This window comes from Schistocerca americana, chromosome 6 (assembly GCF_021461395.2).
Source record: "Schistocerca americana isolate TAMUIC-IGC-003095 chromosome 6, iqSchAmer2.1, whole genome shotgun sequence".
NCBI lineage: Eukaryota > Metazoa > Arthropoda > Insecta > Orthoptera > Acrididae > Schistocerca > Schistocerca americana.
This window is the reverse complement of record NC_060124.1, coordinates 633796510-633940688: the sequence shown is the minus strand read 5'-3', so window position 1 is coordinate 633940688 and position 144179 is coordinate 633796510. Positions and strand designations below refer to the sequence as shown.

Genomic DNA, 144179 nt, shown 5'->3' with positions numbered 1-144179 from the left:
GTCTCGCACAAAATCTCTGGCGCACCGTCATGTGTACTGGCCTGACGCTGACTCTGAAATTGCACACATGGTGGCTGCCTGCGGCCCTTGTGCGTCACAGGCCGCTGCCCCGAAGTCATCTTTGTCACCGTGGCCTTCGCCTGAGAAGCCCTGGGAGTGCATTCATGCTGACTTTGCGGGACCTTTTTTAGGTACTTATTGGCTCCTTGTAATTGACGCCTACTCTAACTTTCCTTTCATTGTCCGTTGCACGTCACCTACCACCGCGGCAACCACCAGTGCTCTCACCCGCATTTTTTCTTTGGAAGGCCTCCCCTCTACTCTTGTTACTGATAATGGTCCGCAATTTGCCTCTTCCGACTTTGCAGATTTTTGTGCTCGTCACGGCGTTACTCATGTCACGGCCCCGCCGTTCCATCCACAATCCAACGGTGAGGCTGAACGGCTGGTCCGCACATTTAAGGCTCAGATGCGGAAACTTCTGACTTCTTCTGCTGATGATGATGCACTTCTCCAGTTCCTGGCGTCTTACCGTTTCACCCCCATGGGCGATCACAGCCTGGCTGAGCTCTTACATGGCGACAGCCCCGCACGCTACTTCATCTTCTGCGGCCTCCCTCCTCATGGCCGCGGGTGCCTTCCCTTGGCCGGTTCACCGCCGCCGACCTCGTCTGGGTACGCGGATATGGCAGGCGGCCAAAAAGGAGCCCGGGCCGCATCTTACGACACCGTGGTAGACGCCTGGATGAAATCCAGATGGACACGGGTGTTGCAGTGCGTCATTCGGACCAGCTTCGGCCTCGGGTGCCAGCAACGCCTGTTCCGAATGCTTCCACACCACTTTTGGCTCTACCTGATGCCCGGGATCTTGGCATCTCTCAATACTCACAACGCAGCCCTCTCACCGTCATCGCGATGCCAGCACCAGAACGGACGCCAGCAGGAGACATGCCCATGCAGGAACCGGAGGATCATCCTCTGTCAGAGTACATCTACTCGCCTCCTCCTTCAATGGATGCTGACACATCACCCACGTCTCCTGTCATCTCGACCCGTTATCATTGGGGACACTTCCGTCCGGACGGGAAGCCTCCTCCTCGAGACTTTACATTAGCCATCTCCAGGACACCTCCATCAAGACCAGTGCAACAATTTCAAAGGGGGGAAAAATGTTGTGACTCGCCGATTATTCAAAGTGCTGCCGCGCAATTACACGCGTCCTCTACGTGCGGCGCTGTCTGCCAGCCATGCAGCAGCTGCGCCACCTAAGCAGCCAGCCGAGCAGCGGCCGCTAGACTGAGACTCAGTGTTGAATCGAATGCCGACTTGTACACAGGTCAACTTACTCAGTGACTTATATGTGTTGTTGTGTTGTTCGTAAATATATGTGTTAAACTTGAAGTTCTAACACTTCTCTTTGGCAGTAATCTTTTATACAATTCTATTCTACTAGAATGATCCTGCAGTTAATGAGGTCCCAAATGTTTCATTGTATCCTCAATTGACTGCTCTCTTTCTTGATTTTAGTTTCAATATTACATTTCTCCCCCCCCCCCCCCCCCTCTCCACCTCACCACCCTCACTCCATCATTTTCTATGCCGATCACTTCTGCTTTGCAGTCAATATTAGAGGCGAAACTGGTGACAGAAGACATGCAGAAAATGCAAGTCTTTATGTCTGTCAGTTTCAATATTTTACAATAAAATACGAGCCTAAAGTATGCTTTGTGAGAAAAAGCTATCAGAAACATAATAGTATGTAAAATAACTACCTCTATGTTATTTATATGAAATCAAATAACAACACCAAAACATTTGATGATGAGCACTGTAAACAGAAATTGTAAATGGAAACCACTGAAATTGTAAGGTACCAAAAATGTTGTCTTACACTTGGGACTAAGAGAACTATGTCTACTCTAAGTGACGTTAAAAGGGCAATATCACAGCCCTTGACAATTTGGTACCTCAAAGATTTACAGTTCTTTGCCCACATTCTCTGCCAACTGAGAACATGAAGGGTGGATTTCACTTCATGGTCTTCTTTCCTGCATTTAGCTTCCAAACATCAACTCTCACATATAATTTCAAATCAACAGTACAGGATGTCAACAGCATAGAAACAAAACCAAATACACACAATTATAATGTTGTTTCCAGACTTAGGCCTGTAAGTTCAATATTATATTCTCTTACTTTTTTGTTCTTTTCGAGGGTTTTGAATGGATTTAAGAACACTAGAAACACACGATTCTATGCCTTTAGCATACTCAAGTGGTCCACTTTTAACTAAATTTGAGTTTTCTTTTACACTGAATAAGATGCTGCACATTGTTCCCAATTTATTTCTTGGGTTGGTAATAAAATATTTAACCAATGGTGGTCCAAAATTTCTATACAGTTATTTTCTAGTTTCTGTTTTTAGGACTTTTCCAATTTAGGAACACAATAAGGATCTGTTGAACCCCATGCTGAAAACTATAAATTTCTACATCAATTCTTTAAGTCTGAAGACAACATAACCATACCATTAAACAGAGACTCACATTACACAGGACTGAAAGAATATGCACATAAAAACACACATCACTAAAAATAAAAATAAAATTATATTTATACACAGGTACTACTCAGGACAGTAAAATGTTATCATAAATGAATCAACCAAAAAGAAGACATCAGGGGTAACATGAGAAACTAAAAAGGTTTTCAGCTAGTGAAGGAGGCAAGTTGAAAGTATATTTTACAACAACAAGCATTTTTGGTTACATTCAAAACATTAGTGGTACATTCAAAACATAAATAAATAATGAAGCTAGTTGTTTATCTCACCATTTTTTCAAGTTGTGTGAAAATTGCACAAAAGTAGGGAACACCATTTGTGCCGTAACAAAGAGCAGAACAGCATTAAATGAAATATAAAATAATCCATTCACTGTTCAATAAAAGATATTAGATATTTATGGCAACTGAGTTTAAATTCACACTAACCACAAAAGCAAATCAGAGTAGTTAGAAACAGGATAAGTTTAAGGAAGAAAAGTTGAAGTACAAGATGGAGGAAAGGAAACATGAACAGGCTTTAATATCTGGTACAGTGAGATGTACCCTCTGTCATACTCTTCATAGTGGTTTGCAGAGTGTGGATGAACATGTAGATAGCATCATCAAGAACACAATCAACGTGTATCTGAAACTTGAGCTTCTCCTAGTGTGTAGTGTCACAAACGTTTTGACATTATTATACATACTTCTGCCACTGGGGCAATCATAGGTAATGACTAATTTGGCAGTAATATGCAGTGCTAGATTTGTTAAAAGAAAAAAAATAGACTTCTTAACATGTATTTATGGTAAGTAGCACTCTATCATTTCCTATATTTCTAAGTTCCTACCGAGAGTTTCCATAGTTTGATTTAGACTTCTGAAAAAGTTATAACACTTTTCTGAGCTTTTTAACAGTGTGAATACAACATTTGTATCTTACCGCTTCAACTAGAGCAAAAGTTCTATTGTATCACATCTCAAAATCTTTGGGTCTAATTTTTTTTGTCATCAGCGGTATACTGTCACAAATCAAGCCTTGGTTATGTGTATTGTTAGATTTTGTTTATTATTATTTATGTGGGGTGTATGAGCAATGCAGCTGACTGGGATTCACCTGCTGCAAGTCATAGACTGACCGCTGCTGTGTTCACTGCCTGGGTCAAAGGTGCTGAAAGGATGTGCTCATTGATGCTATGGAGACACTGTTCTGTGTTTTATTTTAATGACAATTATTGTCAGTTTCTTCTTGTTTTGTTTATAAGAAAGGAATGAGGACATCATTAGATCTTTTGAAGAGTACACTACATAAATCACAAAATGTTATTTCTGTATTAGCAAAAAATTGGACTACATTGTATGATAGAGATGAAAAAGAAACCGTGATTAAATTCTTTCTGTGTTAGATTCCTGAACCTGCTGATCTTTGAGAGAGAGAGAGAGAGAGAGAGAGAGAGAGTGAGAGAGAGAGAGAGAGAGAGAGAGAGAGAGAGAGGGGGGGGGGATGGGATTTAATTGTATCTCCCCATGCAGCCGTAGCATTTTGGCATGTCGTACATTGATCAGATCATCAGTAGCTTGGAGGACTCGTATGTAGGGCATAAGCAACATACACACACACACACACACACACACTTAATAATAGTCAAGAAAATTTGCAACCGCAAAATATTGCCTCGGTACAGGTCATAGAATCTAATATACAACACAGATATTTCAATATGCATATCCAGTTACTGGAATAGTGTTATTAAGAAAGCTGTTGAGAGACAGAAGTTTTTGCTTAAATTCTTATAATTTACACCAGATGATATACAAAATAAACTCCAAATTACTGTAACAACATAGTGCACAAAGCACACACTCATTTTCTAATTACAACAATCATACCCCAAACCATAAAAATTAAAATATTGAAGACCAGCATCTAAGTTTAGCTGCTACAAAATTATGTCACAGGTAACAATTATTTAATTCACTTCTTAAACATAACAATTTAATTTAAAAAAGACAACAAATAACATTTTTAAGTACAATATTCAAGTTTAGGTGCTGCAAAGATGCATAACAATCATCTATGTTTCAACATTCTTATAAAAAATACAACATAAAAAGGAAGACCTGATTGTAGATCATGGGTGGGCTATGTAAAATAAATGACAAAAATCAGCAGCTGTAAAAGGCAGATTTTTTTCCAACTACAACCAATTCCTCCATATTACAACAGCATAAATGAATGCAGCTCTTTTTCCCCAAATTTGCTGCTTCAGATTATTAGTGTCATAATGAAGTCTTTTAAGAATTAGAGGCACAAACAGTTTAATAAATACAAACAAAAGCAGGAATATTCAATTTGCTCGAGGCTACCAAATGAAAGAAGAAAGGGGGCTACGGAGGAGAAAACAAGATCACGTAAGAAAGAAATAAACTGCTGATTGTTTGCATCATTCCTAGACTCAAAACCCTAAGCAAAAGAAACAGTGATGATACCATTGATTTAAAATCATGTCAGAAAAGACGGCAGCTAATTCTAGGTGATCCTCCATAAAGCCATGGTCTCACGTTGTCAAACCCCTGCATGATTGTTTGAGGGACAATGATTTGACATTGATTGTTAAGTCAAAAAGGCAATGCATCTTTGACTGAAGAAACAATCAAAAATATATTCTTTTAATGGAATATTTACATTGCAGTGTACTGATCTGAGAAACATACTGAAAAGAAACATGACTATGTTGAGAAATTTTCATTTTGTATTTTCTTATATTTGTAACCGCAGTACATGAAAAAAGTGACACTCGACATTTGAGTTAACTGAAAGATGAAAGATTAGGGTTTCATGCCCTGCCGATCCTTGTCCCCAAACGGGGACAGCCCGCAAACAGAATTCTACCAACCAGCTTGGACTGAAAACATAACACACAAGAATCGTGCCCGTGAGTGTAGATGACACTCGGAATATCACGCAACACGGATACCCGAGGATGGTGTCTGTCAGAGCAGATTGCAGATGAAGCACGAAGGCAGAGGGAACAAATTACAGACCTGCTCCATCTGACAGTCAGTCTCAAGTAGCACTTTGTAAAAGCAACAACTAATGTCACCAAAATATGCGAGGAAGACAATGATGTCCAACTGTGCAAAGGACAACTCAGGAATTTCAGCAAACTTCTGGAAAAACCTGAAGAATTAAATGGACAGAAACCTGTTCTGGATTGGTAACTTACAAAATAAAACATTTTCAATCTCTGGACTAGTCACACACAAGAAAGATAATAGGCCTTTAAAAAAGAGGATACCATACAGTGTAAAGCTGAAACATGTAAATTAGTCTGGCCAATATGCTCTACACCTGAGCAAAAGTGTCAATGAAGTGGTGCACCTTTTAGGAACTGTTAAAAAAGTGTCATTTTACATCAATGAACACAGCAATGACAACCTGATCCTAGGAGAAAAGAGCTGATACACACTATTTATTTAAGAATGAACACTTCACCTCAACTTTTCACAGCACGGGACCATCAAAAATTGAAACAATAGAGCAACACAGAGGACACTACCACACAGCTGGGGGAGGGCACAGAGAGAGAGAGAGAGAGTTTAATGACCTACTTACTCACTTTTTACTGGCAACAAGATAAGAGTGCAGGTGGTGTCATATCAAAATTGTAGAGAACATGCACGAGAAAAAGTTTTAACAATAGCAAATTAACGTACTTGCTAGTGCTTATTTTTTTTTTTTTAATATCTCTCTCAAACTGATCAGGTATTGGAAAAAGAAAGATAAATATTTTGAATTAAGACTTAAAACAGGATGGAAACGGGTACCATATTGGCCTGAATATAAGATACACCATTTCTACAAAAAATCTCCCGTAAAAACTGGGACTTTTATGAATCATAGAAACCTCAACTGTAGTGCTTTTTCTTAAGTTTGAAATGAAACAAAAATATCACTACAGTTTGTAAATCAATTGTTGTGTATGAGGTAGCAATGCAAACATTCTCTTTGTTGCTATCCCATTTAGGTAGTGACTACAGAGGGATCCAGAAAAATGTAGACATTCTCTGATAGTTATTACCTTTGGAACAAAGTGTTATATGGCTGCAATTTTGAGTGGTAGCATAAACCACTGTTTTCCCAACAGATCTTGTCGTGTGGGTTTCCAGCAGATGACAATGCAGCACTGGATGAAGTACAACTATTGTTTGAGCAATGCAAGGCTGTACTGAAACAACAATTTATTGTATTTGGTATAAATTTTAAGCCGACAATGCTGTTTAAAATGTGCACAAGGAAAGGTCCTCTGAACAACAACATCAACCTCCAGGTTCCAGCACTGCTGTATTGCAACATTTTTCTAGATCATCTCAAAAATCTATGAAGCATTGTGTATGGGGAAGTGGGATAAGCTGATCAAGTGCATGATAAATTCTGAAGACTGCAAAGTGGAAAGTGTACATTCCAAGATTGTTTCACACTATGAATGAGGACAACTCGAATCGAAGGATGGAGCACTACGAGTGGTCTGAAGGCATGCTTCACGAAGATGAATGGTTTGCAGGGAAGGTTATCTGGCCTAATGAGGCACAATTCAACCTGAATGGTAATGTAAACTGTCATAGCTGCGTGTATTGGGCTGCTGAAAATCCTCATGTTCACATGGACAAACATGTTACTTCACTTGGTGTTAATGTGTGGTGTGGTCCGTCATAGTATTGTTTCTCTGACCCATTCTTCTTTGAAGGTACATAACTGGTGAGGTGTATCATATACTGCAAACATTGATTTTATTAGCCATCCAAGTGGTGTTTGGAAACAAAAGATTTTTACCTACAAGACTGTACTCCGCCTCACCACCACAGAGATATCAGATTCTACTTAGATGAAAATATACCTGGACGACAGATAAGTCGAAGAGGAACTGTCAAGTGCCCACCAAGTTCATGGGACCTTACAATTCTCGACTTCTACCAATGGGGGACCTCGACAAACAAAGTTTACCAACAGAACCCAGCTACACTGAATGAGATATGAGAAACCATCAAGACATCCTGTGCAGCTACCACACTGGCAACATTGACAGCTGTACTTCAGTCAACAATTCAGCAACATTGATGTTGCTTGGCTGCTAACAGGTGTCACTTTGAACACACAAAATGATCTTCCTCCCATGCAAGAATTTTGACACTATGCCATTTTGTTCCATCAATATTGACTATCAAAGAGAGTCTACATTTTTCTGGACCCCTCTGTATTCCCATTCTCACAGTTTCACTATTTTAGACAATGGAACAGGCACAGTTTTTCTCTAACTAAAGAATATAATTTATTCTTCACCAATGAAGCACAACATTGAGAGAAAATTTTGGAATTCGGTACAGTTACGTTGCAAATTTCAAACTCACAGTTATTCATCTAACAGATGTGCTTTTTAAAGGTACGGTTCAAGAAATGCTGCACATGCAATGCCCGGGATTGTAGTGACGGCACTGTACTTTGGGAGGAGAGTGACAAAAATACTGACAGTGACAAAACAATGAATGTTAGTGAAGTTAAGAGTGTCTTACATGAAAACTGCAACTGAAAGCTTTGTTTTTGTGTGTAATTTATCTATAGTGTACTACAAAAAAACTGGTTAAGGGTAAATCACATTTTGAAAAGCTTTTGTAAATGGGCAACTTGACAAATTATTTTTAATTAAGTTTCTCTCTTTTTCGAAATTAAAGGTGCAACTTATATTCAGGCCAATTCGATGTGTATATAATTTATGATAACTATGGACAGACTTTGAAATTTGCCTACATCACCCCAGGTATACTTAACTTATTTCACTGCCACACAGATGCTCATGTCCGGTGGAAGTCTCCTCTAGTTCCCCCACTTTTGGCCAGAAGCATTATTTCAGATATCACAATGTCATGACTCACAGCTTTGCACATATCGTACACTGTTAAGGCAGACACCGATACAGCAGCGAGAGCTTCCATCTCCATGCCCGTCTGCCCTCTACACTTTGCCGTGCCAGTTATAATCACACAGTTGAGAGCAGAGTCCGGTTCAATGTCCACAGCCACAGAGGATAAAGATATGTTATGACACAGAGGGATAAGGCTGGACGTCTGCTTGGACCCCACAATTCCCGCCATGCGAGCAACGCTAAGTACCTTCAGGCCATTTTCTCATATGAGTTTCATCAGTTCGGGTCCGACAAAAACCTTTGCTCGTGCTGTAGCAGTCCGTTCTGTCACCAGCTTCGAACCCACGTTGACCATTTTCGCCCTGCCAGACCGGTCAACATGAGTCCGACTTTCGGACTGTGCTCCCAAACTGCAGAAACGGCAAGAGAAGACAGAGGGCTGTGCTCTGTGTGTTTGTTTTGTTAGGAGTCCTGCATTGCACATAATGCTTGGGGCACAGGGAAGCAAAAGAAACTGTTTTCTAGATTCAGTCACTACACTCAAATTACGTGACAACAACTGAGACGTCTGTGTATCTGACACAAACAGGGGCGAAATATTGGTATCTGAGAAGAAGTACTTTTGAAAATCTTGTTTCTGAAGGTTTAACAACTTCCAACTTTGTGCCTTCACGACATCACTACAGCCATCAAGTTCAGGGCCGCCTGGAACAAAAATACAAGCTGTAACAAACAACTCTTCATAATCTGAAAATAGGTTAACTACAAAAGAATTTTTAAGCATTCGTGTTGAAACACCCCCGATTAATTCCTTTACTGGATTTTGGGTAATTTACCGAAGCCACCAAACAGTTAATTATTATGATATATGACCGTGTGCTTAATGGATGAAAGGCTATTGGTTGTTCTGCTGTGGTTTCAGGAGTATTTCAACCGAATGCGGCTGTTCTGGGACGGAATAGCTAATGATTGAAAGTTTGTCTATTGTTAAGAATCACAAAGGTTGTGATGTACAACTGATATATATTTCCTACTAACACACAAATTCTGAGGCAGTTGCTACCTTTGCCTTACACGTCTAATTGTGGTTATCTCTTTTTATTGATTGCTGATTTTCAGTACTTTGTCACACGCAATGCTGATGGTTAACATTCACAACAATCCTCACTGCAATCCATGGTTGTTGCTGGCCGACACGGTTGACGTGAAACACGTAATTCGGCACTTGTCACTTTCTGTTTCTTATCACTTGCGAATCGGCATTAGTGAGAGTCAACCCCACGACGATCAGGGGGACGTGCTCACTCGTCATACTCCAGTGAATTTTACCGTTTACAACTCACTCGACCACCATTCTTGCCCGTCTTTCCTGCTCTACTGGGGTGCACTTAAGAAGGCAGCAGTGTGGTGCATTCTGTGCAGAAAGAGATGGGGAATGCTTTATGGTGCTGTCTGTGTGTTCTCTCTCTCTCTCTTTCTCTTTGTCCCACGACTCACATTTCAGCCACTTCCAACCCTCGTATCTGGCACAGGCCACTGTGTCTGCTTCTGACTCTGCCTAGTAGAATTTATGCGGTCGGAAAGCTATCGCTGTTGCTTTCTAATGTAATACTTGTCATGTTTCCTTTATGCCAGCCATTGTGAACATTAATGGCTAAGTAACCTCATCATACCTAAATGCCTTGTATCGTACACGCACCCCAAAATGCACACTACAGACAGATGTGGCAGAATGACACGATGTCTTTATATTTCATACTTCACCAATTTCCAAATGCACACATAACTTTTGGAGAAGGAGGTAGCATGGAAACAGAAGTGTGTCAAAAATGCCAAGTTCTTCCAGCAATGACAAGCTACATTTAATAAAGGGCACTTTTCAGTTGCTCGTGCTAGGGTCTGCCCACAAGGACATGCTTTTGGTCTGATTGACAACATTCCAGCCGGGTAATGCTGCACACCACTGGGTTGAACATACCAGCTGTCAACAGATCCGATACAACAACAACAGAAAGAATGACTTCCCGAACACAGTTGGAAATCACTGATAGAAACAGTATTCCCCTCATTCACATGTGTTTGCAGACCTCTGTTCAGTCATAATGTTTATTGAAATAATGATGGTGAGCACACACTCTGACAGAGTTCAACTTCGTTGTTTCATGGTTGTTCAGCTTTTTCCTTCTTTCCTCCTCCCTTTTCTCTTCCCAAAATCTTTTCATTCTTTGACTGTGTTCCTGTTTCCTTTGATATGTACATATTTTCTCTGTTTTCTTCCTTCCCTTTACTTCAAGTTTTATGTTCATAATTTTGATTCTGAATCTGTCTCTTTCATTCATCATTTCCATTCTGATTCCTGCTCGTTTTGGCATTCTTCTATCTCTTTAAACCAACTGGTTTTTTTGATTAAGGCATTTACTACATCCTAAATCCCTTTGTGATTCTGTCGCTGTTCGTTGTGTGTATGTGTCCACAGAATGTTAGTCGGTGTTTTCTGATTGTGACTGAATCTGCCTCTGTGTTCTTATAATTCTCTGGTTGATCTCTTCATCCATATGCCATCTCTGTGCACTGCTCCAAAAAATTTTCTGAGGATTTTGCATTGTATTCTTTCTGCTTTGTGGTGCCTGGTCCACAGATTGTGGTCATTTCTGATGCGAAGAGTGCTTCTGATACTATAACTGTATTATAGCGCATGTGTTTGCCTTGTACTGAAATGTTTCTTTTATTACAGTGTGTCCATGTCAGTTTGTACACTTTATGAAGTTCTTTTGTTTGTTCTATGTTTTCTTCCTTCTTTGATCCACCTATTTGTATTGTTACTATTATATTGAATAATTTAATATATTTTTGTGTGTTTATTATTGTTATTAAAATTGTAGATGTCTGTCGTATGCTAACAGCGAGGTTGCTAGCGAGTTGCATTTTTGAGGGTAGCTGGGTGAGGGGGGGCGGAAACAATAACAAACTGTCACTCCCCCCCCAAATAACCCAACCCTGGATGCCAATACATTTGCTCTGTATAGGTGTTTGTGTCCTGAAGTATGAGTCAATTTAGCAAAAAAAAGCAAAGGAAAGCTTCATGTTCTGGCCCACATCAAAACCAGATGACCAACCACAGTGTAATCCTCTGCAATGGCATCACTGAAAGCAGTATGGTGGGAGGGGGAGGGGGGGGAGTCAGCACACCCTGTTCTGGTCACTGCCAGCTTTCTTGACCTCAGAGTCACTACGTCTCACTCCAACAGTTCCTCAATGAGCATCACAAGGCTTGGTGCACCTCGTTCCAGTCCTCCCACCAAGGAAAACCTCGGGCAGTACTACGGGTGAGTCGCAGCTGAGCAGCTGCCTTCCCCCTGTACCTGCAGTAGCTGCGAGAGGATATTTGTGTTACACATACGCTAAAACTGGTGTAGATGCCACAGGACACTCTTTGGAGTGTCACCTACAAGCACACGCTGCTACACACTTGACAGTGCTAGGTGGCCATGAGTTCTGGCTCAAAGATCCTGCAACTGTGGTTGGAACTTCCCCAGTGTGACTCTCCCATTCTTTAATAGGGTATTTCAGTGTCCGGGGCACGTTCACATTGGACAACACTGTCCAGTACAGGCTGCTGTCTTCCACCCGTGCTCTCTTGCACTGAGCATTGCATCTTGCACAAGTGAGTCATAAGGACTCCCCTCTTCTGTATGTACACTAAAAAAGCAAAATTGTCTTTTCAGACGAAAAAGTAAAATTGTCTCATATCCACATTCTATCCTTAAAAGTATCCTTATGTCTGGGAGACGGCAGATCCACCGAGCAGATCCCACCCGACGACCCGTAGCAAGACTGCAGCACAAGAGGCAGGAGTGCCACCTGTTCCCTTTGACGTTTCTGTCTTGCTTTGCCACCTATCAGTAAGTGATGAACCAGCTAAATCTGGACTTTGCTGCCACAAATCAAGAAGCAATGGCTCGGAGACAGCATGAGCTCATTGTCCAACTGACGGGTGGAAGCAACGCAACAGCAACAGCAACACCAACACCAGTCACACCACCAGTGAATATACTAGAGAGGCCCTCAATACCACCACAGTAGTCCTCGAGCTGGAAGTGACAGCTCCGTGGAACAAAGATGGACCTTCGAAGCTGGTGGGTCCAAAATGGAATCAGCAGCAACATACACGAACAACTGAGCCTACTGACTCACACGGCAAATGCAGCGTGCTTTTACCAACACCAGTTCTGAGCATCGGTAATATGAGGGACCATACAAACAATTCTGCAGCACCTCAACTACACAACACTAACCCAGCCGCTACGCAGAACACTACACCGACTGGCTTCCCACTGGTCATAATACACAATTACACTTGCCCCGGCAAGCTAAAAAAGACATTTGTAGAATGTCACTCCCCACAATATACCAAACACAAAACTCACAAGGGACCATGTATCACTGTATGTATGCAACAAAACAGATTGCACAAATCTCCTGAAAATCGTCAAAGCTGGGGGAATTGAGTATCATAAATATAACACCCAAGGGGGGAAAACTCGAATGTACATCGTGAAAGGAGTTGACACCACAACCCTCAATGACATTCTTCATGGTATAATCACAGCTCTCAGCTGGGACTGTGAGAGCATGAGATGAATTCTTGGATTCGTGACACACAGATTGCAGCCAAACTATTTAGTGGAGTTCGATGACACAGCTTACTCCTGCAACTTTCTGACGCAGATGCTCCTGCTTCACATGGTCGTAGTAGAAATATACACACTTCCGTGTGTCCCCCAACAGTGCCACCACTGCCAGCAGTTTGGCCATGCGGCACCCGATGTGATCTGGCACACGGTGCCGCAAATGCACTGGTAACTGTGTAGCACGACACTTTAAACTTGGTACAACTATCAAATGTACCAAATGTGGAGGGGTCCATGTGCAAACTACAGATGGTGTGCAGCATACAAAGAAGCTCTAAGGTGCAAAAGTGCCAAAGACAGACAAGTGGTAACCAGAACAGCTCCAAGACACTCCCCACCCCCCAACCAGTAAGGTGTGGAATCTCTTTTACTGGCATTGTCAGTGGAAGTGGATGAACTGAGGATGCACAGAGCTCCAAAAACTCACGGCACACTCCCACAACAACAGAACCACAACCCACACCTGCAATGCTAGAAACTGCCCCTGTACTGATGACAACACTGCCGGTCCCAGACAACACCAAGTCAACTCTGTCTAGGCCAGATTGTGACACTTGTGATATCACAGAAGACACACCCAAACTAGGGCAACCACAAACACACGAAATAAAACAGAGGTACCCAAAAAACAAAAGAGGAGACACTATCACACCACAACAAATACACCAACAACAGACCAGACAAACATAGGAACACATTAAAAGGAACAATGTAACTGTAACTCACACTCTTGCCCCCCTCACCACAGCAATAACACAGGTGACCCCAGATGAAATACGAACCATGAATAACACACAAGCCAGCCCATCCAGTACACCAACATAAGGACCACCAGCCACCAACACCACCGCCAGCACCTTGGCTGACATAACAAACATTCTCACCACAATCAGAGGCATAGTGGAGACACTATACCCCACTCACATGGCTTAAGATCCTCTTGAGGCTCATCATCGTAACACATGCACAAACTCATGATGGCTACACACAGCCAGTGCATGGCTGCTATACAAACTGCTATCACCACACTGCCCACACACTTCCATAGATAATACACCACAAAACACAAACAACAGTACTTTGACCTAGATGCTATTCTGGAATGCAGATGGGATTGGCAACAAAAGGGCAGAGCTAGCTGCATTTATGGAGGAGAAGGGAATCTGGAATGCTCTCATGAACGAAGCTGAGCTCCAGTCACACAAACAACTACTCTTCTCAAGATATTACATCTACTTTACTGACCACCTGAAGGCACAACTGTGGGTGGAACAGCAATCTTCATATATTGAGACAAAGAATACACAAATATTAAGATCCCTGAACCTGAAAGACTAGAAGCCACAGCTGTTAGGGTCAAGTCAATTGAGTGAACACTACATTGATATCGATATACAATTGATCTGGTAATATCATAACAAGCGATATCAGCACAATACTCAACATAGCATAGTGACTAATAGCCACTGATGATGTTAATGCTAAACACTCTGCTTGGAACTAACAAAGATCAAACACCAATAGCAAAAAAACTATGCGAACATGCACTGCGCCCAAACTACATTACACTAGTGCCAGCTGAGGTGACACTTAAAACAGGGAACAGAGACTAAATGTGATAGACATTAGATGTGATAGGCATTATAGTCACAATCAACATTGAAATTATACATGATTTGGCCTCATCAAACACCTATAATACTTTACTCGCAAGAAACACAGCAGTATGATGAATCTCACAGGATACTGAGCTACAAGCGTGTGAATTGGGCATTGTTCAAGGAAATGCTTGAACAGTCATATCCCACAAATTCCCAAAATTACACAAAGCAGGAAACTTGTTGAAGCTGTCAAAGCCCTTACCACCGTAGTTCAGGATGCAATAGCAGGTACCATTACAGTACTTATACCACAAGAATGCTCAATGGCCCTGCTCCCAGAAATACAGGGGCCAATGTCAATGAGAGATCATCTCGGGAGATACTGGATGTACAAACAGCATATTAGCAGGCTCCAGGGGATCATACAGGCTAAATTAAAACTTTTAAAACCACAAACTGGGACAATAGACTCGCAGGGCTGCACACCACATGACCTGGAGTGTGGCAAATAGCTGTCCACTCCACCAAGAAGAAATACTACACACCAAGTTTACAAATACCTTACAGACCAGCATACTCCATGGAGGGGAAGCATGAGCTGATGACCAGAACACTAGCAACATCATTCACACTGAATCTGGCTCCTTCCAATCCAGCACTGCTACTTGAAATGGACCAGGAGGTTACATGGCCTGTAACCCAGCCCAAGTGCAATGTAACAATACATACTGCTACACATGAAATTACACAGGTTATTAAGCACAAAACAACTAGAAAAGCTCCTGGTCCCAATCACTTTCAAAACCATGTCACCCAGGAGTTCACAAATAAAGCTATAGAGCATCTCGCACATATGATGAATACCATTCTACAACATCAACACTTCCCTGTCCTGATGTTCAGGAAGCCAGGGAAATACCACTCCCTACCACAAAATTATGGAGCCATCAGCCTGCTGAGCTCCCTGAATAAGATTGTTGAGAAGATGATTCTCAAACATCTTACTATGCACTGCAACACCAATGACTCGCTGAGACTGGAGCAATTTGGATTCAGCAATCACCACTCCACAACACAACAACTCCTCCGTGTAGTAGAACATATTACACACACCCCCAACACCATAAAGCTACAGGAGCACTGTTCCTGGTCTTCAGTCATTTACGGAACAATCGTCTCATTCGCAAACTCTGCACTGCTAGTCTCTCTGACGAGCTCGTACACCTTACACACTCATATCTCACTCACAGAAGCTTCAACACCGACATTCAGGGCAAACAGTCAACACAACACAGTATACAAGTGAGAGTACTCCAAGGCAGCATCCAAGGGCCCCTCTTGTTTAATCTCTACGTCAATGACTTTCCAACTGAACAAAACACAATGGCAACCATCTACGCAGATGACACTACCATCCTAGTGCAAGACTGGAAACCATCAGGCATAATTCGCAACTGCAAACAAAACTGCCTAGCTGGAACGACAGTGTGTTAAAGCAAATGCTGACAAGTGTGAAGCAGTTCTGTTCACTGACAAACCATAACAACTGCACAATCATTAAGTGTTCTGGCATACCCACAAGCACTGGAATGAAAATTAAGATCGCAAGAGCAAAGAAGGCAGTGAACACACCGTCAGCGAATAGCCCACTGGCAAGGACCACACCACAATGGGAGCAGGCCCCTAGACAAAGAGAATATAAGTGCCACTCCTGCCAGCCTCGGCCACTCAGTATTTGGACAGGATTAGGACAGTATACGGACAGGCCTAGCGCAGAATGCTACAATAACAGTTACTAGTGATCCACAAGCTGTGTGTGAAACTTGCACGAACATTGTATATAGCAAAGGACTCGGATTTATACTGCATGTCGCCTATTGCTTGCGACACTATTGTAAATTCCAGGTCAAGCATTGTCAAGCTTCTTATTTGTAATAAAAACTATTAATGTTGTTTGCTTGAATTGTTGTATAGCATTTTGAGAATGCAGCATCCTTTAGGCACCCTATATGAGATGAGTGGGTAGGACCCCACATTAAGACTGCAGACAAATAACACTACACACACGCCCAATACGTTTCAGTGTGAAAGTCAAATACTTCAGTGACAGGCCAACTGAGCAAATGCAAGGCTCAAACAGTGTTACTCTAAGCTCAACAGGTAAAGCACACTGAATAGGAGGATATCGAGGTCCGTGTACATGATACTGATTAGACCCATGATGATACATGCAGCTGCAGTCTGGGGTTACGTGGCTCTGACCGCCTGTGCCGCCTACAGGTGATACACAACGAAGTGCACCACAGTCCACACACACTGTCGACCTTCACAGAGAATACTGCCTTGAGACTCACACACAGATATTCAAAAAACTCACCACACTACTGTACAGGAACTTGAGACACTCTGACAATCACTTCATTCTTAACCTGGGAAACTACGACCACAACCACGGGTGAAAACACAACTGCTGAAAAACACTTCTATCTAGGGACAATTAATCACCTGTGGACAGCACAAGCTCACAGACAAAATAAACACTGGTGAATTCCTGCATTACAGCAAAACTAAATGGCATTGCCAGCTGCAAATATCTAGCTGACCAACTGGCAATACGGGAAAGCAGTATTGCACACTAAACATAAACATATCCAACCAAACCTCTTTATGGCCAATTGACCACTCGTATAATGACCTTGGCATGTTACCAGTACAGATGCTGCAGGTGGCCCAGGAGAAACTCAGGTGCACAGCCCAGGAGTACCCCTCCTCAATAGGACTGACACCCGTAAAGAGCTTAGAGTTAAGAAAACTGTTTTATATTCAGGTGCAACACCCTTTTAACATCTCCCAGCCGAAATTAGGAGCAATCTGGAAATCCCCAAATATTCAAATTTAAAGTAAAAAATGTTTTATTAGCCAGTCCACCAATAATTTACCTGGATATGTGAATTTACCTACCTGTCCCAGCTCAGATACACAACGCACAAACACTTTCTAACAGAAAACCATATTTAGCCATGCAACATATTCTCTAGGAGCAGACAGGTATGGTAGATGGTTTACTCCACAGAGGGAAGCTGGCAGCAGCTTTGGAATGCCTTTTGAAGTGGTGATTCCATCATAATAATAGCCTATGTGCAGGTACGGTTGGTTCTCCACGGAACAGAAACTACTGTACTGGTCCCAACGTGGCATTGACAGCATAAAGGACATTGCACAGGAAGGAAGTATATGAATTTATCAGAATAAGTTTAGATGACAGTGTCCTGTGTAGAATTAAATGCCCATTTAGCATGAAGTATTAAATCAAAATAGTGGCAGAGCAGTTTAAGTAGCAGAGCATTGGCTTTTTTCAAGTAGTTGCTTCTCTGTATATTTATAAAAATAAAATGATGTAGAACTGATCCCCTTGAATAATGATTAATGTGAGCAGATTAGTAGTAGATGAAAATGGTTGTTAGTAGTTCAGTGGCACTTCTCACTTACTCGTTTTACACCCCTGAAGGCTCTCATCGGTGATGGAGCTGTTGGAATATTACATGTGAATGAATGGCTGAACTCAATAATTTTCAAGGTATTCAATATTCTTGTACAGTGCATTCAAAACAAAGTTATATAAAAATGAAGAGGGATGTGTACTTCATAAACTGGCTTGCCAACAAGCACACAACGAAGCAGTGTGATGTAGCTTACTCAAGCACCTCAGTTTCGCAGGAGACCCTGAGGCAACAAGTACACGCATCATGTTTGCTCACTGTTTTTTATTGCCTGTGCTCGAGCACAGTATGAAATGTATTAATTTCCTTCTCCAATCTGTGGCTGCTTCCCATCTCTAATTAATTTGTCGTTAACAGGATGTTAATTGTAATATTCCCTTTAATGAACTCATTTTCAGCAAATTGCTAAGCTGGTAATCTTCCTTTTTGTATTGAATAATAATAGTAACTCTGACATTTACATGAAGAGGCATACCAGCAGCAGCAGTTAGCTGTCTTTTAAACTTCATTTGATGCATCCAGAACATTGGAGATATACTGCAACGTTAGTAGGACATATTTACTGAGAAAAATCATACACGACACACTTGCCTCCACTGAACGCATCCACACCCATTAATGTACAGGCAAAAATCCACAAAACCTAACATTCTAGAAGTGGAACAAAATGAATAATATTTTTCAAATACAGTGCTTAAAAAAGTTTCACACTGCCCCCACAGCTTGCATACTTTGTTTTTAACCCATTTGTAGGCACATTTTTTGTAGCAGCCCTGTAAAGTTAATTGTTTTGGTATCATTTTAGAAGTTTCAACTAAATTTAATTTTTGATTATTTTATTTTTGTGATTTAGGAGCAAAAAACTATAGTAGTAAGTATACTTCCCACTGTCTTTAGTAAGCTGTTATGAGTTACTACTACATGTGAAAAAAAGGAATTTTCTGTTTTTATTTGACTATCTATTTTACAATCCTAGAAACTTCATTTAACACTGCTTAAAGAAACGAGCTGAGACAAGTCACAATAGCATATATTGCAGAATGAAACAATGTGTTCTGTTGTAACAAGTGACAACAGCACTGATGTCATGACAAACAGGCACCAGTTGTTTAGCATATTATCACAAAAGGTCAACCACATCCAGAGGAGGTACAACATTTTCCCAAGAGCATAGTAAAACAACTAAATTAGTGGTAAGTATGGTCAGTTGGTGGTAAGTATCTTTTCTGCAGTCCAAAAAAGAAATTAATTTTGTGGTAAGTATATTCCCCTTGTATCACGGAAAAATTACTTTGGTAGTAAGCATACTTCCCAGTGGCCTTCAAAACAACATTATTTGGTGGCACGTATATTTGCAACTGCTTCTGAAAGGAACAAGTGACATTTAATGACAATTAAAAGCTACATTTCATAACAGACAGAAAGTTCAGCTGGTGCAGCTAACTAACATCAGGTGCCAGGTGCATACAGAGCTCGTATGATGTGTTCTCAGGAATACAGTAAAGAAATACAGTTAATGGGAAGTACACTTCCCACATCCTGTGAAATGGTTAAATCAGGAACTTCTCTCAAAATATATCGAGCGAGGTGGCACAGTGGTGAGCTCACTGGACTCACATTCAGGGCAACTAACAGTTAAAGTCCATGCATTACTCTCCTGTGGCAACCTGTTCATCTCAGAGTAGCCCTTTCAACCTGAGACAATGTAGGTCGAATGAATGACGATACAGCTACAGTAGTTTGGTGCGTGTGGTAAACTTAGCAGTTAAGCTTTACCACGTAGTCATTGCTATGCGTCAGGCTCTCCATCCATATTTATACTAGAGAGCCTTTTTCACGTGCATCGTCTGGTTTGAATTGATTGCTTATTTTTCTTTGATCTGATAAGTGCCGTTCTCTTTGTTATAGGTGTTTCCGTCACTCTAAGCTCAAAACGCAGTATCATACTGTGCCATGCATTGTTTGTCGCATTCTGATTATGCGTGTTTACGGCCTGTCGCCGCTCGCGGGATGGCTTGCTTATGCGCACGCTACTGCCGCTTACAATTAAAAAAAAAAAAAAGAGAGAGGAATCATCTCATCAGTGAAACAATGGCAAGAGACTGCTATTTGTTGTTACTTACACTGCTGGTTTCTTTGATAATGATCAACAAGAACCATATAATAGACTGCATATGATAGATGTTCCAAACGAAAGTTAAGCGAAAAATTTTCTCCGTTTGAAAATTTTTGCAGACGCCTCTTTAGTGCATTACATTCTGCACAGAAATTAGAGCCATCTTAGGTTTAAAAATCTAGTCAGTTGCCGTGCTTCATTTCTGACTGTATCACTATTCAGCATAGGAATAATACGAATATAAACATGACATGATATATATATTCTTCCGCGTTTGCTGTTGTCTCACTCTAGTTTCATAGTTTATTAGGAAGACAGGATTTAAATGAGATAGCAGGAAACATGTAGGAATACATGGCAAAATGTTTACATTCGAATTATTCTTATGGTGAAGAGAATACTGGATGTGATTCACAATTCATAAAAGTTGCTATTAACAACCATCTCTTGTCACAGGTAGGACAAAAATTCAGAACGTAGACTTGGCCATATTGACAAACATCCCAAACAGTCTTCCAGTCGGATTTTCATAGTACATTGAAAGGCTGCAACATTCGGAGATGAAGAATACGGAATTTGTATTTACTTTGTTGGATAAAGTATGGAAATGCAGTGGTTGAACCTTGGGGCAGAGAAAAAAGCTCGTCTTCCACCCCCACCCCTGTTTTTTTTTTAGTTTGTTTACTGACGCATAGGTTTTGGCGCCAGTATTTATCTTTGTGCCTGCAAAGCATGCCTGTGTAGTGCTACATATATTCGACGGCAGAAGTTAGTTGTGGCAGCACCTACCAACATTTTTCAGAACTTCCGCTTACTTTGCACTTGATTCTAAGCCGCAGGCAGTGTTTTGGATTACAAAAACCGGAAAAAAGTGCAGCTTAGATTCGAGTAAACACAATTATGTCTTTTGTGAATCTCGGGAAGCATACTTGCCAACCACTTAGTGGTTTTACAAAGCTTTTGGGAATATATATTACCATCTGTAGATGTACCTGGTATCTTGTGATAGTACACTGTACCAGATGCATAAAAATTGCTACAACAAACAGTTTTTGTTTATTGTCAGATCACTACTATCGTCACTTGTGTAGTTGGAAAAAAAAATTGCCTCATTTTCACAGAGGAAAATAGCAGCTCACAAAAGGGCTCTAGGAGAATTACACTACCACTACAGTTTTTGTACTAAACCACAAAAATAAAATTACAAAAATAAATAAATAAACAAACTGATCACATGTCCAATATAACATCAAAAAATTTGACGTTGCAAAGGGATTAAAGCGTTAATGCTTAAAGACTGCCCAGGCATTGTTACTTTACAGTAAGAATGCTTATCAGCATGGAAAGTTACCACACAATTGGCAAACGCTACAGCGACATCAAATGAACATTCCACAGCCTTTGCAGTAACAAAATGTTAAAAATCAGCACTACAGAGATTGCTCAGAGCCAACAACAACTGATGACTGCTAACTTCAAATTATAGCTGCCAGGTAATACCTCGGGAACTTACTGTAACTGCACTGTGACTTTTTTTGCAGATAATGGGGAGAGCTGTGTTGACTCACACGGTACACAACCATCTCGACACATTCAGTGGGGTCTCTAGGTGTCCATTATGTACTACAGTACAAACCCCCGAGGAATGTAGTGCACAAAGAATCGTGGTGTACATGGAAACCGGTGGATGGCAAGCGACAATCTTTTTAAGGAGCACTAGTGAGAAAATTTAGAGAAATGGCTGTTGACGCTGACTGCAGAACAATCTACTGCGACTAATAGGCATATAGACAAGTCATTTTGCCCTCACTCTGTTTGTGGTGCAACAGGAAAGGAAATTACTAGTGGTGATACAGGGTGTCCTCCAGCGGAACTTGGATCAGTGGTATTGTATTCCTTTCACAATAAGTGATGCATTTCTTTGATACCTGATGATCCTTGTAGAAGGGTGCGGAAATGGCCAGGTACCAATGCATGTCTCAAGTGTGAAGACCCACAGATTCAGCACATAGTTGAGTCAGTCTGGTTTTGGTCTGGTGTCACCTATGGATATCAAATGCCTCTAACAACTAGTAAGTATAATTTGAGAGCTGTGCAGTATCAGAACTGAATCCTCCAACCTACTGTCTAGCCAACATAATGTCAAAATTTCAGCAATGGGTCTCTCGACTAATAGTGCACTATGGCATAGGTCCTGTTCTTAGCATGCATTTATTGTAATTTCCTGCTTAATGCAAAGTCCTAAGCAATTGGAAAAAAGCACGGTAATTCCTGTATATAAGAAGAGTAAAAAAATGGACCCACAACATTACAATCCAATATCCTTAACAATGGTTTGCTGCAGAATTCTTGAATGTATTTTCACTTTGATTTCCACGAGACAGAAAAGCTTCTGTTCACAAATCAGCACAGATTTAGAAATCATCGTTCATGTGAAACTCGACTTGCTCCTTTCTCACAAGATATCCTGCAAATCAGCGATGAAGGGAACAGGCAGATTCCACATTGCTGTTTCCAGAAAGTGTTTGCCACAGTGCGCCACTGCAGACTGTTGATGAAGGTCTGAAATTACAGATTAGGTTTCAAGATATGTGAATGGCTCGAGATGACTTCTTGTGTAGTAGAAGCCAGAATGTCGTCCTTGATGGTGAGTGTTCATCAGAGGCAGGGGTATTGGGGTTATTCTCAGGAGTGCCCCGGGGAAGTATGATAGGATCACTCTCATTCTCTATACAGGGTGTTACAAAAAGGTAAGGCCAAACTTTCAGGAAACATTCCTCACACACAAATAAAGAAAATACGTTATGTGGACATGTGTCCGGAAATGCTTAATTTCCATGTTAGAGCTCATTTTAGTTTCGTCAGTATGTACTGTACTTCCTCGATTCACCGCCAGTTGGCCCAATTGAAGGAAGGTAATGTTGACTTCGGTGCTTGTGTTGACATGCGTCTCATTGCTCTACAGTAACAGCATCAAGCACATCAATACGTAGCATCAACAGGTTAGTGTTTGTCAGGAACGTGGTTTTGCAGTCAGTGCAATGTTTACAAATGCAGAGTTGGCAGATGCCCATTTGATGTATGGATTAGCACTGGGCAATAGCCATGGCGCGGTACGTTTGTATCGAGACAAATTTCCAGAACGAAGGTGTCCCGACAGGAAGACGTTTGAAGAAATTGATCGGCATCTTATGGAGCACGGAACATTCCAGCCTATGACTAAGCGACTGGGAAGACCTAGAACGACAAGGACACCTGAATGGACGAGGCAATTCTTCGTGCAGTTGACGATAACCCTAATGTCAGTGTCAGAGAAGTTACTGCTGTACAAGATAACATTGACCACGTCACTGTATGGAGAGTGCTACGGGAGAACCAGTTGTTTCCATACCATGTACAGCGTGTGCAGGCACTATCAGCAGCTGATTGGCCTCCACGGGTACACTTGTGCGAATGGTTCTCCAACATTGTGTCAATCCTCATTTCAGTGCAAATGTTCTCTTTACGGATGAGGTTTCATTCCAACGTGATCAAATTGTAAATTTTCACATTCAACTTGAGTGGGCTGACGAGAATCTGCACGCAATTGTGCAATCACGTCATCGACACATATTTTCTGTGAACGTTTGGGCAGGCATTGTTGGTGATGTCTTGATTGGGCCCCATGTTCTTCCACCTACACTCTATGGAGCATGTTATCATGATTTCATACCTGTGCTGCTAGAACATGTGCCTTTACAAGTACAACACAACATGTGGTTCATGCACGATGGAGCTCCTGCACATTTCAGTCGAAGTGTTCGTACGCTTCTCAACAACAGATTCAGTGACCGATGGATTGGTAGAGGCCGACCAATAGCATGGCCTCCACACACTCCCAACCTCAACCCTCTTGACTTTCATTTATGGGGGCATTTGAATACTCTTGTCTACACAACCCCGGTACCAAATGTAGAGACTCTTCATGCTCATATTGTGGACGGCTGTGATACAACACGCCATTCTCCAGGGCTGCATCAGCGCATCAGGGATTCCATGCGACGGAGGGTGGATGCATGTATCCTCACTAATGGAAGACATTTTGAACATTTCCTGTAACAAAGTGTTTGAAGTCATGCTGGTACATTCTGTTGCTGTGTGTTTCCATTCCATGATTAATGTGATTTGAAGAAAAGTAATAAAATAAGCTCTAACATGGAAAGTAAGCGTTTTCGGACACATGACCACATAACATATTTTCTTTCTTTGTGTGTGAGGAATGTTTCCTGAAAGTTTGGCTGTACCTTTTTGTAATATCCTGTTTAGACTGGTGGTCCAAAACATTATGACCTGCTTAATAGCTTGTTTGTCCATCTTTGGGACAAAATACATCACTAATTCTGCATATCAGGGATCAGACAGCTTGTTGTTAGGTTTGAGGAGGTATGAAACATTAGATGTCTACACACAGGTCTTGTAATTCACGTAAATAACATATCACTGATTTGCATACGTGGTAATGATGCTTGATAGCGATCCAGATGGGTTCTTTAGGTTTACATCAGGCAAATTTGGCCACCAAGACATCAACATGACGTCACTATAATGCTTTTCAAACCTCTGTAGCATGATTCTGGCTCTGAGACACAGACATTTACACTGCTGAAAGATTACATCGCTGTCGGGGAAGACATCAAGCATGAAGGGACATAGGTGATTCACAGCTGTCAGCATGTCTTCGATTACTACATGCAAGTGCAGGAGAATGTCTCCCAAGCATAATGCTGCTCCCACCAGCCAGCATCCGTGGTGTGCTGCACATTTGGAGCTGCCATTCACCTCAATGATGGTTTTTGTGGAGACACCTACCAACCTAGTGTAGCAAAAATGGGATTCACCCAAAGAGCCAACATTTCCATTTATTGATGGTTTAATCCGAATGGTCCTGTGCCCACTACAATCACAACTGATGATGTTGTTGGGTAGACATGTGAACATGTAGGAGTGGTCTGCTGCGGAGCTCCGTGTTCCAGAATTTACAATGAACAGTGTGCTATGGAACACTTGTGCGTGCACCAGCATTGTGCTACAAATCACCATCTATCCACATTGCAGCCAGACATGCCTCCAAACCCCAAGTACTGTGAAGAGTCATGGATGTCTAACCATTTAGCACCTAGTGATAGATAGCTCATGAACATTTGACCAGCACTGCCGCTTTTGAGATGTGTGTCACAGGCTCAGCATAATAATAATCTGCCATTTATCAAAATCACTTATCTCAACTGATTTCCCCATTTGCAGCCCATATCTTACCTAAAGTGAGCCCCCATCTGCGTCTGCTCTATTTACATATTTTTGTTACTGCATCACATGCCCCCAAATCCACCAGGCAGCATCCAACTCGCAGTGGGCAGTGGTCATAATGTTTTGGCTAATAAGTGTACATTAAGGATCTGACAGCCAACGTGGCCAGCACTATGAGGCTGTTTGCTGATGACGCTATTGTGTATGAGCAAATGTCGCCATTGAGTGACTATAGGAGGATATAAGATGACTTGGACAAAATTTGTGATTGGTGAGATGAATGGAAGCTTACTGTAAATATAAAAAAATGTAGGTTAATGCAGATGAGAAGGAAAAAAAAATCCCATGATGTTTGAATACAGCATCAGTAGTATGCTGCTTGACAGTCATGTCAATTAAATACCTAGGCATAATGTTCCAAAGCAGTAAAACATGAAACAAGCAAAATTGGTTGTAGGGAAGGCAAATGGACAAATTGGTTTATTGCAAGAATTTTAGGAAAGTGTAGCTTATCTCTAAAGGACACAACACTAGTGTGACCCATTCTTTAGCATTGCTTGAGTGTTTGGAATCTGCACGACATTGGATTAAAGGAAGACATTGAACCAATTCAGAGATTTGTCACCAGTAAGTTTGACCAGCACATAAGTATTATAGAGATGCTTCATGAACTCAAATAGCAACCCCTGGAGGGAAGATGATATTCTTTTCACAAAACACTATTAAACTATTTAGGTACCTCGTACTTGAAGCTGACTTTAGGTCGATCCTACAGCGACCAATTTACAATTCATGTAAAGGCCACAAAGACAAGAGAAATTAGGGCTTGTACAGAGGTATATAGACTATCATTTTTCCTAGCACTATTTGTCAGTGGAACAGGGCAAGAAATTACTAAGGTGGCTTGTGGGGTATGTACGTAATTTTAATCAGCATGATAGATACATTTTTGTACATGTTTACTTTCAAGGAACTTTGTTGTGCTGTTCTTTTTTAATAAAAACAAATACAAAGCTCGTGTGGGGTATGTACGTAATTTTAATCAGCATGATGGATACATTTTTGTACATGTTTACTTTCAAGGAACTTTGTTGTGCTGTTCTTTTTTAATAAAAACAAATACGAAGCTCGTGCTTATTCACTCCATTCCTGGCTGATGAAAGTATCTATTGTAATTATCATCTTTCTCATGTTCCCAGTACCTCGGAAACTCTCTGTCAATTGCATTTCTTTTTATTTGGCATTTATGGTGTGGACATCTTGGAATTCACGAGCATCTATTCTGTTATCAGAAACATTACATTCTCTTTAGACCATTCTGCTGCTCAAAGATCTTGAGTTGAAGACAAAAGTTCACTGATGAAACACCAAAATTTAGCTCTTTCTCTCCTGCTCTCACCAATGCAGAGATGATGGAGACTTCGTTTGACAGTTCATCGAAGGACTGATAATGGGCAGAACATGAGTGAACACCTGTGAATGCTAACCAAATGCAACAGAATGGTGTCTGCTTGTGCTCAGCTACTGTTCAGAGCCACAGAGAATTCTTGTTCATTTGTGTCCGCTCCAGTGAAAAATGAGTTTCAGACCTGCAGTCCAGTCTTTTAAGTTTAGCAGGCAGATGGATCAGTCATGTTTTGGGCCAGTATGGTATACAGATGTCTGACACATATCATTTCTAATGAGGCTATTTGAGGGCTGTGCAATTTGATGACAGGATCCTCGAAACTACTGACCTGTCATATAGTCGACATTTGGATGATCATTGGTTGTGTTTCAAGATGACAATGCACAAGTACACCATGGGATATGAATGATGGAGGAAATCAAAGTCAAAATGAGGGCAGCTCAGTCTGTATTATTGTAAAATATTAGGAGAGAGAGAGTCACGGACATGATATGCGAGTTGAGATGGTAATCACAAAAAGAAATACTTTTTTGCTGTGGCAAGATCTTTTCACAAAATTCCAGTCTCCAACTTCATCCTCCAAATGCAAAAACATTTTAATTTTCATAGCACTCACCTTCATAGGGAAAAATGATCGTTATAATAAAACACAACAAATCAGAGATCACACAAAGCAATTTGAGTGTTACTTTTCCCCACACATTGTTCAAGAGTGGAACGGTAGAGAAACAGTATGAAAGTGGTTTGATAAATCCTCTGTCAGGCACTGATTTGTGAAATGCAGAGTAGTCATATAGATGCAGACATTTCATATCCCATAAGCACGGTGGTTGTGGAGGTCTAGTGGGTAGCGCACTAGACTCCAATCAGGAGGTCCTGGGCTCGATTCCCCATAAAACATAAAAGTGGGGATTTTTCCTTGTTCCAGTGACTGCAGGATCGCCCCAGGTGACACCAACCTGCTATCAGATGACTCCTGGGGATGTTTCCCAGGGGTAAAAGGAAGCTGGGGTGATAGGCCATAACCCTCTCCCTCCTAGTGCCACGGTGAACAAAGGCTGCACCCTACCTGCTGTCAGGACAACAGCCCAGTCACTGCCTGCCATCATAGACCTTACTTTAACTTTTATGTTGTATGCGTCTGAACAATTACTTTAACACAGAACAAATACAGAAATGAACAAGACTAGAATAATTAACATATTCTGTTGGATTTTCAGTTGCGGCTATATCATAAATTAAACAACAACAGAAAGACATCTTCAATCAATTTTCTAAAATTCATGACATAAAAGTATTGTATAAATCATTAAAACTCTACTGTACTCTATCGAAATTGTAATACTCCTGGGTAGATGCCAACGTTAGCATGCAGCTAGAGCCAGTGTTGACATGATTTTTAGGCTGTTGTCCACATCCAACTAGATGAATAGCAGACTGGTATGCACACCCCACATCAGTTACATGATCCTCAAACATTTTGAAAACATTCTCACACTTTCACACACGATAATATTAGATACATACAGATACAGGGTACATACCTTTCACCCTGGTGTGGGTTGGATGGTTGGGGGGGAGGTGGCATGGAAAGGGCATCTGGCCACAATTTACCATTAATACTGCCAAATCCACATTAACATGCTGAGACTGTGATAGCAGGGGATAAAGACTAAGAAAAAGAAAAAGTAAAATGTATCAAAGTTGTGAGGTAAAAGTTTGTGCCCACTGCCAGAAGAAAATTCACTCCAGATTTAATGTTGCAACAGTGCATATGGAGTACATGAAATGATCACATTTACAGATCAATACTGCAAATGCTTCTCAGCTAGCATGTATCGGCCCATGCCAAAACACACACATTAGTATGTGGTGTAGCCCTCACTGGTGACAATGCAGGCACTGACTATAGCATTCAGTCGATAGTACAGATGGCAAAAACTGTCCTGAGATAAATTATGTCACACATGCTCAATCTGTTCAGATAGTTATGTAAGAGTTGTTGGTTGACAAGTTGCACGAGTCACTTCTCATCCCATGTTCCCACATGTGCTCGGTTGGAGACAAACTCGTAGAACATGGTGGCCCGGGAAGTCACTGTTCATCTTTCTGAGAACACTGAGTTTCGTGGGCAGTGTGTGGGTCAACACTGTACTGTTGGAACAGTACATTACCTTCCAGTTGCAAGAATGCAAAAATAACGGGTGTAACATCATTCTGTATGTACCAAGTGCAGAAACACCACAGACGAATGAGAGTTGTAGTTTATCGCCTGGGGTGGGGCCACTGTATCTTGGACGAATGCACTCTACAAGAGAGTGCTCACCAGATTTATGTCATTTGCTGATACGACCATCACTTGTCTGCGAGCGGAATCTGCTTTCATCACTTACAACCATGGCGTGCCATGCCATCCTCAAAGAGATCCTCTGATGGCACCACTCGAACCATGCATGTCAGTGCTGAGGCACGATTGGAAGACGGGATAGATGTGTGCACGTCCGTAACGCAACTGGCAATAACTGCTTCGCAACAGTTTGTGTTGACACATCTGGGCCTCACAAGACCTTTTATCTGTGCTGTGGTAGCCGTACGATCTGCAACTGCTGCCCTTTCAGTACAACAATCCTAGTGAGCATCTGTGCTGTGTGGATGTCCAGAACCTCGACTACGTGTGTGAGATTGTTCACGTGACTACTGATACTAGCAATGTTGCATAACTGACGCAGCACATCCAACTTGTGTGGCAATTCCCCCGAAAGGACCATCCTGCCACTCGGAAGCCCACAATTTGACCCCTTTTTAAACTCACTCGTTGGCTATAAGAATCATGAGTGTGCCTTCCTGGCATGGTTGCCTGCTTGCTTCACATGTCTGCATCACACTGGCTGTGAGCATTTCCTAATAAAGGGTAGACACATATAGCACTCTGATAGCTATGCCATTACACTATCTGTTGGCGGATGACACTGAAACCATTGCCAGTACATCTACTATTCCCAGGTGACATGTGTTGTCATCAGAACAAAATTGACATTGTGTTTCCAGGTGTACAATATAAGCTGTATCAGCAGAAACATGTGACTAAAAAGATGCTAGCCTTACATTATTCTTGCACATTATCATTATCTTTGATGTTAATATGACAAGAAACATGAAAAATGCAATATTGAAAGTGAAGTTCATGGGAGAGATCTATGAACCGTTCAAAGTAAAGACAGGAGTGAGGCATGAGGATGGCCATCACCCACTCTATTTAACTCAGTTTTGGAGAAAATAATCAGGACATGGGACAAAAGAGACAGATGGGTGAAGACTGAACTGTCGCCCTCCAAGTGCCGTGCCAAACAAAGACTGCACTCTACGTGTAGTCAGATCATGTCACACACCACACCATGACTTTCGAAATATATATGCACATGTAGATAAAATGTCTGGCCTTTGCTGATGATATAGCCATCATAACAAATAACAGAAAAGAAGACAAAAAAGCTCTACAAACTCTTTATCAAATCTCAATCAAAACGGGACTACAAATCTCAAATGAAAAAAACTTGTACATTGACACAATGTAAAGAGACAGACACCCACTGGTAACAAAGTATGGGAAGATATCACATGAAGAAAGTTTCCAGTGCCTGGAAGAGATTACACAGAAAATAAGACTGAACTCAACATCCAATGAAAAAAGAATCACAAAACTACATAAGGTATTCAGACTTATATGGAACAATTATAACAAAAGAAGTTTTTCCATCAATGCCAAATTAAGACACTGTAGTACAGTAGTTACCACAGGCCTTGTACACCTCAGAACAACAGCCATGAAGGGAAGAACAAAAATCAAAGAGATGGAAAAACAGAAGGAAAGACCTACAGGCCAGTTCAGAGAGAGGGGATCTGGATAAACATATTGACAAAAGAACTGTACAAATACAAACAGAGGATTAAAAACAGCACCAGGTAAACAAGGACAAGGTTCTAGAGACACATACAAATTATGCACAAAAACAGACTTACCAAGAATATTTTTTATATACACTCCTGGAAATTGAAATAAGAACACCGTGAATTCATTGTCCCAGGAAGGGGAAACTTTATTGACACATTCCTGGGGTCAGATACATCACATGATCACACTGACAGAACCACAGGCACATAGACACAGGCAACAGAGCATGCACAATGTCGGCACTAGTACAGTGTATATCCACCTTTCACAGCAATGCAGGCTGCTATTCTCCCATGGAGACGATCGTAGAGATGCTGGATGTAGTCCTGTGGAACGGCTTGCCATGCCATTTCCACCTGGCGCCTCAGTTGGACCAGCGTTCGTGCTGGACGTGCAGACCGCGTGAGACGACGCTTCATCCAGTCCCAAACATGCTCAATGGGGGACAGATCCGGAGATCTTGCTGGCCAGGGTAGTTGACTTACACCTTCTAGAGCACGTTGGGTGGCACGGGATACATGCGGACGTGCATTGTCCTGTTGGAACAGCAAGTTCCCTTGCCGGTCTAGGAATGGTAGAACGATGGGTTCGATGACGGTTTGGATGTACCGTGCACTATTCAGGGTCCCCTCGACGATCACCAGTGGTGTACGGCCAGTGTAGGAGATCGCTCCCCACACCATGATGCCGGGTGTTGGCCCTGTGTGCCTCGGTCGTATGCAGTCCTGATTGTGGCGCTCACCTGCACGGCGCCAAACACGCATACGACCATCATTGGCACCAAGGCAGAAGCGACTCTCATCGCTGAAGACGACATGTCTCCATTCGTCCCTCCATTCACGCCTGTCGCGACACCACTGGAGGCGGGCTGCACGATGTTGGGGCGTGAGCGGAAGACGGCCTAACGGTGTGCGGGACCGTAGCCCAGCTTCATGGAGACGGTTGCGAATGGTCCTCGCCGATACCCCAGGAGCAACAGTGTCCCTAATTTGCTGGGAAGTGGCGGTGCGGTCCCCTACGGCACTGCGTAGGATCCTACGGTCTTGGCGTGCATCCGTGCGTCGCTGCGGTCCGGTCCCAGGTCGACGGGCACGTGCACCTTCCGCCGACCACTGGCGACAACATCGATGTATTGTGGAGACCTCACGCCCCACGTGTTGAGCAATTCGGCGGTACGTCCACCCGGCCTCCCGCATGCCCACTATACGCCCTCGCTCAAAGTCCGTCAACTGCACATACGGTTCACGTCCACGCTGTCGCGGCATGCTACCAGTGTTAAAGACTGCGATGGAGCTCCGTATGCCACGGCAAACTGGCTGACACTGACGGTGGCGGTGCACAAATGCTGCGCAGCTAGCGCCATTCGACGGCCAACACCGCGGTTCCTGGTGTGTCCGCTGTGCCGTGCGTGTGATCATTGCTTGTACAGCCCTCTCGCAGTGTCCGGAGCAAGTATGGTGGGTCTGACACACCGGTGTCAATGTGTTCTTTTTTCCATTTCCAGGAGTGTAGTTATGACTAATAAAGTGAAAACCAACTGGGTATAGGAAACCATGGAGGACCTCAAGAAACAAAACATCTCCACAGAAGACATCACAGACAGGAAAAAATACAGAGTAAAAAACTGGAAAACAGAAATTTCAGCAGATATTGAAAGAGAAGAAAATGGGGAAGAACGGTACAGAAGAGAGGAAGAGGAATCACAATGAATATATGAGAAGTTTTTGAAAGACAAATGAAATAGACAGAAAAAAAGCCTTGAAAATTGATGGTGCTCTCCTTAAGGGGGTATTAATTAACAATAATTCAATATAATAATAATAATAATAATAATAATAATAATAACAATAACAATAATAAGAAGAACTAAAAGTAAAATATAGACAAAGACTAACAGAAATACTGAAAACAGAATTGACAGCAAGAAACAAGACAAAAGCTATAAATACTTATGCCATACCAATATTGACCTACTCATTTGGAGTAGTGAAATGGAGTAACACAGACCTAGAAGCACTCAATACACTTACACGATCACAATGCCACAAATATAGAATACATCACATACATTCAGCAACAGAAAGATTCACATTAAGCAGAAAGAAAGCAGGAAGGGGATTTATCGACAGAAAAAAACTACATTATGGACAGTTAGACAATTTAAGAAAATTCTTTCTAGAATGAGCAGAAACTAGCAAAATACACAAAGCAATCACTCATATAAATACATCGGCTACACCACTGCAACTTCATAAACACTTCTACAACCCTTTAGATCACATAACATCAACAGATACGAAGAAAGTAAATTGGAAAAAGAAAACACTTCATGGCAAGCACCCGTATCATCTAACACAGCCACACATCGATCAAGACGCATCCAACACATGGCTAAGAAAAGGCAATATATACAGTGAGACAGAAGGATTCATGATTGCAATACAGGATCAAACAATAAACACCAGGTATTACAGCAAGCATATTATTAAAGATCCCAATACCACAACGGATAAATGCAGACTTTGTAAACAACAAATAGAAACAGTAGATCACATCACAAGCAGATGTACAATACTAGCAAATACAGAATACCCCAGAAGACATGACAATGTCGCAAAAATAATACATCAACAGCTTGCCTTACAACATAAACTTTTAAAACAACATGTTCCTACATACAAGTATACACCACAAAATGTACTGGAGAATGATGAATACAAATTATACTGGAACAGAACCATTATAACAGATAAAACAACGGCACATAACAAACCTGACATCATACTCACCAATAAAAAGAAGAAATTAACACAACTAATCGAAATATCCATACCCAATACAACAAATATACAAAAGAAAATAGGAGAAAAAATTGAAAAATACACCCAACTGGCTGAGGAAGTCAAAGACATGTGGCATCAGGATAAAGTTGACATTATACCAATTATACTATCAACTACAGGAGTCATACCACACAATATCCACCAGTACATCAATGCAATACAGCTACATCCAAACATATATATACAACTACAGAAATCAGTAATTATTGATACATGTTCAATTACCCGAAAGTTCCTAAATGCAATATAACACATACCATACAGTTGAAAGGAAGTGACGCTTTATCAAGGTCCACGTCAATTTCCATTTTTAACCAGACTTAACGTCTGAGGAAGTAAAGAATAACAATAATAATAATGACACTGTCTCTGTCTCAAGAAATTGATCTTCGAAGATCAGCTGAAGTTATCTCCCATGTCTTACTCTGCCTCTGTCCATGTGAATAACAGTAAAATTTAGGCTTATTTGGGAAAACAGCATCAAAGAAATTGTTTATTACAAATGGAACAACAGTATTATAGATTGCACATGACAAAGATTTATTGTCACAAATTGATGTTATCACCACTCTTGATAAATCCTGTTAATACAGTACAATAAAAATAACAACACCCGATAAATCTCTGTACACACGCCACATTACCACAAGCGAAAACTACATGGAGTGGAAACAGGGAGATACTACGATGCAAAATTGTTTCCATCTTATGACCTTTTTGTTGTTGCTGTGGTAGTCTGAAGATTGGATTGCTGCAGCTCTCAATACTAATCTATCCTGTGCAAGCCTCATCACCTCCACCTCTACATATCTATTACAACACCCACCCGTTTAAACCTGCTAGTTGTCGTGAAGTCTTGATCTATTTCTACAGTTTTTATACCCCTTCCCTTCCAACACACACACACACACACACACACACACACACACACACACACTAGCCACCAAGGAAGAGCCTACAGCTTTGATTCAACCCCCTCCCCCCCCCCCCCCCAGTCGTACCCTCATACCTCCCTAACTATGCTTTGTTCGATACTCCATCTTCCACAATCGCAACGAATTCCTCCATCCTCCATGAGATATATACATCCTAAGCACCAATCCTGTAAAACTGCTGTCAACCTTTCTGCCACAACTCTTAGCCCTGCAGACGTCTTGGTACTTTCTAAAGGCCTCACCTTTAGCCCAAAACCTAAATTCAAGTGTGCTGGACTTGTAAAGGACCTTCTTTCCTTACCTAATCTCTGCAGCTGAAATTTCTTCAATGTGCGTTATGGAGGTATGAGGGTATGACTGGAAGAGGGGGGGGGGGGGGGGGGGGGTTGAATCAAAGCTGTAGGCTCTTCCTTGGTGGCTAGTGTGTGTGTGTTGGAAGGGAAGGGGTATAAAAACTGTTGAAATAGATCAAGACTATGCTCCAGACTGAATGCGGAAAGGCATAATCAGTCTTAAATGATGATGATGATGCATCCCACTAATAACAGCCAACAAAAACCTCACATAGAACCTTGCTTAAAACAGTTCCAGCCTCCCTCCCACCCTGAACCTCCCATTCCAGCCAGTCATCTCTTGGTTATCTTTCAGGAATTCGTCACTTCTAACCCGGCCTTACTTTCCTTTCCTAAATTCTCCCTAGTGAGACCAACATCACTCCTATGTAACACACACCTACCCATATCCTGAAAATCAATCCGTGCCTTATCATCTTCCCTACAGATAAAAGCTTCATCACAGTGTTCATGAATCATAGTGACTATGTGGCTGAGAGTCTTCACCAACTTTCTAACACCTCTGCATACAAACCTTACAACCATGATCACATCCGTGAAATCCAACAAGACTCCAGCAGCTCTCCAAGACCTTAAGTCCATCCCATAACCTGACTCCTGGATCTATCTCCCTCCTCACACCACTCCTTCCTTTTTACCTATTCGCCAACCCAACTACACAGGTCTCTCCACTTGCCCAACTGTGGCTGGGTACAATCCTCCCACTGAAGATCACATGCAAACCATTGTCTGTAACCTCCCATCCTACAGTGAAGACAATGCTTACTTCCTTCACCGCCTTTCTGCAGTTCCTGTTTTGCTACCACATGACTCCTTGCTGGTTACTATGGATGCAACATCATTTTACAACATCCCCCATGCCCATGGCCTCACTTTCCAAACATCCTCCTGATACCAAACCCACCACCTCTTTCCAAATCCCCTTCCCCAAACACATCCTGACTCACAATTATTTCACTTTCGAAGACCAAGTCACAGGGTGAAATGCCTAAAGCTCGCACCACAAGTATGAAGTGCTATTGATTTGCGGCTTTGACTGAATGGATTGGTAGACAGGGACTCATTACTGTTACCCAATCAACAGATTGTAAAAATCCTTTCTTGCGCAGATGTACACTTTTTAAATGAAACTGTGCTTACTGACATTAACAAACTAAAAATATGGTAAATCAGAATGTCAGTGGGGTTTGTTGCAGGATTCTAGTACAGGTTGTCAATGAGATACAGTATTTTTAAAAGTTTCCACACCAATACTAGTTTGTGCCACTCAATCTGGGTAGTTGCTAGGTATGATGTTGTTTGCTTACAGTGTGTTTGTGTGTGTGTGTTGGTAGTTGCTAGGTATGATGTTGTTTGCTTACAGTTTGTTTGTGTGTGTGGGTAGTTGCTAGGCAACCTCTTCAACCAGTTATGTGGAAGTCATAGCCTAACTCTTAGCAACATAATAGATGAAACAAGTAGTTGATCCACATGTTACCTCTTGCACAATCGCATGTGGAAATGGCATTAATCGGGCAAGTGTCCTATGCATTCTCCATTGATATAGGTGTATCCCTTTCTATAAAGAGCTGCATGGAATTGATCAAGAGAATTGTGTTAACTTCCATACATGGGCATTAAGACAGGATACTCCAGATGTATCATGTATCTTGTTTAGCGGTGAAGGAAATTTTAACAATCGTGGCCTGGTAAAGTGCTGAAATAAGCACAATTGGTCTGTTAACAATTGTCTTTGGCTGTGGCAGGTGGAATCTCAGCATCCTTGGAGTGTAAACGTGTGGTGTGAGGCAGTGAACCATCAGCTCATAGGCCCGTTTTTCTTAGAAAGAACACTGAATGCGCACAAGTATCACAGCCTCCTAACAAATCATCTTCCACGGATGCTAGAAGAGATTCCTCTGCAGACTAGGAGCAACTTGTGGTACCAATACGATGGCTGTACAACCCACAGTGCACGAAGTACAACATGGCTTCACAAACTGTTTACAAATCATTAGATTGGATGCAGAGGACCTGTATCTCGGTTGATCCACTCGCCAAATTTCATGCCTGGAGACTTTTTTTCTATGGGGAAAGCTGAAAGACTGTCTACAAGGGCATACCAACTACATCTGATGATATGCAATGATGTATTACTGCAGCCTGTCAGATTGTCCCTGCTGAAATACTGGTATGTGTGCAGCAGTCTTTCCATACCAGAATGGGAGCATATACTGGTGCTGCCAGTGGTCATTTTGAACACAGCCTGTGATGGTCAATTGTCTCATTACTGGTCACAATCCACATAACTAGTGTATGGACTTGGACTGTTCTTTGGTTTGTGCTACCGCAGCTAATGTACAAGTGTTGGTGTGGGAACTTTACAGCTAATGTACAAGTGTTGGGGTGGGACCTTTTCAAAATATGATATCTCATGAATGGCTCACACTAGACTCCTGCAACAAACACCGCTGATAGACTAATTTACCCTACTTTTAGTTAATACCGATAGGCATAGTTTCATTTAAAAAAGTTTATGTTTGCACAAAAAATGCACTTTCTAATATCACTACAACCTGTTGGTTGGTTACTAGCATAAGCCCCCAACTACCAATCCATTCTGTGAAAACCACACATCAATAGCACTTTCCATTTCTGCAATGTTTGTGGTGCAGGTTTTAAGTGATTATCCCTGTATAAACAAATCTGTAGTACTGCCATGGGTACTCGCATGGTGCCATCCTATACCAGCTTTTATATTGGCCATCAGGAGAAGTCCTTCCTATCCTGTCAACACCTAAAACCCATTGTCTGATTCAGAGTAATTGAGACATTTTCATGATCTGGACTCATGGTATAGACTGCTTCTTCCATAACCTAAAAACCTACTCCCAAATCATCTTAACCTGATTATTCTCAACTCAATGCGCCATATCACTAGACATCGATATCCATAAATACATGTCAAGTGGACCAACCACCAACAGTACCTCCCTCCACTTTGACAGCCGTCACCCATTCCATGTCAAAAAGGCTCTTACATGCAGCCTTGTCACACGTGGACTCACTATCCCCAGTGGAAAGCAGGAGTTGTCTAAATATGGCAATAGCACTACCAGAGCCACAGTATCCTATCCGTCTCATTCATAAATAGATCTCCCGTGCCATCTCCTCATTTCACACCTGTAACCCTGCTAACCAGACAATGGTCAGCACTCATCTAATCACCCAGGCCTTGAAAAGCTCAACCACATCCTTCACTGGGGCTTTGGCTATCTCAGATGGGGTATACTGTACTCAAGATACTACCCTATTCCTGCAAAGTAATGTTCCACTGCCCACACAATCTAGAGAACATCCTTGTCCGCCCCTAATCCTGTGAGTGACCCAGGTGCAAGACCTGTCCCACAGATCCACCCACCACCTCCTACAGCAGTCCAGTCGCAGGAATCTCCCACCATATAAAAGGCACGATCATGTGCAAAAGCAACCTGTTAAAAATCAGCTATGCTGCAATTACCATACAATTTTCCATGTAGGGATGACAAGTAACCAACTGTTCACTCGCAGTAATGTCCAGCACCAAACTGTGGCAAACCACAGACTTGACATTGCAGTTGCCAAGAGGCTGTACACCACTTCAACAACTGCTTCACTAGACATACCATTTGGATATTCCCTTCCAGTGCAAGTTTCTCTGACCTACGCAGGTGGAAATTGTCTCTCCAGCACATCTAGTGCCATCCACCTGACCTAAACCTCTGCTAATTTGTTTCCCACTGTATCACTTCACCTTTTCCCTTCTCTCTTCTGTACCCACCAATCTTTTCCCATTCAGACAATGTACTGTCTTCTCCAATCACTCTGCCCCCCCCCTCCCCCCCACCCCCCCACCCCACCCCGTGCAGCTACTGTGGGTGTGTACATTTGGATGTTTGTGTGGTTTCCAAACTAAACCATGTGCATTTTAGATATGTTAGATCCATATACTTTACCTGAAACTAATTCTCTGAGGTACTGAGACTACTGCTTCCTGGCTCTATTTTCAGCTAACACAGAAGTATTGTCTACAAACAAAAGTGTATGGGACAGGATATTTACCAGTGAATCATTCACACGGGACACCAAAAAGACTGTTGTGTGGCATGTAGACAACCCCCGAGATGGTCCACCAAGGCAGTGTGACTGCAGGAGCATACAGCAAAAACTCTACACAAAAGATGGTCCAGCACTTCTCAGAGCTTACAGTCAAAAATTATCAGGCAAGGTGTCCATATTATGCAAATTAACGTAGGATTAACAAGTGACAAATGCAGTTACCAAAGCAAATTAGATGATGAGCATGCCGTCAGTATTATAGCTCTATAGGAAATGCATTTAGGTGATAATTCAGAAGCTACATGCAAGATTACGCAATATAAAGCAATATCAATACTCCTCTCAATTGTTAGGTGCTACCACAATAAATGAAAAAAGAAACAGCTCTTGGATTATGCTGGCTTAAGCTGTCAGAAAATTAGTGATGTAGAAGTAATTAGAATAAAACTCAAAGGCCTGGTTATTACATCAGTCCACAAATCACCTAACGGAAAGTGTCTGACACTAGTCTTACACACAGCAACTAGACAGCACGTATATGTTTAAGATTTTAATTCCAAAACACAACCCGGAGATACATAAATAGAGACAAAAATAGAGAACCATTGTTCGAATGGATCAACACACAAGAAATTATCTAAGTTTGATGCCAAGGAATTTAAAACGTTTTGGGCAGGCAGATGGAAACTGATACAAAACCTTACCCATCCATCTTTTCCACTGATGAGAACAAATTACCACTGAATCACTCAATAGTAGTACTGAAACATTTTTCAAGGAGTGTACATTGGCTCACAAAAGTTATCATTGGTGCTGAAATATCAGTTACAAAATACATTGATAAACCCACATGGAAATTTGAAAAAGCTAACTCGATACAATACACCCAGGAAGTGGCGTCGAGTATGCAAGCAGTAGTAAATCGTGCCGTAGAAAATCGTATTACATTTAGTTTAAAGTGCATAGTCTGCCAAAACAGTATTCATAGCGGTATTTGTTTGTGCTCTTTTTCACATATATGGATCCATCTATCGTGTATGAACAACAGAAAAGTGATAAATCCGAATTGTGTATGTGGCTTTGTTAAGTGCAGTGGTCGAAAAAGTGCAGTCAAGATATATAATGCTGGTACTGAAGAACTCATCTCTGATGTGCTGAAAGAAGAACTCGCAATAGCTAAAAAATATATGAATGACATCGAATCGTTAATTAATTCTTTGAATGTCGATTTTAATCCTTTTGTGAAAAATGTACAAAGTGAAAACTACAACACTCTCAAAGAAACCGTTACTGAAATTCAAAGTGCTCCAATATCTGCTATAGTTACGAAAAACTCGTTTGCGCCCATTGCACAAGAGAAACACCGACAAATGAAATTATTGAGAGAAGACGAGACAAAACCAAAAGTTTATATCTTTGCAGACAGCCATGGACGAGATTTAGCCACTATTCTTACGAATATGCAATCTAAATTTTCCGTTACTGCCACAGTAAAACCCGGGGCTCCTTTCCAGCAAATAATTAAAGATTTAAGCCCTCAACCAAACGATGTTTGTGTAATTATTGCTGGAGCTAACGATGTTTATAAAAATGAGTCGAAAAATGCAATCACAGCATTGCGAAATGCACTGGAAAGAATCTCGCCAAGAAAAACAATCATCGTTAGCATCCCATATAGACATGACCTAATAAACAGTTCATGTGTAAATAATGAAATCAAATTCACAAACAAAATGTTTCAAAAGGTATGCAAAGCATTCAAGGACGTGAAGTTTTTGGACAGTAATTCCAAAGAGAGAAACCATTTTACTCGGCATGGAATGCACAGGAACTGGCTAGGAAAACGTGTACTCGCTAAAGCATTATTAGCAGAAACATTCAAACTATTTGAAAACACCACTCCTCCAATCATTCTAAAAGCACCTGTGCCCATTGAAACTGTACCATTGGAAGAAATACATACAGTGTCGTCAAAATACTCCTTCAAACCTAATGGAACAGCTGAAGGGAAGACTTCATATGCAGCAGCACCTGCATGTGAATCAACACAAACAGGTCTTTTATACAAAAGCAAGACAGCACCAGCAGTTACAACTCAAGTGGGAAACGTTAGTCCACCGCCAACTTGTGAAGCAGCAGCATTTAAGGAGGAAGAACAGTCATCAATAGCAGAAACAGCAACACCAACCCCCACAGGATCAAGTGTACAAGCCGACAGTGTACAAACCTCACCAACAGGAGATCCACCCTCTATGGCAAAAAGGAGCACAGTAGTGACTGCAGCTGCTCCACATAGGATGTGCCTGAGATCAAGAAAGTCCTCAGCTGCAAATGGGGATTTTTTATGGTACTGGGGCAGAAGGGGGAAGGTTCCAATCAGAATGTAAGTAATGTAGTTAATAACAACAAATGTGGGTGTTACCAGCACAACAGCTCCCTCTTCCCTGCAGAAAACTGTTCCTGTAATACTGGTATGTCAAAAGTAATAAAACTCAGTCCTAGCAATGGTAACACCACAACTAATCATGTAATTAAAAATGAGCTCAAAATTTTTCACCAAAATATTCAAAGCCTGCTCTGTAAGTTAGACCAATTTATTGTAAATATTGATGAACCAACAGGCGCAAATTGTGCTCATATTCTCTGTCTGACAGAACACCATATCACTTTTGGCATTGAAATGCTCAATATACCAAATTATGGTTTAGCTACCTCATTTTGTAGAAAGCATATGTGCAAAGGTGGGGCAGTTATTTATGTGAAAAACAGCCTGTCCTTTGATACAATAGATGTAGAGAAATATTGTGTAGAGAAAGACTTTGAGGCATGTGTCACAGAAATAGTAGAAGGTAACAAGAAACTGGTAATCGTAGCAGTATACAGGGCTCCATCTGGTAATTTTAAAGTATTCATGAAACAATTAGATTCTGTGCTACTGTATCTCACAAGAAAAAATAGGGACATTATAGTGACTGGAGATTTTAATATAGATTTCCTAGGAAGCTCATCTTCTAAGACAGAGTTTGCAAACTTAATGCATACCTACAACCTTGTCTCCACTGCCAGTTTTCCCACAAGAACTACTGCCACTTCCAGCACTCTAATAGACAATATCTTTGTAGATATGAGTAAAACTAATCACATCAAAGTTGAAAAAGTCATAAATGGACTCTCTGATCATGATGGGCAAATACTCACAATTGACAACTTTAATACAAATCAGAACAAAGCTAGTGCACAGTGGAAAACCATTAGTAACATGAATGAGGAAAATATCCAAAAATTCAAATTATGCATTCGGGAGACTGACTGGAGGTATGTTTATCTTGCAAATGATGTTAATACAAAATATAATTTATTTACTGATGAATTATCAGATATATTTGAAAATGTCTTTCCAAAAAAGGTCTGTAGACTACAGAACAGGCAATCAAGCAAAAAACCATGGCTCACCAAGGGCATGCCAGAGAAAAAGGGAACTGTATATAATATCTAGACAATCCAATAATCCCCTGCAGATGAAATATTATAGGACATACTGCAAAATCTTAACTAAAGTCATTAAAAAATCTAAAAGTATGTGCATGCAATCTAAAATTAACTGTTCAAACAATAAAATCAGAACAATTTGGAATGTAATAAAGAGGGAAACAGGTACTTCACCATCTGACAATGAAAAATCTGCTGTCCTAAAAATTAACGATTTGGAAATAACTGATAGTAAACAGATAGCAGACACATTTAACAACCACTTTCTAAGTGTCACCTCTCAAATAGGTTCAGTGGTGACCTAAGAGAAGCTTTAGATATTCTGAAACTTAACCTCCCACAATGTTTTAATGATATAAATGTAACACCCATAACTGTTAATGAAATAAAAAAAATAATTCACTCATTGAAAAGTAAAGGATCTTCAGGTATAGATAACATCTCTAATAAACTGTTGAAAGCCTGCAGTAATGATGTAAGTGTAGTACTTGCTCACATTTGCAACATGTCTCTTTATGAGGGAGTTGTTCCAGAGAGAATGAAATATGCCACTGTGAGACCTCTTTTCAAGTCTGGCGATGCTACAGATGTAAAAAATTATCGTCCTGTCTCTCTCTTAACAACATTCTCAAAGGTTCTTGAAAAGGCAGTGTATAACAGGATTGTGGCACATCTTGATAAACTTAATATTATTAACCACAGACAGTTTGGTTTTCAAAAAGGGGTTTCCACAGAGTGTGCCATATATTCACTCACAAATGATGTCTTGGAGTCTATTAATAGTACGAAGTCACCAGTTAGTGTCTTCTGTGATATTTCCAAGGCCTTTGATTGTGTAAACCACAAGATACTCTTGGAGAAGGTCTATCATTACGGAATCAAAGGGCCTATAGGTAACTGGCTAAAATCATATCTTCAAGACAGGAAACAAAAGGTGGTTCTACATGGCTGCAACAAAGGATCTCCTAATCTAGTGGATTCTGAATGGGGCAAAATTCAGCATGGAGTTCCCCAGGGATCTGTCCTTGGACCCTTGCTGTTTTTAATATATGTTAATGATTTACCCCTGTCCATTAGTAAAAATTGTGAATTCACAATGTTTGCTGATGATACAAGCATTGTCGTTGATGGTCAGTCTACTGCTGATATGGAGACTGATGTTAATGATATACTCAGAGAAGTTACAGCTTGGTTTTCAATTAATTCTCTTTCAGTTAATATTAAAAAAACTATTTTTATACAGTTCCACATAAAAATAAAACTCTAGAAAGTATAGTAATTGCTCATGACAACCAGGAACTAGAACAGGTGCAATCCACTAAATTCCTGGGGGTTCACATTGACAGTAGGCTCAACTGGGAACAGCATGTGTCCCTTACTCTAAAAAGGCTTTCATCAGCAACTTTTGCTCTAAGAATAATTACTCATTTTGGGGACATCAACATTTTAAAATCGTCTTACTTTGGGTACTTTCACTCATTAATGAGTTACGGAATAATATTCTGGGGTAATTCACCAGCCTCAAAAAAAATCTTAAATGCTCAGAAGAGAGCAGTCAGAATCATGTGTGGGGTTCCTCCACGAACCTCATGTAGAAAACTTTTTATACAGTTAGGTATTCTGACGACAACATGTCAGTACATATACTCTCTGATGAATGCAGTTAATAAAGACTATGCTCAGTATGAAACAAATTGTTCATACTATAACTACAGTACTAGAGGTAAAGATGATCTACATGTTGAACTAAAAAATTTAACACTTGTACAGAAGGGAGTAAAGTATGCGGCTATAAAGACTTTTAATGCATTGCCTAATTATATTAAATGTACAATAGAAAATGAAACGCTGTTCAAAGGTATGTTAAAAAAATACCTGCTCGACCATCCACTGTACTCGTTAGATGAATTCTTTTCCAGAAGTAATGCCCTCCCTTAATAATAGATGTATTTAGTCTCTTAGTTATTAGATGGATGATACAATATTATGTTAATGTTATAGTGTTAATGTTATAGTTATAATGTTATGTTGAGAATTGCTATACTAGTTTAATGACAGCTTGTAATATCTATATCATTGAATTATATTACTATTCTGTAGCATTAATTGTATTTGTACAATTGTATTGACATGTTCCACATCCAGGCGAATCACTCGCATGTACGGATCTATGGAATACGCATATCAAATAAAAAATAAAAACAACCCGCACTGGACACCTCAAAAGGCAGAACATTGGGAATTATTGTAGATGTAGCTAAATGGAATATCTGAAGGGAGGTAACAAAATAATGTGTACTAGGATGGGACAAACCTGCCCAAGTCCTCTACAAAGGATACCAAGGGTCTAAATAATGTTTTGATAACATTTTGTATTTAAAAATATTTGTGTGTATAAATTGTTCATGTTGATGTAAATTTGACAATTTAAGAAATGGTCATGCTTAGGAACAATGTAAGAAATAGGTGTTATGTAAAAGCCAGTGTGCTTTTGTTTGAAACGAAAATAGCTGTGGGGAGTGGAAAAGGTGCGAAAGGCGAATTGGCGTGCTACCTTGAGCAAGTGTGGGAAGTAAGTCACACAGTCTGTAGGCAGCAGTGATTGAGGTAACTCCTTTGTGGAGCAGAAGCTTTGCCTGCAAATTTTCATAAAAATGCCTTGGTTGAAGACTGCAAACAGCTTACAGCATAGCTGCGAGTTGTTGAGCTACTGTATGTAAAACTGAATGAAGCCAAGAAGAGAAATTGAGCCCATACAGCAAGAAACTTGCAGGCCATAGTGTGGGTAGTGTAGCCGTCATAACTGTTCGCCAAACCCAAGCCTATAGCCACCAGATAAGATTTTTTTCTATTTTTACCTTTGTACAGTATGAACCATTAATTTAAACTGTGATTTAATAATCATTCTTGAAATTTACGGAAACTGGCTCACCCTGTCATTTCATCCTAATCATACATCTGTATAGGGTTCCTTCCTGGTGTTTGATTGATCCGAGTGTCCTGTTTTACAGACTTATGAAGTGTCAAGTTAATATAAAGAGGAACCATTTAAATTGCTTTAGTGTAAATAATAAAAATGTTTTCTTAACTATTGCAAAGTGTTATAGTTTGCTTACATAAAATTCAATCAGAGTGAAGTGCCAAGTTAATATACAGAGGCACCATTTAAATTGCTTTAGTGTAAATAATAAAAATGTTTTCTTAACTATTGCAAAGTGTTATAGTTTGCTTACATAAAATTCAATCAGAGTGAAGCCAAGTTACTAGAACCTGTTAGATGGCTATACAGAATTAGTTCAAAGAATAATAGCTTTTGAAAGTAAATTCCACCAAGAAAGAGGTTTTCTTTAAGTGAAATGTTCAGTTAAAAAGTGTGTGCTTTAGTGTCTAAGTATTTAAGTTTCTTGATTATGGAAAGTGCTTTTCTAAAGGTTGTTCCCCCCATCCCCGGCTAATTTTTTTTACCTTCCTTGAAGTTATCTACTGGGCTTTTTCTTTTTTTAAATCATAATGTATAAAGATGTAGCCCAAAATTGTTTAAGTGGGGTAATTTATTCGAGGAGCCAAACTAAACAGTAGCAAGAAAGTAGGCAAAATTCACATTTCTGCTTCTCCAATACTTCACTATTTCATTGCCAGGATAGGTTGGTGACCATTAAGTACATGTTTTAAACCACTAAATGAACTTGGAAATGAGTTGTCCTAGCTTCAGTATATTATTATTCATACTGTGTTTCTATCTAGCCACTGGGTAAGATCTTAGGAAAAGAAGTGAATAGTCCAATTTACTTATCCATTAGACGCAACACACGGTAAATCCTGTAAGAAGGATAACTCTATTGATTATCTTTTCCTATAAACAGGACTATCCGTCCACAGTGTATTTTATTTGGAAACTAAACTAAATTTTAGTAAGAGGGTTATACGTGGCAACATAGAGACAGGGTTTCTGTTATTTACATAAAAGCATACTAATATCATAATGGTAGTGTTACAAGGTCCTATTAATGTGTGGTCATCACATTTGTTAAATGTCTCACCACATTCCTATTGAAACTATTTACTCTTCTTGTAAATAACACCTATGACAAATTTATACAAATGTCCACTAAGACTTTGCTCGTCAACTTTCATTTAGGTAACAGCGATCTTTTAGATGTATTTAAATCAGTACTGTTAAGAAATACTGACTAGCTTTATTTTCAAGAATCTCAAGTTTAAGTTATACATACTGTTATCCTCCAATAAGAATCATTGGCCGATTCTTCATCTTTGACAGGTTCAGTATGCCTGCAATGCAAAACATTACCTTTTGTATTAACACATGAAATCCAATTTTTAAATTTAATAAATGCTTATACAAACATAAAGTTTCTTCAAAAAATGTATTTCTGACAACTTCCTGTCACAGATAATTTTCACTGAATGTTTCAACCCAGTTATATTGCTGATGAGAAGCAAATGTTGATCTTTTCCCTCTCTTCCTTCACCATCTCCTGTTTTGTTCGCCTTGATATATTTCTACCAAAAAGACTACCCCAATGGATCCACTGCTTATATTTAACACACAGTAAATTCAGTGCAAATATTTCCTTAACACAGGATGTGCATTGACGAGCTTGAATTAATCAGAAAAATATAAACAGATACTAACCATTCCACAGCTCTTACAAAATACTTGCATTAAGTAATCATCAAAGCTATTTTTTCTACAGCAAGAGGACTAACAGTCAAAATGGTGCTACATGCTACAGGCAGTGCAATACAATTTATTTTACTCATTGCTACAGCAATAAATGTACTTATAAAAATATTCAGACTTAGACTATAATCAAATACAGAGAGAGAAAATATTCTAACTAAAGAGATATAGCAGCCATAGGCAGAAACAAATAAAAAAACTGATACTAATCTTAGCTTTGAGGACCAAAAGTTTCTTCATCTGGAAAATGTAAAAAGAGAAATGAGACTGTTCAAGAAATAAGGATGATAATTTAGGATCTTGAGTCATGGAAGATGGATGGTTAAATGAATGAAAAAACTAGACTGGACATGATGAAATTCAGATGCGAAAGAGCAGCAGATGATGTAATTTTAAATGCTGAGAAATAAGATCTCTTCAAGAGGAGCCACCAAAAGGTCAAATAAGTGAAGAACAAGCTGAAAATACCGGTAAATGGGTTAAAATGGCGGCAAATAGATAAACGAAACAGAAAGATAGTGCTGAAGAACAGGCAACCAAACAACAACAACAACAACAACAATAACAATAACAGCACATTGTAGCAATATATAATAGCAGTCCCACAACATCTGGAGGACGATTTTCCACTAACAGAACAATAAATTCATGAAGCCATCAAATCATTCCAAAACTTCAAAGCAACAAATGAAGACTCCACTACAGCAAAATTATTGAAATAGTCAGAACACACAAATGATCTACAACTGCTGTTTGAGAACATTTGGAAAGCTGAAGAGATTATTGAAAGCATTAATCCACAGCTATGAAAAAAAGGGGACACACAAAATGTCAACAATTGCAGAGATGCCTGACTTCTGCCAGTGGTATACAAAATATTATCAAAAATTCTCTGGACAGAGTTGTAGAAACTTTAGACAAATAACTGGGAGAATCTCAAGGAGCTCTAGAAAGGGAAGACCCTGCACAGAACAGATGTTTATTAGAAAATTGATAATTCTCCACAGACTGTTAATCACCAAACCAATAATAGTATCACGTATTGGTTTCAAGAAAGCATTTGATTTGGTAGGCAGAGAAATTATGGGTAAAATCATCAAAGAATTTTGTGTTAAAGCAAACATAATCCTCAAAACACTAGCAAATAGGGTGACTGAAGCTAAATTTATGGGAGAAGTATCTCAACCATTTGAAATAAAAACTGGTGTTAGACAAGGGGACAGTTTATCACCTTTACTGTAACACTACATTCTAGAAAAAATAGGAAGTTATTGGAATTTGGAGAAAAAAAAATCACAAAATTGAACCAATAGTTTTAGGACGAAAAACAAATGGAATTAAGGTAAACTGCCTGGCTTCTGCAGATGATTCTGATATACTTTCAAAAAATCTGACAGACAGTTATTAAAAGAAATCTTTTGGAAGAAATAGCATAGAGAGCTGGTCCCAAAATTTCAGCCGAAAAAACAACATTGATGACAATTTCAAACAATGCATCAACATTCTTAGAAAAACAAAAATGTAAAATAGCATTAGTAAGTAAATTTAAATATATTGGACAAACTGTACAACAAAATGGACTAGAAGAATTAACAGTAGATGTAAGAGTCAGCAAACTGGAGAGAGCAAATCGTTTGACAAAGGATATTTACAACAAGAAATGTACAACTAAAAAAAACAAATTTAAACACTATCCCACAGTGGTATGACCAGGATGTTTACATGGATGAGGATGCCTAATGATGAACTATAAGCTGGACAGAACAGAGGTTCCACAAAGGAGCATTATTAGAAAATAATGGTTGCAATACAAGCTACAGATGGCTGGAAAATGAGAAGTAATGAGGAGATATACAAAAATTTTGAGAAAATATCAGAAGTAATGGCTAAAAGAAGATTAATCTTTTTTTAGAGACCTCTACTGAATGAGTAGTTCTGGAAGAAGGAATCAATGATAGCATGGATTACAGAAATAAGAAAGAAACAACATCAAACAATCAGAAATAATAGAAAGAAACCTTTTTACAGATAACATACTGAATGTAAAAGGATCATACCTCTCCAAGACCAAAATTAATTTCATCCCTCTCAATAAGACTGTGAAAACTGGAAATAAATTTCATAAATATGATACTGCGAAGCTCAAAATCAATCAAAACGTAATGGAACAATGCCACCAGTAACTGACAGTTGAATCCCATATAAATGTGCAGACATTGCCTCCATGATCCAACAAGCAGCTAATACTACAATCCTGACAGCTAAAAAGAGGAATCATACATGGTGGAATGAGGTTTGTGGTGAGGTGGTGGCCCAAACAGCAAGTGCATGGAAATAGTGGAACTCTACCAGGAGACCTGATGATTTTGATGTATTCCATGAAGTTCAAAAATATGCAGCCAGAACTCTACTGCATGAGAAACAGCAGTTAGAACAGATCGATCAGCGTTTCCAGATAAACAATGTCAGAGACTTCTATCAGACGTTCAAATCGAATTTGAAAGGATACCAAGCCCCTAGTTTTTGTTTTAGAGACGAAAATGGAAAGCTCAGTGTTGTGTACATAGTTCCGCGTATTCAGCGCGTACACAAATTTCCCACTAGAGTGCGCCCCGCTAAGCACAACAGCGCAGGCGCAGCACTCGTCCATCTCCCCACTACGAGATGGCGCTGCCATAGAGACGGACCAAATTCTGCTTCCGCCGATCCGCGTATTAATATGTAACGCAGCCAATGAGATTGCTGCTAACATAGAACACTTTCTCCTCGCGCATCACACTCACGCAGTGATACATGAACGTGCGAGGTATTATAACGGGTGTAAAGACCTTCGATCAGTCAGTCTGCATTTGTCTGCACCAGTCTGCATTAGTCTGTACCAGTCTGCATTAGTCTGTACCAGTCTGTACGAGTTCTACAATTGTCTGTGCCAGTCCATAGTCAAGATCCAGTCTGCGCCTAATAAGATTACCATATTCCTGTACATAGCCATGAAGATAAATGTATAGACACTTTTGTCAAGTATCCGAGATACATGTAAGAATAAGATTAACGTACCAATACCAAAGGAACTTCAGATTGTCAATTGTAAATAGCATCCAGAACCAAGTTAAATAATTTTTATATTTGTTATTATTTTAATAAATGTGTGTGAAAATTAATCAAGTTCTATTTAAAGTTGGTCACCATCAATCTGCTACTCTAAGTGTGCAAGTGGCATTTCTATCGTCTGACCTAATGGCAGAAGATAAACATGCCATGATAAGACCACGAGACATATTGCTGACACTCGCTTACTTCGTTAGAGCAACAAGTCAAATAATCTGATGGTGTGTGTACTGAAGGTCTTACAGTACGCACACCACACTCGGCCTGACCAACAAAGAGAACTGCAAGATAATGTCTCGTTACTTTGAAAACCTACTTAATTGTGATGAACCGAAAGAAAGATTCCCTGTATGTGCCCCAATCCACAAACTACCCCTCATCTCCATCTAGTAAAGAGGAGACCAAAGAGATCATCAACAACTTTAAGAATAATAAGGCAGCTGGAGAGGATTCAATAGTGGTGGAACTACTGAAGCTGGCAAATAATGAAACTCTAGATATACTAGTCCAACTTTTTGAGGAGATCTGGAGAGCTGGGATGATACCAACTGAATGGCAGTCAGCTTTAATCCATCGTATACACAAAAAAGGTGATAAATAGAATGTCAATAACTATAAGGGTACCTCATTAGTATCTGTTCCATATAAGATTCTCTCCAAAGTGATACAGAATAGAATAGAAGATCATTGTAACCAACTGATTGGGGACTATCAAGCTGGTTTCCGAAAGGGCGATTCTTGCGCAGAACAGATCTTTAACTTGAAGAACATGATCAGGTACAAAAAAAATTGGAAAAATAACTATGTGGTCATATTTGTTGATTTTCAGAAAGTATATGACTCCATCGACTGACAGGCAGTAATGAATATTTTGGAAAAGTTTGGGGTGGATAATACATCAAGAAAGCTGATCAAACAAACTCTTACTAACACAGTGTCAAAAATTAAATTTATGGGTGAGGTATCTGAACCTTTTCAATTGTGTCTTGGAAAAGGTCATTCAAGAGTGGAGAAAGTTATTAGCCCAAGGAGAAACAAATGAAGAGTGGTTCAGACTTGGTCCTAAGAACAAAGGGGTGTGCATTGGCTGCTTAGATTTTGCGGCTGACCTAGCCATTTTTGCTAACAACATAGAGTCAGCAGTCAACAAGATAAATAGGCTGTCAGAAATTGCTGAAAAAAGTTAGACTCCAGATCTCTATTCAAAAGACAAAACATATGACGAACATCTGTGATGGACCTGAATGGATGATAACCAACCTGGGAAAAAATTGGATGAGTTAAGAATTTCAGGTATCTCGGTGAAGTCATCCACCTGGAGAATGGATTAAAAGAAGAAGCAATTGTCGGGATGAGGAAGTTAGACCAAGCATACCAACTGACAAAGAATACTTATAACAAAAAGTCTATGAGTATATGGGCCAAGTTCCAACATTATAAAACCTGAGGGCTTATAAGCATCCAAATCTTTGACCACGAATAGACAAGGTAAGCTGAGCGGCTGGAAAAGCGTGAGTGTAGGATATTAAGGAAAATCCTAAGGTAATAGATGGGTCGATGGACAATGGCGAATGAGAGCAAATGAGGACTCGTGCAGCAAGACAGAACCTATCACAGCATCCATTACGAAGAAATGATTGTTATTTTATGGTATCTCATGAAAATGGATGGTGATCGACTAACAAAAAGAATATGGAGTTTCATCCCATCTAAGAAAACGAGGCCGAGATGGTTCAAAGAATGTGAAAAAGATCTTAAGCAGATTGGTATCTCAGAGAGAAATTCCTGAAAGGAACAAATTTAGAAGATTGGTGACCAACTACCAAGGTTTTAACATGGCATCAACATCCGAAAGACAGTGAGGACCATTATCTGAAGAGCATAAAAAGGCACTTCTTGCAGGGGCTCAGAAGATACTGGCAGGAAGTCAAAGCTGGAGCAAGAACAAGACCTGGACACTAGAGTGAAGTCGGTTGTTACCACGCAGTCCGTAGAGACTCACCTCAATAAAAAAAATAAGTAAATAAAAATAAAAGGCTTTCAATGCAGAAGAAATAGGGGATTGAGAACAACACGAATAGAATAAAGGGGGAAAAACATGAGGAGGAGATGGACGAGTACTGGAAAAACAGGAGACGACAAGGGAAGAAGAAGAAGTGAAGTTATTACATGATGAGAGATGGTGATTGGATTTGATTTGATTCAGTTTTCATTACATACACCGAAAAAATGAGATGATTCTCGAGGGTGTGGAACATGTCAGAATGTATAACACAAAACATTTTAATATAATGAATACTACCCTGATCATTTGTCATGAGATTGTCAAAATAGGTGAATACAATACAATAAACTGGAAAAGCTAATATTTACAGAATTAATACGCTGTCAGAATGAAACATTGTTATGCACTATTAATAAATTTATCATACACAAAATACCTAATTTTGACTGTTGCAACCAAGTGCTGTCAAAACTTATATCTAACATATTTTTACTTAAGCTGGCCTAACAGTCTCTGTTAGGATATTCATCTATAGAGTAGAAGGCATTGCCTATCAAAAAGTCATTCAAACTTTGTTTAAACTGTGCTTTATCTGAAACCAAGTTTTTAATGGTTGCTGGTAATTTATTGAAAATGTGTGTTCCTGAATATTGGACCCCCTTTTGGACCAACATAAGTGATTTTAGGTCTTTATGTAGATTTTTCTTATTCCTAGTATTGATAATATGTATTGAGCTACTTGTTGGAAATATAGATATATAACTTGCAACAAATTTCATTAAGGAGTAAGTATACTGAGAAGCAATGGTTGGAATTCAAAGTTCCTCGAATAGGTTCTACACAATGTTCTTCAAAGACTGGTCCCAGATACTCCATTGCACCATTCACCGAACCTGATAACCCCGAGCTGTCAGTAACAAAAATTAAGTCTTGCTTAAGAGATTTACAACACTACATGCACTTGTTACCAAAGTCTCATTTACTTTTAGAGCTATCTGTTCCACTTCCTTTTTGGCCCCACTTCTCTCTGTCTTCACTATATCTGAAACAGTTCTTATTTTGTTGCCCGATACAATTATCATTTTCTCTTAATAAAGCTACTTCGATTTCTGGATTACTTAATTCAATATTTTCCAGTATTCTTTGTAATGCATTACAATTCTAATATCAGAAACGTTCCTAGATAGTAGATACAGTCTCCTTTTTGCCCCACATGATATCTTTATTCCTTGTATAATCCATGGTTTATCTTTTGACTTCTGTGTGATCTGAGTTACCTTTAGGGGAAAACAATTTTCAAAAGAGGAGGTAACTTTATTAATAAATGCTTTGCATTTTCCATTTGAGTCAGGTAAACATCTCTCCAGTTCATGTCTTTGAGCAATTTCCTGAATTCCTCAATTTCTGGCTTATTTATTATCCTCCTGTACTCAGATTCAATATTTTTTTATCCTGACAAGTTTCAACATTTAACACAAGATGCTGCACGTCGTGATCAGATAGTCCATTTACTATTGGTTTTGTGATATGACGTCTTTCCCCTAGATTTGTTCATAAAGATATTATCAATAGCAGTCTCAGAGCATTTACATATCCTAGCTGCAAAGTTCACAATAGGAACTAAATTGAATGATAATGTTAAAAACACCAGCAACCACTATTTCCCCTTCTTTTGTTTTCTACACAAGCTATTCCTTTCGCTTTGTGAAATGAAGCACTGCCTAGTTCCAAAACACAGGACTACTATGACAAGGTGAAATGTTCTCAGAGTGCTACATGTATGATAGTAAATGTAATCAGCACTATAGTTGTTTTCTGAGTAGTTATGCTGTGTGTGTTTCATTCAATCAGATGAAATGGAATAAAATCATCAATTTATTTATTTGGGCTCTTTATCACCAAGATACATTCAATGTTGGTTGAGGTTTATCTTTTGAATTCACTCCAGTGTAGATTGTCAAAATTTTATCAGTTGTCAATGTACTTGTAACACAGTTTCCGAATTTACTGCCATCCAGGAAAGTATCGCACTCAAATTATTCTCAGAGACTGAGAGATGGCTGAAACCGAGAGCAGAAAGCTCTGACATATTTAGTGATTAATGGAATATATATCAGAAAGGCAGGTTAGACACTGTAGGAGAGGGAGTGTCCATTGTCTCTATTAAGGTCAAAGCTGATTGTGACAGTGAAGTTATCTGGTTGCGTATAACAAGTCTAGGTGAAATCACGTAAATTAATGGATAATCAGCCACCCAGTTCTGCTATGACAGTTTTGGAGCCATTCACAGAAAGTCTACAGACAGTAGCACGTAAATACCTAGATCATGCAATACTAGTTGGAGGTGAATTTAGCCTACTGAGTATAGATGGTAGCCTATGGCTTCATTGCAGGGGGTGCAGTCAATCTTGTGAAGCACTTTTGAATGTGGTTTTCGAAAATTGTCTTGAGCACCTAGTTTGCCATGCCACATGCAATGGAAATATCTTAGACCTTGTAGTTACAAACAGGCCAGATATCATCAATGACTTCAGCATAGAGATGGGGATTAATAATCATGATAACATCATAACAACTAAGGTTACAAAAATTAATAAATCAGTCAAGAAGGCTAGGAAAATGTTCATGCCAGAAAGAGCAGATAAGCAGATGTTAGCATCTCACTTAGACAGAACTGACATCACTTAGTTCCATTAAGATGGACGTAGAGAGATTATGGTCAAAGCTTAAACAGATCGTGAATTGCACTCTCAACAAGTCTGTACCTAGTAAACGAATTAAGGATGCAAAAGAGCCACTGCGGTTTAACAATGAAATTTGGAAAATACTGAGGAAGGAAAAGCTACTGCACTCTTGGTTCAAAAGAGAATGCCAAATGGCAACAAGGAAAGGTTACTACCACTGTCATACCTCAGCAAAAGATCTGGCTGAGAAGCAGGGGAATTTATTGTCCTATGTAAAATCACTAAGTGAGTCAAAGAATTCCATCAAGTCACTTGACCAATCTGGTGTGGCAGTAGGAGATAAATGTTTTCAATTTTGCATTTAAGAAATCATTCATGCAAGAGAATCATATAAACATACCGTCATTTGACAATAGCACAAAGACACCTAACAACAATCACCACAAGAGGCCAGCACTAGCACAAGTTGTTCACATGATATTCGTTGGACTGTTGCCTGTAAACCCGTCCCATGTCAGTGCTCTTGGAAGAGAGCTGTGGCAGTGACACGGCTCTGTTGTTGTTCCTGTGCAGTGATCTGCAAAGACGCGACGGTACGGGACGGGGGGTCGGGTCGAGATTCAAGCAGTGATTAAATACTTCATAAAGAAAGGTATGAAAGTGAAGGACATTAATGCTGATTTCCAGAAAACACCAGGGGACTCTGCTCCTTTGTCTTCAACTGTTGCCAAGTGAATAAATGAATTTCAATTTGGTCAGGAGAGCTTAGATGATGATCATCCATGAATAGGTCAGCCAAAACGTGTCACTACTCTAGAAATCATTGCAAAAGTCCGCATAATGATCAAGGAGGATCACCAATTTAGAGTGCATGAAATTGCTCACGCTTGCCAGATGTCATCTGAAAGATATTCACAAGATGGGTGCCGCGACTCTTGACGCTGTGTCAAAAACGCATGAGAATGGACATATCACAACAAGTTTGGCCTGTTTTAGGAGAAACAAACAAGATCTTTTGTGCTGGTTTGTGACCACGAGGAAACTTTGGTTTACTACTATACCCCAGAGACAAAGCAACAATCAAGGCAGTGGAAACATGCTGAATCTCCGCCGCCAAACTCCTTCAGCGGGGAAGGACATGGCGTCAGTGTTCTGGGATGCGCCACCAAATTCCTTCAGCGGGGAAGGGCATGGCATCAGTGTTCTGGGATGAGAAGGGGATTCTGTTTGTACATTATCTCCCCACTGAGCAAACAATTACTGGAGAATACTATGCTAACCTTCTGGACAAATTGCAACAAATGATATGCCAAAAAGGCCAGGTTTAATAAGGAAGAAAGTCGTCTAGCATCAAGCAAATGCACGCTCGCATGCATGTACCATCGCCATGGTAAAATTACACAAACTAAGGTATGAATTGTTGCCACACGTGCCTCTTCCCTAAACTTAAAATTTTTCTTTGTGGATGAAGATTCACTTAAATGAAGAATTGATAGCCTGAGTTGACAACTATTTTATAGGCCTGGAGGAAAATCATTGTCGAGATGGGATCGAGGTATTGGAACACTGTTGGACCAAGTGAATTAATCTACAAGCAGGGTACATTGAAAAACAAAAAAGTTTCAGTGACATAAGTACATTTTTTCTATTCTGTTTCAAGAACTTTTCAAACCACCCTCGTAAGCATCCCCGACGCCTGAAATAATTAAAAACAAATAAGTCGCCAGTTGCAGATGGAATCTCAATTTGGTTTTACAAAGAGTGCTATATGGCACTGGACCCTTACTTAGCTTGTATTTATTGTGAATCTCTCACCCAGCAGAAAGACCTAGCAACTGGGGAAAAAAATACAGAGGCGTCTCCTGTATATACGAAGGGCGAAAGAACAGACCCGCGAAATTACAGACCAATACCCGTAACATCAGTTTGCTGCAGAATTCTTGAACATATTCTGGGTTTGAATCTAATCAGTTTCATAGAGACCAATAAGTTTATGTCCACAAATCAGTACAAAGCATCGCTCATGGGCAACTCAGCATGCCCTTTTGTCATACGACGTCTGTTCAAAAAATTCCAAAACTTTGTCCACAAAATTTTCTATGCTTATCTTTTAATTACTATGGATTGTCTCCTTCGAAATACTCTCCTCCACAATTGATACACTGCTCCCAATATCATTTCCACTTCCAGGAGCAGTCTTGACACACCTCTTGCTGGGTCGCATAAAGTGCCGTCTGCGAATTTTCTTTTATCTCTTCTACCATTGCAGAACTTCATCCTTTTCAACTTTGGAAATAAAAAGAAGTCTGCAGGGGTCATACTATTCTCGCAAGGAACATCTCATTCTCATTTGTGAGATCCAAAAGTTTTTTTGGTCTTGACTCATGAGCCGTGGAATGAACTTGGCGGCAACACAATGCATTCCAAGATGCTGTGTCATTTCATAACATGATCCAATTGAAATGTTACATTCTTCTACAATCTCTCAGACAGTGTATCTTCGACTGCCGCACACAATTTCTTTGACGTTCCTGACACAAGCGTCATCAGGGGACATCTAAGAGCGTCCTGAACAAGGATTATTTTTGACTTTTGTAAAGCCATTTTAAAACGTGTGAATAATACATAACACCAAGTATGGCTTAAGCACTCATCGCTATAGGCTCCCTGCATCATTTGGTGTGTCTGTGTAAAGGTTTTCTTGAGTTTCACGCAAAATTTAATGCAGATGCATTGCTCCTCTAACTTTGCCATCACAAAATTCACAAACCCAGATTCCATATTTCTTGATTTCCGAGAAGCATTTGACATAGTGCCTCACTGCAGACTTTTAACAAAGGTACAAGCACATGGAATAGGTTCCCAGACATGTGAGTGGCTCAAAGACTTCTGAAGTAATAGAACCCACTACATTATCCCGACGGTGAGTGTCCATCAGTGACTAGGGTATCATTAGGATCATTCCAGGGATGTGTGATAGGAGCGCTATTACTCATATTTTCTATGTGCATAACTGATCTGATGGACAAAGTGGACAGTAATCTGTGGTTGTTTGCTGATGATGTTGTGGTGTATGGAAGGTGTCATTGTTGAGTGATTTAGGAGGATAAAAGATGACTTGGGCAAAGTTCCCAGTTGGTGTGATAAATGACAGCTAACCCTAAATGTAGAAAAATATAAGTTACTGCAGATGAGTTGGAAAAACTAATCCATAATGCCAGAATCCAGCATTAGTAGTGTCATGAATGAAGTCACATTGTTTCAGTATCTGGACATAACGTTGCAATGTGATATGAAATGGAACAAACTTGTGAGGGTCATGGTAGGGAGGGCGAATAATCATCTTTCGTTTGTTGGGTGGATTTTACTACAGTGTGGCTCAGCTGTGATGGACATCACATATAGGATGCTAGTGTCTGGGATCCACAAGGGGTCGAATTAAAGCAGACATTGGGGTAATTCAGAGGCAGGATACTAGATTTGTTAACAGTAGGTCGAAACAACAACATACAAGTATTATGGAGATGTTTCTGGAACTCAAATGGGAATCCCTGGAGGGATTTTGAGGAACACTGTGCTGACTGCAGAACAATTCTGATTGCACCAACATACATTATGCGTGAGGACCACGAAGATAAGAGACGACAAATTAGGACTCATAGAGAGGCATATAGACATTCACTTTTTCCTCAATCGATTGGCAGATGGAACGGAAAAGGAACTGACTACAGTCGAAATAAAATTACTTGATAGTTGGCACTTCAAACGCCAATAAGAGTAGTCAGCGTCACACTTGAACTGTCTGCTGTTGCCAAACTCCACCAAAATTGGCCAGTCACTTCCAATTCCTGGTTCAGCATTCTTTCTTGATGTATTTGTATCCCGAATTATGAGCCCGACACTTTTATTATGTATTTCATGACACGCGATAGCTACACCAAAAACAACACACATTAACAATGCTAATGAAAGACACACATTTCATTCATAGCACTAACCAAACACTACCGAATAACTCAGCACAAGGTGTAATTCAGTATCATACATATAGTTATCATATTCACAGAGATCATCTTACATTAGATAAGCTTTTCACTACATTGTGTGAAACTGAAATTTTTAAGGTTGCAGTTCATAGTTGCAACTGGGTCACTACATTCACATATATAAATACTTCATGCAGTGCTGTGGCATAGCACAATGGTTGGCAGATTAATCTAATGTGTAGCATGTCGTAGGTTTGAATCTCATCAATGTAGCAAAATTTTTATTTCTAAATCGAACCAAAAGAGTGTGATTATTATTTTCATTCAATTAATTGGTTTAAATGTATTTTTTTATTTTTAATACTTTGCTGCATCATTTTTCATCATTGTTTTGACTGTTCTATTTGGTCTTATTTTTCTTCCTGTCACTATTTCTTCATTTGGAATCTGCCTCAGTCATCTATAATCCACGAACAAGTGCCCACATGGACTGTTCACTTGTTTCTAACATGGCAGCATGTGCAGCTAGAGTAAGGATAGTTACAGGTAACAAATGAAACGGAGAAATTTTAATTTGCTTTCAGCCCTGAAATTGAGTTTTTGTTGTCTTGAGTTTACCCTTAAGCGTTAGCTTTAATCGCCATGAACAAAGCGATCATGATGTTAGTACTGCTGCAGACTGTTGACCACAATTTTCTCGGCTGGGTTAGGACACAAGTTTACAGTCAGGGATACAAAACGGGTCGTCTTCCCCAGTTCAGTCACTGGTCACTTTAAATCAATAGTCGACAGAGTATCCAACATTTCTGACATACCTTGCACCAGCCACTAGAAAAATTGCTCTGTGTTAAACGTTTAACATAATTTGTGAAGTGAGCCGCTTGTTTGCTGTCACCTGTAACCAAACGGTAGCTGGTAGCCAATGTGGCAACATTGTTGCGGCAAGTGATTGATGTCAACTATCAAGTAATTTTATTCAGACTATTGTAGTGAGACAGGGTACCTTCTGCCATGCACCATATGGTGGCTAGTGGAGTATGTATGTAGATGTGGAATCAGTCTTTCCTTCTCATCCCATCTGGAAAGTCTCCCCTGATCTGCAGTTCTGGGTAACTTTCTCAAAATCTACAATTTTTCCTAGACCTATCCTTCACCCCTCTTCCTTCCACTTCAACCCTTCTGCCTGAAGAATGAGCTACTGGCTCTGAAAGCTTGCCTAATTATAATCTTCTTTTATGTGTGTGTTCTGCCGCCACTTAGCAAGTAGATTGTTTATCTATCCAATTCAATTATCATGTAACCAAAAGCTGCATTTAACACACCAAGTCTCTTTTACCAATCACTTTTAATATGTCCTACAGAATGTACTGTCTATCCTGTCCTTTTTTGAGATTACTGTTTTGTTGTACTTTTCTACAGGCATCATCTTACTTATTAGGAGTCAGTTCCTTCATGTTGTTGTTGTTGTGGTCTTCAGTCTTGAGACTGGTTTGATGCAGCTCTCCATGCTACTCTATCCTGTGCAAGCTTCTTCATCTCCCAGTACCTACTGCAACCTACATCCTTCTGAATCTGCTTAGTGTATTCATCTCTTGGTCTCCCTCTACGATTTTTACCCTCCACGCTGCCCTCCAATGCTAAATTTGTGATCCCTTGATGCCTCAAAACATGTCCTACCAACCGATCTCTTCTTCTAGTCAAGTTGTAGAGCTGCATGTACTCGGGAAAAATTACGGCTGTAGTTTCCCCTTGCTTTCAGCCGTTCGCAGTACCAGCACAGCAAGGCCGTTTTGGTTAATGTTACAAGGCCAGATCAGTCAATCATCCAGACTGTTGCCCCTGCAACTACTGAAAAGGCTGCTGCCCCTCTTCAGGAACCACATGTTTGTCTGGCCTCTCAACAGATACCCCTCCGTTGTGGTTGCACCTACGGTACGGCCATCTGTCTCGCTGAGGCACGCAAGCCTCCCCACCAATGGCAAGGTCCATGGTTCATGGGGGGAGTTCCTTCATAGTCAACAGTTAAGGAATGGGTGGCTGAATTCATATGTAGCATATGTCTCTGTAAGATGACTCATGAACAACTTCCTAGAATTACAATCAAATATGAAAATGCTGAGAAAGAACACAGTGTGATATTGCAAGATCAGTAATTAAAAAGATGAGCAAAACATTTGATGCCGTGGCCATACCAGAAAGTGAGTGGCATGTCTGTTGAAGCCTGACTACAACCTAATGTGAAAAACAATTTGGGACAATCTGACACACAACTGATTCTATGCACCAATCTGTTCCCGTGGATGAAATGAAACAGCAGTTGCACAAAAATAGCCAAGGTGACTTAATCGGAGAGAAAGAGTGGTCATTGTTTTCTAGGATGCAAAAGGGATTGTATTTTAGATTAGCTTGCAAGACTGAAACAATACCTCACAAATACTATGCAAGTATTCTGACTCAACTGGATGAAAAAATATGGAGCCAAGACCCAGGGGGAAAAAAAAGTTTATTGTCAGTGAAATGCATATGGTCACAAAGGCACTTTCACAATAGGAAAACTGGGAGTTTCAAGTGTGAAGTTTTCAAATATCTATTCCATTCTCCAATTTTTTCACATTCTGACTTTAGCTTCTTCTTCTTTTCTTTTTGTATGAATGATTCACTTAAGACTACATGCGTCACAGCTCAAAACCGTTTTGTGAGTCAACAACTGGATATGTTTTCACTGGTCTGTCTCTTGTAACTCCGTTGGACATGGAGGTAGCAAATGAGGATGTAGGATGTCCATGACATACTGCTGTGCTGTCAGAGTGACCTGAAGTCATATCCGATGCTGCCCCACACGCCCTCTCCCTATGTCGTTGTCATACTCACTGACAACTGTCATCGCGGGTCTTGCAGAATGTCTCACTGCTGGTCACATGACAGGTGCAGGTGTGAAAGGGTTACTATGTGCTCGGCGTACATTACAGCAATTCTCCCATGGGCTCGTCAGACACGGTAAACCGGAAGCTTGCTGACAAGCACACCACCCTTACGTTCCCAAGCAGTCCAACATGGGGCCACTACCACATCTGAATGACTCACAAATCTGCATATTGCATAATTCAATCAGCCTGGCAAATGGAGACACCCAATTAGGCCCCTTCAAATTTTGTTGCGTGCTGATAATGCTGACTCACAGAAGTACAGGGCATCTGTGTCCTTCACAGGGATCACTCAACATCTTACACTCTTCACATCTCTTATAGCTCCTACCATTCTTGGTAACAATCCGAGACACAAACAAAGCTAATGCAATCTGGTGGCCTTTGTATCCATTTCAGAGAGTTGCGACTCTCATAATTTACCACTGGTATGCACACTCATGAAACTACGTTGCTTCAGGGAGCTTCCCTTTTTTTTCTTCAAGCTGTTTAGTTCTTTGAATCCATTTTTCTTGTAGCTCAGAATAATTATTTTATTGTGTAGCAAACTTACAGACTAGCATTCTGGTCTGAGCTGTCGGAGTTGGCGGTCATGTGTGTGTGAGGTGTGCTTGCTTGTGTGAATGAATGGTGTGTATTTCTATTTCTTTTTCTGATGAAGGTTGTGGCCAAAAGCTTATGTGTAAGTGTCTTAACTGTGCCTGTCTGCATTTTAACGTGCCATCTTTATGGTAATTAGCACTCTATCTTTTCCTACACTGCTGATATTCCAACCTGGAGTTTCCATTGTTTGAACTTACGGTCTACTGTTTTATGTTGCAGTGCACTTCTACAAGTGTAATACACAAATGTTGCCTTAGGAAAGAGTCACAATAACATCCATGTCTACCTTTTGCTATTTTTTACGAAATAGCACATCACACTCGAAATTTAACTTAGCCAATGAAATAAGTTTGAAGATTTATTGTGTGTAAGAGACACGAGGGCCCACTGTGTGGGAAATGTGGGAAGTTCTGTGCAGAGATGGAGTTATCCACAGACGCAGTAAGTCTTGGGAACTATACGGGTGTTTAAACATCGACACCTGCTGGGATGAGGGGCCACTTACTCTGAGGTGGCGCTGTGCCAGCAACGAGCTCGACCCATTGATTAGCACCACAGATGACAATGAGCAACCAGCTGCTTCTCTGTGCAGAGATATAAAATTTATCGATTTTGGACATCTTTTGACAATCTGTCACATGGAGAACAATGTTTACTCTGGCAATTTTAACACTAATCTAGTGTTCTGCAACATATTAATGTGAAATGTTGTCTATGATGTTGAAGCGTGTAAGTTAAACTGATATCTGAGAATTTGTTGTTTTTGTGGCATTATCTGGAAAATGGCCTCTCTTGCAGCTCCAAGCATAAATGTCAAGTGAAGAAGAATAATTAGCACAGCACACTGGAACCGAGTAGGGATCCGGTTTACTGCTCGGCCACTAAATTAGCATATCGTGAGTACACCAGAAGAGACGCTGTACACACTTGCATATACTACATACACAAGTACAAGCATCGATCAAGCTACTGCGAAACTGCACTCTGTGTGACTCATCACTACATCAGAATACTGTAAATGTGGTGATTCCAATTTCTTAAGGTCTCTTCCTGTTTGTTTTCATCAGTAGGATCTTATTTTTCAAGTATGTGGGAATCCAATGAGCTGCCTGTTTGGATACATTCTTTCTGTATGTCCCACAAGTTGGATTCCTTGGAGACACATTGTAACAAGAGCTTTTAGGAATTTGCCTGGAGATTTCACACTGGGTTCTGTGTGATGTATCCCATCATTTATTCTTGGACCTAAGATTTTTACTACAATTTTACATTCTTCTAATTCAGTTTGCTGTTTTCATGTCTTGTGTTGGACAAAGAGTCTCTCTCATGCATAAAGAAATTCTAATTTGATCACTGTTGTACAATGTTAGATTTTAGAGTTCCAGGAAAAATACTTTTAGTTAACTGAGAGACAGTTTGTACTTTCTGAAGTCTGGATTCTATGGCCTTCTTTTCATTATGATGTTCAGTGGTCTTTTTCACCAAATTATTTAAACTATTTAACACCGAATACTATGTCATTGCCTATATAAGTTCACCCAGTGCCATTTTGGTATCAGCCAAGAATTTTTTCTCCAGGTGAAATTAGTAGTCCAATTTTCCTAGCTTGCTCCCTTAATATTTCAAATTGCTTTAGCATATCAGTGATGTCTTTGTCAATTAGTATTATGTCATCGGTATAGGGTACACAATATAATTCTATCTTTAAGTTTACGTTCTAGTCAGTGTAATAGTACACCTGCACTTCTCCATTATCTTACAATTTTCTTAGGGGCATAGTTGAATAGCAATGTGATATGCCATCCCATTTTCATATTCTTATGTCTGTCTTAAATTACACTGCTTGAAAAAAAGTGAGACACTCAGAAGGTGGGGAGAAAACAAATTGAAACATAGCTAATTTAGAGGGTATGTGATGTTATTTCAGTGATAACAAAACAGAGTCAAATTTACACAGAACTTATCAGTTTGAGCCCACTTATCAATACAGCAATGCACCCTGTCTGGCCTGGACAGTGCGGGAGGATGTCGTAAAGCTGCTGCATACCCTCCTGAGAAAGGTGATCCACAACTGTTGTAACTGGACATTGCAATCATGGATACAGGCAGTGGGATGGAGTTGACGTCCATGTTGGTCCCATAATGTTATATCGGGGACAGATATGGGGATTTTGCTGGCCACAGGAGTGTATCAACATCACACAGACAATTTAAAGAGACACATACTACATGTGGACAAGCACCGGCCTGTTGAAAAATAGCACCACAATACTATTACACACTGCTGTACCATCAGAGTTCCCACGGCCATTACAAGCCGTGACCTGAAGTCATACCCAATGGCTCCCCACACCATGGGACTCCTTTGTGACCCACCCCCCCCCCCCCCCCCCCCAAAATGTGGAAGAATGGGACCTCTCCCCATCTCCCCGGGTCACTGTCAAACTTCTCCACGATAGTCATTTGGAGCAGTGCAGGACTGGGACTCATCAGTGAACATAATGTGACGCCATTCATTAGCAGTCCGTACTTCTTGATCATGGCACCACTTCACATGCAGTCATTTGCTTGGGTGTTAATGGCAGCCTATGCGCAGGACGGCAATTCCATAGTCTGGCTGCTCCTAGCTGTATGACACAGCATGTTGCAAGGAGACTATTACAGTGAACTCCTGTTTATCCGAAATGATCAGGACGGTGGTCAGTTCCGATAACGAAAATTCCAGATAAATCAAAGTCCCCCTGTTTTCACATGTGAACACTCCAAATTGCGTCAATATTGCGAAATACGATCGTAAAACGTGCGTAGGGTATGTAAAACATTACTGATATGGTTGCAAATAACCCTACACTTTTTTACTGAAAAAATTGTGTTGACATGTTAAAAAGGCACCAAACTATGATTGAAAACTCAAAGTTTTTAAATGCTGTATAACAAAGCTCATTTATTTTGGATTCTTACAGAAAAAATCTCCCTTATTTGGCAGCAGGAAAAAACAGGAGTTTTAATTTTATTATCTACTCTTTCGAATAAAAAATAAACTACTGAACAAAATTATGAAACAAATCTAGAGATTACTCAAAGGAACGAAAAGTCTGTCCAGAGGAACTTTCAAGAAAAGTAAAAAAAAAAAAAAAAAAAAAAAAAAAAAAAAAAACTTTTTAAGTTATGGACATAGAAGTTCTAGGATGCTTCATTAGAGTTTATTTTTTGGTAACGAAGTCACGAATGCCTTTTTTTCTTTTTTTTTTTTGCTTGAGAAACTATTGCTGCAACAATACATCTCCAACGTTGAAATCAAACTATTTCAGGATAAATCGTCTCCTCCTGTTGGCTGATGTACTCCAGGGCAGTTTGGATCACTTCGTAACAGAATGTGTGAGGAATATTTTTCTCTGATTCATCATCAGAAACATAGTCTTCTAACGCTTTATGATCGGTCACAATTTGGACGATTTCATCCTCAGTCACATGAAAAAATGCCATTTTCCATCCACTCTTCAATGTCTTCGAAGTGTGTGTCTTTACAACCAGCTTCTCCAGTAAATTCACCAAAATTATGTCAGCTTGAGTTTCGGTGTTGTCTCCTCCTTCCCACCACTTAGGTTGCCTTACGATCTAAGAGTTTTTTCCAAGACCTAACAAGAGGAACTGGAGGAACTAGATTCCAAGCTTCAGCAATCAATGAATGACACTTAAAACATCAATTTCTTTAAGAGCTTCCACAAAATCATCTGCAGCATCAATCACACCTATTAAGTATTCCAGCATCTTGTGTCTGTAATGTTTTTCCATCGCCTCAAGAATACCTTGGTCCATCGGTTGACATAGAGATGTGACATTTTGTGGAAGAAATACAACTTTGATATCCCCATCTTGCAGATCACCTGGGTGAGAAGGAGCATTGTCCACAAGAAGTAGCGCTTTTCAAGGAAGTCCTTTTCCTTCCATGTAATTTACTACAGCTGAAACAAACTCTGCCTGGAACCACTCTCTGAAGATGGCACGGCACTGTTCATACATGCCTTAAGACTGATTCGTGTACCTCAGTGGGAAAGCTGGTTGGTTGGTGTCTAAATGCTCTTGGTGTTTTGGATTTGACAATTAAAGTAAGACACAGTTTATGATTGCCAGTGGCATTACTGCAAGTGAGGACAGTAAATCTTTCTTTGATTTTTTTGTATCTGGAAGCCATTTCTTCTTCTTTAGAGGCAAGGGTTTTCGTTGGCAGCATTTTGTAATTCAACCCAGTTTCATCACATTTGTAAAGTTGATTGTCAGTATAACCTCCTTTGTCAATGATTGTGTGCAGTTTCTTCTTAAAATCAGCATAGCAGCTTCATCCCCAGATAATGATTTGGCACTGATGGCAATTTCATGGATGCCATGCTGCTTCTTGAAATGATCCTGCCAGCCATTACTTCCGAGGAATTCTTGCATCTTTCCTTCTATCAGCTCATTAGCTCATTTTGACAAATTAGAGGACCTGAAACTGACACACCTTTGGCTCTTATTTATTCGTGCCACAAAAATAATGCCTCTTCTAACTGAGGATGTGAACCTTTTCTCATTGTTTTTCAAGATTTCACTGCGCTGCCCAATGCTTGGATGGAACAAAAATTTTTCAATTCCTGATCGATTTGTCTTCCGATCAGTAATTGTACTCCTACTCTGCAGCAACTTTTGTGGGTGGCTCACCAGCATCAATTCTCTGCAAAGTGTGATGCTCTTTTTCCAACAAGATCACATTCATTTTATGTTACGTGCCCGTAGTCACGTTCAGTGTTCTTTTTACAGACACTCAACTGAGTCCTTTATGGTTTTTGGCCCCTTTTATCTCTGGACACTTTAAGGCACATAGTGGGAGCACAAAACCTCAAATCAGAAACACACAAATGCACAACTTGACAACACTCGAGATGCACTAGACAAACTTTTGATTTTTGAAACCAGGCTGTGGCAGCCATCAAATGAAAGCATTCGATACATCTATGCCATTTCCTCTGTTCTACCCAAGCCCACGTGGCAACACAACAGGGTGTTGTACGTTCACTGTTAAACACTCAGCTTTGATGTACCGACAACAAGTGGAAAGAGTTAGGCGGCGCACTCTAATTGTCAGTTTCGACAGGCCTACGTTGCGCTCCATAGAACAATACTGTATGTACTGTGCTTCCAAGGAGTTCCAATAGATGGCAGTGGCATGAAACCATGCAATACGAATAAGAAACGCACTAGAGCTTCAACCAACACACGCACGAATTGACGATACTTGGACTTTTGACACGCACCAGTGCACTGATTAGCAGTAGATTGCCAAAAAACACCAGCAAATGCTTGGCTCCAGGTGCACGCAAATTGAAACTTGTCAAGTGTCAATCTAGCTAGCCAAAAGTGTAGCTGCACGAGAGTTTACTGTACTTGTTCTCAAATGGCAGTCACAGACGTGAACAGGTTACAATGTACTCAGTACACTACACAGTGATGCTCCCTTGTAGTGGTCTGATGTAGTCAACTGGAACACTGATGATGAGTAAGCCCTTACTTTCCAACATCAGGCCACTGTCAGATCCAAATACTCCAAAAATACAGATGTTGCAAGGTTTAACCAGGGGACCAAATGGACATCCACAATGAGGTTTCTTTCAAACTCTCATCAGATAATGCTGTCTCACACCAATATGCAGCACCTTCATATCCTCCAGAGTGATGATTCAACATCTGACGCTATTCACATCCCTTATATACCACACGATGCTTGCTAAACAGCAATAAAAAAAAAGAACACTAATGAATAATGAAGGAAAAGACAGACTGTTACTTACCATAAAGAAGATACCTTAGGCTGCAGATGGGAAGAATTAAAAGACACTTACATAAAGCTTTCAGCCACAGCCTTCATCAGTAAGTAGTAATCTGTCTTTTCCAACATTGTTGATATTCCTACTGGAGTTTCCATTGTTTCAAGGACACTGATGCTTTTCTGTGAGTGTTTGCTTTATGATGTTTTCTGCATTTTAGCTTTTTTTTAAAAAAAGAAAAAAGAAGAAAGAAAGAAAGAAAAAAAAAAGATTTGTTGCTGGAAAACTTCTGAAGTCCAATAAAGGAGTTACAACAGCCATATATGGTTATCTGGTGGACCTTGCAGAACCAAATTCTAGGGCTGAAATATACTGTTGACCAATGGGCATTAATCAGAATGAATACTAAATAAAAAATTAAATCCAAGTTTACACAAAAAACACAGGTTCTATCACTGTTGCTTTTCATTCTATTTTGCTCTTATGTTTGCTATGACTTGTTAAGCAGAAATTTTCTTTCTATCTACAGAGTTACATTTGCTGTAATGTATCTTACCTCCATGTTGTTTCTTCTTTCTTCTCACTGCTGCCCCAATCATGGCAAGCAAGTCATCCTCACTGCATTTGCTTCGTATTGCATCTCTGAAACAACAGTTAAAACACCCGTTAAACAGTACCAGGCAATTACCACACAGTGAAATGTTGGTACACTAAAAAGGAAGAAAAACTTTGCAGAAATCTTCAACAGTAATCTTGTAGTCTGCAGTAGGCAACAGCAGGATAACAAACCCACTGGACAAGAATGGGAAAGTCATGATAGAAGTTACTTTTATTTTTATAAATAAACAGGTATCTTACACAAATGCTCAAGAGTATACATAGGATCTCGGGCTGAAGAGGTGGAGCAGAAACTGACATTAGTTTTGTTGAAGAGGGAGTACTGGAACACAGCACAATTTCTTGCAAAATGAAGCCAAATTTATTGATAAACTCTTAATTAATTGCCAAGCTCACTAATGTGACCATTTTATAACAGGTACTTACTGCTTGGAGTATATGCGACTTTTCAGGCTTGCCTAATAGATCTGTTGCAAAAACACTTTGGGTTCCCCACCAGATAACATTATGCAAGTCCCTCCCTCAATATTTCAGTGACACAACGTTTTGGCATCTTCAGGTGGTGGTGATTTCCACCATCACTGCTGCAAGATGCAACTGGCAATTTCCACGTGACAGCTTTGAAATTTATCATGTGGATGACTATGACCATCATATTTAGAATTCAGAGGATTTCATAGAATACCTGAAGATGCTTAAACTAGAACTTTCAGATCTTTTAGTTAGCTCAAATGTTATATCATTACTTACAAAAGTGCCCCTGCAGCCCTCATTAGAGGTTATTAGCAGCAAGTTTGAGAAAGAAATTGTGATGCTGTTTAAACATGTGCATACCTCATCCTATTTCTTATGTAACACCAACTACTTTAATCAAGTGGACAGTGTTCCCATGGGAGATCCTCTATTTCCCTTAGTAAATATCCAACATTCCTCCTTCTGGCAGATTGCTGAAGAGACATTTGTGGTGTGGCCCACATAATACAGACACTACCTATGTCCCTGCAGCATTTGCACTCGCTCCACCTGAATATTCAGTTCACTGTGGAAGTACAAAAAGATAGCAGCTTACCATTCCTGGATGTCACGGTTAGAAGAAAAGCTGACATAGCACTGGGGCTTAGTCTCTACTGCAAACTGATACACGCAGAGTTATATTTGAGGTCCAAAAGTTGCCGTCACCCTGCACAATGTGGTAGTGTCTTACACTCCCTGGCACATAGAGCACACGTGATTTCAGATACCGACAGTCTGCCTGGTGAACTGTAACACCTAAGAACAGTGTTCCAGCAGAATGTTTATTCTTGTAAACAGATTTGCAATGTGTTCTGAGCAAAGCAAGTTCAGTGTAGGGATGTAAATGAAGATACTTAGACAAGCACTGCAAATGGCTTTCTTGCCATATTTCAGTGGCATGTTTTCAAAATTAAAAGAATCGCTAAGAGAAACAGAATCAAGTGTGTTTTTCGTCTACCAGCAAAACTAAGGAATTGTTTGTGTTCAGTTAAAGACAATCTTGACCTTAGAAAACACAGATCATATATAAGATCTGATGCCATTATGGGAAACCTTATATAGGGCAGACACCTCACATTGTGCAAGAACACTGTGTTCAACAGCGCTGACAAAAATGCCACCCAGTAAATTAATGGTAGCAGAGCACTGCCTGAATACAGGGCACCACACGTTTCCCAAGAGGACTGAAATTTTATCCTCAGCATCATCACTCTAGGACTGTGTTTTTAAGAATGAGGCATGTATCCATACGGTGGGCAATCTTACCAACAGGAATATGGAATTTTGACTAAGCACTGCCCAGAATCCAGCACTGACTGCCATGAAATTAAAACAGTAGAAACCAGATCCTCCGATGTATGACCTGATGCCGTACCTTGCAGAGAGTTAATTCAGCTCTTAACCACACGAGTGTCCAGAAGTGCAGTCATTGCCCACAACACATAAGCAGAAGGCTACTATGAATGGCATTTACATCCAACTGGGAGTGCCTGTCCACACATTCGTACTCCTGCTTCTAGCCTGACAAATTTCAATTCTGCTGTGCGAATATCACCAGCCACATCTTGCAGCAGTGATGACAGGACCCACCACTACCTGAAGATGATGAACAGTTGTGTTGGTGAAATATTGTGAGGCTTGGACAAAGTTATTCAGTGGCAAATCTGAGAAGATTTGTATACATTATTTTTCTGTGACGCAGGTAATGTGCAGCAAAATGTGATAACTTTCTTTATTTTCCTTTTTGTACATTTCAAAATACCCCAAAAATTGGTGAGAAACACTGAACATATGACATAACCAGATGACACACCCCACAGCATGTGCAGCAGTCGGGGTTGAGTGTAAATGAATGATTGAGCAGTGCAATACTTTCATTTGAGCAAACAGAGCAAATTTCGAAAACATTTTGTAAATATGATCTGTTGTAAATGTAGATGTTAAAAATTATTGTCCCTGCTGTAATCAAGCAAAAGCAGTTCTGATTTTGTGTTTATTGCTTCTGTCCCTTCTCTTGTTAGTAAAGAAAACATAGGTCATTTAATGGCGATGATGCTATTCTGAAGTTTATACTCATCTACTTGTTATGCAATATGGTAGGTTTTCATTGTACTGTACTTTGCAAGAAATCAAGGAAACTGCAAGACCGGTAAATAAAATAATAAACTTCTATATATAAAAATAAAGATGAGGTGACTTACCGAACGAAAGCGCTGGCAGGTCGATAGACACACAAACAAACACAAACATACACACAAAATTCAAGCTTTCGCAACAAACTGTTGCCTCATCAGGAAAGAGGGAAGGAGAGGGGAAGACGAAAGGAAGTGGGTTTTAAGGGAGAGGGTAAGGAGTCATTCCAATCCCGGGAGTGGAAAGACTTACCTTAAGGGGAAAAAAGGACAGGTATACACTCGCACACACGCACATATCCATCCACACATAAAGACACAAGCAGACATATATATATCTGCTTGTGTCTGTATGTGTGGATGGATATGTGTGTGTGTGCGAGTGTATACCTGTCCTTTTTCCCCCTAAGGTAAGTCTTTCCGCTCCCGGGATTGGAATTTTACTATCATTACTTTTTTTTTTTTTTTTTTTTTTTTTTTTTTTTTTTTTTTTTTTTTTACTTGTATCACACATATTCCACACGGTTCATGCTCACTCCTTCAATGATACTGCCCATCCTTCTCTAGTGTGTGAGTTGTCCCTGCTTTCCTGCGTGTTTGTTGGTTTAAACACCCTTGTTTCAAAAGAGAGTGACAGCTTAGATACAGTCTTGTCAACATTTTGTATTTTTATTTAGCAATTATTGTTTGAGCCTTATAGGTGAACGTCACAAGATATTGTCAACCACTGCATTCACTAGATGGGAATGGGGTTCATGGGGTTCATTTTTTAAGTTGCTGTTATCTTTTTCATCCTATCTTGGACTAGCTTTTCCATACTCCCACTCTATTTTACGTAGCCAAACAGTTATCCGCCCTTGCAAACTTGCTCCTTTACTACCAAGTCAACTAATACTGGGCAGCATAACAGAAGTTCCAATATCCAGTCTTTCACCACAATTCACCTACACACGCTTTTCACTCACTGATTTTCTTTTTTCAATGTCATAAATATTTTGCTTTCACAGGCTGCTGTGCTTTGAACATAAAATTGTAGGAACATCTGCCTCACATGTCTTTTTTTTTTTTTTTTTTAATTAAAGAATATGTTCCTTGCTTATTCTAATTTGCTTCTGATACATTTCCATTCTCACTTTTATTTTGTTTTGATCCATTTCTTTTTTCTTTGATAGACAAGTCAAACAACAATGGCAATATGTTGCAGCCCCCTGTGTTTCACCCTACTTACTATGAACTTACTTTTCTTAGCTTCCAATTTTATTAGTCATTTGGTTTTTAAGATACTTAAATTAATTGTTTGACCCTGTATTTTTATATCTTATTTTACCTTCGGTTGATAAAGGATTTCTGGTATGCTCACAAAGAGAGAGCTGATTCTTCCCACCCCTCACCCCCCTTACCATGTCCTGAAACAAACTTATCGCCAAGTCTTAGTCTAGTCATCAATTTAAAAGTGTCAGTTGTTGGTCCCATTGTCTAATAATTTGTACATTTATACACATGAAGTTCCAATTTTTATTTGGAACATATAGACTCTGATAATCATGAATCACAGTTCAAATGGCTCTGGGCACTATAGGACTTAACATCTGAGCCAAGGCAGGATTCAAACCTGCGACCGTAGCAGTCGCGCAGTTCTGGACTGAAGGACCTAGAACCGCTCGGCAACGGTGGCTGGCGAATCATAGTTACCATCACATGGACAGAAATACTGTGTTAACTTTAATACAACACAGGGACATAGCCAAAAATGTCTTTACATAATTTCCAGTTCTGATTACTTTCCTTTAATTTAATCTCACTAATAGGTTAGTGTAACATGATGTTGACAGAGGCAAATTATATATACTCACAAATTATTTAGCTAGAGGTATCTGGTTTGTATGTCTGGGAGGGAGGAGGGTGCAAGCTGAAAACTTCAAGAAAAGATTACTCATTTCATACCTGCTGGATTTAACTGCAGTTTATCTCTTCCATATACCAACCACATACCTAATGTGCATGGCAAACAGTTTGAAAGTATTATTCTATACTCAGCATTTGGAACTATCAGTTCCTTCATGAGAGAGGAAAGAGGGATAAGTTTCTGAAGGTCTCAAAGGTCACTCGGAGTCCATGACTAATGTGAGGACAAGAGGAACGAATGTGTCTATAAGAAGTTTTGGAATTTCACCTCCTGAAGGTAAAATACTGATCACTCTGTCAGTCTTCTAGTAATTTTATGGTTTCCTCGCATGAATTTTCACTTGGACATGATTATTCTATGTTTCATCACTCACCTGAGAGATATCTCTGAATACCCAAAGAGACACACCTCCAAATTGCCATCAGCTGTTATCTGTAAACGGTTGCACGTGCCACAGAAGTGTTCACTCATTGAGGTAATAAATCCCACACGTCCCTTGAAGCCCGGGACATGGTATGCCTGCAAAAAGAAATTGTAAGAAAATAGCTACTGCTGTTGTGTAAATACTATAAATGTGTTGCTCACCAAGTGGAGGAAGGAGAAAATGTGCATTAAGGGGAGTTTGAACGCCCTATCCTGACAATGTTAAATTTGGTGACTTAACTTCCCCGTATTTCAGGAACAACTGTAGCCATTGACAAGAAACTTTTACAGGACATTAAACTATATGTTCTGAGTCTTACAATAATTGCATTTCAGCCACTGCTTTTGGAAATGCAATTTTTTAATTACACAGTTAAAATTTTGTGTACTTTTTTGTATGTTATTCTAAATAATTTTATTTATGCATAATATTATGTTCTTCTTTTAGTTCAGAAGACTCAGAATACGTATGTTATTACTCCCTGAAAATTTTAATTCGCTACTCGAAGTAGTTTCTGAGATTTAGGGAAAAATGCAAGAGAAAATCTAAATTTTCAAGAAGAGTTTTTAAAGTTTTAATAGACTGTAACTCAATATATGCTTAACATTTTATTTTTAGTCACTCAGAAGCACCCTGCACCATACTGTATATCATCCTCTTGACCATTTTTAAGTTTTTTCTTGTTTTCTTCTATCTGGACTCCGTAGTGGCCAACTGTGCTGCATACAGTGCTTTACCATTGCAAACCTTGTCCATCCATTCAAATTCTCTGATGCAGTTTGCTCCAGAATTAATTCTCATATGTTGTAGCACTTTTACGCTACCAATGTTGCCATCATTAAAAGCAATAACAGCATGACTGACCCCCACTTTAGTGTCTTCATTACAAGAAAAACATTTTTTGGTCTACATCTACATCTACATCCATACTCCTCAAGCCACCTGACGGTGTAGGCTACCTTGAGTACCTCTATTAGTTCTCCCTTCTATTCCAGTCTCGTATTGTTCGTGGAAAGAAGGCTTGTTGGTATGCCTATGTGCGGGCTCTAATCTCTCTCATTTTATTCTCATCGTCTCTTCGCGAGATATACGTAGGAGGGAGCATAATACTGCTTGACTCCTCGGTGAAGGTATGTTCTCAAAACTTCAACAAAAGCCCGTACAGAGCTACTGAGCATCTCTCCCGCAGAGTCTTCCACTGGAGTTTATCTAACATCTCCGTAATGCTTTCATGATTACTAAATGATCCTATAACGAAGCATGCTGCTCTCTGTTGGATCTTCTCTATCTCTTCTATCAACCCTATCTGGTACGGATCCCACACTGCTGAGCAGTATTCAAACAGTGGGCGAACAAGTGTACTGTAACCTAATTCCTTTGTTTTCGGATTGCATTTCCTTGGGATTCTTCCAATGAACCTCAGTCTGGCATCTGATTTACCGACGATCAACTTTATATGATCATTCCATTTTAAATCACTCCTAATGCATACTCCCAGATAATTTATGGAATTAACTGCTTCCAATTGCTGACCTGTTATATTGTAGCTAAATGATATGGGATCTTTCTTTCTATGTATTCGCAGCACATTACACTTGTCTACATTGAGATTCAATTGCCATTCCCTGCACCATGCATCAATACGCTGCAGATCATCCTGCATTTCAGTACAATTTACCATTGTTGCAACCTCTTGATATACCACAGCATCATCCGCAAAAAGCCTCAGTGAACTTCCAATTTCATTCACAATGTCATTTATGTATATTGTGAATAGCAACAGTCCTACGACACTCCCCTGCAGTACACCTGAAATTACTCTTACTTCGGAAGACTTCTCTCCATTGAGAGTGACATGCTGCATTCTGTTATCTAGCAACTCTTCAATCCAATCACATAATTGGTCTGACAGTCCATATGCTCTTAAATTGTTCATTAAACGATTGTGGGGAACTGTATCGAACGCCTTGTGGAAGTCAAGAAACACAGCATCTACCTGGGAACCCGTGTCTAAGGCCCTCTGAGTCTCGTGGACGAATAGCGCGAGCTGGGTTTCACACGATCGTCTTTTTCGAAACCCATGCTGATTCCTACAGAGTAGATTTCTAGTTTACAGAAAAGTCATAATACTCGAACATAATACATGTTCTAAAATTCTACAACTGATCGACGTTAGAGATATAGGTCTATAGTTCTGCACATATGTTCGACGTCCCTTCTTGAAAACGGGGATGACCTGTGCCCTTTTCCAATTCTTTGGAACGCTACGATCTTGTAGAGACCTACGGTACACTGCTGCAATAATGGGGGCAAGTTCCTTCGCATACTCTGTGTAATATTGAACTGGTATCCCATCAGGTCCAGCGGCCTTTCCTCTTTTGAGTGATTTTAATTGTTTCTCTATCCCTCTGTCATCTATTTCAATATCTACCATTTTGTCATCTGTGCGACAATCTAGAGAAGGAACTACAGTGCAGTCTTCCTCTGTGAAACAGCTTTGGAAAAAGACATTTAGTATTTCGGCCTTTAGTCCATCATCCTCTGTTTCAGTACCTTTTTGGTCACAGAGTGTCTGGACATTTTGTTCTGATTCACCTACCGCTTTGACATAGGAGCAAAATTTCTTAGGATTTTCTGCCAAGTCAGTACATAGAACTTTACTTTCGAATTCTTTTAACGCCTCTCGCATGGCCCTCCTCACATTACATTTCGCTTTGCGTAATTTTTGTTTGTCTGCAAGGTGTTGGCTATGTTTATGTTTGCTGTGAAGTTCCCTTTGCTTCCGCAGCAGTTTTCTAACTCGGTTGTTGTACCACGCTGGCTCTTTTCCATCTCTTACGATCTTGCTTGATACATACTCATCTGACGCATATTGTACGATGGTTTTGAACTTTGTCCACTGATCCTCAACACTATCTGTACTTAAAACAAAACTTTTGTGTTGAGCCGTCAGGTACTCTGAAATCTGATTTTTGTCACTTTTGCTAACCAGAAAAATCTTCGTACCCTTTTTAATATTTCTATTTACGGCTGAAATCATCGAGGCAGTAACCGCTTTATGATCACTGATTCCCTGTTCTGCGTTAACTGTTTCAAATAGTTCAGGTCTGTTTGTCACTAGAAGGTCTAATATGTTATCGCCATGAGTCGGTTCTCTGTTTAACTGCTCAAGGTAGTTTTCAGATAAAGCTCTTAAAAAATTTCACTGGATTCTTTGTCCCTGCCACCCGTTATGAAAGTTTGAGTCTCCCAGTCTATATCCGGCAAATTAAAATCTCCACCCAGAACTATAACATGTTGGGCAAATCTACTCGAAATATTTTCCAAATTATCCTTCAGGTTCTCAGCCACAACAGCTGCTGAGCCAGGGGGCCTATAAAGACATCCCATTACCATGTCTGAGCCTGCTTTAACCGTGACCTTCACCCAAATTATTTCACATTTCGGATCTCCGTCAATTTCCTTCGATACTATTGCACTTCTTATTGCTTTAAACATGCCTCCCCCTTCACTGTCCAGCCTGTCTCTGCGGTATACACTCCAATCTGAGTTTAGAATTTCATTACTGTTTACATCTGGTTTCAGCCAACTTTCTGTCCCTAGTACTATGTGGGCATTGTGACCGCTTATTAATGAGAGCAGTTCTGGGACCTTTCTATAGACGCTCCTGCAGTTTACTATTAGCACATTAATATTGTTATTCCCTGTTGCATTTTATCTACTCCTACCTTGCCGCATCTCAGGAGGTGTCTTGTCGGGCCTAGGGAGGGAATTCTCTCACCTAAAAAACCCACATGTGCACTCCACATATACTCCGCTACCCTTGTAGCCACTTCCTGCATGTAGTGCATGCGTGACCTATTCAGGGGGACCCTACATTTCTCCACCCGATAGCGGAGGTCGAGAAATTTGCACCCCAGATCTCCGTAGAATCGTCTGAGTCCCTGGTTTAAGCCTTCCACTCGGCTCCAAACCAGAGGATCACTATCGGTTCTGGGAACGATACTACAAATAGCTAGCTCAGATTCCACCCCGCGAGGCTTTCCGCCTTCACCAACTCCGCTAACCGCCTGAACGAACTGAGGATGACCTCTGAACCCAGACGGCAGGAGTCATTGGTGCCGACATGAGCAACAATTTGCAGTCGGGTGCACCCAGTGCTCTCTATCACTGCCGGCGCGGTCTCCTCCACATCTCGGATGAGACCCCTGGCAAGCAGACAGAGTGAACACTGACCTTCTTCCCCGACCTTTCCGCTATTTCCCTAAGCGGCTCCATCACCCGCCTAACGTTGGAGCTCCCAATAACTAATAAACCCCTCCCCCCATGTGCCTGCTCGGACCTTGCTGAAGGAGTGGCCACATGTCCACTCACAGGCAGAACGGGCGATGCCACACGGCCAGCCTCCACACTGACCCTCCACCTTGTGCGCCGCGAATGCCGCTGAACCCGCCACTCCCCTTGGGAAGAGGGTGGCACAACCGCGCCCGGTATCCGCAAAGATGTGTCGACAGCAGGGTCAGTGGGTGAAGCATGTAACACCTGGGGTGTACCATGCAACGCACCAGACTCACCACTGCCTGAAGACGGCTAACCGCGGCCATCAACACGTTCAGCTGTTTGCGAACAGTGGCCAGCTCCTCCTGTGTCCGTACACAGCAGTCTCACATCCTATCCATCTTAAGAAATCAATTTACTGTAGAGAGTTAATCAACTTATAACTAGACTGCTAATTCACTAAAGGCAGCTGATAGTTGACTAAACTGTGGTTACTAGACACTTCCTGTAGAAAACAATGAAAATAGCACTACCTGTCTCTGGACTGTATTGAAAACAAACACTAGCACTACTGGCACTATGGCTGACTAAACGGACTTTCTCTGACTGTATTCAAAACAAACACAAAATCTATGGAACACTATTACTAGCACTCAACAATTAAAGCTTCCTAAAAGCAAAAACACACAGAAGAAGAAGTTACAAGTAAGAAAAATAGAGTTAATACTCAAATCAGCATAGCTCGCTGCACAGCAGACGTGACGCAGACGGCAGTTACGACGACACTGACGCTATAAGATTATTGAACGACTCATTGGGATTTTGAGTCTGACAATGCAGACACTTCTTCAATAATTCAGGATTGCCTGGTCTCTGTAAACAGGTTTTATGATATCCACAACTGCTGCTGGGATATAATGTTTATGGCTGTATGACCTGTTTGAGTACTGGGCATTGCGGTAATTGCACCATGAACCAGATCCAGGAGGGCATGACCAACACATTCCAGTTCTGTGATAAGCTTCTCACCATAAGGCTGAGTGGCTACTACACTGTTATATGCATTTGAGTCTGCACAACCTAAGAACTTAGTGTAACACACTCCCCTTTAGTTTACAGATCGATTATAAATTTCAACAGCTGCACAGGCCTCCGTACGACTAGTTGTCCTACATAATTTCTGTCACAGATATGCCCTTCTTCATTCCCTGATTTATACTTATAAGAATGTTTGGTTAAAATCTGGAAATCTATTAGCTTTCCAGTATCCACCACTGGTCACTGTAGCAACAGAATTCTTAGAACTTCAGCTGCGCTTCTACCAAGTGCCCCAAAAGCTACTGATATGTCAATCATACCATCGTTTATTTCAGCAGCTTCATTTGCAGCACCCTTAATTGACTCACATGCAGTGGATTTCACAGCAGCTCCAATAAATCCTGCATACTTGTCCATTTTACAAAGTGGGCGTGGCATATACATGACGACACACATTGTTTCTGCTGCAGTGTGTCCTTTGCCAATAGCTCTCAATCCATAAAACCACCTAACATTTATTTCAAAATAATTATCTTTACACTTATCAGAACTCCAAAATGAATGAGTATATTTACAACTGGCAGAATTAATGATAAGTTTCCTGGCTAGTCCATTTGATACCTCAATGTCTTCATGTAAACTAACTGGCCCTCCACATACATACAGCACACACATTCACATAACACCCCTGTTACGATGTGTAGATGTATCAGAATATAACCTAACCTACCATTTACATGAGTTTTGTTTTGAGATAACTGTGTTATCACTATGTTTTATTTTAATCTTCGAAGCACTAATGGGTGTTTCTCTAGATACTCATGAGTTTGCGAGTATTTCATTGTCTGTAACTTCACACACCACATGCTGAACACAATGTTTCTCTTTATTCAAAAATTTATTACCATGAAACCCACATTTCTTAAAAACACTTCATTTTGGAGTCATACTTTTTGAGAGATTTACCAGTCTATTCGTCACTATTCCTCAGAAAAATGTTAGCACTTCGATATGCAAAGCATGTTTATACTATGAAAAGATACGATACTATTTTTGACAGTGCTACCAATACAAACACATAATTTAACCTTTATAACACAGCAATCCACAGCTTTCTACAGGGTGGTCCATTGATAGTGACCGGGCCAAATATCTCACATAATAAGCATCAAATGAAAAAACTACAAAGAACGAAATTCGTCTAGCTTGAAGGGAGAAACCAGATGGCGCTATGGTTGGCCTGGTAGATGGCACTGCCATGGGTCAAACTCATATCAACTGCATTTTTTTAAAATAGGAACCCCCATTTTTTATTACATATTCATGTAGTACATAAAGAAATATGAATGTTTTAGCTGGACCACTTTTTTCGCTTTGTGATAGATGGGGCTGTAATAGTCAAAAATGGTTCAAATGGCTCTGAGCACTATGGGACTTAACTTCTGAGGTCATCAGTCCCCTAGAACTTAGAACTACTTAAATCTAACTAACCTAAGGACATCACACACATCCATTCCCGAGGCAGGATCGAACCTGCGACCGTAGCGGTCGCGCGTTTCCAGACTGTAGCGCCTAGCACTGCTCGGCCACTCCAGCCAGCTGCTGTAATAGTCACAAACATATAATTATGTGGTATCACATAACATTCCGCCAGTGTGGACGGTATTTGCTTCGTGATACATTACCTGTGTTAAAATGGACCGTTTACCAATTGCGGAAAAGGTCGATATCGTGTTGATGTATGGCTATTGTGATCAAAATGCCCAAGGGGCGTGTGCTATGTATGCTGCTTGGTATCCTGGACGATATCATTGAAGTGTCCAGACCATTCGCCGGATAGTTACATTATTTAAGGAAACAGGAAGTGTCCAGCCACATGTGAAACATCAACCACGACCTGCAACAAATGATGATGCCCTAGTAGTTGTTTTAGCTGCTGGGGCAGCTAATCCACACATCAGTAGCAGACAAAAAGCGTGAGAATTGGGAATCTCAAAAACGTCGGTGTTTAGAATGCTACATCAACATCGATTGCACCCGTACCATATTTCTATGCACCAGGAATTGCATGGCGATGAATTTAAACGTCATGTACAGTTCTGCCACTGGGCACAAGAGAAATTACAGGACGATGAAAGATTTTTTGCATGCATTCTATTTAGCGATGAGGCATCATTCACCAACAGCGGTAACCTAAACCGCCATAATATGCACTATTGGGCAACGGAAAATCTATGATGGCAGCAACAAGTGGAACAGCAGCGACATAGGCAGGTTAATGTATGGTGTGGCATTAAGGGAGGAAGGATAATTGGCCCCCATTTTATCGATGGCAATCTAAATGGTGCAATGTATGCTGATTTCCTGCATAATGTTCTACCAATGTTACTACTAGATGTTTCACTGCATGACAGAATGGCGATGTACTTCCAACATGATGGATGTCCGGCAAATAGTTTGCATGCGGTTGATGCAGTATTGAATAGCATATTTCATGACAGGTGGATTGGTTGTCAAAGCACCATACCATGGCCCGCACGTTCACCGGATCCGACGTCCCCGGATTTCTTTCTGTGGGGAAAGTTGAAGGATATTTGCTATCGTGATCCACCGACAATGCCTGACAACATGCGTCAGTGCATTGTCAATGCATGTGCGAACATTACGGAAGGCGAACTACTCACTGTTGAGAGGAATGTCGTTACACGTATTGCCAAAGGCATTGAGGTTGACAGACATCATTTTGAGCATTTATTGCATTAATGTGGTATTCACAGGTAATCACGCCGTAACAGCATGCGTTCTCAGAAATGATAAGTTCACAAAGGTACATGTATCACATATGGAACAACCAAAATAAAATGTTCAAATGTACCTACGTTCTGTATTTTAATTTAAAAAACCTTCCTGTTACCAACTGTTCGTCTAAAATTATGAGACATATGTTTGTGACTATTACAGCGCCATCTATCACAAAGTGAAAAAAGTGGTCCAACTAAAACATTCACATTTCTTTACGTATTACATGAATATGCAATAAAAAATGGGGTTCCTATTTAAAAAAACACAGTTGATATCAGTTTGAGCTATGGCAGCGCCTTATAGCAGGCCAACCATTGCGCCAGCTGGTTTCCCCCTTCGAGCTAGACAAATTTCGTTCTTTGTAGTTTTTTCGTTTGACACTTATTTCGTGAGATATATGGCCCGGTCACGATCAATGGACTACCCTGTATATAAAAAATTACCGATTTTATTAGGTCTTGAAGTAATGCGTGTAAAAATTTTAACATTTTCAACTAGTGTAGATTATATTTTAGAAAATAAAATAAAATACTTCCCACGCAAGTTTATAAGTAATATACATATCATTTTATTTGGAAAATTGCAAATTTTATAATCAGGTAAAAACCCGAAAAAGTGAAAAAGAATGTTTTCCGCTTCTAACTCCCCTTAAAGTTATGGAAATGTGCAAGCTTTCGGAGCCAGTGGCTTCTTCTTCTGGCAGAAACAATAAGGGGACGGAAAAGGGAAGAAAGAAAAGGATTGTCAAGGTTTAGGAAATGGGGAGAGTTGTAGAAAAGCTGCAGAGAAACCCAGACCAGGACAGACTTACTGAATGGGATGAGAAATATGTAACTAAACCAGTCCATCTCTCATACCACCAGCAGATGTGAAGTATTATTGCGATTGGTAGTAAGTCATAAACATTAAATTATTTTCAATGTATGTTCATATGTAATACTGCACGTACCTTTGAGGTATCATTGGGCCCATTGGGCAGAGGATCAAAATTAGGCCACTGCTTTCTAATTATTTGGACCATTTCACTAAATGAGACCATCTTCCCATCATTCCATTTGTTGCCGCTGAAAGGCATGTACTCGATAAATCTTACATCAACATTTTTCTCTTTTGTTAACTCCACAAAACTGCACACTTCATCTTCATTAAAACCTCGCATTACAACACAATTTATCTGTGGAAGAAAGACACCATTAAAAACTTGGTATCAGATAAAGCATGGTTTAAACAGAGTTTGAAAGACTTTTTGATAGGTAACTCATCCTACTCAATAGATGAATATCTTAACAGTGGCTGTTAGGCCAGCTTAAATAAGAATGTCTGTTAGATTTCAGTTCTGAGAGCACTTTGTCATAACAGTCAAGATTATGTACTTTTTGTTTGATAAATTTATTAATAGTGCATAACAATGTTTCAGTCTGACAGCGTATCAATTCTGAAAATATTAGCTGTTCCAGTTTGTATTGTATTCACCTAGTTTGACAATCTCCTGACAAATGATCAGGGTATTCAAATGTTTTATATTTTTTATGTTATACTTTCTGGCATGTTACTCACCCATGAGAATCGTCTCATGTTTTGGGTCTTGGAACAAAAGCTGAATCTAATCTAATCTAACCTACAAAATAATGGTTCTACAAGTCTGTTGTTATATTTGTATACCTCACTGATTCTGTTAAATTAATCTTTTTCTCTCTTTTTAGAGAATGTCTGAATTTATCTTAGCATGCCAAGCTGTTAACCTTCTTAACAATTTATGAAAATTAAACTACATACATCTCCAATCTTTTTCCCCACTCCAACGCACACATCTTTTGCTGAAAGTATTATTTTAACAATTACATGAAACTGTGCTGCCATTTGTGAAACAAAGTTGAAAGTGTTCTCAAGATAAAAGGTCTTCAGAAAAGGAGCATTTAGTATCTGTGCAGGTGGTAATACTGACAGCCATCATATAAACAAGCCCAAATGGTAGAACATCCTGCTTTACACATACACGCAATGGCAGAAAAAAGGAAAAGAGCACACCTTTCATTCAAGCATTGAATATATAAACTGATGAGACAAAACACTATGACCTCCTGTTTGATAATGTGTTTGTCCAGTGTTGGAACACAATACAGCAGTGATTTTGTGTGGGACAAGTTCAACAAATTTCAGGTATGTTTCCAGCATTATGTGAGGTATGTTCCCAGCATTATGCAGCACCGCATGTCTAAGCACAGGTCATGTAATTCCCATAAATTGGAGATCAGTGCTTTCTGGGTGCAGAACTGGTATCTGATAGCATCACAGATGTATTCCATCAGATTCAGAAGGGGTGAATTTGATTCTGGCCTCGTGACACTGAAAGTCATATTGTTGAAACATGTCACCTTCATTAGGGACAGGGTGCGGACAGTGCACAATAACGTTCACACAGAACAAAGCTGTTATGGAGCCTTCAGTTACTACCACAGGACCCATAGAAGACCAGGTGAATGTCCTCCATAGCATAATATTGCTCCCACTGGCCTAAGTCTGTAGCAAAGTGCACCTTGCAAGCACCAATTCACTCTGTTGACAGTGTATGTGCACAAAACCGTCAAGTAGGTGTAATGCGAAACACGAATGATTCAACCAGATGACACATTTCTATTGATTCACTGCCCAATCTCAATGCTCCTGAGCCACAGAAATTGTAATTCAACTGTGTTGTCAACATGGGAACATACAGGGGTTGTCTGCAGCAGAGCCCTATGTTTAACAATGTGCAATGAATGGTGTGCTCTGAAATACTCGTGCTTCCACCAGCACTGTGTCATCAGACATGCCACAGAAATTAGCTTCCTCAGCCGAATGTCATCTTTTGCAAAGGAACCATCCCAGCATTTGTCTTAAATCATTTAGGGAAATCAAGGAAAACCCAAATTTTGATGGCCCGATGGGATTCGGGTCCGTTGCCCTCTGGAAGTCAAGTCCACTGTCTGACCACTGTGGTGGCATGACCTAGTCTTAATTAAGCCAGAAAATCCTGGGAAATGCTGACATACTTATTGATTTAAGATATAACAATTTAAAACAATCCTCTCATGAATTTCACTACAATTTTCCGCTCTTTTGAAAAAAAATTTCTTTTGACTGTTTTGATGTTGTTTAGTATGTTTAAATAATGATGGCAGTCTCTATAAAAGGGCAGTTTGACTTTTAAGTTTAGTTATACTGTTTTAAACTACATTCTTCATCTATTTGTTCACCCAGAAGTGCTATAGGATATAACTTGAAGACTATGGTGAGGTGGTGGGGGACAGTCATGTGTTGAGAAGGAGGTGCTGCCAGAAATGAAGTGTGTGAGGTGACGTTATTGACACTGCATACAGGGAGAATAAAAATACTCTATTCCATATTCATTTACAATCTACGTCTGGCCCCCATATGGTTTCACTTTTCTCCAATAAGAAAAAAGAAATTGTCAGTAACTGTCTTTATAAGGTCTTAAAAGGAAACAAACAATAGAAAATCTAGGCTGGAGTAATGACCATATTATAAAAAAGATACATTGCTATTCACTGTATACAGGAGATGTTAGGTCACAGACAAGCACAACAAAAAGACTACTAAACACGTAAGCTTTCCATCAGAAAGTCTTCTTCCAAAGTGGACAAAAAAAACACACACACACACACACACCCGACCGTTGTTTCTCCCATGATGCACAGTTGCTCCCAGTCTGGCCCTAGCAGCCGGAGACAGTGGTCATGTATGTGTGATCTGCATTTGCGCGCATGTGTGTGCGTGTGCGTGTGTGTGTGTGTGTGTGTGTGTGTGTGTGAGGGAAAGGGGGGGGGGGGGGGGGGGGGTTTGCACCAAAAGCTTACGTGTTTAATAATAGGTGGTGTTCCTTTCCCCCCCCCCCCCCCCCCTGCCAGCAACACATCTACACTATACAGTGAGTGCCAATCTATCCTTTTCATAATACTGTCGTTACCACCTTGCCAAGAGGCATATTGTGGAGTAATCAGAAAGGGCTCTACTAATTTGTACAAGAGGAAGGAGAGCACAATCTCAATGTAAGTTTTTAGAAAACTGGTATGTGCATTACTTCTGCAAACCTTTCAGAAAGGATACGGTATGCACTTCATTCAGCAAGATGAGTAATAAACAATATTAGCAATACTGCATCAAACTTGTTCACTTTCATCTTTGGATTAAACATTCGATTTCAGAGAGTACAGAATTTGGCAGAATCAAATTTTGGGGATATGTGGAACTGGGACAATGGCATATTTTTTACCCATTCAACAAACTAAGCACTGCTGATTGCTACTTTTATTGTGTCTGCTGCTGCAATGCATATATGAAACTATAAGTGCAGCATCTATGATGGAATAAAATGTTATACAAATGAAACATACAGGTACAGTGAAATAGAGTAGTATGGCTCATCATTTCGGTCTCACAGATTAGCAGGTGTTGACTTGAAATATAATACTTAAGAAGTTGAATCCAAAGGAGAGGATGTACCATATTTACTCAAATCTAAGCCGCACTTTTTTTCTGGTTTTTGTAATCCAAAAAACCGCATGCGGCTTGGAATCGAGTGCAAAGCAAGTGGAAGTTCTGAAAAATGTCAGTAGGTGCTGAAACAACTAATTTCTGCCGTCGAATATATGTAGCGCTACACAGGCATGCTTCGTAGGCACAAAGATAAATACTGGCGCCAAAACCTCTGCGTCAGTAAATAAATTTAAAAAAAAAAGGTGGAAGACAATTTTCATACATTATCCAACGAAGTAAATACAAATTCCGTATTGTTCATCTTCGAATGTAGCAGAACTTCAATGTATTACGAAAATCCGACCGGCAAGACTGTTTGGGATGTTTGTCAATATGGCCAACTCAATGTTCTGAATTTTTTCCTACCTGTGAGAAGAGACGGTTGCTAATAGGAACCTGATGAAATGTGAATCACATGCAGTATTCTCTTCATCATAAGAGTAATACGAATATAAACATTTTGCCACGTATTCTTTCGTGTTTGCTGCTATCTTATTTAAATCCTGTCTGCCTAATAAACTACGAAACTAGAGTGAGACAACAGCAAACGCGGAAGAATATACGTATCTTGTCATGTTTATATTCATATTATTCTTATGCCTAATAGTGATACAGTCAGAAATGAAGCACGGCAACTGACTAGATTTTTATATCCAAGATGACTCTAATTTCTGTGCAGAATTTGATGTACTAAAGAAGCGGCCGCAAAGATTTTCAAATGGAGAAAAATTTTCACCTAACTCTCGTTCAGAACATGTTCTATCATACGCAGTCTATTATTTGGTTCTTGTTGATCATTATCAAAGAAAGCAGCAGTGTAAGGAACAACAAATAGTAGTCTCTTGCCATTGTTTCGCTAATGAGATGATTTCTCTCTCTTCTTTTTTTTTTTTTTTTTTTTTTTTTTAATTGTAGGCAGCGGTAGCGTGCACAAAAGCAAGCCATGCCACGAGTGACGACAGGCCGCAAACACGCACTATCAGAATGCGACAAACAATGCATGACACAGTACAGTAATGCATTTTCAGCTTAGAGTGACATAAACGCCTATAACAAGGAAAACGGCACTTATCAGATCAAAGCAAAATAAGCAATTGATTCAAACCAGATGAAGCACATGAAGAAGGAAGGGTACCAGTATAAATACGGATGGAGCGCCTGACGCATAGCAAAGGCTACCTGGTAAAGCTTAACTGCTAAGCTTACGACTCGAACCAAACTACTGTAGCTGTATCATCATTCATTCGACCTAAATTGTGTCTCATATTACAATGGACCGACTTTGTTTTGATTTGGAGGTGCGGCCTAAAACTTTTCTCTCCCCTTGAACTTCGAGTCTCAAATTTCAGGTGTGGCTTAGATTCGGGAATTTTTTTTTTTTCTTTCCTTTATTTCGAGTCTCATTTTTCAGGTTTGAGTGCGGCTTAGATTTGGGTAAATACGGTAGGTGGTATTTCAACTAATTCTGACTATGAAATAAAACAAAGTACAGCAGGGAGCTCTGACGAATCAAAGAGCAGCGATGAAGATTCTGATGAATAGTAAAGTATGAGTTAAAAAATAAGATGCTACTGAGATCGTAAATTTTTGTTGTGTTGATGAATCTGTTAACAAACATATTCAAAAATGCACTGAAACATTGGCACATGTAGTGTTGGGAGGTGATAAACTGTCATTACTGTTAGAGGAGCTACGTATTTCTTGCTGTTCTACTCCTAAATGACACTGTATCTGAAGGTATAGAATGAATCTTCACTGGCTAGAGAAATGGGTAACACAATTTTACAAGTCTCTGCTGTCATGTAATCTCTTCAGGGAAATCATGACTGTACTAAGATTCGGTTTGTGGTTGACAAGGTCAGAGTCATTAAGAAATGCAAGGCAGCTACCATGTCAGTCCTAGAAGAGAGAGACGTAGCAAACTGTCAAAGCATGTACAGTCCCAGTCCATATGTTTGTGGTGATGTACTAACCAAGTAATACTGTGTGTCAGGCAGCGCATTACTCAAGAACCATCATGGAAAAAGGTGGAGTGGTAATTTATGTAAAAAACAACATATTTTACAATGCATTAGATTTAAAGAGCCATTGTATAGAGCAACAAATTGAAGTATGTGGTGTTGAGATTACTGTAAATGACTTCACGGCTGTAGTGTTAGCACTGTATAGATCTCCCTCAGGGAATTTGAATGTATTTCTTAAGCACTTAGATTCTTTATTATCCATACTGTACTCAAAGTCCAAGAACTTGATAATTACTGGTGACTTTAATGTTGATTTCCTAAATGAGAGCAATAGTAAAGCTGATTTAGTACATTTAATGGAGTCTTATAATCTGATGACAATAGTAGATTTCCCAACTAGGGTTGCTGTTAACAGTAAAAGTCTGATAGATAATATATTTATAGATAAGTCTACATGGAATGAGATCACTGTACATCCAATCCTTGGCCTTTCTGATCATGGTGGTCACTTGCTTAGGCTCAATTACATCAGTGTGTGCAACAGTTCCGAGCATTCTTGGAAATCTTTTAGGATAATAAATGAACAGGGCCTTAAAAAATTCAGTGATAGCCTAAAAGAGATAGACTGGAGCCGAGTTGATAGGGAAACAGATGTAAACAAAAAGTACAATTCATTTTTAAATGAATTCATGTCTGTATTTGAGTCCATCTTTCCCAAAAAAAGTAGTTAGAAATAGTCATATAGGCAATGCCAAGAAGTCTTGGATCACTACAGGGATAACAACATCTTGTAGAACAAAAAGGATGTTATACAGTTCTCTCAGGACTTGTAATGATCCAAAGAAATGACAACACTACAAACTTTACTGTAGCATTCTCAAGAAGGTTATAAATAAATCTAAAAGTATGTGCATAAAATCAGAAATTGAAAGCTCAGAAAATAAAATTAAAACTATAAGGAATGTAATAAAGAGGGAAACTGGCAGGACAACAGGGAACATGTCTCAGGTAGAGATTAAAACAGGGGACAGTATCATAAAGAAACCTGAGTTGGTTGCAGAAATATTTAATAACCACTTTTTGAGAGCAGCAGAGAAGACAAGCTGTAATGGTTCTATGGAAGAATCATTGTCCCTCCTACAGAAAGCTATTAGCAACAGAATCCCACAGTTATCCTTATCTCCATTTACTGTAAGCGAAGTCATAAGAGTAATTAGATCATTAAAAAACAAAAATTCTGCTGGTGTGGACAATATTTCTAGTAAAATACTGAAACACTGTTATAAATTTGTTAGTCCCGCCTTATGCAACATATACAATGCATCCCTACAAGATGGGATTGTCCCTGACAGACTTAAGTTGGCTGTAGTGATTCCTCTCTTTAAAAAAGGGGATAAAAGCATTGTTACAAACTATCGCCCAATATCCCTATTAACTACATTCTCGAAAATTCTAGAAAAACTCATGCACAGGAGGATTGTAGACCATATCAAATTCCATAGTATCTTAAGCAAAAATCAGTTTGGTTTTCGTGCCGGTCTTTGTACTGAACAGGCAATATTCTCTTTCAGCAACCAAGTTTTGGAAGCCATTAACAAAAAAATGTCTCCAGTGGGTATTTTTTGCGATCTTACGAAAGCCTTTGACTGTGTAAACCACCAAATTCTTTGGAAAAAGGCAGAATACTATGGTTTAGGTGGTACTGTTGGCTTGTGGCTACAATCATATCTACAGGATCAGAAGCAGACTGTAATGCTAAATGGCTCTTCTGGAGAAATTGCCTCGTCTGAATGGGGCATGATAACGTGTGGTGTGCCTCAAGGCTCCGTTTTGGGCCCACTGATTTTCCTCATCTTTATTAATGATCTTCCTCTTTGTTCTGAGACAAACAGCAAATTTACCCTGTTTGCCGATGATACCACAATTCTAATTGACGATTTGACTGATCATGATCTTGAAAAAACTACAACTACTGTTTTTAATGACATCTTAAATTGTTTCTCCTCAAATGGTCTCTCACTCAATGCAGATAAAACTCATTATATGAGGTTCCATACATCACAAAGTAATCCCAATGAAATTGACATAAAATGTAGAGATCAACCAATACAGAAAGTTGAAGAAACAAAATTCCTGGGTGCTTACATAGACAGTAAATGTAATTGGTCAGTTCACATTCTTCATCTATGTAAAAAACTTAGCTCGGCAACATTTTCACTACGGGTAATTTCTTCAGTGGCTGAAGTTGACACTATTAAGGTTGCCTACTTTGGCTACTTCCACTCATTGATGTCATATGCTATCATATTCTGGGGGAACCAACCACTTGCAAAACAAGTTTTCACCATCCAAAAAAAAAGCAATCAGAATAACGTGTGGGGTTAATCAAAGACACTCTTGCAGGCACTTGTTTCGGAAGATAGGTATCCTAACAACTGCCTCACAGTATATTTTTTCCTTGCTGACCTTTGTGTGCAAAAATTATTCCATCTACCAAGACAACAGTAAATTCCATGGTTATAACACCAGAAACAAAAACAATCTACATTTAGAAATGAAACGTCTCACTCTGGTACAAAAAGGAGTTTACTACTCCAGCATTAAGCTGTTCAATGCTCTACCACTACATATCAAATGTGTTCATACAGAACTGCCAAAATTTAAACGAGTTCTCAAAGATTACCTGACAGAGAAATCTTATTATACTGTGGATGAATACCTGAAAGAAAATGTATACCATCACTAAACTTATTGTGTCTAGAAGTAGTTCAATTGATTTTATTGTGCATTTGGGAATTAGCTCACTTTTTGTAACAACAGATTGGCTGTACATGTATTTACTCTTGTAGGCCTAATATCTGATTTAACTTTGTGCTCTTGCCTTTAACCTTTATTTGAAACTCCTTTTTCTGTCAAATGGTTGTTATGTTATCTAGCTGATATTGTATCTGTTACTGTATTTATAGTATGTCTTACTTAAACTATGTACAATTTGCCATTGAATTGCCCTTGTATAGTTTAAATTGAAACCTGTACAATTTGACACGTTCCATATCCTTGTGATTGACTCACTAACTGGATCTATGGAACAAGAAATAAATAAATAAATAAATACTGAAGTGTGATCCAAGTCGCACAAATATGGCTTTAATAATAACCTCCGAACAATATGCCTCTAAGGACTCAACAAGACACAGAACACTGATGTGCACATTACAAACTAGAATCACACAGAGAGTCAGTCAGCACTGTTCCACACTAATATATGTGCGAGTCACCAGCAGATGGCACGGCAGGGACCGCACGGCACGCTTGGCTCCCAGAGACGGCCTCCAGCAGCCAGCCTGCAATGATCAGTCCGTGACCAATTTAAAGACGCATGTACGGCAACACCACTCTCGGTGCATTCACACTGACATGTACTAGTAGCACGATACAGCAGTGATGAGTAGTAGTACCCCTCCTGTCTTGTGCACCTTTTATCTGGCTCTACAATTTACTTTCCTAGACCCACACAAATGCCTGATCCTCCTAATTCAATTTGCTCTGCAGACTATTTAAAACTTTTGAAGAAAAAGGAGCCACAATTGCACTTTGTGTGCCAGTTACTTTCCAATACATTGGCACCAGCTGATCTTATTTAAGAATAGTCAACTTTTGTAGCCATACTTACAGCACATCCTTTGCTTCCTGGCCTAAATCCAAGTTAACTCCCAGCCCCCCCCCCTCCCCCCACACACACACCCCTCTCTCCCCCCCTCGCAAATCAGCTAGTTGTGTGCTGTTATCTCACGTCACACCCTAGTCTATGAGTGCCCAGCTGTCTGGCACCTGACCCCTCTACCTGCACCCCTAGCTAGCCCACAGATGGCTCCCCACTCTCCCACGAGCCACTAAATGCTTCCCTCCAAACCCCTCCCATCTCTCTCCATCTCTCACATTGCCTCAACCCACCCCATCCTACCCCACTCTAAAGCCCCACCTCACTCCAGAACACTCACCATGGGCCAGTAAAGAGCTGGCAGTTGAGCGACCACAGCATAAGGAGACATGCATGCGCATGTGAGAGAGAGAGTGTGTGTGTGTGTGTGTGTGTGTGTGTGTGTGTGTGTGTGTGTGTGTGGGCGCGCGCACATGTTTTCCCTACAGCTAGAAAAAGAAAGTGCATTCTGGAAGCTCGCCAAGTAACATACCTTTTAGTTTGGAAGGTAGAAGACGAGGTACTGGTGGAAGTAAAGCTGTGAGGACGGGTCGTGAGTCGTGCAAGGATAGCTCAGCACTTGCCCACGAAAGGCAAAGGTCCCAAGTTTGACTCTTGGTCCGGCACACAGTTTTAATCTGCCAGGAAGTTTCATATCAGTGCACACTCCACTGCACGGTGAAAATCTCATTCTACATACCTTTTGTTCGTGTGCCTATCGATGAGACAGTGCTTCTGCCTTTTGGTGAGCCATCTCCTTTATTCCTAAATAATTCGTAATTTTCAACAGAAACTTTCTGTACCTTATTGTTGCATCCTACATTACAATATGCAGTTTCCACAATATGTGGTCATCTGTGAATATAATGGGGGTAACAACTGTAGGAGACCAAAAACTGACTGCAGTAAGCAAGTTCAAGTTAGTGTACGCTGCAGTAGTTACCCAGAGGTGAAGAGGGTCACAAAGGATAAGCTAGCATGGGCAACTCCATGAAACCAATCTTCAGATGGAAGATCACAACAATAAAAACATTTGATTCAGCATACAACAGGCTCCAAACAGCATACACAACCTGTATGCTCAGAAACACAGAAAATCATATTGGTTCCATCAGCAGGAAACTTCAGCCCGTAATTGTTATGGAACACTGCGGCGATTTTGTTCATTAATAAAACCCAAAACTGGGGAGTAATAAGAGAGTGTTGTTGTAACTTCTTATCAACCTGGTTACCAAAATACATATTAAGAAGACTGGTAAAGTGTTATTTTGAAGGGGTCACTCCAAAGCGCCACGAAAGTATTTGAGCAATGTATAAAATTAGAGAATCAGTGCACAATATTGAAAGCCTATCTACATTATCTATATCTGCATGACTAGTCTGTAATTCACAATTAATTGCTGGCAGAGGGTTCAGAGAACCACCCTCAACCTATTTATCTACCATTCCACTCCCCTACAGCATTTGAGGAAAACCAAACACTTCAATATTTCCGTACAAGCTCTGATTTCTCTTATTTTATTACAATGATCATTTCTCCGTATGTAAGAGGGCTCTAACAAAATATTTTCACATTCGGAGGAGAAAATTGATGATTGAAATTTTAAGAACCTGCTCCAGCAAAATGCTTTTGCTTTAATGACTGCCACCCCAATTCACATGCGATATCTGTGGCATGCACTTTCCTGTTTCCCAATAATACAAAATGAGCTGCCCTTCTTTGAACTTTTAAATGATGTCCTTTGTCAGTCCTATCTGGTAAGGATCTCACACCATGCAGAATACTCCAAAAGAGGACAGACAAGTATAGTTGTAGATAGTCTCTTTAGTAATCCTAACCTTCTAAATGTTTTACTATTAAATCACAGTCCTTTGTTTGCTTTCCCACCACGTTATCTATGTGAGCATTCCAATTTAAGTTATTTGTAAATGTAATTCCTAAGTATTCAATAGACTTCACAGCCTTTAGATCTGCGTGAATTATCATGTAACCAAAATTTAGTAGATGCCTTCTACTACTCATGCGGATGACATAACAATTTTTATTATTTAAGGTCAGTTACCACTTTTTGCATCATATGGATAGGTAGCCTAAATCATTTTGCAGTTCGTTTTGATCATCTGATCACTTTACAAGACAGTAAATGATATGCAAGACTGTAAATGATAGCATCATCTAAGAGGACTGCTCAGATTCTCTCTTAAATTGTTAATGTAGATCGGCAACAGCAGGTGGTCTATAACACTTCCTTGAGGAATGTCAGATATCACTTTTGTTTTACTTGACGATTTTCCATCAATTACTATAAACTGTGACCTTTCTGACAGGAAACCACACATCCAGTTGCACAACTGAGACAATACACCATAGGCACACAATATGATTAGAAAATACTTGTGAGGAACTGTTTCAAAAAGTCTTCTGGAAATCTACAAATATGGAATCAATTTGAGAGCCCCAGTCGGCAGCACTTATTACTTTGCGTGACTAAAGAGCTAGCTGTGTTTTAAAAGGTCAATATTTCTGAATCTATCTTGGCTATTTATCAATGAATCATTATCTTTGAGATAATTCATAATATTCAAACACAATATATGTTCCAAAATCCTAATGCAAATCAACATTAGTGATATGAGTCTGTTATTTAGTAGATTACTCCTCTTTTCTTTCTTGAGCATTGGTGTGACCTGAGCAACTTTTCAGTCTCTAGGTATGGATCTTTATCAAATGAGTGGCTATATGTTGTTGTTGTGGTCTTCAGTCCTGAGACTGGTTTGATGCAGCTCTCCATGCTACTCTATCCAGTGCAAGCTTCTTCATCTCCCAGTACCTACTGCAACCTACATCCTTCTGAATCTGCTTAGTGTATTCATCTCTTGGTCTCCCCCTACTATTTTTACCCTCCACGCTGCCCTCCAATACTAAATTGGTGATCCCTTGATGCCTCAGAACATGTCCTACCAACCGATCCCTTCTTCTGGTCAAGTTGTGCCACAAACTTCTTTTCCCCCCAATCCTATTCAATACTTCCTCATTAGTTATGTGATCTACCCATCTAATCTTTAGCATTCTTCTGTAGCACCACATTTCGAAAGCTTCTATTCTCTTCTTGTCCAAACTATTTACCATCCATGTTTCACTTCCATACATGGCTACACTCCATACAAATACTTTCAGAAATGACTTCCTGACACTTACATCTATGCTCGATGTTAACAAATTTCTCTTCTTCAGAAACGCTTTCCTTGCCATTGCCAGTCTACATTTTATATCCTCTCTACTTCGACCAACATCAGTTATTTTGCTCCCCAAATAGCAAAACTCCTTTACTACTTTAAGTGTCTCATTTCCTAACCTAATTCCCTCAGCATCACCTTACTTCATTCGACTACATTCCATTACACTCGTTTTGCTTTTGTTGATGTTCATCTTATATCCTCCCTTCAAGACACCATCCATTCCGTTCATCTGCTCTTCCAAGTCCTTTGCTGTCTCTGACAGAATTACAATGTCATCGGCGAACCTCAACGTTTTTATTTCTTCTCCATGGATTTTAATACCTACTCCGAATTTTTCTTTTATTTCTTTTACTGCTTGCTCAATATACAGATTGAATATCATCGGGGAGAGGCTATAACCCTGTCTTACTCCCTTCCCAACCACTGCTTCCCTTTCATGTCCCTCGACTCTTATAACTGCCATCTGGTTTCTGTACAAATTGTAAATAGCCTTTCGCTCCCTGTATTTTACCCCTGCCACCCTTAGAATTTGAAAGAGAGTATTCCAGTCAACATTGTTAAAAGATTTCCCTAAGTCTACAAATGCTAGAAACGTAGGTTTGCCTTTCCTTAATCTTTCTTCCAAGATAAGTCGTAAGGTCAGTAATGCCTCACATGTTCCAGTATTTCTACGGAATCCAAACTGATCTTCCCTGAGGTCGGCTTCTACTAGTTTTTCCATTCGTCTGTAAAGAATTCGTGTTAGTATTTTGCAGCTGTGGCTTATTAAACTGATTGTTCGGTAATTTTCACATCTGTCAACACCTGCTTTCTTTGGGATTGGAATTATTATATTCTTCTTGAAGTCTGATGGTATTTCGCCTGTTTCATACATCTTGCTCACCAGATGGTAGAGTTTTGTCTGGACTGGCTCTCCCAAGGCCGTCAGTAGTTCCAATGGGATGTTGTCTACTCCAGGGGCCTTGTTTCGACTCAGGTCTTTCAGTGCTCTGTCAAACTCTTCACGCAGTATTGTATCTCCCATTTCATCTTCATCTACATCCTCTTCCATTTCCATAATATTGTCCTCAAGTGTATCGCCCTTGTATAGACCCTCTATATACTCCTTCCACCTTTCTGCTTTCCCTTCTTTGCTTAGAACTGGGTTTCCATCTGAGCTCTTGATGTTCATGCAAGTGGTTCTCTTATCTCCAAAGGTCTCTCTAATTTTCCTGTAGGCAGTACCTATCTTACCCCTAGTGAGATAAGCCTCTACATCCCTACATTTGTCCTCTAGCCCTCCCTGCTTAGCCATTTTGCACTTCCTGTCGATCTCATTTTTGAGACATTTGTATTCCTTTTTGCCTGCTTCATTTACTGCATTTTTATATTATCTCCTTTCATCAATTAAATTCAATATTTCTTCTGTTACCCAAGGATTTCTACTAGCCCTCGTCTTTTTACGTACTTGATCCTCTGCTGCCTTCACTACTTCATCCATCAAAGCTACCCATTATTCTTCTACTGCATTTCTTTCCCCCATTCCTGTCAATTGTTCCCTTATGCTCTCCCTGAAGCTCTGTACAACCTCTGATTCTTTCAGTTTATCCAGGTCCCATCTCCTTAAATTCCCACCTTTTTGCAGTTTCTTCAGTTTTAATCTTACAGGTCATAACCAATAGATTGTGGTCAGAGTCCACATCTGCCCCTGGAAATGTCTTACAATTTAAAACCTGGTTCCTAAATCTCTGTCTTACCATTATATAATCCATCTGATACCTTTTAGAATCTCCAGGGCTATATATGATTTCTAATGGAGCTATTGTATCAGCATTCTCTGAAAGAAACATAACTGCTTTATGACACTGAGGAGAGCTACTACTAAGTTACTCACAGTTGCAGTTGTTCTTGATTTGAATACTGCAATAATAACTTTGTTGTCTTTGGTGAAGAAATTTCAGAAATCCGTGTTTAGTAACCCTGCTTTAGTAGCACTGTCATCAGTAATATTACCACAGCTATTGCGCAGTGAAGGTATTGGTTGTGTCTTGCCATTGGTGTACTACACATGCAACCAGAACCTCTTTGGATTTTCTTCCAGATTTCAAAACGAAGTTTCACTATGGGAACTATTAAACACATCTTGCACTGAAACCCACCCTAAGTTTCGAGCTTCAGTAAAACATCGCTAATCTTGGAGATTTTGCATTCTTTTAAATTTTGACATGCTTTTTTTCATTGCTTCTGCAGCTGAGTTTTGACATATTTTGTGCACCACCCTTTTAATTTATTTGGTATCCTTTCAATTTATTTGGTATATATCTCTTAATTGATGTCGATACTATTTCTCTGAATTTAAGCCATGTCTGGTCTACACTTACAAAGTCAGGCTTGAAGGAGTAGAGACTAAGTAGAGACCGTCTCCTTGGAAGGCATCAAGTTAATTTTTATATGCTTTCTCATTAAATGCCCTATTGTGTAGGGCTGAAAATTAATAGGGATAAGGTAAACAGAATGTGCAAAGTAAGTGGAAATTACTCGTCTCTTCCCCGATTACAGTGCAATAGAAGATAATACAAGATGTTGACAGATTGCCATATCTCGGTAGCTTTATATGTAATAATGAGGTCACAGATGCAGAAATCACCAGCAGAACTGGAAAATCAGTCCATATGGCAATTAGGTCTGTAATATGCCAACAAAGCTTTGACTGCACTCCTTTATCGTTTATATGTGTGAGACTTGGAAAATGTCAGTAAAATCAGCACACAGTCTCCATGTTTTTCACCAACAATGCTAGAGATGAATTCTGAAGATGTTAACCCAACCAAGTTACAAACGATGAAGTGCTGAGAATAAGAGGTCTACACAGCCTGCACAAAATTATTGTTGAAAGAAGACTGAGGATTGCAGGTTATGTTCTACGCATGTAAGGTGGAAGAATCCCAAAATCAACACTGTTGTTGAAATCAATGGACAGATACAGATGTACAGGAAGACCTTTTAACACCTGGAACTTTTGCAATGAATCTTCAATCCATGGACACAAACTTGGAGGAAGGTGAGAACTTGGCAGCTGATCAAGTGAACTAGTGGAAACCAGTTCCTTGTATGGTACACAGCAAATCTGAGTAAGTTAGTAAGTAAGTAAAGTACAACTGGGGATTTTGCAAAACTGTTGGATGATCGATATTATTGTCTAGATTTGACACTGTTGGACTTCTACCTTTTCCTTGATGTGTATTCTTCAAATTGTGAGTTTTACGAGAAAGCTGATAGATACTTACCAATCAACCTTCCCTGACACGAACTGACATTGTCTCTTTATAAATTCTACTGTGCTAACAATTATCTACTGAGAATCCTCAACTAGGTCTCCGCAGCTCAAATGAGCCAGTTTCTTTTAAATTTCTGTCTTTGGCTATAATTGTCTTCCAAGTATGGTGACACAACATCCTGTCATGAAACTTTTGCCTTTACACTTGTTTACTTTTCTGGACACTGCCTTTTTCTGCACTGTGCACTAAATACACTATGTGAGTAATGTCCAATCTCCAACAACCAATCGTGAACTGTAAACAGCTGTAAACTCTACCAGGGCACATAGCAAACAATTAACATTTGTGTTTTAGTGTTCTAAGCTGTGAGGTCATCAGCGGACAAATAATTTAGTACCTATTCCTGGACAGCCAGAGTGGCCGTGTGGTTCTAGGCGCTACAGTCTGGAACCGAATGACCGCTACGTTCGCAGGTTCGAATCCTGCCTCGGGCATGGATGTGTGTGATGTCCTTAGGTTAGTTAGGTTTAATTAGTTCTAAGTTCTAGGCGACTGATGACCTCAGAAGTTAAGTCGCATAGTGCTCAGAGCCATTTGAACCTATTCCTGACGTGCAGTTGTTTGGAACAACAACTGACATGATCCAAAATATTACTTTCTTTTATTATAGCTTCACTTTTATTTTGTCTAATGATTACTAATTTCAGTATCAAATTCCATCATCAAGCCACTATATGATCAGAAAGCATAGTGTATCGTTAAAATATTGTTTAATAAACAGATTACCATTATATCATCATTCCTTAAAGTAATGTCCAAAGTGGAAGGACAGATGATTAATTTTGAGTATATACTAAAGTCAGAGTACTGAACCGGATATGAAAGAAGGAAAACCAGAAGGGCAGTGAGAGACGGGTGCCTTCTATCACCTTACTTCCTTAATATGTTCATCAAGGAAGTAATAGCAACAACAAAGAAAAGATGACCAGAATCAAAAGGTAATTTCTGGAATACGCCATGGAAATGTGATAGGACCATTACATTTACAATGTATATAAATGATCCAGTAGAAAGTGTCAGAGGCTCCTTAATATTGTTCACAGGTACTACACTTGTCCATCAGAAAGTAGCAATAACAGAAGACAGTATCAATTTGCACAATGACCTGCAGAGGATTGGTGAATGATGTAGGCTCTGGCAGTTGACCCTGCACATAAATAAATGTAACATATCACACACACACACACACACACACACAGGAAAAGAAATCCAATACTGTACAACTACACTATTAATGACAAATTGCTGGAAACAGAATCTACCATAAAATATCTAGAAGTAACTATCCAGAGCAACCTTAAAGTGGAATGACCACATAAAACAGCAATAGAAAAGCAGATGCCAGACTAAGATTCACAGGAAGAATCTTAAGTGAATGTAAATTACCCCTGTGTCCTTACCCAGTAAGACTGACAGAAGAGAGAAAGAAGATCCAATGAAGTGCGGAGTGTTTTGTCACAGGATCATTTAGTCGCTGTGAGATCATTACAGAGATGCTCAGCAACTCCAGTGGTAGATGCCATAAGAGAGCAGTTGTGCATCACGGAAAGATTTACTACCCAAATTTCGAGAGAGTAGTTTCCGAGAAGAGTCTGACAACATAATAGTTTCTCTCATATACAATTCACGAAATGATCACGAGAAGAAAATTTGAGAAGTTAGAGATAATACAGAAGTGTACTGACAGTCATTCTTCCCAAGCACTGTTCACAAGTGGAACAAGGCAGAGGGGATCAGTTGGTGGCATGAGACGTACCCCCTGCCACACACAGTTAGGTGGTTTTTGGAGCATGATGTCGATATGGAAACTTAATTGCATGCATATACACTGCAGATTGACGACATCACAATAGTAAATCAGAGTAGGAACTAAATAAAATGTTTCAGGCCTTAAATCAAGAAGTTGTAAAACTAAAGCTAAAAATGAATACAAAGAAGACAAAAGTTATGGCTACAGACAAGAAAGGAGGAGGAGGTAGGACTGACACAAGAACAGGCAATGAGCAACTCAAGAAAGGAACTGAAATTCAATATCTCAGTAGCATTTTGCAAGAAAACAATCAATATTTCAAGGCATTCAAGAAAAGAATAGCACAGGTGAAGAGTTCCTTCCAAAATAAGAAGAAGCTGCAACTGAATAAACATATCAGCTTCCACATTAAGAAAATATTTGTAAAGACCTTTGTGTGGAGTGTTCTGACACACAGATGCAAAATCTGTACATTAGAAAAGCCAAAGGAAGCTCGCCTCAGACCTGCTGAAATGTGGTTCTGGAGGAGAAGTACAAGAACTATCTGCATTGACAGAAAAATTAAAGGAAATAGGAGAGAAGAAAGAACCACTGAAAGTTATAGGCCAGGGCAAAGCAAAATACACTGGACACTTAACTGGAGATGATAATCTTTTAAAAAACATTTCTGAAGGCAAGATCGTAGGTAAGAAAACAAGGGGATGACTGAGAACATCCTACTTAAACAATATGATCAATGAATGGGATTTTCTTCACACATGGAGATGAAGACAACTGCTGAAGAGAGGAAGCTGTGGCTGCAGAGACAAGGTTTAACCTTTTGGAAGAGTAAGGACAAACTAATACAAAATATGAGTCTGCATGGTAGCTACATATGGAATAAATGACAACTTCTTGTGTGCAGTCATCAAGTCACTTACCTCAGTAGGTGTCTTATCTACTAAAAGTAAAGGTCACTGTTGTGCTTTCAATAGATGTGAACTGCACCCTGAAAATGGTATGTCTAGTTTGCAGTTGTACAGAAGCTTTTTATTTTGCAAAATGGTTCAAATGGCTCTAAGCACTATGGGACTTAACATCTGAGGTCATCAGTCCCCCAGACTTAGAACTACTTAAACCTAACTAACCTAAGGACATCCCTGCCTGAGGCAGGATTCGAACCCGCGATCATAGCAGCAGCACGGTTCTGGACTGAAGTGCCTAGAACCGCTCGGCCACAGTGGTCAGCTTTTATTTTGCACAGAAATGTTTGATAATAAGATGAACTGATGCTGGCACTTGCTACTGAAACCAGTAGCACTTAGACACAACAAAAATGTGACTACAGAATTAAGAATAATTTTTCCAAACAATCGAGTATTTTTACCAAAACAACACCACAATAGTGGAAACTTATTTTAAACTAAAGACACAAAAGAAAAAAAGAGAAACTGTAAAGATCTTGAGTCTCATAAGACTCTCTTGGGAGGAAAATATAAGATTTTTAATTGGTAAACTTGCAAGGCATCCTTTTTATGTTGTATAAACTACGAAACTGTTAGCATCGTCAGCTAAAATTTACTTCTTCTGTCTTAATATACCTTCCTTCACTTACAGCTGCAGTGTGGAGACAGCGGTGAGGGTGGGAGCGGGGATGGGGGCGAGGGTGTGGGCATACTGCTTTAAAATGGTGATTCTTGTATTGATATTCTTAACAACAGATTTATATCTTTTGTTTATGAAAGTCTGCATGCGATGACAGCTGCACTAGTAATACCTTCACAGGGTCGTATTCAAGTTGCAAGGCTAGATCTATGCCAACCATGACACGCTCCCAGCCTTTCCTCCTCGTGATCTGGTTGTAGCGTTGGGACTGCAGGGTGTCTAAGCTGATGTTCAGACCGTCAAGCCCTGCCCTCTGCAAGGCAACCAGCTGTCTTGTCAACATGAGGCCATCGGTTGTCATTAAGACACTTTCGAGATCTTTTATTTCCTTCAAAGCACCCGTGAAACAGCAAATTATTCTAAAGAAACTGAAACAAATAATTTGTAACATTGCTGCTGCATATGAAACAAAACTCCAGTTGATAAATTGAAAATACAAATTCCTCAAAAGTTAACTGTACATTTGCCCTAATACAAAGAGATAAGAAGGGTTAATAAACTGAATTGAAGAATGCAAGTTAAGATAGCAATGGAAAAATAATTAGAGGCATAAGATCACCTACTGCAACAGGGAAATGGGAATCAATATGAACCATTACCCAGCTACTGTCAACTGATTCCATGTCTCCATGCACACTGTATAAACCACTGTGGGTTTGTCCGACAAAGTAGATTGTTGTACCACACATTATGGTTTTTCCCCATTCAATGCTCATGTGGAGTGTGGGAAGAATGATTCTTTAAATGGTTCTGTGCATGCTGTAATTAATCTTGCCTTCATGGTCCCTATAGGAGTGATACATATGCGGTTATTGTATAATCCCTAAATACCTCACTTAATACAGGTTCCTGAAATTTCATAAGTTAGGTTTTGTCATATATTTGGCGTCTATCTTCACTTGTCTGGCATTTCCAATTTTTAGTAGCTTCTTGATGCTCTCCCATGCATCAAATAAATCTATGATCAATCATGCTACACTATTTTGTATACATTCAATGTCTGCCATTAGCCTTATTTGTTATGGGTCATACTTAAGCAATATTCTAGAATGGGCCACACAAGTATTTTGTAAGCAATGTCCTCTATAGACTGATTGCATTTTCCAGTGTCTTACCAATGAATTGAAGTCTGCATTCTGCTTTGCCTACAAGTGAGTCTATGTCACCATTTCATTTCATCCAGATATTTGTATGAGTTGACCAATTAAAACTGTGATTATTTGATAATGTAGTCATACAATACTGTCTTTTTTTGTTTTGTGATGTGCTCCAATTTACATTTCTGAAAACTTAAACTCAGTTGCCTATCTTTGGACCAAATTGAAATGTTATGATCTGACTCAAATTTGTGCAGATTTTTTTCAGGCAATAATTCATTATAGACAACTCTATCATCCAGGAAAAGTATGAGGTTCCTTATAATATCGTCTTCCAGAACATTAAGGTACAACATTAATGTAATGGTATAAATTACTATAACTGTATAAATAAGTTTATAAGTGTGTAAAATACATTGAACTATTTGTTACAACAAAATATTGTACCGGTATACTCAGCAAGATGTTAAATCAGCAGATAGCTACATTTTATGTTCAACATTTTGTGTACAGCATATATGCTGGAAAGGATTTATACCCAAATTGAATAAATCTGAAGAAATGGTAGTGTGTGTCTGGAAAAAAAATCCGTAAAAACTCATACAGTCCAATTTGCTATTATGTCACTGTTACTGAAATATAATACAAAGTAACTGAATTCGATGAACATTCTCAGAGTGCAATATGCCTCAGAGTGAAATGCACAGTAATGTCAACATTATTTTTTAGGCTATGTTTGTGAAAATGGATGAAAGCAAACCACACATTTTGTTCTCAATCTGCAGAAGCATTATGCACTGTGAAACACTGTACTGGTGTTATACATAAAAGCTGTCTCATTGCCAACATCTTTCCCCTGCTGGCTGTTCTACACTTCTCATAACTAATTCAACACGTTGTAAGATATTTTATGCTGTATGACACCACAGTCCAATCTGGTTAGGATAGCATAAAAATAATATATGAATTTCAGTATTGAAACTGGAAAAGCAGAACAGCTCTCATCACACTGGATATCAAATCGAGGTTGGATTACAGCCATGGGTACATCATTTCATGCTACTCAACTGAATGTCATATGTCAGAGTTCTTCAACTGTAGTGGCTGGCGACTGGTGGCTGGCGGCTGGTGGCATACCCATCTCTTGGCATCCTGTGAACAGACGTTCTCCACAGGTGACAGATTTGAAGAAAATGCTGGATACGGCAACAGTGGAACACTCTCTGTATCGAGGTAGCTCAGTACAGCTCAGGTGATGTGTAGTCTTGCATTATCTTGTTAAAAGATAACATCAAAGAAAGACTTGTAAGGGATAGAACAATTTATCAGCTTCCTGAACATCCTTCCAACAGCGAGGAAAACAAAATAAACAAGAAAGAAGAACAAAAATACAACGCTGCTGACATTCCTAATTTAAACTAGAGGTATGTGATGCTGTAAATATGATTCCCAATTACCAAATTGTGAATACGCCCGATTTAAAAATTTATCACCATAATGTGCAATCCCTGCGTAATAAGATCGATGAAATTAACGTTCTATTAACACATGAACTTAATTATATCTCAGTGTTATGCATTTCTGAGCACTGGCTTAGCCCAGAATTAATCCAGAATACTAAAATAAACAAATTTGTCTTGGCTGCTTACTACTGCAGGAAAAACAGCAAACAGTGTGGGGTAGCAATTTACACAAAGGATAATGTAGATTTTATTACACTACCTGACTTAACTAGGGCAAATGTCGAAAAGGATTATGAAATTGCAGCTATAAAAATTACTCAGTTCAACCTGGTTATTGCTACAGTTTACCGATCACCGTCTGGGAATTTTGAACTTTTCTTAAACAAAATGGAGTCATTGCTAAATAAAGTAAATAAAATGGATTGTGAATTTATAATCTGTGGTGACTTCAATATTGACTTCCTCATGAATAGTGGAAATAGGGAGACCATTTTGAACCTTGCAACGTCCTTCAATTTAAAGGCTGAAGTAAAAGCAGCTACCCGAGTATCAGAAACTTGTCAAACAGCTCTTCATCAGTTTCTAGTAAATAAGAGTTTACACAACACCTCACTAAAAATTTTCAATGCAGGTTTTAGTGATCATCTTGCTCAAATATGAAGCATAAAAGTACAAGGCAGTATTATTAACAACATGTCTTTTAGAACAGCGTATCGAAGCTATAATCAGCATAATGTGAACTACTTCAACAACTTATTACACAAAGAAAAATGGCTAGGAGTGTACAAAATGAATGATATTAATGAAAAATTCGACACTTTCATTGATACATTAACCCATTTCTTTGAACTTGCATTCCCACTGAAAACATTAACCATACGGGGAAACTCTAGAACAAACAGCTGGATCACAAAGGGAATAAGGGTTTCATGCCAGAAGAGAAGACTACTTCATGAAATATGTAACTCGAAAAATTCCTCACCTGTAGTACGCGCATACTATAAAAAATACTCCAAAATATTAAGAAAAGTAATAAAAGCAGCAAAAATAATGCATAATGATGAAATCATTTATAATTCAGCTAATAAATCAAAGGCTATGTGGAGTGTTATAAAAAAAGAATGTGGAGAATACAGACAACCTTGGAAAAATATAACACTATCACATAAAAATAAAAAAGTAACAAACCCCTTAGAAGTAGCTAACACATTTAACAACTTTTTCACAGGTGTTGCTGAAAATATGTTACAATCAAATTTTAAGAGCATCCAGGCAAATGAATATAAAATAAGTACATGTAGAGGATCAATGTACATCGGTTCTGTTTCACAAGATGAAGTAGCTAAAGCAATAAAAGGACTAAAAAATTCCAAATTGGCAGGTATTGATGGTATACCTGCAACAGTGTTAAAGAAGAGCGCATCAAACCTAACTGAAGTACTCACACATTTATGCGACTGCTCACTTCAGGCAGGCACTTTCCCTGATGTGTTAAAAACATCAAAAGTTATTCCTGTATATAAAAAAGGGGATAAAGACAATGTAAATAACTACAGACCCATCACAATTTTCTCCTGCATCTCTAAAGTACTGGAAAAAGTTATGTATGAGAAACTTATGAAATTTATAAATAAAAACAGCATCCTATGTAATGAACAACATGGATTCAGAAATAAGAGGTCAACGACAACTGCTGTCTATGAGTGCATCAATTTCATCCTAAACCTGATGGACAAAAAACAGGAAACAATAGGAGTCTTTATTGACTTGTCAAAAGCTTTTGACATGGTGGACCATAAAATTCCGCTATCAAAGCTAGAAAGATATGGTATTCGAGGTCTGTCCAACAAGTGGATCAGTTCCTTCCTGACAAATCGTATGCAGGCAGTGTGCGTCAAGCACACAAATATTGAACTAAAAACTGTATCTAATCACTTATCTGACTATAAACAAATAAAATGTGGTGTACCCCAAGGATCCGTATTGGGACCCCTTCTGTTTCTTCTGTACATAAATGATCTAAGCTTAAATATTGATGCACACAAATCAATCATATTTGCAGATGACACCACGATTCTACTAAAAGGAGATGACAATGAACAGTTACAGCAGACAGTAAACACAGTCACGAAACAACTTAGCAGCTGGGCACAGAGTAATCGGCTTGCAATAAACAGTAAGAAAACCGTTGCTCTAAAATTCCACAATGTTCCTAACAAGGACATGTTTATCCCATCAGTCTCTATCAATGACGAAGCAGTTGGTAACAGTACTGAAACCAAATTCTTACGACTTTGGCTGCAGAGTGACATCAGATGGAACAAGCATATTGAATGTCTCAATGCAGAACTGACCAAAACACGTCATCTTCTTTGTTCATTAAAATCATGCTGTAGTGAGAAAACAGTATTGAATGCATATCATGCGTACTTTCATTCTCGTCTTAGATATGGGGTCACCTTCTGGGGAAACTCTAAAATAGCTAATAGCACTTTTAAACTACAAAAAAAGGGCCATTAGAATCTTGTTTGGGTGCAAGCCTAGAGACTCTTGTAAACCCCTGTTTAAGAAATCTGGTATTCTCCCATTACCGTGTGTATACATTATGGAAACCCTTTTGTTCTTTAAATTAAATGTAATAGGCAAGGACCAGAGGCTAAAAAAAACTGTGATATACATGAGCACTTTACCAGACAAAACAGGAACTTACATATGACTCAAATCAGCATAGCACTGTGCCAAAAAGGTACTTTTCACATGGGAGTTAAGCTTTATAACAAACTTCCTGAAAACATAAAAGCTATCACTGAGGTCAATACATTTGGAAAATCTCTAAAGTCATATTTACAGCATCACTGCTTTTATTCCATTGAAGAATATTTAAATTTATGAAATGTGTTATATAAATACTTGTGTGTAAAGTGTATTATTGTAAGCTTAAATATGTATGCTTTGAAATTACTTTCAGCCTGTATATTTATAACTTGACTTGTCCAATGTCTTACGCATAAGCTGCTATGTAGACAACAGGACCAATAAAATACAATCTACAATCACGGAGCCCTTGAAACTAGGGCACAGCGATAGGCCTTAACAAAACACAAATGCAATGACTGCTGTCCAAATTACTGGATATGTGAACCAGAAGTTGTGACATGTATCCAGTTGCACCCCATACCATCACATCACATGCTGGACCCGCATGAGAATGACAGGTACAATCTGGCCAGGTCTGTTGGCATCAGAGCCTCCAAACACAAGTACATCAATTGTGACGATGTTGCAGAACCGAGACTCGTCTGACACGATGACACAGTGCCATTCCTGTGTCTGGCATTGTTGTCAGTTGCACCGCTGTCAGTTCACCTCTCTCTAGAGCTGCATTAAGGGCTTGACAGTCTGTGCTGCTCCAGATGCCATCACATTGTCTGTGTGGATATCTGTCTCACTGTATACAAGCCCACTTCCTGACTAAATGTACACAACTTCACTGCAGGATCACGTACGCATGAGCGAACACTTGTCTGCCCTCTCAGGTGCTAGTTGGGTGGCACTACTGAGGCCCTGCAAGGCATTTAGCATGGCCCTCCTGAACCTACCAATTCTATGTTGGCACAAAATGAGATTCTGAGCAATGCAAGCAGCAATATAGTGAAACAATAAACCAGAGTCTCAGCAGACCATGAGCCTGCCACTGCCAAATCTGGAATGCTGATAAACATTTCTCCTTCTTCCATTATGCTTAACACGGTCTTCGTGTAAACAACCAACACTGAAATAGAATTTCTGAATGAGAAACCCGCTCCATAAGCTTTTCTTGCATGCAGAATATGCATGGGAGTGCTGAAAAGTAATGCCTCTGAATTTTTTATTCTGTTCTCAATATCGGTCGAGGTATGACACGTCACGCATATTACTTGGTCAACTTTCCCACTTCACTGACTCATGGCACACCCACCTCCCGCAAACAGATGGAGTCGGCATAGGCAGCCCACTCTGACCAGAGATTGTGAATATGTTTACGGTGCACTTCGAGGAAGAGGCCCTGATGTCAACCAAATGGAAATCCATCTTCTTCTTTTCTTCTTCTTCTTCTTCTTCTTCTTCTTCTTCTTCTGTTATGTGGATAACACACTTGTCATCTGGCCTCATGGAAGAGACAAACTTCTTGACTTCTTTGTACATCTGAACTCCACACGCCACAAAATCAAATTCACTATGGAGACCAAAGAAGAAGGAAGACTACCATAGCTGGACATCATAGTCAGGAGAATAATGGACAGCACCCTGTGCCACAGCGTGTATCTGACTCTATAAAACACATAAACTCAATTCTCCCTATGGCACTGTGAATAATTTCAATAACAAAAAGTGAGATGAATGTTGCAGCTTACAATTAATTTCCACTTTGGCTTTGTATTCAAGATCAGTCTTACCTGAGAGTGCAACATAACATCTTTAGTTAATTTAATTATATGTTCATTAGATTTTGGTTATAAGGCACGTTTTGCTGCCTAATGTTTCATCTCCAAACACTGGAAACAATCCATGGAGGAAGAGGAGTATGTAAGACATTGTTGGACCAGGTTGGAGGAATCTGTGAATTTCAATACTCTGTAGAAGAGCTCAATCATTTGAAAATAACTTTCAGAACTTGTGGCTATTCTAACAGATATACATAGGGCACTACATTCTAAAATATTTGCATCTTTCAGTGAAAAACAAGCAACTAGAGGAAAAGTTCTCTTGCCACTTGTAAAAACAGTCGCAGATCGCGACCTCTGAGTGCTATAAAGAGAAGGTATTGACGCAGTGCTTAAACCAAACAGAAGACCACAACTGCAGCCATACTCAAGCAAATTGCTATGCAGTAGTTTCAGTGAATTTGACAATGATGTGGCTGCTTTCATAGTGGCCCAGTCATATTGTGGGGTACGGAATGCCAGTGACAGGGCTGGAATTGTAGGTGACAGATGGGTTTTTGGCAAAGCCTTGTATCAATACCTCCTTAATTATTGAGCTGAAAAACTGTAAAAAACATTCATGCAGTAAAATCACACAAAAAAATTTCCTATTTCTGCAGGTATTGTGCCTTCTGTTTCTTTTTCATTACAAAAACATATTGATTCAAGTTTATAAAGTCACAACTATGTCACTGTGATTTGTGTAACACACATTCTGGAACATGTTCCAGGAATGTCATGAAACAGACAGCTTTAAATAATTACTCTAGCTCATCTTTCAAGACTTGCATGCCAACAACAACACCATCTATCCAATCTCTTTTTATTTCACTTTCATGAAAAGATTTCTCCACAAAGGATATCATCTGCCATGTAGGTAGTGCAAGAGGAAACTCCACACTAACATTTGGGTAATCAAGTGGATTCTGTGTCTTGTCAGAACCAAGTACAATCAACCCAATTTCATCTTTACCACTGGTAAATATCTGGAAACATATTAAATGGTAAAAATAAGTTTTGTTTATAACAAGTTGTATACCAATAAAAACATCACACACAGATACTCTTTATAAAATTATTTAATTGGATAGATAAAAAATCTACTCACCAAGCAGTGGCAGAACACACACATAAAAGACTGTTGTGATAGGCATGCGTTTGGAGCCAGTGACTCCTTCTTCAGGCTGAAGGGTTGCAGGGGAAGCAAGAAGGATGAAGGAAAAGGACTGGAGAGGTCTAAGAAAAGGGGTAGATTTTGGGAAAGTCACCCAGAACCATGGGTCATGGGTGACTTACGGTACAGGATGAGAAGGAAAGACTAATTGTTGGGGACTGCATCGGCAAGATTCGGAAACCTGAGAGCTTAAAGGTGGAAGACAGGGTAATATGCAAGACAGAGATTACTACTAAAACTGTATATGGTTAATAAGAGTGAGAAGGTAAGTGTATTGTATGCAACAGTTGTGGGAGGGGGCAGTGAAAATAGACGGGAAAGACAATGAAAGATGTAGAAAGCTAAAACGGAGTGAAGCAAAGAGTAATTACAGTGAAGAAAAGCTGAGACAGGAGAAATTAACGTAAATTAAGGCGAGGTGGGTGGTGAGAACCAAGGACACGTTGTAGTGCTAGTTCCCACCTGCGGAGTTCTGAGAAACTGGTGTCTGGCGGAAGAATACAGGTGGCATGTGTGGTGAAACAAGTGCCGAGGTCACGTATGCCATGTTGTAGAGCATGCTCTGCAACAGGATATTGTGAGTTTCCAGTATATACACTATGCCTATGCCCACTTATCCTAACTGATAATTTGGTGGTAGTCATGCAGATGTAGAAAGCTGAACAGTGTTTACATAATAGCTGGTATATGACATGTGTCGTTTCTATTTTTCGCCTAATCCGAAGTTCTGGGTGACTTTTCCAAAATCTACACCTTTTCCTGGAACTCTCCAGGCCTTTTCCTTTACCCTTCTTCTTTCCCCTTCAACGCTTCTGTCTGGAGGAGCCATTGGCTCCGAAAGCTTGCCAATCACAAATAATTTATTGTTTTTGTTGTTATAGTTACTCTTTATAACCTACTTAAAATACATCACGTACCCTCCTCTCCACAATTCTTCGAACACATAGTTTTGCCTTTTGCAAAAAATCACTGCGTTTCTGTATAACATACTTGGAGTCAAAGTGTCCAACATCTATTACAATTATAAACAGATGAAAGAAAGTCATTGTATTTATTGGCAGTATTACGCAATCAAATATTTTGAAAGAGTTCCAGTGGTATAAATTTACAAAATCTTACAAATAAATATATACGTTTATTCTTTAAATCAATTCTTAGCAATAACATAATAGTATAAATTGCAGAATCAATATAGCCAATTTTAATGTAATGACTGCAATACAAATACAATATAACAGCGGTAAGTTATAACAAATGAGAGAGAGAGAGAGAGAGAGAGAGAGAGAGAGAGAGAGAGAGAGAGAGAGAGAGAGAAAGAGAGGCATTTAGACAATGTTTCATTACAGTGTGAAACTTATTAGAATTAAAATGAAGCCATAGTGAATTATTACATTCCAAAACTAACAATTATTGTGTTCTTTCACCCCAAAATAATACATTCATTAGGCAATGTATACTTTTAATTTCAGAAATTTTTACAGCTCTGAACTTCACTGCTTCGATGAATTTATTACATGTGTCAATGAATGAGGGTTGATAACACTGCTTTAGTCATTCAATTGTTCGTCATGTGATATTCGCAATGTTCTTAATAACTTCTTATGTAAAGTTCTATCATCAAAAAGATAATCTACGTAAGTTTTAAAAGTCGCGAATCTTTAAACAACAACTTGAAAATGGGTATATCAGTATTTTGTATACATTCTAGCATTGCTAGATTTACTTTTAAATTTTAAAGTATATGAGCAGATTGAGCGACTTTCCATCCAGAAAATTTGCTGTTGGCAAGACCTCACTACAAAGAAAAATGGTCTTTCTGGAGTCAAATGCTAAAAAATTCATAAATACCAGCATTGTAAGTGATACAAACAGGTATTAAGCACCGGGCATAAATATCATTCTGCTTGACGAGAAAAAAAGTAGGTAGATGAAAGAGTAAATTGGGTGCAAGGATTGAACATAAACTAACCCAAATTGCACAAAAAAAAAAACATGAGGGTCACTGCTCAAGAATTGAGAACTGCCCCCCCCCCTCCCCCACCCTTCCTTTTACAGGCTTACTTTCACTTTTCAGATGAGACCATGTCCCCCATATGTGAAGAAAATAGCCAATATGTAAAGAGAATTACAGATAAAGAGTTTTCTAGAATGAGATTTTCACTCTGCAGCATAGTGTGCACTGATATGAAACTTCCTGGCAGATTAAAACTGTGTGCTTGACCAAGACTCAAACTTGGTGATCGTAGCCCCAGACCTGTGTTGCCGTTTTGGGAGGTAGATCTTGTATCTGGAAAGAGGAGATGACAGTTAGGGTACTATGGGTGAGCAGCTGCCATCAATTTTTGATGGTGCAGAACCCACAATAGTGGAACTGCTGCCTAGTCCAAAGGCACCTGTTACCAGTCTTACCCCACAATAGTGTATCGAATCCAGACGTAATGTCGAAGCTGATAAAAAGTCATATGAGAGATTCCTGTAATCTAGGTGTGACTGCACCAATGCTGCATACAGCCATATCAAAGTAGAGTGGACCACACCGCTGAGGCATAAAAGAGCATTCAGGTGCGACCTACATGTCTGCTTTAGTTGGCAAAGACGGGGAAGCCATGTCAACTAGGCATCAAAGACCGGACCTAAAAAACACGATGACAGAAATGCATAACGTAGGTCATGGCAGCCAAAAAATGGATGCTATGAGTGAAAGCCCAGGATTGTGCTTGGTGTATTGCTCCCTGCATTCTGCCTCCAGCAATAGCCGTCGCAGACGAACAAAAATGATGGGGACAAAATATGTCATGCAGCTGCCGCCAGATCATTGATAGCCACAAAAAGGAGAGTGACACTCAAAACAGAACCTTGTGCAAGCCCCTTCTCCTGCAGGGGGGGGATGCTACAGGAGGCACCAACCTGTACCCAAAATGTGTGACATGGAAGAAAGTTCTGGATAAAAATCAGGAGTGGGCCATGGAGGCCCCACTCCTTTAAGGTGGCAAGGACGTTATGGCACCATGTGGTATCATAAGATATACAGGCAGATCAATGAAAACTGCAACAAGGAACTGATGCTGAGCAAAAGCTGTTCAGATAGCACACTTCAAGTGGACTAAATTATCTTCAGTAGAGCGCCCTTGGCGAAAAGCACCCTGGATCGAAGCCAAAAGATCCGGGGATTCAAGGACACAATACAGCCTTCAACTAACCATATGTTCAAGTAACTTGAAGGACACTGAGTAAACAATCTGGACGACAGCTGTCCGTTTGAAGAGGCAATTTATGTGATTTCAAAATTGGAATAACGGCATTTTCTCGCTACTGGGAAGAGAATTCTGCATTGCCCCAGGGATGGTTAAAGAAAGGCCAGGTACACTGACGGAAAAATTTGCAACACCAAAAAATAATTAATGTAGAGTAATGAAATACCAGGAATATATTTGTTGAGACAACGTATGTAAAGTGATTAACGTTGCAGGATCAATGGGAGTGTGAGACAAGCCACTGCAAATGTAAATGCAAATGCTGGTACGCTATTGTACACGTGTCATGTGTCAGTTTGTGGGATGGAGTTCCATGCCTGTTGCACTTGGTTGGCCAATATAAGGACAGTTAATGATGTTTGTGGATGGGTTGAAGCTGTCATCAGATGATGTCCAATACGTGCTCGATGGGAGGTAGAGCTGGTTATCGAGCAAGCCAAGGCAATATGTTGACACACTATAGCATGTTGGCTTACAACAGCAGTATGTGAGCAAGTGTTATCCTGTAGGAAAACACCTCCTGGAATGCTGTTTGTGAATGGCAGCACAACAGGTCAAATAACCAGACGGACATACAAATTTGCAGTCAGCGTTCGTGGGATTCATACAGACAGTTTTGTCAGTGGAAAAGCGAAAGCCATTGTTGATGCTCCACGAGTAAAGACAATCAAGACATTGCTGAAGATGCCACTAAGTGAGACAGGTTCATAGAGAATTGCAATAGAAGGCAAAATCGTCAAAAAAAAAGAGAGCCGGAGATGCCCAGTGGGAGACAGGCCATTATAGGGTTTATGGTGATAGCAAAGAGAATGACACTCAGAATGGAACCCTGAGACACACCATTTTCCTGGATAAAGGTGTCCGACAAGGCAGACCCTTCATGCACCTCGAAAACTCGGTCTTTTAAAAATGTCTGAAGGAAACAGGGTAGGTGGCCACGGAAGCCCCACATGTGAAGAGTATGGACGTTACTAGCTCTCTAGCAGGTGTCATAGGCCTTTTCCAAATCAAAAAACACAGCGACAATCTGGGATTTCTGCAGAAAACCATTCATGACATGGGTGGGCAAAATAATGAGATGGTCCACTGCAGAATGCCGTGTTGAAAGCCACACTGTGCATTCATAAAAAGTTGTGAGACTCGAGCCACCATATCATCCGGGCATGAATCATATGTCCCATCACCTTGAGAACACACTGGTAAGAGAGATGGAGTGGTAGCTAGAAGGAAGAGAGTGTGTGTGTGTGTGTGTGTGTGTGTGTGTGTGTGTGTGTGTGTGTGTGTGTGTCAGAGAGAGAGAGAGAGAGAGAGAGAGAGAGAGCTAATTTCGGCAAGAGCTAGATTTCCATCAATAAACTGAGTTGAAGCTGCTGTTGTGGTCTTCATCCAACTACTGCTTTGGTGCAACTCACCAGCCTATTCCTGCCTTTGTAAGCCTCTTCATCTCTGCATAGTATTTCAACCTAAATCCACTTAGAATGGTGAACCACCATTCAGAGAATAACTTTTTAACAACACAGTTTGACTTCTGTAAAGGCTTCTATACTGAGAATCCAACATAATATCTCACAAATTCAATTCCAGTAGAATTAAATAGTGGAAATTATCCCCTCTGTCATCTTGCCAAAGCCTTTGACTGTTTAGATTAAAAAATTCTGAGAGGGGAAGCTAAAATAGTATGGCATTAAAAGTCTTCCCCTTGCATGGATTGAGTTGTACTTTAACTACAGAAAATGGAAGGTCACATTAACAAATGATAAGACAGGAATAAGATTAAACTCAAAAAGGGAGAACATAAAATATGGTGTGGCACACAGTGTTTGCTGCCAAGTCCACAAAAATGATTTACTTGGGGCACTGGAGGGCTTTGGAAAAACTCTAATGTTTGCAGTGTCACAAACTTATTGATGCAAGATCTAAACTCATTCATACCAGAAACATCCAGGATAATAACAGAACAGGCTTGTATAGATCCACAGGTACCAGCTTAATGCCTAAAAACTTGTATTGTGCAGTTCTAAAGAAATAAAAGCAACTTACAGATACGAATATCAAAAGTAGGGATAAATGGGCAATTAGGCTCCCATGTTCTAAGTTCCTGGGAATGCAGATACCAATCACGTGTGAGACCAGCATGTGGGTCAGTTAACCGAGAAGCTCAGTTCCGCCCATTTTGTGCTTAGAAATCTCTTACTGTATCAAACTGGACAAAGGATTGCTAACACACTTTCACTCAGTTTACTCATATGGCTTAATCTTCTGAGGTACTTCAGCTAAGCGGAAAAAATTATTTATTCTACATCTTGAAAAAGCTTCTTCAGGGACCCATGGATTCTCACACTTACATGCCTATAGAAGTTATATTCCCTAATGGTATATATGATTAATAACAAGATTTAGTTTAAGATGAACTCAGCAATTCAGAACTGCAATACCAGAAGCAAAAATAATTTCCATATATAAAAACCTAAAATCAGGTTTGCCACAAGTTTCTCCAAGTGAAATTCCCTGATATTTCTCTGATTCCACAGACACGTTTTAGAATTTTTCCCCGACAAATTTTGAGGTCTCAAGGGGAGGTAAAGACATAAGTCGACAAAAGAATGTAAGGGCTTTGTATTTCTCCCCCATTTTGTTTTAGGGTGCAAAAACAACTACGGTCATATGTGTCCATGCCAAAACTGTGAAACACAAAGATGAAGAGAGGAGTTAAAAATGATTACATGTCAACGTTTAATGACGGAAGATAGGACAGCTAGAAACAGGGACGTGGAGAAAGGTCTATGAAGTACGCAATAGTGAAATGGAGGCCCAGAACTAAAAATTAAATGGCCTTCACTATATTGCTACAACTGATAAAAAGTAAAACAGAGTCGACAGCCCACGCATTGTTCACTAAAATGGCCAATAACTCAGATGGCAAACCCAAAAGGGAATGTAAACTCTAAAAAAAAAAAGGGCATCCCCTCAGGAAACGGCAGACAGTTAAAAGTTGGGTGCAATGTGCACAAAGTAGTAGGGGAGCACCACTTAACAAATGGTGATGGCTAAAAAGGCAGTGCCCAATATGCAACCTAGTTAAAATGACCTCCTCGCCACAGGAGGACTGAGAGGAGGTTGTCCAAGCCACTGGGAGAGGCTTAATAACCCAGAGCTTATTCCTATGAATGGAGGACCAGTGGCGATGCCAAAGTGACACCACCTCCTGACAGAAAGTAACAAGAGATCATCAGAGGGAATGCAAGAATTATTGGGCTGAAGTACGAGGAATGCAGCTTTGGCAGCAGTGTCAGCAACCTCTTGGACCGATATGACCTGGAACACACATAAACATCACAGTGGCTCCATAAAAAGTGAGCAAGTGGAAGCTTTCCTGGAACCGGTGCACTAAGGGATGGACAGTCTACACTGCACAGAGGCTTTGAAGGGTGCCAAGAGAGTCTGAGCAGTGACACAGTGAAAAGAGTATGTCAGCAGATGTACTCGATGATCTGATACAGGGTGAAGAGCTCTGCTGTAAATACTGAGCAATGTGCCGGACGTCAGTACCAAAAAATGTTGGTTGACGTTGAAGGCACACCCGACACCATGGTCAGTCCAAGAGCCATCAGTGTATACAAAGATACTACTGCAAAATTCCATGCATAGGTCGTGAAACTGAAGGCAATAGACCGAGCCTGGTGCAGTGTCTTTGGAAAGTGAATGAAGGTCAAGGTGAAGATGGGCTGCCGCACGAAGCCAAGATGGTGAAGGGTTCACACCCATCGAAAAAGCTGCAGGGAGCATGAAGTGGGAGGACCAAGATAGTTTTGTATAATGCAGGAGCCTCAGGAATTTTGTAGTTTCAATGAATGGAAGAGCAACAGGCCCAAGATGTAAAAATGGTGGGAGAAACCAGCTGTGCTGCCAGAAATTCATACAAATGTTTTTGTCAGTAGAAAAACTTAAGCCACTGTCCATGCTCCATAAGTAAAGACGATAAAGACATTGCTGAAGACACCACTCAATGAGACAGGTTCATGAAGAGCAGCAGTAGATGGCAAAATTATCAACAAAGAGAGAGCCGGAGATGCCCGGCAGGAGACAGGCCATTGTAGGGTTAATGGTGACAGCAAAGACGACGACACTTAGGACAGAACCCTGAGGTACACCATTTTCCTGGATAAAGGTGTCCGAGGAGGCAGACCCCATACGTACATCGAAGACTCGTCTTTTAAAAATTCCTCAAGGAGATGGCGCAGTTGGCCACATGTGTAGAGAGTACAAACGATACCAGTCCTCCAACAAATGTCGTAGGCTTTCTCCAAATTGAAAAACAAAGCCAGTCTGGGATTTCCACAGAAAACCATTCATGACATGGGTAAACAAAGTGGGTAATAGCCAGAAGGAAGTTGTTTGTCCTTACCGGGCTTAGGTGTGGGTATGACAGTGCCTTCACAACAGTGGCTGGAAAACATGCCCTCTGCCCAGGTCCGGTTGTATGTATTAAGCAAAAAGTGCTTGCCCACAAGAGAAAGGTGCTGCAACACTTGAAAGTTAACAGTGTCTGGTCCAGGGCGGAGGATTGAGATGAAGTGAGAGCGTGGTCTAGCATCCTCATAGTAAAGGCAGCACAGTAACACTCAGGATTCTGAGAAGAGATGTTATTGCCCGAGTCTTCTCTGCTCATCTCCTATAGAGGTAGGCAGGATGATAGTGGGAGGAGCTCAAAATTTCTGCAAAATGGCGACCCAAGGTGTTGGAGATAGCAATAGGGTACACGATGATATTGTCTGCTACTGTCAGTGTGAAAATTGGGGAATGGATCTTGCTCCCAGAGAACCGTCGGAGGTTGGTGCACACGATGGAAGAGGGGGATGAAACTGTTAAAAGAACTAGTGAATGAAGTTCAGCTGCCTGTTTGGTTATCCCAAAGAATGCGAATTACATCACAGCAGGCTTCAGTCCACCAAAGGACTGGGACACAGCATGGTAAAGAGGAAGTGTGAGGAATGGAATGTTCTGACGGTAAGGATAATGTTTGTAAGAAATTCCACCTGGTCATGACAACTGCGGAAATCGTGTTCGTTGAAGGTCGCCAGGGAGGAGTAAAGTCTCCAGTCAGCCTTAGTCAGCTGCCATTTCGATGTGCACGGAGGTGGGGTAGGAGTTAGCAAATGGATAGCACACAGGAAATGGTCGCTCGAGTAGGTGTCAGAAAGAACGGACCGTTCAAGATGATGTGCAGGACAGGCAGTGAAGAAGGAAAGGTCCAAATGGGAATAGGTGTGTGACGAGTCTGAAAGCAACATGGGTGCTTCTGTGCTAAAGAAGAAAAGGTTAAGTTGATTAAGAATGGGAGCGAAGAGGGCACCTCTCAGATAGGTTCTGGAAGAGCCCCAGATGGGATGGTGTGCATTAAAGTCCCCAAGCAGCAGAAATCAGCAAGGAAGCTGTCCAATAAGCTGGAGGAAGTCGAACCTGGTGACATCGAATGACGGAGGGGTGTAAATGGTAGAAAGGGAAAAGCTCAAGTGAGGAAGGAATAGACAAACTGCAACAGCTTGATGACAGGTAGTCAGGGAGATGGATGGGTTGACTATGAATGTCATCCCATAAGAGCAGCATGACTCCCCCATGAGACAGAATGCCAACCTCGAGCGGAAGGTCAAAACAGACCAGGAAGAAATGTGAAAGCTCAAAGCAGTCGTGAGGATGAATTTTGTTTCCTGAAGGCAGAGTACAAGTAGAAGCTGCAATTCTAAAAGCAGTCATAAATCCTCTTTGTTGGATCAAAGGCTGCAAAAGTTCCATTGGAGGACAGTCACGATGAGGACAATAGGAAGGGGTGTCACCTCGGCAGCTGCCGAGTGCCAGTCTGCGAAAACTCACTGCTACAGGGCACAGAGGCAAGAGGATCCTGCTCCATGTGGTCCTACAGAAGTGTCGGCTTTCTTCTGCTGTCGACATGAGGAATCCAGGGCACAAGAAAGGTTGGTGGGGCACACTGGCGAAATGGTGGCCGGCCAGGAGAAGGTATCACATGGCGACACCGTCAAAGAGGATCTTTGGGTCAGCGAAACAGAAGACCATTTGCCTTTGGTGGACTTTTTCGAGCCTTTCCAGTTGGCAGAGGGAGACTCATGTGTTGATTGGCTGGAGGGATGTAGCAAGTCTTCAAGGGAGTCTTCCTTCTGTCCTTTCCGGCCTGCCGGTTGTGTAGCTGGTGAGTTGCACAAATACTCTGAGAATCAACGCTAATGAGGATAGTAGCAACTCACGGTAAAGATGATTGCTGAGCCACATCCAGGCATGTAAAAAAGACAATAACATTCTCACAACTAAACTTCCGCCATACCCTTTGTCAGAAAACAAGAGCACACAGATATTCAGACAGTCACCCAGACACAACTCATGTATACGTGATCACCACCTCTGGCTGCTGCGTCAACAATCTCTGAGAATCAGATTCAAATAACCACTCCTCCTGCCTCCCTGTCTCTTGTCGATAGCTGCTAGGCTAGTGGCAAGAAGTGGTGGTGGTACTGATTGCAATTCGAGGGGAGTGGTATAAAGGGGAGAAGCAGTAAGAATAAGGGAGTACGGAAGTTACGCACGTACTCAGCTGCACCCAGCCAGTGATGACACATGACATCTCAGTAAACAAACCATTTCATCTACTGAGACAAAAACAAGATTTTTCCAGTGCTCTTTTCAAAATTCCCTGATACATTTGAAATTCCCTGATTTCCAGAACATGTGGCAACCCTGGAAATACACATGATTGATGTTCCATAATAATATTTATTTCATATTAATAACCATCTAAGCTGTATTATTACACATTTATTGTGTTATGACCAGATTTGTTCACTAAACATATTCAGGTGGCCTACATGTGTAAAGTCATGACACAAATGGGCAATTTGAAGATGTTCAATCAGTGAAACCAACTGCAACATGATAAATATGTAATAACACATATAATCATTAATATTGGTCTCAGCTGTGGTGCTCAGCATGATCAAAGTCATTTATTTTATAGTTCGTTATGAATCAGATTTTGGCTTTTTTGGACATCATCAGAAATTGTCTGAGGATGACACAGAATGCCAAAAGCTGGTTTATAACTGACTATAAAACAAATACTATTGTGGAAAATCAATGATGTGAATTTAAGCATTAATATATCTATGTTCCCTCAAGTACCAATGGCATATTTCCATGTAGACTGTGCACCTCTCCGTACGGTTCAGATTACAGCTTTATATTCTGCTAGAAAAGTGTAACAGTATGACAAGAGATGGACAGGCAAACAAAAATCCCCAAATCCTTAAAAATGAAGTAAAAAAATACCCCATGAGACAAGGTGTCCATAATTTATAAGAATATCTGGGCTCCAGAACGTAAATTCTGCATACTAATACTATTATATAGATCCTGACTTTACCCATATATAGAGAGCTGACAGTAGTCTGCGTCCCATTACATGAATGTTTTGTTTGAAGTATTATATAAAAATAGCAGCTAAATAGTATAGGACGAGCAGTGGATATTTTCAAAATCGCTGTTTTACCCCTGACATAACAAATCTACAAGTAATTTCATAATTATCAATTCGAGCAGAGTAGCACTAGCCATAATTTGTTGTTAGCATATTTTACAGACATAGGCAGCAGGGGATTACCAAAAGTTCTTGTTCTCTTATTTGCTTTAACCCGTGGCATCTTCAAGATGGTGACACTCCTATTTCAAGCGTTTTCAATATGGAGACCACAACATCTATCACTACACCCATGAACAAACATAAACAGGCCCTAACAAGTGGAATATTTAACACCAGAAATAAAGTGAAACTAATGGGGGAACCGCTCGAAGTAGGGGTCTTGGGCAGTGTCAATCACCACACACAACAATAAGGATGATGACACCATTCCAAAATAAATATCAAACCAAAAATTATGCACACAAAATCCTCAACAAACCCTCAACAATCATCCCACCCCAAAACTGCGAATAACAGCTATTGGTATCATACATTTTGCCTGAACTAAACAGCTCCAATGGAGACAGTGATACTAGAAACCCACACATACACTGAAACTTTCACTTGGTCTATACGGCTCAAACATAGCCAGAGATACCATGAAACCAGACACAAAAACCTGGTACTGCAAATTTCACTTGACCTATATAGCTCAACCAAGGTGCACAATACTACCAACTGCCACAAATCAACAACACCAGACCACACTCCATAAAACCCACCGATATAAGCAAATAAATACCCCCAAAAAATAATACGAAATTAATCAAACATAAATTACCTCAATGAACCGTAAACAAATCCACTACATTACAAAAAGGAAAAAGGTCTTACCAACCACAGTTTCCCCCCCTCCACTCTCTCTCTCTCTCTCTCTCTCTCTCTCTCTCTCTCTCTCTCTCTCTCTCTCTCACACACACACACACACACACACACACACACACACACCTAAGCACCACTTACCAAACAACTGATGCCCATCCCATACATACATACATACATACATACACACATCAAAAAACGTTTTGCATCCCCTCGGTTCCTGAACCTGTGCAGAAATTTGCAATAGAGATCAACATCGTTTCCGCCCTTTCTATTGATCATGAAAACCACACAGTGCATGTTGTACCACCATACAGCGAGACTCTCAGTGGTGTTGGTCCAGACTGCTGTACACACGGGTACCTCTGATACCCAGTAGCAAGTCCTCTTGGATTGATGCATGCCTGTGTTCGTCGTGCCATACTATCCACAAGTTCATCAAGGCACTGTCAGTCCTGATTGTCCCACTCCTCAACGGCGATTCGGCGTACATCCCTCAGAGTGGTTGGCAAGTCACATGCCCATAAACAGCCCTTTTCAATCTATCCCAGGCATGGTCGATAGGGTTCATGTCTGGAGAACATGCTGGCCACTCTAGTCGAGTGATGTAATTATCTTGAAGGAAGTCATTCACAAGATGTGCACAATGGGGATGCGAAATGTCATCCACAAAGACGAATGCCTCGCCAATATGTTGCCAATATGACTGCACTATTGGTCGGAGGATGGCATTCATAAAACTTTGAACATAGCTGCTAAGGTTCAGTGCCCGTGTCAGAATTATATTAGAACAAATAAGCCCTCGGTCACAAATATTAAGTCAAAATTGACCAGGTTTCGATGCTACTATGAGCGTCGTCTTCAGAATTAGCCTGACTGTTCTAAAACATATTAGGTATATAATACATTCATAAAATTAAAGTTTGTACTTCATCTTTTCCAGTCAGTACAAACTTTAATTTTATTAATGTATTATATACATAATATGTTCTAGAACAGTTAGTGTAATTCTGAAGACGACGCTCATAGTAGCATCGAAACCTGGTCAATTTTGACTTAATATTTGTGACCGAGGGCTTATTTGTTCTAATATAAGGATGGTATTCACTTATAGCACAGCTGTCATGGTGCCTACCATGACCACCAACAGTGTGCATCAGCCCCCCATAATCCCACCCAAAACAGCAGGGAACCTCCACCCTGCTTCACCCATTTGACAGTGTGTCTAAGAGTTCAACGTGACCGGGTTGCCTCCAAACACATCTCTGACAATCGTCGGAAGGCATATGTGACACTCATTGGTGCAGAGAACGTGATGCCAATCCTGAGCAGTCCAATTCAGCTTGTTATTGGGTTCATCTGTACCGTGCTGCACGGTGTTGCAGTTGCAAAGATGGACCTCGCCATGGATGTGTGGAGTGAAACTGCACATAATGCAGCCCATTGCACACAGTTTGAGTTGTAATGTGATGTAAGGTGGCTGCACGAAAAGCATTATTCGACACAGCGGCATTGCCGTCAGGATTCCTCAGAGCCATAATCCGTTGGTAGCGTCACCCACTGCAGTAGTAGCCCTCGGGTGGCCTGAGCAAGGTATGTCACTGACAGTTCCTGTCTCTCTGTTTCTCCTCCATGTCTGAACAACATTGCCATGGTTCACTCCACGATGCCTGGACACTACCCTTGTTGAGAGCCCTTCTTGGCACAGTGTAATAATGCAGATGCAATCGAACTGCAGTAAGGATCATCTAGGCATTGTTGAACTACAGACAACATGCCCTGGATTCCTCATGTCGACAGCAGAAGAAAGCCGACACTTCTGTAGGACCACATGGAGCAGGATCCTCTTGCCTCTGTGCCCTGTAGCAGCGAGTTTTCGCAGACTGGCACTCGGCAGCTGCCGAGGTGACACCCCTTCCTATTGTCCTCATCATGACTGTCCTCCAATGGAACTTTTGCAGCCTTTGATCCAACAAAGAGGATTTATGACTGCTTTTAGAATCGCAGCTTCTATTTGTACTCTGTCTTCAGGAAACAAAATTCATCCTCACGACTGCTTTGAGCTTTCACATTTCTTCCTGGTCTGTTTTGACCTTCCGCTCGAGGTTGGCATTCTGTCTCATGGGGGAGTCATGCTGCTCTTATGGGATGACATTCATAGTCAACCCATCCATCTCCCTGACTACCTGTCATCAAGCTGTTGCAGTTTGTCTTTTCCTTCCTCACTTGAGCTTTTCCCCTTCTACCATTTACATCCCTCCGTCATTCGATGTCACCAGGTTCGACTTCCTCCAGCTTATTGGACAGCTTCCTCGCCGATTTCTGCTGCTTGGGGACTTTAATGCACACCATCACATTTGGGGCTCTTCCAGAACCTATCCGAGAGGTGCCCTCGTCGCTGCCATTCTTAATCAACTTAACTTTTTCTTCTTTAGCACAGAAGCACCCATGTTGCTTTCAGACTCGTCACACACCTATTCCCATTTGGACCTTTCCTTCTTCACTGCCCGTCCTGCACATCATCTTGAACGGTCCGTTCTTTCTGACACCTACTCGAGCGACCATTTGCTGTGTGCTATCCATTTGCTAACTCCTACCCCACCTCCGTGCACATCGAAATGGCAGCTCACTAAGGCTGACTGGAGACTTTACTCCTCCCTGGTGACCTTCAACGAACACGATTTCCGCAGTTGTCATGACCAGGTGGAATTTCTTACAAACATTATCCTTACCATCACAGAACATTCCATTCCTCACACTTCCTCTTTACCATGCTGTGTCCCAGTCCTTTGGTGGACTGAAGCCAGCTGCAATGCAATTCGCATTCTTCGGGATAACCAAAAAGGCAGCTGAACTTCATTCACTAGTTCTTTTAACAGTTTCACCCCCCTCTTCCATCGTGTGCACCAACCTCCGATGGTTCTCTGGGTGCAAGATACATTCCCCAATTTTCGACCTGACAGTAGCAGACACTATCATCGTGTACCCTATTGCTATCTCCAACACCTTGGGTCGCCATTTTGCAGAAATTTTGAGCTCCTCCCACTATCGTCCTGCCTACCTCTATTGGAAATGAGCAGAGAAGACTCGAACAATGCCTTTCTCTTTTCAGAATCGTGAGTGTTACTGTGCTGCCTTTACTATGAGGAAGCTAGATCATGCTCTCACTTCATCTCAATCCTCCGCCCTGGACCAGACACTGTTAACTTTCAAAAGTTGCAGCACCTTTCTCTTGTGGGCAAACACTTTTTGCTTAATACGTACAACCGGATCTGGGCAGAGGGCATGTTTCCCAGCCACTGTCGTGAAGCCATTGTCATACCCACACCTAAGCCCGGTAAGGACAAACAACTTCCTTCTGGCTATCACCCACTTTGTTTACCCATGTCATGAATGGTTTTCTGTGGAAATCCCAGACTGGCTGTGTTTTTCAATTTGGAGAAAGCCTATGACATGTCCATCCCTTAGTGCACCTGTCCCAGGAAAGCTTCCACTTGCTCACTTTTTATGGAGCCACTGTGATGTTTATGTGGGTTCCAGGTCATATCGGTCCAAGAGGTTGCTGACACTGCTGCCAAAGCTGCATTCCTCGTACTTCAGCCCAATAATTCTTGCATTCCCTCTGATGATCTCTTGTTGCTTTCTGTCAGGAGGTGGTGTCACTTTGGCATCGCCACTGGTCCTCCATTCATAGGAATAAACTCTTGGTTATTATGCCTCTCCCAGTGGCTTGGACAACCTCCTCTCAGTCCTCCTGCGGCAAGGAGGTCATTTTAACTAGGTTGCATATTGGGCACTGCTTTTTTAGCCATCACCATTTGTTAAGTGGTGCTCCCCTACTACTTTGTGCACATTGCACCCAACTTTTAACTGTCTGCCGTTTCCTGAAGGGATGCCCTTTTTTTTTACCGTTTACATTCCCGTTTGGGTTTGCCATCTGAGTTATTGGCCATTTTAGTGAACAATCCGTGGGCTGTCGACCGTGTTTTACTTTTTATCAGTTGTAGCAATATAGTGAAGGCCATTTAATTTTTAGTTCTGGGCCTCCATTTCCCTATTGCGTACTTCATATTGCTTTCTCCACGTCCCTGTTTGTAGCTGTCCTATCTTCTGTCATTAAACGTTGACATGTAATCATTTTTAACTCCTCATTTCATCTTTGTGTTTCACAGTTTTGGCATGGACACATATGACCCTAGTTGTTTTTGCGCCCTAAAACAAAATGGGGGAGAAATACAAAGCCCTTACATTCTTTTGTCGACTTATGTCTTTACCTCCCTTTGAGACCTCAAAATTTGTCGGGGAAAAATTCTAAAACGTGTCTGTGGAATCAGAGAAATATCAGGGAATTTCACTTGGAGAAACTTGTGGCAACCCTGATTTTAGGTTTTTATATATGGAAATTATTTTTGCTACTAGTATTGCAGTTCTGAATTGCTGAGTTCATCTAAAAATAACTCTTGTTATTAATCACAAATACATTCTTTTGTCGACTTATGTCTTTACCTCCCCTTGAGACCTCAAAATTTGTCGGGGAAAAATTCTAAAACGTGTCTGTGGAATCAGAGAAATATCAGGGAATTTCACTTGGAGAAACTTGTGGCAAACCTGATTTTAGGTTTTTATATATGGAAATTATTTTTGCTTCTAGTATTGCAGTTCTGAATTGCTGAGTTCATCTTAAACTAAATCTTGTTATTAATCACATATACCATTAGGGAATATAACTTCTATAGGCATGTAAGTGTGAGAATCCATGGGTCCCTGAAGAAGCTTTTTCAAGATGTAGAATAAATATTTTTTTCTGCTTAGCTGAAGTACCTCAGAAGATTATGCCATATGAGTAAACTGAGTGAAAGTGTGTTAGCAATCCTTTGTCCAGTTTGATACAGTAAGAGATTTCTAAGCACAAAATGGGCAGAACTGAGCTTCTCGGTTAACTGACTCACATGCTGGTCTCACATGTGAGTGGTAACTGCATTTCCAGGAACTTAGAACACGGGAGCCTAGTTACCCATTTATCCCTACTTTTGATATTCGTATCTGTAAGTCACTTTTATTTCTTTAGAACTGCACAATACAAGTTTTTAGGCATTAAGCTGGTATCTGTTGATCAGTACAAGCCTGTTCTGTTATTCTCCTGGATGTTTCTGGTATGGATGAGTTTAGATCTTGCATCAATAAGTTTGTGACACTGCAAAACATTAGAGTTTTTCCAAAGCCCTCCAGTGCCCCAAGTAAATCATTTTTGTGGACTTGGCAGCAAACACTGTGTGCCACACCATATTTTATGTTCTCCCTTTTTGAGTTTAATCTTATTCCTGTCTTATCATTTGTTAATGTGACCTTCCATTTTCTGTAGTTAAAGTACAACTCAATCCATGCAAGGGGAAGACTTTTAATGCCATACTTTTTTTGCTCCCCCTCACAGAATTTTTTAATCTAAACAGTCAAAGGCTTTGGCAAGATGACAGAGGGGATAATTTCCACTATTTAATTCTACTGGAATTGAATTTGTGAGACATTATGTTGGATTCTCAGTATAGAAGCCTTTACAGAAGTCAAACTATGTTGTTAAAAAGTTATTCTCTGAATGGTGGTTCACCATTCTAAGTGGATTTAGGTTGAAATACTATGCAGAGATGAAGAGGCTTACAAAGGCTGGAATAGGCTGGTGAGTTGCACCAAAGCAGTAGTTGGATGAAGACCACAACAGCAGCTTCAACTCAGTTTATTGATGGAAATCTAGCTCTTGCCGAAATTAGCTCTCTCTCTCTCTCTCTCTCTCTCTCTCTGACACACACACACACACACACACACACACACACACACACACTCTCTTCCTTCTAGCTACCACTCCATCTCTCTTACCAGTGTGTTCGCAAGGTGATGGGACATATGATTCATGCCCGGATGATATGGTGGCTCGAGTCTCACAATTTTTGATGAATGCACAGTGTGGCTTTCAACAGGGCATTCTGCAGTGGACCGTCTCATTATTTTGCCCACCCATGTCATGAATGGTTTTCTGCAGAAATCCCAGATTGTCGCTGTGTTTTTCGATTTGGAAAAGGCCTATGACACCTGCTAGAGAGCTAGTACCCTCCATACTCTTCACATGTGGAGCTTCCGTGGCCACCTACCCTGTTTCCTTCAGACATTTTTAAAAGACCGAGTTTTCGAGGTGCATGAAGGGTCTGCCTTGTCGGACACCTTTATCCAGGAAAATGGTGTGTCTCAGGGTTCCATTCTGAGTGTCATTCTCTTTGCTATCACCATAAACCCTATAATGGCCTGTCTCCCACTGGGCATCTCCGGCTCCCTTTTTTTTGATGATTTTGCCTTCTATTGCAATTCTCTATGAACTTGTCTCACTTAGTGGCATCTTCAGCAATGTCTTGCAGTGGCTTATCTCACACCTTTAAATATGTCTGCTTGTGTCTGTATGTGTGGATGGATATGTGCGTGTGTGCGAGTGTATACCTGTCCTTTTTTCCCCCTAAGGTAAGTCTTTCCGCTCCCGGGATTGGAATGACTCCTTACCCTCTCCCTTAAAACCCACTTCCTTTCGTCTTCCCCTCTCCTTCCCTCTTTCCTGACGAGGCAACAGTTTGTTGCGAAAGCTTTAATTTTGTGTGTATGTTTGTGTTTGTTTGTGTGTCTATCGACCTGCCAGCGCTTTTGTTCGGTAAGTCACCTCATCTTTGTTTTTTACAAAAACAATAAATTATTGATAAAATTATTTAATTGAATAGATAAAAAATCTACTCACCAAGCGGCAGCAGAACATACACATAAAAGACTGTTGTGATTGGCAAGCTTTCTGAGCCAATGGCTCCTCCAGACAGAAGCGTTGAAGGGGAAGGAAGAAGGGTAAAGGAAAAGGCCTGGAGAGTTCCAGGAAAAGGTGTACATTTTGGAAAAGTCACCCAGAACTGCGGATCAGGCGAAAAATAGAAATGACACATGTCATATACCATCTATTATGTAAACACTGTTCAGCTTTCTACATCTGCATGACTACCACCAAATTATCTGTTAGGATAAATGGGCATAGGCATAGTGTATATACTGGAAACTCGCAATATCCTGTTGCAGAGCATGCTCTACAACATGGCATACGTGACCTCGGCACTTGTTTCACCACACATGCCACCTGTATTCTTCCGCCAGACACCAGTTTCTCAGAACTCCGCATCTGGGAACTAGCACTACAACGTGTCCTTGGTTCTCACCACCCACCTCGCCTTAATTTACGTTAATTTCTCCTGTCTCAGCTTTTCTTCACTGTAATTACTCTTTGCTTCACTCCGTTTTAGCTTTTTACATATGTCATTGTCTTTATCGTCTATTTTCACTGCCCCCTCCCACAGCTATTGCATACAATACACTTAGCTTCTCACTCTTATGAACTCATGTACAGTTTTAGTAGTAATCTCTGTCTTGGATATTACCCTGTCTTCCACCTTTAAGCTCTCAGGTTTCCGAATCTTGCCCGATGCAGTCCCTAACAATTAGTCTTTCCTTCTCATCCTGTACGGTAAGTCACCCATGACCCACGGTTCTGGGTAACTTTCTCAAAATCTACCCCTTTTCTTAGACCTCTCCAGTCCTTTTCCTTCACCCTTCTTGCTTCCCCTGCAACCCTTCAGCCAGAAGAAGGAGTCACTGGCTCCAAATGCATGCCTATCACAACAGTCTTTTATGTGTGTGTTCTGCCACTGCTTGGTGAGTAGATTTTTTATCTATCCAATTAAATAATTTTATAAAGAGTATCTGTGTGTGATGTTTTTATTGGTATACAACTTGTTATAAACAAAACTTATTTTTACCATTTAATATGTTTCCAGATATTTACCAGTGGTAAAGATGAAATTGGGTTGATTGTACTTGGTTCTGACAAGACACAGAATCCACTTGATTACCCAAATGTTAGTGTGGAATTTCCTCTTGCACTGCCTACATGGCAGATGATATCCTTTGTGGAGAAATCTTTACATGAAAGTACAATAAAAACAGATTGGATAGATGGTGTTGTTGTTGGCATGCAAGTCTTGAAAGATAAGCTAGAGTAAATATTTAAAGCTGTCTGTTTCATGACATTCCTGGAACATGTTCTAGAATGTGTGTTACACAAATCACAGTGACATAGTTGTGACTTTATAAACATGAATCAATATGTTTTTGTAATGAAAAAGAACCAGAAGGCACAATACCTGCAGAAATAGGAAATTTTTTTGTGTGATTTTACTGTATGAATGTTTTTTACAGTTTTTCAGCTCAATAATTAAAAAGGAGGTATTGATACAAGGCTTTGCCAAAAATCCATCTGTCACCTACAATTCCAGCCCTGTCACTGGCATTCCCTACCCCACAATATGACTGGGCCACCATGAAAGCAGCCACATCATTGTCAAATTCACTGAAACTACTGCATAGCAATTTACTTGAGTATGGCTGCTGTTGTGGTCTTCAGTTTGGTTTAAGCACTGCGTCAATACCTTCTCTTCATAGCACTCGGAGGTCATGATCTGCGACAGTTTTTACAAATGGCAAGAGAACTTTTCCTCTAGTTGCTTGTTTTTCAGTGATAGATGCAAATATTTTAGAATGTAGTGCCTTATGTATATCTGTTAGAATAGCCACAAGGTCTGAAAGTTATTTTCAAATGATTGAGCTCTTCTACAGAGTATTGAAATTCACAGATTTTTCCAACCTGGTCCACCAATGTCTTACATACTCCTCTTCCTCCATGGATTGTTTCCAGCATTTGGAGATGAAACATTAGGCACCAAAACGTGCCTTATAACCAAAATCTAATGAACATATAATTAAATTAACCAAAGATGTAATGTTGCACTCTCAGGTAAGACTGATCTTGAATGCAAAGCCACAGAGGAAATTAAATATCCGCTGCAACATTCATCTCACTTTTTGTTATTGAAATTATTCACAGTGCCGTAGGGAGAACTGAGTTTATGTGTTTTACAGAGTCAGATACACGCTGTGGCACAGGGTGCTGTCCGTTATTCTCCTGACTATGATGTCCAGGAATGGTAGTCTTCCTTCTTCTTTGGTCTCCATAGTGAATTTGATTTTGTGGCGTGTGGAGTTCAGATGTACAAAGAAGTCAAGAAGTTTGTCTCTTCCATGAGGCCAGATGACAAGTGTGTTATCCACATAACAGAAGAAGAAGAAGAAGAAGAAGAAGAAGAAGAAGAAGAAGATGGATTTCCATTTGGATGACATCAGGGCCTCTTCCTCGAAGTGCACCGTAAACATATTCACAATCTCTGGTCAGAGTGGGCTGCCTATTGCGACTCCATCTGTTTGCGGGAGGGGGGTGTGCCACGAGTCAGTGAAGTGGAAAAGCTGACCAAGTAATATGTGTGACGTGTCATACCTCGACCGATATTGAGAACAGAATAAAAAATTCAGAGGCATTACTTTTCAGCACTCCCATGCATATTCTGTATGCAAGAAAAGCATATGGAGCAGGTTTCTCATTCAGAAATTCTATTTCAGTGTTGGTTGTTTACACGAAGACCGTGTTAAGCATAATGGAAGAAGGAGAAATGTTTATCAGCATTCCAGATTTGGCAGTGGCAGGCTCATGGTCTGCTGAGAATCTGGTTTATTGTTTCACTATATTGCTGCTTGCATTGCTCAGAATCTCATTTTGTGCGAACATAGAATTGGTAGGTTCAGGAGGGCCATGCTAAATGCCTTGCAGGGCCTCAGTAGTGCCACCCAACTAGCACCTGAGAGGGCAGACAAGTGTTCGCTCATGCGTACGTGATCCTGCAGTGAAGTTGTGTACATTTAGTCAGGAAGTGGGCTTGTATACAGTGAGACAAGTATCCACACAGACAATGTGATGGCATCTGGAGCAGCACAGACTGTCAAGCCCTTAATGCAGCTCTAGAGAGAGGTGAACTGACAGCGGTGCAACTGACAACAATGCCAGGCACAGGAATGGCACTGTGTCATCGTATCGGATGAGTCTCGGTTCTGCAACATCGTCACAATTGATGTACATGTGTGTGGAGGCTCTGATGCCAACAGACCTGGCCTGATTGTATCTGTCATTCTCATGTGAGTCCAGCACGTGATGTGATGGTATGGGGTGCAACTGGATTCATGTCACAACCTCTGGTTCACATAGCCAGTAATTTGGACAGCAGCCATTGCATTTGTGTTTTGTTAAGGCCTATCGCTGTGCCCTATTTTCAAGGGCTCCGTGATGTTATCTTTTAACAAGATAATGCAAGACTACACATCACCTGAGCTACCTCGATACAGAGAGTGTTCCACTGTTGCCGTATCCAGCATTTCCTTCAAATCTGTCACTTGTGGAGAACGTCTGTTCACAGGATGCCAAGAGATGGGTATGCCACCAGTCGCCAGCCACTACAGTTGATGAACTCTGACATATGACATACAGTTGAGTAGCATGAAATGATGTACCCATGGCTGTAATCCAACCTCGATTTGATATCCAGTGTGATGAGAGCTGTTCTGCTGTTTCAGTTTCAATACTGAAATTCATATATTATTTTTATGCTATCCTAACCAGATTGGATTGTGGTGTCATACAGCATAAAATATCTTACAATGTGTTGAATCAGTGATGAGAAGTGTAGAACAGCCAGCAGGGGAAAGATGTTGGCAATGAGACAGCTTTTATGTATAACACCAGTACAGTGTTTCACAGTGCATAATGCTTCCGCAGATTGAGAACAAAATGTGTGGTTTGCTTTCATCCATTTTCACAAACATAGCCTTGAAAAATAATGTTGACATTACTGTGCATTTCACTCTGAGGCATATTGCACTCTGAGAATGTTCATCGAATTCAGTTACTTTGTATTATATTTCAGTAACAGTGACATAATAGCAAATTGGACTGTATGAGTTTTTACGGATTTTTTTTCCAGATACACACTACCATTTCTTCAGATTTATTTAATTTGGGTATAAATCCTTTCCAGCATATATGCTGTACACAAAATGTTGAACATAAAATGTAGCTATCTGCTGATTTAACATCTTGCTGAGTATACCGGTACTATATTTTGTTGTAACAAATAGTTCAATGTATTTTACACACTTATAAACTTATTTATACAGTTATAGTAATTTATACCATTACATTAATGTTGTACCTTAATGTTCTGGAAGACGATATTATAAGGAACCTCATACTTTTCCTGGATGATAGAGTTGTCTATAATGAATTATTACCCGAAAAATATCTGCACAAATTTGAGTCATATCATAACATCCAAAGATATGTAAATTGGAGCACATCACAAAACAAATAAAAGACAGTTTTGTATGACTACATTATCAAATAATCACAGTTTTAATTGGTCAACTCATTCAAATATCAGGATGAAATGAAATGGTGACATAGACTCACTTGTAGGCAAAGCAGAATACAGACTTCAGTTCATTGGTAAGATACTGGAAAATGCAATCAGTCTATAGAGGACATTGCTTACAAAATACTTGTGTGGCCCATTCTAGAATATTGCTTAAGTATGACCCATAACAAATAAGGCTAATGGCAGACATTGAATGTATACAAAATAGTGTAGCATGATTGATCATAGATTTATTTGATGCATGGGAGAGCATCAAGAAGCTACTAAAAATTGGAAATGCCAGACAAGTGAAGATAGACGCCAAATATATGACAAAACCTAACTTATGAAATTTCAGGAACCTGTATTAAGTGAGGTATTTAGGGATTATACAATAACCGCATATGTATCACTCCTATAGGGACCATGAAGGCAAGATTAATTACAGCATGCACAGAACCATTTAAAGAATCATTCTTCCCACACTCCACATGAGCATTGAATGGGGAAAAACCGTAATGTGTGGTACAACAATGTACTGCGGTAGCACACACCAGAGAACAGTCCAAGTCCATACACTAGTTATGTGGATTGTGACCAGTAATGAGACAATTGACCATCACAGGCTGTGTTCAAAACGACCACTGGCAGCACCAGTATATGCTCCCATTCTGGTATGGAAAGACTGCTGCACACAAACCAGTATTTCAGCAGGGACAATCCGACAGGCTGCAGTAATACATCATTGCATATCATCAGATGTAGTTGGTATGCCCTTGTAGACAGTCTTTCAGCTTTCCCCATAGAAAAAAAGTCTGCAGGCATGAAATTTGGCGAATGGATCAATCGAGATACAGGTCCTCTACATCCAATCTAATGATTTGTAAGCAGTTTGTGAAGCCATGTTGTACTTCGTGCACTGTGGGTTGTACAGCCATCGTATTGGTACCACAAGTTGCTCCTAGTCTGCAGAGGAATCTCTTCTAGCATCCGTGGAAGATGATTTGTTAGGAGGCTGTGATACTTGTGCGCATCCAGTGTTCTTTCTAAGAAAAACGGGCCTATGAGCTGATGGTTCACTGCCCCACACCACACGTTTACACTCCAAGGATGCTGACATTCCACCTGCCACAGCCAAAGAGAATTTTTAACAGACCAATTGTGCTTATTTCAGCACTTTACCAGGCCACGATTGTTAAAATTTCCTTCACCACTAAACAAGATACATGATACATCTGGAGTATCCTGTCTTAATGGCCATGTATGGAAGTTAACACAATTCTTTTGATCAATTCCATGCAGCTCTTTATAGAAAGGGATAAACCTATATCAATGGAGAATGCATAGGACACTTGCCCGATTAATGCCATTTCCACATGCGATTGTGCAAGAGGTAACATGTGGATCAACTACTTGTTTCATCTGTTATGTTGCTAAGAGTTAGGCTATGACTTCCACATAACTGGTTGAAGAGGTTGATAACATCATACCTAGCAACTACCCAGATTGAGTGGCACAAACTAGTATTGGTGTGGAAACTTTTAAAAATATTGTATCTCATTGACAACTTGTACTAGAATCCTGCAACAAACCCCACTGACATTCTGATTTACCATATTTTTACTTTGTTAATGTCAGTAAGCACAGTTTCATTTAAAAAGTGTACATCTGCACAAGAAAGGATTTTTACAATCTGTTGATTGGGTAACAATAATGAGTCCCTGACAACCAATCCATTCTGTCAAAGCCGCAAATCAATAGCACTTCATACTTGTGGTGCGAGCTTTAGGCATTTCACCCTGTGACTTGGTCTTCAAAAGTGAAATAATTGTGGGTCAGGATGAGATTGGGTAGGGGGATTAGGAAAGAGGTGGTGGGTTTGGTATCAGGAGGATGTTTGGAAAGTGAGGCCACGGGCATGGGGGATGTTGTAAAATGATGTTGCATCCATAGTAACCAGCAAGGAGTCATGTGGTAGCAAAACAGGAAATGCAGAAAGGCGGTGAAGGAAGTGAGCATTGTCTTCACTGTAGGATGGGAGGTTACAGACAATGGTTTGCATGTGATGTTCAGTGGGAGGATTGCACCCAGCCACAGTTGGACAAGTGGAGAGACCTGTGTAGTTGGGTTTGTGTAGTTTGGCGAATAGGTAAAAAGGAAGGAGTGGTGTGAGGAGGGAGATAGATCCAGGAGTCAGGTTATGGGATGGACTTAAGGTCTTGGAGAGCTGCTGGAGTCTTGTTGGAATTCAAGGATGTGATCATGGTTGTAAGGTTTGTATGCAGAGGTGTTAGAAAGTTGGTGAAGACTCTCAGCCACATAGTCACTATGATTCATGAACACTGTGATGAAGCTTTTATCTGTAGGGAAGATGATAAGGCACGGATTGATTTTCAGGATATGGGTAGGTGTGTGTTACATAGGAGTGATGTTGGTCTCACTAGGGAGAATTTAGGAAAGGAAAGTAAGGCCGGGTTAGAAGTGACGAATTCCTGAAAGATAACCAAGAGATGACTGGCTGGAATGGGAGGTTCAGGGTGGGAGGGAGGCTGGAACTGTTTTAAGCAAGGTTCTATGTGAGGTTTTTGTTGGCTGTTATTAGTGGGATGCATCATCATCATCATTTAAGACTGATTATGCCTTTCCGCATTCAGTCTGGAGCATAGTCTTGATCTATTTCAACAGTTTTTATACCCCTTCCCTTCCAACACACACACACTAGCCACCAAGGAAGAGCCTACAGCTTTGATTCACCCCCCCCCCCCCCTCTTCCAGTCATACCCTCATACCTCTCTAATGCACATTGAAGAAATTTCAGCTGCAGAGATTAGGTAAGGAAAGAAGGTCCTTTACAAGTCCAGCACACTTGAATTTAGGTTTTGGGCTAAAGGTGAGGCCTTTAGAAAGTACCAAGACTTCTGCAGGGCTAAGAGTTGTGGCAGAAAGGTTGACAACAGTTTTACAGGATTGGTGCTTAGGATGTATATATCTCGTGGAGGATGGAGGAATTCGTAGTGATTGTGGAAGATGGAGTAATGAACAAAGCATAGTTAGGGAGGTATGAGGGTATGACTGGGGGGAGGTTGAATCAAAGCTGTAGGCTCTTCCTTGGTGGCTAGTGTGTGTGTGTGTGTGTGTGTGTGTGTGTGTGTGTGTGTGTGTTGGAAGGGAAGGGGTATAAAAACTGTAGAAATAGATCAAGACTTCACGACAACTAGCAGGTTTAAACGGGTGGGTGTTGTAATAGATATGTAGAGGTGGAGGTGATGAGGCTTGCACAGGATAGATTAGTATTGAGAGCTGCAGCAAACCAATCTTCAGACTACCACAGCAACAACAAGAAGGTCATAAGATGGAAACAATTTTGCGTCGTAGTATCTCCCTCTGTTTTCACTCCATGTAGTTTTCACTTGTGGTAATGTGGCGTGTGTACAGAGATTTATCGGGTGTTGTTATTTTTTATTGGACTGTATTAACAGGATTTATCAAGAGTGGTGATAACATCAATTTGTGACAATAAATCTTTGTCATGTGCAATCTATAATACTGTTGTTCCATTTGTAATAAACAATTTCTTTGATGCTGTTTTCCCAAATAAGCCTAAATTTTACTGTTATTCACATGGACAGAGGCAGAGTAAGACATGGGAGATAACTTCAGCTGATCTTCGAAGATCAATTTCTTGAGACAGAGACAGTGTCGTTATTATTATTGTTATTCTTTACTTCCTCAGACGTTAAGTCTGGTTAAAAATGGAAAGTGACGTGGACCTTGATAAAGCGTCACTTCCTTTCAACTGTATGGTATGTGTTATATTGCATTTAGGAACTTTCGGGTAATTGAACATGTATCAATAATTACTGATTTCTGTAGTTGTATATATATGTTTGGATGTAGCTGTATTGCATTGATGTACTGGTGGATATTGTGTGGTATGACTCCTGTAGTTGATAGTATAATTGGTATAATGTCAACTTTATCCTGATGCCACATATCCTTGACTTCCTCAGCCAGTTGGATGTATTTTTCAATTTTTCTCCTGTTTTCTTCTGTATATTTGTTGTATTGGATATGGATATTTCGATTAGTTGTGTTAATTTCTTCTTTTTATTGGTGAGTATGATGTCAGGTTTGTTATGTGGTGTTGGTTGGTTGGTTGGTTGGTTTGGGGAAGGAGACCAGACAGCGTGGTCATCGGTCTCATCGGATTAGGGAAGGATGGGGAAGGAAGTCGGCCGTGCCCTTTCAGAGGAACCATCCCGGCATTTGCCTGGAGTGATTTAGGGAAATCACGGAAAACCTAAATTAGGATGGCCGGACGCGGGATTGAACCGTCGTCCTTCCGAATGCGAGTCCAGTGTCTAACCACTGCGCCACCTCGCTCGGTTTTATGTGGTGTTGTTTTATCTGTTATAATGGTTCTGTTCCAGTATAATTTGTATTCATCATTCTCCAGTACATTTTGTGGTGCATACTTGTATGTGGGACTGTGTTGTTTTATAACTTTATGTTGTAAGGCAAGCTGTTGATGTATTATTTTTGCTACAATGTCATGTCTTCTGGGGTATTCTGTATTTGCTAGTATTGTACATCCGCTTGAGATGTGATCTACTGTTTCTATTTGTTGTTTGCAAAGTCTGCATTTATCTGTTGTGGTATTGGGATCTTTAATAATATGCTTGCTGTAATATCTGGTGTTTTTTGTTTGATCCTGTATTGCAATCTCGAATCCTTCCATCTCACTGTATATATTGCCTTTTCTTAGCCATGTGTTGGATGCGTCTTGATCGATGTGTGGCTGTGTTAAATGATACGGGTGCTTGCCATGTAGTGTTTTCTTTTTCCAATTTATTTTCTTCGTGTCTGTTGATGTTATGTGATCTAAGGGGTTGTAGAAGTGGTTATGAAATTGCAATGGTGTAGCCGATGTATTTATATGAGTGATTGCTTTGTGTATTTTGCTAGTTTCTGCTCGTTCTATAAAGAATTTTCTTAAATTGTCTACCTGTCCATAATGCAGGTTTTTTATGTCGATAAATCCCCTTCCTCCTTCCTTTCTGCTTAATGTGAATCTTTCTGTTGCTGAATGTATGTGATGTATTCTATATTTGTGGTATTGTGATCGTGTAAGTGTATTGAGCGCTTCTAGGTCCGTGTTACTCCATTTCACTACTCCAAATGAGTAGGTCAATATTGGTATAGCATAAGTATTTATATCTTTTGTCTTGTTTCTTGCTGTCAATTCTGTTTTCAGTATTTATGTTAGTCTTTGTCTATATTTTTCTTTTAGTTCTTCTTTAATATTTGTATTATCTATTCCTATTTTTTGTCTGTATCCTAGATATTTACAGGCATCTGTTTTTTCCATCGCTTCTATGCAGTCGCTGTGGTTATGCAGTATGTAATCTTCTTGTTTAGTGTGTTTTCCCTTGACTATGCTATTTTTCTTACATTTGTCTGTTCCAAAAGCCATATTTATATCATTGCTGAATACTTCTGTAATCTTTAGTAATTGGTTGAGTTCTTGATTTGTTGCTGCCAGTAGTTTTAGATCATCCATGTATAGCAAATGTGTTATTTTGTGTGGGTATGTTCCAGTAATATTGTATCCACAATTTGTATTATTTAGGATGTTGGATAGTGGGTTCAGGGCAAGGCAGAACCAGATAGGACTTGATGAGTCTCCTTGGTATATTCCACGCTTAATCTGTATTGGCTGTGATGTGATATTATTTGAATTTGTTTGGATATTAAGTGTGGTTTTCCAATTTTCCATTACTATGTTCAGGAACTGTATCAATTTAGGATCTACTTTGTATATTTCCAATATTTGTAGTAACCATGAGTGGGGTACACTATCAAAAGCTTTTTGGTAATCAATGTATGCATAGTGTAGCGACCTTTGTTTAGTTTTAGCTTGATATGTCACCTCTGCATCTATTATCAGTTGCTCTTTACATCCTCGTGCTCCTTTGCAACAGCCTTTTTGTTCTTCATTTATAATTTTGTTCTGTGTTGTATGTGTCATTAATTTCTGTGTAATGACTGAAGTTAATATTTTGTATATTGTTGGTAGGCATGTTATGGGGCGATATTTTGCTGTGTTTGCTTGATCTTTAGGTTTCAGACAAGTTATTCCATGTGTAAGTGTATCAGGGAATGTGTATGGGTCTGCAATGTCACTGTTAAATAATTTAGTTAGATGTGAATGTGTTGAGGTGAACTTCTTTAGCCAGAAATTTGCTATTTTATCTTTTCCAGGGGCTTTCCAATTGTGAGTAGAATTAATTGCTTGGGTGACTTCATGTTGCAAAATTACCACTTCAGGCATTTGTGGTATCATCTTGTATGTGTCTGTTTCTGCTTGTATCCACCGTGCATGCCTGTTATGTTGTACCGGGTTTGACCATATGTTGCTCCAGAAGTGTTCCATGTCTGTTATGTTTGGTGGATTGTCTATTTTAATGTGTTTGTTATCTATTGTCTGGTAAAATTTCTTTTGGTTTGTGTTGAATGTTTGGTTTTGTTTCCTTCTATTTTCACTTTTTTTGTATCTTCTGAGTCATTTGGCTAATGCTTGTAATTTCTGCTTCTTTTCGTCTAATTGCTCTGTCGCTTCTTGTTGTGAGATTTTACCCAACCTTTTTCGTTTTCTTTCCGAGATTTCATTTCTTATAAATTGTGTTAGCTGTCCGATGTCTTTTCTCAGTTTTTCTATTTTGATCTGTAGCCTGTGTTGCCATGCTGGTTTTGTGGGTTTCTTGTGTGTGTTGGTTGGTTCTGATCTCTGCCTAGTGTGTATATTTAGTGTAGTGAGTGCTCCTGTATAAACCAGTAGTTGTAACTCTTCCATAGTTGTGTATGATTGTGTTGATAGTTTTTAACGTTGTTTCGACTTGTGGGTTATTTGGCGGTCTTTGCAAGAATGGTCTAATGTCTGTATTTGTGTCTTTGTATTCTATATATGTCAGCTGAAATTTTTCTTCTATATCTAACATGTGTGTCACTTCATGTTCTATTTGTGCTTGTTCTGGTGGCTGTCTTAAGATTTCGTTTTCCTCTGATTGTTTAATCGATGCGTGTTGTTCTTTGTTTGTTTGCTCTGGGATGTTTGAGTCCATTACTGTATTTTCTTCTTCTTCTGATTGCACATTATTTTGTTCCAGTATTTTTTGTACTTGTTGTTTGATGTTTTCTAAAGTACAACAAATATTATTATTATTATATTGAATTATTGTTAATTAATACCCCCTTTAGGAGAGCAGTAAAGCACCATCAATTTTCAAGGTTTTTTTCTGTCTCTTTCATTTGTCTTTCAAAAACTTCTCATATATTCATTGTGATTCTTCTTCCTCTCTTCTGTACCGTTCTTCCCCGTTTCCTTCTTTCAATATCTGCTGAAATTTCTGTTTTCCAGTTATTTACTCTGTATTTTTTCCTGTCTGTGATGTCTTCTGCGGAGATGTTTAGTTTCTTGAGGTCCTCCACGGTTTCCTATACCCAGTTGGTTTTCACTTTATTAGTCATAACTATATTAAAAATATTCTTGGTAAGTCTGTTTTTGTGCATAATTTGTATGTGTCTCTAGAACCTTGTCCTTCTTTACCTGGTGTTGTTTTTAATCCTCTGTTTGTATTTGTACAGTTCTTTTGTCAATATGTTTATCCAGATCCCCTCTCTCTGAACTGGCCTGTAGATCTTCCCTTCTGTTTTTCCATCTCTTTGATTTTTGTTCTTCCCTTCATGGCTGTTGTTCTGAGGTGTACAAGGCCTGTGGTAACTACTGTACTACAGTGTCTTAATTTGGCATTGATGGAAAAACTTCTTTTGTTATAATTGTTCCATATAAGTCTGAATACCTTATGTAGTTTTGTGATTCTTTTTTCATTGGATGTTGAGTTCAGTCCCATTTTCTGTGTAATCTCTTCCAGGCACTGGAAACTTTCTTCATGTGATATCGTTCCATACTTTGTTACTAGTGGGTGTCTGTCTCTTCACATTGTGTCAATGTACAAGTTTTTTTCATGTAAGATTTGTAGTCCCGTTTTGACTGAGATTTGATAAATAGTTTGTAGAGCTTTTTTGTCTTCTTTTCTGTTATTTGTTATGATGGCTATATCATCAGCAAAGGCCAGACATTTTATCTACATGTGCATATATATTCCGCAAGCCATGGTGTGGTGTGTGACATGATCTGACTACACGTAGAGTGCAGTCTTTGTTTGGCACGGCACTTGGAGGGCGACGGTTCAGTCTTCACCCATCTGTCTCTTTTGTCCCATGTCCTGATTATTTTCTCCTCATGCCTCACTCCTGTCTTTACTTTGAACGGTTCATAGATCTCTCCCATGAACTTCACTTTCGATATTGCATTTTTCATGTTTCTTGTCATATTAACATCAAAGATAATGATAATGTGCAAGAATAATGTAAGGCTAGCATCTTTTTAGTCACATGTTTCTGCTGATACAGCTTATATTGTACACCTGGCAATACAATGTCAATTTTGTTCTGATGACAACACATGTCACCTGGGAATAGTAGATGTACTGGCAATGGTTTCAGTGTCATCCGCCAACAGATAGTGTAATGGCATAGCTATCAGAGTGCTATATGTGTCTACCCTTTAATAGGAAATGCTCACAGCCAGTGTGATGCAGACATGTGAAGCAAGCAGGCAACCATGCCAGGAAGGCACACTTGTGATTCTTATAGCCAACGAGTGAGTTTAAAAAGGGGTCAAATTGTGGGCTTCCGAGTGGCAGGATGGTCCTTTCGGGGGAATTGCCACACAAGTTGGATGTGCTGCGTCAGTTATGCAACATTGCTAGTATCAGTAGTCACGTGAACATTCTCACACACGTAGTCGTTCTGGACATCCACACAGCACAGATGCTCACTAGGATTGTTGTACTGAAAGGGCAGCAGTTGCAGATCGTACGGCTACCACAGCACAGATAAAAGGTCTTGTGAGCCCCAGATGTGTCAACACAAACTGTTGCGAAGCAGTTATTGCCAGTTGCGTTACGGACGTGCACACATCTATCCCGTCTTCCAATCGTGCCTCAGCACTGACATGCATGGCTCGAGTGGTGCCATCAGAGGATCTCTTTGAGGATGGCATGGCATGCCATGGTCGTAAGTGATGAAAGCAGATTCTGCTCCCACACAAGTGATGGTCGTATCAGCAAATGACATAAATCTGGTGAGCACTCTCTTGTAGAGTGCATTCGTCCAAGATACAGTGGCCCCACCCAAGGCCTTATGGTCTGGGGTGCGATAAACTACAACTCTCATTCGTCTGTTGTGTTTCTGCACTTGGTACATGCAGAATGATGTTACACCCGTTATTTTTGCATTCTTGCAACTGGAAGGTAATGTACTGTTCCAACAGTACAGTGCTGACCCACACGCTGATCACGAATCTCAGTGTTCTCCAAAAGATGAGCAGTGACTTCCTGGGCCAGCATGTTCTACGAGTTTGTCTCCAACCGAGCACATGTGGGAACATGGGATGAAAAGTGACTCGTGCAACTTGTCAACCAACAACTCTTACATAACTATGTGAACAGATTGAGCATGTGTGACATAATTTATCTCAGGACAGTATTTGCCATCTGTACTATCGACTGCATGCCACAGTCAGTGCCTGCATTGTCACCAGTGAGGGCTACACCACATACTAATGTGTGTGTTTTAGCACGGGTCGATACATGCTAGCTGAGAAGCATTTGCAGTATTGATCTGTAAATGTGATCATTTCATGTACTCCATATGCACTGTTACAACATTAAATCTGGAGTGAATTTTCTTCTGGCAGTGGGCACAGACTTTTACCTCACAACTTTGATACATTTTACTTTTTCTTTTTCTTAGTCTTTATCCCCTGCTATCACAGTCTCAGCATGTTAATGTGGATTTGGTAGTATTAGTGGTAAATTGTGGCCAGGTGCCCTTTCCGTGCCACCTCCCCCCCCCCCTTCCAACCCACACCAGGATGAAAGTTATGTACCCTGTATCTGTATGTATCTAATATTATCGTGTGTGAAAGTGTGAGAATGTTTTCAAAATGTTTGAGGATCATGTAACTGATGTGGGGTGTGCATACCAGTCTGCTATTCATCTAGTCGGATGTGGACAACAGCCTAAAAACTATGTCCACACTGGCTCTAGCTGCATGCTAACGTTGGCATCTACCCAGGAGTATTACAATTTCGATAGAGTACAGTACAATTTTAATGATTTATACAATACTTTTATGTCATGAATTTTAGAAAATTGATTGAAGATGTCTTTCTGTTGTTGTTTAATTTATGATATAGCCGCAACAGAAAATCCAACAGAATATGTTAATTATTCTGGTCTTGTTCATTCCGTATTTGTTCTGTGTTAAAGTAATTGTTCAGATGCATACAACATAGAAGTTAAAGTAAGGTCTATGATGGCAGGCAGTGACTGGGCTGTTGTCCTGACAGCAGGTAGGGTGCAGCCTTTGTTCACCGTGGCACTAGGAGGGAGAGGGTTATGGGAAATATCCCCAGGAGTCATCTGATAACAGGTTGGCGTCACCTGGGGCCACCCTGCAGTCACTGGAACAAGGAAAAATCCCCACCTTTTATGTTTT

The 144179-nt window shown here is 40.1% G+C and overlaps 1 protein-coding gene across 1 annotated transcript; it reads right to left on the bottom strand.

Annotated features, from left to right (window-relative positions):
- Positions 1 to 46950: 46950 nt before the first annotated feature.
- Positions 46951 to 111634, bottom strand: LOC124620353 (molybdenum cofactor biosynthesis protein 1-like). Its single transcript, XM_047147025.1, has 7 exons — positions 111506 to 111634; positions 110180 to 110400; positions 102504 to 102759; positions 83190 to 83414; positions 74072 to 74217; positions 69086 to 69171; positions 46951 to 47006 (listed from the first exon to the last, which is right to left on the bottom strand). Exons 1-7 carry the CDS (start codon positions 111632 to 111634, stop codon positions 46951 to 46953), a joined length of 1119 nt encoding a protein of 372 aa, XP_047002981.1.
- Between the last annotated feature and the right edge of the window lie 32545 nt (positions 111635 to 144179).

Excerpts from the sequence above, each read along its gene's own strand:
- LOC124620353 (XM_047147025.1), bottom strand. The coding sequence starts at position 111,634 with ATGACTTTCTTTCATCTGTTTATAATTGTAATAGATGTTGGACACTTT. Across the intron at positions 110,401-111,505 it reads GAAGAATTGTGGAGAGGAGG|ATATTTACCAGTGGTAAAGA; the intron begins GTACGTGATGTA and ends ATATGTTTCCAG. Across the intron at positions 102,760-110,179 it reads GTCTTGAAAGATGAGCTAGA|TTTCTTTAGAATAATTTGCT; the intron begins GTAATTATTTAA and ends TATTTGTTTCAG.